The sequence below is a fragment of the Silurus meridionalis genome, chromosome 16, assembly GCF_014805685.1.
Source record: "Silurus meridionalis isolate SWU-2019-XX chromosome 16, ASM1480568v1, whole genome shotgun sequence".
Classification (NCBI taxonomy): domain Eukaryota; kingdom Metazoa; phylum Chordata; class Actinopteri; order Siluriformes; family Siluridae; genus Silurus; species Silurus meridionalis.
Window position 1 is genome coordinate 13,786,641 of NC_060899.1, and position 144,179 is coordinate 13,930,819.

Consider the following 144,179-nt stretch of genomic DNA (forward strand, 5'->3'; position numbering starts at 1 on the left):
ACAATAAAATTAAAAGTAAAACTACAATACCTACTTCTAAAAAGCCATTTGGGGAACACTCTTTCTCTCACTCTCTCTCTCGCAGACGATCATATTTCCCGGGTCTCTAACACGTGAGCAGTGCGTCATCCACAGAGATCAGCACCTCGGACAGCGGCGCCTGTTAAAAAAAAAACAAAAAAACCCCACAGCAATTCAGCGCAATTCCGCTTTCAGCTCTTTACCGAGAAGTGCAGCAGAACCAAGAAATGTGTGTAAACGAGTAAATGTGATGTTTCTCCTGCCAGCACGCAGTGTACCCGAGGGCTGCTCTGACTCATTTTGGCAAGACGTCCATTTTCAAGGAGGGAGAAAAAAAAAAAGCTTGTAAAGGCTGCCATGATTTCATTCCCAGCGACTCCGGACGTGTGAAAGCACCATCACCTGCTTGGACTAGAAGATACCAAGATTCGCCGGATGGTGCGGGGTTCAGTATTTTTTTTCCTCCCTCATTTGATTTTTTTGCGTCCATCTTTCTTTTGAACGACGCACAAGCTCGACGGGCCGCTTTAAGGGCGGGATGGTGGTGGACAACAAAACCGAAACGAGCTGCTGGGATTTTCTGTTTTTGTAGAGAGTTTGGGCATCGATTGTCTTGTGGGGATTTTGTGCTGTTTTATTATTATAATTATCATTATTTTATTTACTATACTATATGTATAGAAATGCGAGCTCGAGGGATCCCGAGTCTGGGGCTGGTCGGATGGGAGGTGGCATCAAAACATGTCCACACACATCGATGAAAAAAATGGCCAGGAAACGAGCTGAAGGATTCGTCACGATCAAATAACAACCATGAACCATCAAAAGAGACGTGTATGACCCCAATCATCCTGTTCTCCAGCACTGGATTTGAGTAATGACATGACTGTGGAATCATGACTTCTGCTTTTCAGTTGCTTATCTTTTGCGTCTCCGCGCCTTCGTTTGTGTGATAATCGGATCACATCACCTCCCTGGTTTTTCAGGGTTTCTTGTTTGTTTGTTTGTTTGTTTTTAAACCCGGGATCAGGGCATTGACACGTTTCTAAGCTTGTAGAAACCTTTGGATCGCTGCTGTGCTTTAAACCAGCGACGCGCCTGCTATTATTTAGACACAAATATTTTAAAGAGCGCGTCGGACGTTTGGCTTCCGGGCCGGAAAATCTCTCATCCGCACTAACATGCCATCAGACAGCAACTAAAACGCGTTCTAGACTGTCTCGGGCTGTGATGTGCTTTCACAATCTTTTCCCTTAATTCCCTGAGTAAAGTGTAACAGAATAAACAGGCCTGGAGCCCAAGATTACACACCAGTAATAATAATAATAATTAAATAATAATAATAGTAATTATAATAATAATAATTTATGCCAAAACAATAATCCACGCGTCCCCCTTTTTTACATCTGGCGCACTCCACACGCATGTAGTGAAAGATGTTCAAGAACCGGATCCGCATGTTTTTCAACGAGCTGAAGCTCCTGGTGTTCATGCGGTCCGGTCCTCGGCAGCCCAGCGTGGACGCAGGCGGGAGCATGCGGGGCCTGAGCTCTGTTGGAGGCTGCGGGTGGCGCACGTTCTCCCGATGCGCCGGCGACCACGACCACGACGCCGAGGAGTACTACGGCAGCGAAGCTGGCGCGAGGCGAAACGCGGCGGCGTCGGGGGGACTGGACGAGCGGGACGCACGGATGCACGGGAGCGCGGACAGCGTGTCCCTGAGCAGCGGAACACGTACACCCCAGTGCCGCATCTGCTTCCAAGGACCTGAGCAGGTAAAACAAAGAAATGTTATATACAATATAATTTATTTATATAATAGTTGTATTTCTACACTCGGCGTGCACTATTTATTTTATTTTAATTAAATGTATGATTTCAGCAGAAGGATCATTAAGATTGATTTTGCACAAAACTACTGTGTATTATTGATTGTAATTGTTTTTTTTTTTTTATCGCTTTCCATCTTAATTTTTTTGATTCATCAAAGGCACACGGAAACACATCTCGATCGACTGTGATTGGCCAGAATGCTCAGATCACGCATGAATACAGATCGCTGATTGGCTCTCTGACTCCTGCTACATCAATAATGCAAAGGTTAATGCCGTTAATGAGACACAACCTATTGTGCAGCTCTGATCTGATCCTGTCCCGTCATCACACCAACCTTTGGGTTTTTTGGGGGAAATCTGACAGCTAAGCTGATTTACTCATTGCTTTTTGTCTCCCTTTGCTCATGTGGATGTCTCGGTGAGTCAGACAAAAGGCAGGACGAACGGTGTCGGGTGCAAATAAACGCGGTCCTTTGTTTATATGTACAGGATTTTCGGGCCTATCAGAGCCTGCCGTCTGTCTGGGCAACCAATCACAGAGAAATTCCCAGTGCTGAATTAACACCTAAATGCATTAACAACCACTGCTCTTCGGATGTGTGCACGTGCGGGTGTTAATTCAGTAGAGTAAGTGTGATGAGGGAATGCAGCACAAAGAAACACATGCGCGCGCGCGCACACACACACGCTTCTCATTTAACCATTTACCCTGAATTTAAAGATATTTTAAAGATTTAACCTGAATCTGAGAATAAACCCGTGTTATCCGAATATATCAGGTATTTGTAGACAATTTACAGTTTAACCTTAAAAAACGTGAACACTTCATTTTTCTATGTGATTCTGGACAAATAATTTGCCTTTACATGTTATTAAAAAAAAATTCTCCTTCACATGAGATTGTAGATAAAGAGTTTGCCCTTATGTGTGATTCTAGACAAAATTTACCTTCAAGTGTGAATCTAGACAAAATTTACCTTCATGTGCGAATCTAGGCAAAATTCACCTTCATGTGCGAATCTAAAAAAAAAAAAATTTACCTTCATGTGTGATATTAGACAAAATTTACCTTCATGTCTGATTCTAGACAAAATTCACCTTTATGTGCGATTCTAGACAAAATTTACCTTCATGTGCGATTCTAGACAAAATTTACTGTCATGTGCGATTCTAGACAAAATTTACCTTCATGTGCGATTCTAGACAAAAATTCACCTTCATGTGCGATTCTAGACAAAATTTACCTTCGTGTGCGATTCTAGACAAAATTTACCGTCATGTGTGATTCTAGACCAAATTTACCGTCATGTGCGATTCTAGACAAAATTTACTTATCTAAATTTACCTTCATGTGCGATTCTAGACAAAATTTACCGTCATGTGCGATTCTAGACAAAATTTACCTTCATGTACGATTCTAGACAAACGATTCACCTTTGTATGTGAATTTAGACAATTCACCTTCATGTGCGATTTTGGACAAACAATTTGCCTTCACGTAAGATTTTACACATTTTAATGTCACTTTCTGTAACAATTCAGTCATATTCTCTCCCATCTGTGGGAAAAAAATATGACTCAGTGTGTGGGATCAGTGTGTTCCCAATCTAGCAACCCAGACATGCAGTAATCTTGTATTTGTTGTTGTCTCATTAGGGTTTTTGATACAGTAACTGAATTATTACAGTAAACAGCTTCTTTTTAAGCACTAAGTCCAGAATTCATCTGATGTTTCCATTTGTTAAGCATTAAATAAAAAAACCCCACAAGAAATAGAAACTTCCTTTAGTAGTTTGTAACATTTCTGTTTATCAACCAGGAAAAAAAAACATCCACCATAAATACATAAATAAACACAACACATTACAGAAAACTTACATTACCTTGTCCATGCTTACAGGTTTGTTCCTCTGCAACAAGAATCAGTTCATTATAAATTTTTAAGATTGTACAGATTATAGTGTATCATTTATCATGCGTGTATGATTGAACTGTTGCTATAGAAACGATAAGGGATTCGATCCGACGCATTATTAAAACGTTTGAATTACAGCCAAGACTTCTGTCAGAGCAACTGAATCAGCAGCTTCTGACCAATCAGAATGGAGAATTTAGCAAAGCACTACATAGTGACTATGATAGTAAAGAAATGTAAATCTGGAATGAACTGATGCCAGCATTGTTATTTACGTCACATATTTGCAGAAAAAAGTATCTATAAGGATTCTTTATAGATGCCATGTTATCTTTATAGCTATGAATATTGAATGTTGAATGGGATCCCGGGAACTTTTCTGCAATCGTCCACACGTCCAGATTCCGTATTATTTTGGTGAATTTCAATGGAGACTCTTAGATTGGGCTACATTGTTCTATCTTTCTAGACTATTCTTACTTTATTTCGAAGCTGTTCTGCCAATCAGTGAAAAGTCCTTATTAGGACAGAGAATATTCAGGAGGGCTAGCAGATGGATGACACACTGTTTTTGTTACAGACAGGATGGTGAATAGATGTTTGGTGTGCGGCCAAGATGTGAAAGAACAGATGCGCGGAAGTCAGTAAAGCTCGTCTAATGTAGGTTAGGTTTGGTCGTTGGCTGATTTTAAAACGCGGTGGTGTTTAAAAGAAAGAAATAATAATACAAAAAAACAGACACAATAGGATTTTTCAGGATTTTGTAGTCATCCTCTCACAGGTTAGATTATTTCCGATTTTAAAAACGTCTCATATGGCAACGGAACCGAGAAAGGGAAAAAAAGGAAGTCCAATAAATAAGACTCTTTAACAGCAATCTTGGATTCCCCCTCCCACAAAATCTCATTTCCGCCGCCTGATGTCCTTGATAAAGTGTTAGATGCCAGGTCCTGCATCTGTAATCGGTGTCTTTGATCATGGCGGGACCGTTATTGAATTATCGAATTATCCTGATAAAGTCCCAACAGGTGAGAAAATCACATCAGCTTTCTGTGTGTCAAATTATCTCAGTAAATATGATTAGTCAATGGATGGTGCAGTTTGGAATATCAGTCTTCATTAGCCCACTGTCAATGTGTCCAGATACATAAGATCAGAAGAAGATAAATAGCGCAGTCGTTTCCAGGTGGTAAATGGGAGGCTGTCTTTCAAACTATTCGGGGGCGCTTACATTTACTACATTCAGCTGATGATCTTGGTGCTTCTACAATCTGTAATTTCAGCAGTTTTATAAAATCACTATAAATCACATCGTGTGACATGTATGTAGACTTTGTGTATGTAGATGAAACCTGTTAAATCCTAGGCCACGACGTAGAGTAGTATAGAAGAATATGATGTCATCAGCATGCTCAAGCAATAAACAAACAGAGCGAGATGAATCATGGTTTGGTGATTGTGGTTTGTGTACTGAAAGAAGAAGAGGTTGGAGGAGGAGGAGGAGGAGGACATTGACTTGGTCATGGCTGGGGTTAGGAAGGGAAAAAGAGGTCTAACTGAATGGCAGTTTCATAAAGGGAGCTTGAGGTAAGCATTTCTAACTATAAACTTAGCCTACATGCAGAGTCAGACTATAGATTTGTGATAACTATAGATTTTAGAATCCCATGTACCGGTATTCCTTTTAGTTCCTGCGTGGTTTTTAAGTTTCAGCGGCATGTGACGTTCAACAATACACGATGTTGCATGTCACGTTCTTCAATACGTTCATGTCGCGTTTTTATTGGCTAGTCAGTAGTTGTAGCAGCAAACACACGGGGTGAGGGTGATACTACATTTCTGAGACTATGGTTGTCTTTGAACATTACAGTACAACATTTAGAAGCCACAACCTAAGAAATCTTTACGATCGTTTCATGTTGGTCTCATGGACGACCCAAAATCATAGTGTACACCACCGATCAGGTATAACATTATGAGTGGTGAAGTGAAGAACACTGATTATCTCTTCATCATGGCACCTGTTAGTGTGTGGGATATTATTAGGCAGCAAGTGAACATTTTGTCCTCAAAGTTGGCGTGTCAGAAGCAGGAAAAATGGGCGAGAGTAAGGATTTGAGCGAGTTTAATAAAGGTCAAATTGTGACGTCTAGACGACTGGGTCATCTCCAAAACTGCAGCTCTGGTCTGCAGTGGTCAGAATCTATTAAAAATGCTCCAAGGAAGGATCAGTGGTGAACCGGTGACAGGGTCGACTGGGTCACGGGCGGTCGAGGCTCATTAATGCAATATATATATATATATATATATATATATATATATATATATATATATATATTAAAACATACACACGTTTGTGCATCACAGTAATCGAAATCTTTATCAATCAACCGTTTACAACCAATAAATGTTTTTTTTATTTTATTTGGCACTGAATTTGATCCTATTGATTTTTGTCACCATGTTCTACAAACGACAAACCACATAATGATGCGAGTTACAGCGATTTTATGATGAGTAAGGGTTTTTTTTTAGGCATTCTGATTTATGTCAAGAAGCTTATGGCTTTATTAGCAGACCTCTCAAGATCATCCATTTCAACTCATGTAAAACATCTTCATGTAACTGGCTTTGTGTACAACAGGGGCATTGCGATGCCATAATACTTGTATCCATATTAGAATGGAATGGAATGTAAATTATTGTTATAGAAGCCTAATCACTACATTTTGACCAATCAGAATTGAAAACTCAAACACAAAGTGCTGACCTCATGCTCTGTACTGTAAAAAAGTGAAAGCTATGAGATCATTAAAAATGACCAAGTCTAGAAATGATTAAGGAATACAAGCAGCTGAGCAGATTCTGTGTTGAGATGATTGAACATCTTGGAGCGTTCGCTCTATAAGAATTATAATGTTCTATAGTTGGAGCAGCTTTGGCCCAAATAGTAGCCCCTCATCTACGACTGCGCAGGCTTTAATCGGCGATATCTGTTCCAGTATTTGCCCACAACGAACAGTTAGATGGAATAAGAGAGGATGGGTCAGTGCAGTCGCAAAACAACCCACTGTCAAATCTTCTCTGGGCTAGTTTGACTAGACTGGGTCTATCCCACTCCCACAGCAACACGAGACTTTTAGACGTGAGCTTTTCCAGACTAGAGATCAGACAGAATTAGCAGGAGGGTTTGTTTTTTGTCCTAAGATAATTTTATTACGTTTCTATTCTACTGGTGTTCTACTCGCATTTCTGCTTGACAGAAATTTGGAGCTCGAGCGAAAAAAAAAAAATCTAGCAGCTATTGTCAATGTTTCATACATTTCGCATTCTACATTCTCATCACACCTCAAATTCCCTCATGTGTTGGGGGTTGAGAACAGCGCTGCACAGTTAACAGATCAATGCTATTAATGCCCACAAATTGCTTTCTCTCTCTCCGTCTCTCTCTCTCTCTCCCTCTTTCTCTCGTGTTTATAAAGAGCAGGATTTTGTTAGCTAGCCTGCCATATGTTCCCCACCTATTCACCTTTTCCTTAATTTTCTCTGTACTCATCTCGTCATTTTTTTGTAATCATTTTTCATAAAGCTTGATATATTCCTCAATCTCTTTGAACAAACATATAACAATCGCTGTCGATTTCCCGCTTTAATCGAACTATGCAATGGACCACTTTTTATGCCATATTTCTTGGGATTCTATGTAAGCCCACCGCGATCGGTCTTCAGCTTGTGTTGTGTGTTCGGGATAAAAGTGAGCAGGGCTTTGAGAGATCTGCACAATATGTGCTGTGATTGCAGCTGGCTGTGCAATCTATTGGAACCTTGATGTGACATGGTTAAAGATCAGCCTTTGTTATTTATTAAAAAAAAATTATTAAATGTCCATTTGCTGGATTGTGTGAATGCTGTGATTCATCGAAGCTGGCACAGAAACACTCGTCTGAGATTGGATTGGACACGGCTGGACAGAGCACGCAATTAACACGTGTAGCTGATTACCAAACACTTCATATCTAGAGGTACATAAAACATGTTGAATTTATTTTAGACGATCCATAATCACCATCTTAAAGTATGTGATTACCAGAGACGAGTATTTTAACATGTACTGAGGGGGGATTTTTATAAAAAAGAATGTACATGAACATTTTATCCATATATAGTTACATTTAATATTGTACTTAAAGGGTATTTATAAAATGTATAGTGACGAATGAATTGATATTTTTTATCTATTCATTTCTGTAAAGCTGTGCATACAATGTCAACTTGATATTAAATTAGATCAAATTGATTTCATCCTAAAATCAACTCACTGAACGCTTTACCATGTGTAAAACCTCATATGCAGATTTCTCTTTATAGCCTGCAGCACACAAGTCCCTTTGCCAACTGTTACTACAGAGATAATCATATATTTAAGCATGGTATTAATATTAAACCTGGCACATACCTTGCAGTACGTCTGTTATAGAAAATCAATCGAAACTTTGACTAATCAGAACCAAGACTGATTTAACACTGCTTTGGTATTAATGGTTGCACGATCAGGCCACATTTGTAACCTATAATTAACTATTCACCTCTTCATGAAAGAATGAAAGAAAAATAATTTGTACCTTACAGAGTCCCAATTAGAACCCTGAAAGATTACACGAATTATGTCAGTAGGAGAACTTCAAATATCTAAAAGAGGAGGCTCAAACTCAAACACTAGTTAACATACAATTTATATATTTAAATGCTGTGATTTATTAAATAAAACTGCTGAGAGTTAGTAACCTTACAAAGGTACATTATTACTAAAGTAACTTGTTTTAAAACTTTGACCATCATTGATACAAGCATTTCTAGATGCATCACCAGCCGGAAGCTTTTTATTGCAGTTTAATCACGATTATTAACAACAGTCTGGTTGTTGATTGGGAATTAAATAAGGAAGCAGGAAACTTTTGTGGAACTTATTAACTGCTCATGCTCGGATCCTAATGAGATTCTAAATGAGTGCTTTATTAAAGGCAGGCACAGTAACAGAGTGAATCATTTACGCCGATAGGGAAAATTGTGTTTGTATTAACTGTAAAATATAAATATGCAGGCTTCCTAATTACAGTCACAAACATTTGGGTCTTTGGATTAGATTAGATCTGGATACCTCTGATGAAATAAAGTCATTTAAACCATTTCTCATTTCATTATAGCCCAATTGACTGAAACAGTTCTAGCCAGTTTGATAATGCACTAGACTTACAACCCGATTGTAGAAGCTAAAAGACTGCAACCAATTCTAGAACCCAAAGGACATGTAGCCAGTTCCTTAACCCTCTGGACTTAAACTTTATTCTAGAACCCAACAGACATGGAACCAATTGTAAAACCCAAAACACCTGCAATCAATTTGATATCCAAACTAACGACTTGAGTTGCTAACGATTTTAAAACTCAACGTACTTACAACTAATTGACCACTAATTCTACAACCCAATGGACTGTGATCTAGATGGCAATAGTTTTGCAACCAATTCCAGAACCCAAAAGACAACAAATTCTATAACCCAATAGATATATAACAAATTCTAGCAATTATTATTATTATAATCCAATTTTATAATGCAAACAACTTGAAATCAATTTTAGATTTTAAAGCAAACTTGCATTAGACTGGCAAACTATTCTAGAACCAACTTCTAAATCCCACTAGACCTGCAAACCATTTTAAAACCCAACTAATTAGTGTATTCTATAGCCATATGGACTGAGAACCAATTCTAGATGCAGTACCCTTCCAACCAATTCCAGAAACCAAGTCAATATACAATTTCTCCTAGCCATTTTCAGAGCCAATAGCAGCTTCGCACATTTTATAGTCCAGAGACAATATAACTAATTCTAGAACCAAATGATTTTGTAACCAGTTCTAACCAGTTCTATACCCAAATGCACTTACTGTAAATTCTAACCATATCAATACCGCATGTGGACTTACAACCCTTTCTAGAGGCCGGTGAACTTACAGGAAATACTAGAATGGAGATTTTCTTGTGCCGGGGGAATTCATGTCTGATGGGTTTGAGACCAGTATTGATTGTTTGGCTGAATGTAGGAGGGAAGCAGGAACAGCTCAACTCTTATTAACCTGCATGTTCTTCACATTACTCCACTCAGGCCTCTACACCAGCTTCATGCAAATGAGCAACTTTATGAGTAATATCTCATCTTATACATTCAGTCAGTAAGTTTGCTCAAATTGCCTTAACTGGATTTTACATAATATCATGGGGATTTTAATAGAGAAGGCAGGACACAGCTTTAAATATAAGAAAGAATAGCATAATGGTCACTGTAGCACAGTATGGTGGTTTTGAGTTGAGTTACACACATGCAGAGAGGATTTAATATTGAAATTGTGCACATTGGAAATTCAGACCTCGGGCAGAAATCGAGAATTAAAAGCTCTTCACAGGTTGGACGAGTGTTACGCACGATTCCCTTCTTCTTTTGGCTCGAACTGTATTTGAAGCTCATTTAACACCTGCTATCGCACTGAAATTCGTATTTTTAACTGGTTTTAGTTTACATGCATAAGACTAATGAGTGTAGGAGCCATTTTTGTTAACCCAAAGTAAATGTGCAGTGATTAATGTGAACTATTCACGCAGTAATTACACTCAGTCATTATACTCTACTCCCATGAAATGTTTATTTCAATGCCTTGCTTTTTCTCATTATTATATCTTTGTACTAGTGGTTTTATCTTCTGAGATTATGTTGCATCATTTGAAATGTAACCGCAAATAAGCACTTTTTTTTTTGCTTCTTTGTTTTGTTGTCAAATATATTGGGATAGAAATACGTGGTTCTTCCCAAACAAAGATGGAGACACACAATTGTACAGGATCGTTAGATGCAGTACCATGAACATTTTTCTTCACTTGAACCAAAAGATCTAAACCAAACTAACTTTACTCAATCTCCACAAGCACACTCCAAAATCTAGTGGAACATCTTCCCAGAAGAGTGGAGGTTACTATTACAGCATATGCGATTATGGATTTGGATGTTCAAAGATCACATATTAATCTTATGCTCAGGTGTCCACAAACTTTAGTTCACTGGGATGATTCACATAAATCAGAATATGAACCCAACAAGATCTACCTCATTTTGTTTAGAACCTATTTTTAACCTACCTTCTTAATATTTTTTCCGTCATTTCAGTACAACAATCTACAGCACTGTAACTAGGCTTCAACAACTTTTTGGGCGTATACTGCACTCCATGGGGAGGAGAAAATATTCCTTCTGTACCTGGTATGTATGATGCTGTTATATAGGGACATCGTGTGCGATTGGTTTAATATCAGGTGTGAACAGATGCCACAACGGTGGCTCACAGCTGGGTGCGAATCAACTGGGTGAAGCTCAGATACCTGCTGTTGTTTGAGTGCATACTCTGCTAAGTCTGTGTGAAGCAAATGCTCTTGTTCTCAAGCGGGAGTCCAATCTGAGATGTGGCATTGTACTTATATGTATATATTATTATACAGTGTATATATTTGTATTGTTATATATACACTATACTATACGTAATATGTGTTTGATTACGCTGACCTGTGAACTTTAGATATCTAGAAGTTACTTCTAATTCTGGAGATCAACAAATTTAAGCCATTCCCATAAAACCCAATGTATTTACAACTTTTATCCATTTAGCTTGCACCCAGTTATAGACTTCAATAGGTGTTCAACCCATTTGAGAAACCAATGGACCTCTAAGCAATTTTTTTACCTAATGGATGAACTCATTCAAGTATAATACAGGTGGTCCCTGACTTAGGATGGAGATGTGCTCCGATGACCCCATCGTAACTTGAAAAAAGTCGAGACATAATCCAGCCGACCCAGGAGTCTTAAAGAATACTGATCAGTGTATCATTATACGGTCATTTGTTAATAATTTAACAGGTTACAGTACATAATTTAGCAAACTGGAGAAATCCAAAGTACTGTAATTTATAAAGTTGACAGAATATATGTGTGTCAGCGAGCGTATGGACAAGAGAGACAAAAAGGAGAGAGACAAGAGCTAAAATTAGCCTTTGAAACCCCAAACCTCCGGTGCTGAGAGTAAAGCATCTCACATGTGTATCGTACACATAAAATGAAAATTTTAATCATTACAAAAATATATTTCGGGTCACCATCATCAATGTAAGGCCTAAAAATCATAAATCGAACCATACTAACTCAGGGACTACCTGTATTACCTCAGGTATAGCAGAGTGAATTCTAGAGCCCAAAGAAGTTATGGCTAATTTGATATCTCAATAGACTGAGAATCAATTCTAGAAAATCCAATAACTGTTATACCATATTCTAAAGCATAAAAGACAACTTATTTTAGCCAGCTGTAGAACCCACTTGACATATAACCCACTGGTCCTACAATAAATTCTGACCAATTCTGGAATGTAGATGTTTTGGGGGATTTGTTTCTGAGACCAGTATCGTTGGTTGGCATTCGGTATAACAAAAGGCCCATGACCTTACTCACTAATATTTTGTGATCATTTTTCCATCAGGGGGAGCTGTTGAGTCCATGCCGCTGCGATGGCTCCGTGCGCTGCACCCATCAGCCGTGTCTCATCCGCTGGATCAGCGAGAGGGGCTCGTGGAGCTGCGAGCTCTGCTACTTTAAATACCAAGTGCTGGCCATTAGCACCAAAAACCCCCTACAGGTGAGAGTTCAAGAACAAGTTTTGCAAAAAGAAAATATGATTTGCTTCCCTCCTCCCCCCGTTCCAACACCACCAACAACACTTGGCATAATCCATAAATATTCTGTTACTTCATCTTCTTTGAAACGTCCTTCGATTTCAAGACAGTAGCATGTGATCTATGATTCACTTTGCCCATAATGGATTTCCTGACTAAAACAGAGCATGGGGGAAGTCGATAACTTCAGACTGGAGTCATGCCAGCTCCAAGCACATCAATTAGGCAAATGAGTCATTGTTAAGTATTATGACACCCACAAGTTTGTGCATTTATTCTATAAATCTAATCTATAACATTAAATGCCAACGCACTAATATCACTTCCTATTATATTAAACAATAATGACATACTACCAACCTTCACGATTATCCTGGTGCAGTCTCGTCATTGACCTTCAGCTCTGATGTATTCCTCTAAAGACGGAAATACAGAATGTACAAACACGTGTATGAATGAGGATAGAATTGACAGAAACACATTAATAAACCCTGTGGTTCACAGAGCGGCTGTTCTAGAAAATGACACACATATGAAATAAGGTTTGTAACATCCAGGAGGCAATAATCGAAATTTTTTTGACCTATGGTAAAACAACACGATTGTCACATTTTGTCACACAATCAAACCAACGTTGCTTGGCTTTTGCGTTTCAGTGGCAGGCCATCTCTCTGACCGTGATCGAGAAGGTGCAGATCGCCGCCATCATCCTCGGCTCGCTCTTCCTCATCGCCAGCATCTCGTGGCTGGTTTGGTCGTCGCTCAGCCCCTCGGCAAAGTGGCAGCGTCAGGACCTGCTCTTCCAGATCTGCTATGGCATGTACGGCTTCATGGACATCGTGTGCATAGGTGAGAGCAGAAAGCGATATAATTAAACACACAGGGATCTGCTGGATGACCTTTACTGTGCTCATTACCGCGGCCACCAGCCATTAGCATTCGGCTGTTTCTGTACTTCGGGTCGACTTCAAGAGACTGTGACTCACGATGTGACTCATTTTACAATCATTTTCCTTTCAGCAAAATGAATGTAGTGTAGAACTGTTACTTAGATATTACACATATTACCTGTGATATGCCACATTACTGTACCGCATGAACCGTATGCACTCCTATAAGTCAGAAACCCACACCAAACTGTATTTGCCAAGCGCTTGTGATCAGTTGCACTCTCAGGAGAGAGTTTTGAGATTCACTGTTAGTAAATAATTCACTAATCTTGGAGCAGTCTAGAGCATTAGTAGAATTTGTGCATAGAATATTAATAAAGAGGTTTAAACTGAACCTATTGTATCAAGAGCTGGAAAATGCTGCAGGATTAAAGTGAACATTTTATTTGCTAGATTTTACATTTTTATTCACAGTCGTGCCGATTTAAAAATCATGCGGAGTAGACGCATTTAATCGACTTTCGAGGTCGTATAGTATACAGGCATTAATCTGTCTGAGGAGCTGGCAGTGAAACAAGAGCTGCAGATTAAATATCCATCAGCGACTAAGAAGCAGCTTTACATGAATAGATGAAACTGTGAATTTATTTCACTGAACAACCAAACTAACAAAGTGGAAGAAAGTCCTTTAGTCCAATTCTGTAGTAACGTTTGATATATTGTGAAAGTCCCATACTACATACTCCACATTACCCACAATGCATTGTGTTTAAACTGCAGACCAAATTAATAATTGCAAAAGTATTATCTGTCTGTTGTCTCTCTGTAGAACCATGCATTTTTCTTTCCATACATTGGTCCATCCAACTGTCCATCTATCCATCCATCCATCCATCCATCCAACTCTATCCATCTATTCCAAAAACATTCATCCATCAAATAGTCTATTCATCCATCCATCCATCCATCCATTCATCCATCCATCCATCCCATCCATCCATTCATCAATCCACCCAATTATCAAACTCCATCCATCTATTTAAAAAACATTCATCCATTAAATAGTGCATCCATCCATTCATCCATCCATCCATCAAACAGTACATCCATCCATCCATCCATCCATCCATGCATCCATCAAACTATTCATCTGTCCACCCAACTTTATATCCATTCAACTATTCATCCACCCATAAACCCAACTGTTTATCCATTCAACTATTCATCCACCCATCCGTTTCTCACTACTCCTCATTTCAGTGTACATCAGCACAAGTTGGGTGTTTTTTCTCTGAAACATTCCAAGATAAATAAGATAATTTCAGACAATTACATAAACAAACAAACAAATCCACTTATTTAAATGATGGAAATTTCCCACACTGGCCCTCATGTGAACTTATTAATCCATATTTCCTGCAGGTCTAATCATCCACGAGGGTTCATCTGTCTACCGGATCTTTAAACGCTGGCAAGCTGTCAATCAGCAGTGGAAAGTACTGAACTATGAAAAGGCCAAGGACTTGGGGGAGCCGATTAGCTCGAGCAGTAAGGCGACGGCGCGTGGTTCGCGCTCCAACCCTCACAGCCTGGGCAGTGGCAGCAGGAGGAACCAGCGCATACGGAGGCTCAGGACTATCCTCAACCACCACTGCGGCTACACCATCCTGCACATCCTGAGTCAGATGAGGCCCAGCGAAGCACGCCTCGCCTCCACCTCCAACCGCGAGGTTGTCATGAGGGTCACGACGGTATGAGGACGGCGGTGCATTCGCTCTGATCTGCCGAGACACGGCGTGCAGAGACTTGTTCTGAGCAGCAGCTGTGCCGAGACTCATCTGGTGACGTCTCGCTCGTGTTTCTTGGGCGGCGTGAAACACGCACGTGTCAATAAATGGGAATCTGAACATAAAAAAGCGGGGAACTTTGGAATTACATGGTTCATAAAAAAAGAACAAAAAAAAAAAACCAAAACAAAACCCCCCACCACAAATACACACAAGAAAGGGAACTGTCTTCGTGATCTGACACACAAGCGCATTTTTATTTCGTCTCCTCTCTGGTGTCGTTTTATACCACTATGGTTTTTACTATGTTTCATTTTCTAAGGGGAGTGTGGTTTTATGAACGTACGCTGCTGTACTGAATATAACGGCTTAAAAAAAAAAAAAGGACAGTGATGTTTACCTTCAATTGAGCAAGAAATAAATAATAATAATAAAAACAAAAAACGAACCGTAACCAAACCGTCACAAATGCACAACAACCAGGGAGCAAAGAATTCTTTACAATACCAATAAATACATTTAATACGAATATCATGAAAGGGGTAGGGTGCAATAAGATAAAAATAGAGGGATTATACAGATTGTTAAGTACATAAAATATTTAAAGGATTGGGATCTTCTCTGCAATAAAGATACCTGTACATTTTTGCAGTGAACTTTGCATGAGGGTAAAGTTTTGTGCCTCCTCGACACGAGGATATGATGAATCTGTTTTCATTTCGAATGGTGCTTGTTTTAATAAACACTGCTATTCATCAGGTGTTTGTGGGGGTCCCCATCTCTAATCGGCGAACCCGTAACCGTTGACGTGGCTAATCGAATTGGAGGGTATTAGGCGTCCAGTAGGGGGCAAAGACATTTTCTCTTGAACAATGAACCAATGAAGGTAAATTCAATTGAGAATTCTAGACAATACATACACGTATAAATCTTAATAATAACACTCACTCGCTCTGCTTTAGCTTTTTAAATGCATTAGTGGTGTGCTTTATAGCGCATGGACCAACACAGCAGGGGGATTTGGTGAAACTCATTAACCTTAAAGGTGAAGGGGATTCTTCAAGGGAATTTAAATTCTATAGTTCTTTTAACGAAGCTGTGGATGTAGATTTAGAATATGAACGAGCAATAAGCGATCGAGGTAAAACACAAGGAAGTAATGAAGAAAAAAAAAGCCCCCGTAATATTCACAATTAATTAAAATCTAAGAATTGATTGACGGTATGAACGGGCAGTTTGGACTAGATAGAAATCAGCTTTTTCAGATCACAATGGTTCCACCAAACATGAATCTAGTGGGAAAATGGGATCACAATTTGAATGTTTAACCAGCACATAGACATGACGGTCTGCTGTCCACATACTTTTGGAGCAGGCAGAAACCTGAGCTCAGGATCGTACGAGGACCCTGAGACAGTAACTCTACACACTGCACCACCCAAATATTGATTTCTTTTCTCTTCGAAAGACAGAATCTACAAGCACTTTTATACCAGTTTCTAAAAACCAGGAAAGATATGATTCTATTTCGGATAAAAGAAAAAAATGTGAAAATTAGAAAGTACAAAATGAAAGTAGGAACAAAAGCCATTTAGGCTGACATAATGTAGAGGTCATGGCCTTGCAAATGCCCCCGACTCCGACCGTTCTCTACTTTCTGATTGCTTTTAGTAAACTACCCTCATTTCCAGCCATAATGAGCTCTGTAATGGCTGCACAGGCCGATTTGGCGTGTCGTTAACACGGCCCTACGCCCTGCTCGTGAAATGAGCTATCGGAGTGATGTATTTAAGATTTGTTTAATCATCGTGTAAACATGAATGACGCTCATTCTGGAGGGACAATACGGTGATACACATTCTGGACATGAACACTTTTGGAATCATTGTTTCTTGTTCATTTCCTAAAAAAAAATTATCGAGAAATGTATGGAAACAGTACACACGATAGTACAGTACAGGATAATCCATCTCATTTTTGTCTCAACTCACAGGAAAGTAGAGTCATCATCTTTGAAACCAAATTTGATGAGCTTCAGTCAAAAAAAATAAAAAAAATAATATATATATATATATATATATATATATATATATATATATATATATGTATGTATATATATATATATATATATATAAACCGAAAGTGTTGAATTTTACAACAAACAATTAAGTCATTAACATCATTTCATCTTTGTATGCATAATGATTATAAAAGTGTTTCCTCAGACTCATTACTGAGGCAAAAATAAACAAGCAAGTGATGCCACATGAAGTCTAGGGCATTAGTAAAGTCAGGTACTGACATGGGTGAGGTGAGGAGGCCTGGGATGTGGTTAGCAGATACATTCACCCCAAAGATGTTCAACAGGATTGAGGCCAGTAAAGATTCAAAGTAATTGTGTACCTCTAACTTTGTGCTAAGAGATAGAGGGAAGAACCACATATGGTTCGAATGGTCAGGTGTCCCAATACTTTTTCCATAAAAATGAACTACAAGACAGCTTTACTCATTCTGATTAGAAAATGCAGACCTCTTTCTGGAAATCTCTCCGCCGTGTTTTCTTCCGAATCCGATCAGCAAAATGAAGGATGCGAGAATTAGATCAAATGCATTAGCTTAGATTAGATTCAGCTCAGCAGGGGTGGCAAGGCTTCACGAATGGGGGTCGGATTTATTGACAAATTCACCCGTAGTTTCTCCCCAAACTCCTCTTCTTTGCACATTTTTCTTGTGCCCTGCACAAAAACACCTGATCAAACCACTGAGCTGATTACCGGACCCACTGAAGCAACACGGTCGTGTGGACACGGAAATGTGAGAACGTGGCCTGGGACTTGCTGCAGGAGGAGGTTTCGTTAGGTTCACTCATCCATTTGACGTTGATGTGGTATGGGATAGTTTTGTACAACCTTCAGCAAACAAAAGTCTTTTGGGTTTAGGGATTAAGGTATAGGAACCTTGCGACTACAAACACTGCGGCTTCTGGTCCATCGTTTATACTTCTATTTGAAGGAACTAGAGAATTAGTTTGGAGTTGACTGAGGCACACAATTGAAGCTTACGGACTTTGGTTGCTCTTTAGACAATGTAGCTCTGATACACTTTGATTGAATTTAATTAATACAGCGCCAAAACAATAGATATTGTATTGAACGCTTTCAACAAAGAACCTTTCAGAAATCCAGATGGAGATTCAGAACTTCAAAAAACTATAATGAATTTTCTAATTAAACAATTGCATTTTTTTTTTTACTAGATAGTACATAGTTATAGAATGGACTAATAATCGCAACCATCGTCATCCTCATCACACATCCAAATATGGATAGGCTCCACTTTATCCGGTTCCTCTCAAAATATCTTCCTCATGTTATCTCAGACGTGTGCTTTGTGACAACATCCACTATTAAAAATGCTATACAAATACAAGCAAACTGAAATCTTAAAAAAAAAAAAAAAAAAAAAACCCCATTGTCTTCTAGAGTGATGACAAATGCCAGTGTGATTATGATGAATAAGCTTAAAGAACAAAATGAACACACGCACCAGGGGGTTTGAGTCCTCCAGCTGGACGGGTGAGCAAGCAGTCTTGGTTGGTCACTTGGTTTGGCAGCTCGCTTTCGCTCGATCCTCATGCTGTGTACTTGTAACTAGGAATATTAGATTGATGTGCTCTTTTTTCCAGAACCCAGCCGTTAGGGTTGCGTTATGAAGGGCATCCAGCGTAAAACACGTGCCAAATCAAATATGCAGATCACGAATCAGAAATTCATACCGGATCAGTTGAGGCCCGGGTTACCAACGACCGCCACAGGTACCGTTAGTCAACCGGGTACCGGTGGAAATTGGGCTACTGTTTGCCAAAGGAGGAGAAAGAGAGGAAGAAGACGTCTACAGAGACAGCAGGAAAAGATAATTGTAGGGGAGTGAAGGTTCCGGTTGGTACACTAAATGTTGGAACTATGACTGGTAAAGGGAGAGAGGGAGCTATGATGCAGAGGAGAAAGGTAGAGATATTGTGTGTTCATAAGACCAAGTGGAAAGGGAGTAGAACCAGGAACATTGGAGGTGGATTTAAACTGTTCTTTCATGGTGTGGATGGAAAGAGAAATGGTGTAGGGGTGATTCTGAAGGAAGTGTACAGTAAGAGTGTAGTGGAGGTAAAGTGAGTTTCTGATAGAGTGATGAATTTGAAGCTGGAAGTTGAAGGGAGATGTTAGAAATGTCCCCACTGTGGGATGAATAAAGGTATATCCTATCAATGTCATCAGTGCTTATGCTCCTCAGGTGGGTTGTGAGATGGAGGAGAAGGAAAAATTCTGGAGTGAGTTAGATGAAGTGGTAGATGGTGTACCTAGGAATGAAAGATTGGTGATTGGCAGACTTTAATGGGCATGTAGGTGAAGGGAACAGAGGTGATGAGGAGGTGATGGTAGGTATGGCTTTAAGGAGAGGAATGTGGAAGGGCAGATGCTGGTAGATTTTGCTAAAAGGATGGAAATGGCAGTGTTAAATGCTTATTTTGAGAAGATGGAGGATCATAGGGTGACATATAAGAGTGGAGGAAGGTGCACACAGTTGGATTATGTTCTACGTACCAGATTAGAGACTTTTAGCTGTTGGTGGGGGACAGTGTGGCTAGAGAGCATTGGATGGTGGTCTGTAGGATGGTTTTGGAGGTGAAGAAGAAGAGGAGAGTGAGGACTGAAAGAAGAATAAGATGGTGGAAAATGAAGGAGGAAGAGTGTAGTGTGAGGTTCAGGGAAGAGGTCAGACAGGGGCTTGGTGGTGGTGAAGAGGTGCTGGATGATTGAGCAACTACTGCAGAAGTGATAAGGGAGACAGCTAGAAAGGTACTTGGTGTGACATCTGGAAAGAGAAAGGAAGACAAAGAGACGTGGTGGAATAAGGAAGTGCAGGAGAGCAGAAGGGGAAAAAGGTTGGAGAAACAGAATTGCGATCGACAGAGTGATGAGAAAAGTAAACAGGAGTACAAGGAGATGTGGCAGCAGGTAAAGAGGGATGTGGTGAAAGCAGAGGATAAGGCATATAAGGAGCTGTATGAGAAGTTAGACACTAAAGAAGGAGTAAAGGATTTGTAGCGATTGGCCAGGCAGAATGGGAGCAGCCGAAAGAAAAAGATCCTTTTTTCCATGATCATTAACACGCAACCGTTTCCAGACATGGTCTCATTCTTTTTTTTTCTTTCTACACACAGTGCAGCATCATTTATCTCCAGATGTCTCTCATACAAGTTGTGTATTGGGTAGCAAAGGTTTGGAAAATGTCCGATAAATTTCCAGAAACTTTCCATGAGAATTTCCATGAATTTTGGAAATATTCCAAGTTTGAAACTTACCAAGTGTACAATGGAATCATTTTGTTGCACAATAGCTTACCACAGCACAAGGAAGTTTTAAACATAAATGTCATATTTATGTAATTTACATAAATACTCGGCAAGATGGACATTTTATTAACGTAAAGGATTCCAGAAATTATGTGTTATGGAGGAATGCATGGTGCATGTAGGGGGCGTGGCCTCAGTAGCCCTGCAGTAAGTGTGATGTGTGCATGTGATTGCTGAATGTGGTTGTTTTAACTCAAATAATCCTGTTATAGGCTAAGCTGCAATTAAGTAAATCTGCAGTTTATTCCCATTAATTCCAGGTTATTTTCCATATTTATTTATTTATACATTTTTCCCATAATTCCCATGGAACATTTCCAATTTTAAAAATTAATTGAATTTTGCAACCCTAGTTGTGTACAGGGACATTGAAAATCAAGATATTGTAGAAGAAATATTGTTTTTAACATTTATAAAAATTCAAATTTTCAAATACAAAAAATAGGCAAATTCACAAGTTTTCTCATACATAAGAACAAACCTTCATACTCAATCGATATACACAGAGAACACAAGCGCTCACAAACGCTGTACACTGAAAATGTTTATTGTGCATATACAATATGTATATTTTTCATAGCTTGATCTACTTTACACTCCACATTCTGATCGAAGAGCAGAAACAGCCACAATTGCACAAGTCGGATTGATTCTAAATGAACATGGGACCAGCCTAAAAAGCACCGATTCACTCATCTTCTAGTCAGAGCAAATGTCACTAATAAGAAGCATCGTGAAAAGCAGGCTTCAATTTTTGTCACTCGTAATCAAACGCACGTTGTTACTAAAGCATGGGTTTATGAGCGCACACTTCCACGTTAACCTTTAAGTGCTTATCGACATCACTGACTGCACACAAACACTTTATACACAAACACCAGCCTCCAACACGTTACATCATCATCTCTCGCTCTAATCGTTTTGCTGATGCAGCCTAAAAACATTTCACTATGTAGCGCCTAGGACTCTACATAAACAACATGCAACCGTCAGCACAATATCCATTAACACACACACACACACACACACACACACACACACACAGACAGAAAAACAACGTAACGAAATATATGCATAAAAAATATTAAAACATAAGTGCTAATAGATTTAAAGGCACCTGTAAATAAACAGTGAAAATAGTAAAAACAAAAGGATAAGCAAAAACAAACAAACAAACAAACAAACAAACAACCCTATTCGGACAGGATTAGGTTACATTTACAGGATCTCGTTTTGATTTAATTTCACCCTCCCTGCTAATGATTACTCTCTGCGTGGAGAAGCAGGATGAGGCTGATTCTTATCGTACACAATACCATGAAACACTGTTTCTTCTCTGGGGAAAAAAACAAGAAAATTTGCATCATCGAACATTAGATCCCGACAAACAAACAATTTCATTTGTTTTAATCGCATACAAAACAATTGACCTCGTCCTATATCCTCTGAACTGTCTCGGGTTCTATCTTGGAGTCACAACGTTATTCCTGAAGTCACTCGGAGAAACTAATCCCGTCTGAATATGGTAAACGTTACGTCAGCGGCTAACAGCTGTACAGTAAGAGTATGATGTAAATAAAAGTAAAAACGTGTTTCAACACCATGAGGAGTGCTAATAAAGCATTTATACAGTCGCACCTTCCATTATATGTTGGGAACAAAATGTAAACCGATGCCACACAAACAAATATGGTTTAAACTCTACGGTTTAAATTGAGCTGCATTAAAATAAATGTTACTACATAAAAACAAATCTAGTATTAAAACAATGGCGAGGAAAACCTTCAGTAATTAAGTCCTGTAGTGAGGATGCTGTGCTTTATGATCAGGTGTCTCACAGGTAAGGGTACTGGTTAAGTTTCCTCTGGCTGGGGGGGTACGGCTGCCCAGGAAGCTGCTGCTGCTGGCAGTGTGAGGCGGTCGATTGGCCCATCAGCCCCATAGCGTTGCTCTTCTGCAGCAGACTCAGAGAGGCGGAGTAAGGTCCGGCAGCACGTGTGTGCCTAATCGAGGAGGAGCTGCTGGAGTTGTGCAGCTGATCCACGGCCTGCGACACCGAGGCCAGGGCAGCCGATGCGGGGTAGGCGTACAGGTTGGGGGTGGAGCTGAAGAGCGACGCCTCGTGCAGCCGGTACGAATGTGACGGACCGGTGGGAGGATACGTGGGTTGACGTCTCAGGGATCCACCCCCTGAGCGGTCGTGAGAGGACATCACAGGCTGCTGGACCTGCAGCAAAAAGATGCACGAGGGAGGAGGAGATGAGATTTCCACTGGACTAATTAGGATACGTGATGTCTGCTGTCCAGTGCTGAACTCCAGTGCTGTTTTTGGCACCACGAGGCAGTTTTAAACTTGTTTCAGGGAATTTTGGCAGGAAAGCTTTGCCTAAAAAGTTACATTGATCAGAACAGGGGCCACCATAGTAACAGCCCTGATGCGTTGAATTTATATAAGTGGTGGAATATTTTCAGTACAAGAGTCTTACTGAGGGTTTAGAAGTAACTCAGTAGTTAAGGCTCTCGGATACAGACTGGAAGGTTGGGGGTTCAAGCCCCAATATCATCAAGCTACCACTACTGAGGCTCCTTACCCTCTGTTCTTTAGGGATGCTGCATCATGATGCTCTGACCTCAGATTTCTAACGCTGTTATATGCGAAGAAAGGATTTCCCTGTACTGTACGAATATGTGACAAGTAAAAGCCTCTTTCTTTTTCTTAAGCCAGCATCACACAAAAACTGAATCACAGTCATGCTGGTGCTGCTATGATACTATATCTTCTGACCAGCTATGAGTCAGTAACTGTATGTAGGCTGAGTTGCAGTAATGGCCATTGTGCGTATATAGTAAACAAAACAAACAAATACAAAAAAAAGAGCTAAATTGAATTGAATAGTAATAAAGTGTAAATGGCAAGTGTGAGTGTTTAAGGCAAACATTTTGCAATAAGCAAGTAAGACATTGCATTTTTTTTTTTTAAATCTATCAAAGCTAAACATCTATATCTTACAAACATGATGCTGAATGGGAAAAGCTGTATCTACACAGTGTTCCTTGTCTACTGGGTTCCTCTATCTAGTTCTTAGGAACCTGTGTTATAAGAAGCATCAGTGTCTCATACAAACTGATATTTATTCCTGGTATTACATCATTGCTCTATTACAAAAGCGTTCTCCACTGACTAGAACATGATCTTCCAAAAACACACTATAAAAAGCAACATGAAAAAAAGAAATTAATAAGTAAAAACAAGCACGTAGACTATTCATGTTCTTCGTGTAACAAACAAGTTCCAGAGGAACAGTCTGAACAGTACATCTGAGCTGCTGCTCCTATCCGTGACCTACTTTACCCTCAACCAGCCGCGCTTCTGGCACACTTCTCTGTTATAATACTCAAAGGCCAAAGGCTAATACTCTGAAACAACTGACTGACTGATGGAACGGTTGCCTGTTTAATGAGTTCATGTAGTTCTTAAGAAACCAGCAGCGACTGCTGCTTAAGCAAGCTGCATATTAATTTTAATATCGCAATACAATATATATTTATTCATTTCAGTTACTCCTATTGCACAGTGTATAATGTGTAGGTGTATCATTTCATTCACGGCTTATTATTTAAATGCAAATTGTTGAATTGACCTTTGTAATCTCGCTGTGATTTTAGCCTTAATAGATCATCTTGGTTATAACCCCATGAGTGTAGGTGCAGGCGGTACATAAGTTGCCTTTGTGGTCGTGATCGATTGACCTGATTGACTTTTATTTCGTAAACCGCTTGTATGAGCATTTCCACAATATAATCGGAATATACTCTTGCTTCAGGGTGTGTGCAGACTTGTGCATTAAAACACTAATGCATGATGCAGACAAATAATGCAGACAACACAAAAAAAAATAAAAAAATCATTTGATTAGTATGAAATGAATTGAGATTTATACCAGATTGTTAAATAAATTTGTGAAACTCTCTGATGGTGTCTCAGGTTGTGTGCTGGCTTTAATCTACAGCAGAGCGGCTCTACCTGACTCAGATTGAGAGGCTGTGATTTGGTGGTCACTGTTCTCTGATGCCGCTCACTGCTGGGCAATCCTGAGCGTGAGGACTGTGGAGCTGACGTCTTCTTCGATTTCCCGCTGGATGTTGTGCTGCTCAGCTCTGAAATGTGGGGAGAAAATAAAAACCACATAAGAATGACAGACCAATCAGAATCTATAAGTATTAATCAGAATTTATTAGGAAGATGCACCGCTGGTCACTCCGTCCCATGGCTGAGTTTTCAGTGAGGGCGTCACGACAGCCAGAGACTTGGAGCCTGGTCCGGTGCTCTCCGCAAAGTTGGGCAAGCGTTTAGGACTGACAGGACTGCAGGTGGACGAGTCCGAGTCCTGAGAGTCGTGCACGGTCACGCAGCTGATGACGTTCGCACGCTGGTTTGTGCTGCAGCTAAGAGAAAATAATGAATAATTTTAAATATGAACATGCTGTTTGGGTGAGGACTAGTTACGCAGGGTTTATAAGAGAGTTGACTACGCTTGGTTCTTTTAATCATTGTGTTAAGACGTCTTAAACTCAAGACTATTAGAGAACATCATTTCTGTCCAAGACTTTTCTGCTTATAGACATACGATCATACAACATTTCCAGTATATAACATGTTGGAGAATTCCACAGAAGCAGCAGAAGGTGCATCAGGTGGCCGATGTGCCAGATGAGAGGGGAAAAGTGAAAAAAAAACAGTAGCTATAGCCATCTACAAAGCAGGAAAAGTGAAATTGGGTTAAACGGGTACTGATATGGATTTGAGCAGCTGTTGTACAAAGCCTGCATGAAAATAAATGTGCGAATTTGGATTTGGATTCAGGACCCTGAACGGGAAAATATTTTCCACTAATATTCCTTTACATCGTTAAATATTGCCAATTCCGAATATAAATAAGTAAATTATATATTTTTTAGCTTTTGCATTTTTCTTGCTAATTTATTTCTTAAAACCCATTTAAAACGAATTCGCTAGCTTTAATTTTAGCTGATGCATAGTAAAACCAGATCCTCCCCACAGGCATGACCCTGAATGACTGCCCCTTTCTCATCCCCCAAATGCCCACCTACCCTGCTTTGACCACTGAGTGCTGCATTAACAAAATTGATAAATAAGTGCCGTATGGGAGATACCAGTGTGTACAAACGTAGTACAATTGTTTCTAAATTCGGTTTCTACCCGTACAAATGATCTTTTGTGCTATGAGTAGTGCTACAAGAATTAATACTACTGCTTTTTCCCCCTCATACTGTAGGATGGGATAAATTAGGATTTGTACTTGAGACTTGCTTTGGGATAAAAATACTTGTTTACACTTGAAAGCTAATGACTTGCCTCGCTGCTGCTGAATGAGTAATGAGGAAAATGCTGCGGAATGCACAGAATGCTCCACGGCAATAAACACCAGTCACCTTGTAGGCGGGACTTTGGTGTCATCTTCGTCCTCGGTGTCACTCGGAATGGTGATGATGCTGACGGCGGGACTGGGCGTGTCCGAAATGATAATGGGCTGAGAGGGGTCACCGCTGGTGTGCACCGCAGGGGACATGGGTCTGCAGAACACACAACGATTCAATACACTCCATACGGCATATACTAAAAGAATGAACATTAACGATCGTGTTATGACTACTGTGGACACCAAAAATCTTTGACATTATTCATATTCTCTGTGGTGGTCAGTTCCCAGCAGTGACATAGATTAATCATTTCCAATAAGTTTAAATGGATTTTTACCTTTTATGGGCATTTTGTTACTTTCATAAAGCCATTTTTTTCATGTACATCATATTTGAGTCTAATTCTTATTATTCTAATTGACTGTTTAGATGTTAGACATTGTTGACTGTTAAAAAGCAAATGAAATTTATTCTGCCAGTAAGTCAGTGTTCATAAGTGAGTCATTGCAATTGAATGAATGAATGAAATGATTCGGTTCAATCGCATTGACTCATTTACACGCAAAACAGTGCTGTGGGTGTGTTTTGAATGATTTTTGTTTATTAAATTAAATTAATTATTGAAACATAACTTTACCTTGGTCTGCTTTCTGCATGCCGACCTTTGGACCTCTTGACCCCGCTCTGCTGCGCCCGACTGTTGGCTGCGCCTGTGCTGAGAGTCTGCGAGGCCATGTGGCACCCCTGTGCGGCATCCTGCTGCGTGGCATCACACTGGCTGCCATTTCGCCCCCTGATGGAGCACAAAAACAGCACACAAGCAGCACCGTGAAGACACAGGAATGAACCTGCACTCACTATAAGATCTATAGGTTTTTAGTGTGTGCTCTGACCTCCAGTTGGCACTGGACTGGGTCGAACCATCGGCCAATAGAGAGCCCATAGGAGAGTCAGCAATGACGGGCTGCCCAGTGCCATGGATGGCCATGCCTGGCATCTGTTGCCATGCCGACGGAATGAGGATCTGCTGTGTTCCAGCAGGCCAGCCTTGCTAAAAACACACAACAAATAGAAGATTGCTACTCCAGTTTCATATGAGCATTCGTTTTTATTACTTAAAAGTTCGGATATCTCTTGCTTGAAAAATGCATGACAAGCGCATGCAGTATAGAGACAGATATTTGGGTCAAGTCAGGCAGATTTCCTGCTCTAATACAGCAAAAGCCTCTCCAATAAGCTTCTAAGAAACTATTCAGAGATCTACAGCAGAAAAACAAACAAACAAAAAAAAACGCTCTAAACAAAGGTCATTTTAGAGCCATGGCGAAATCTGCTCTCGGCATGCGTGCAAATCCTTTTCACGTGGACAGTGTTACTGAGCCGCAGAGTAGCTGAAATACACCATAACTGCATGTGAAAGCACAAATGACAAACATTTTCCTACTCCAACTTTATGTGTCCTTCTGCAGACTTTAAAGGTCCGTAGTTGTAGCTTGTAAGAAAGATAGAGAGGAGCGTGAGAAGGTGAGAATGGAATCTTGTTCAGCCACAGGATCAGGAATTTGGAAAAAAATTGCACTAGAAGATTCCTACAGTAAGAGTAAGAGGACCAAAGGCAAGGGCGTGATTCTAACATATTAACAAATCAGCAAATCCCTTCCTCGGTTCATTCTGATGGACTCCACCTGTAGGTCAGTCACAGTCAAAATAATAACACAGACGATTATTCCTGAAAGCCTCATATGTGAAAATCTAGCTGTAAAATAAACACAACATAATCATCAGTTGTTAATGTAATCTTTGGAGTATCTGCATGATCGGACTCGCACCTCATCGTAGTGTGTGAATCTTTAAAATGCATTTAGAAAAAGCAGAGCGCTAATACATAAGCGTTTATATACACCTACATGGTGCCATGAAGTTCAATAAAAACAAAGCACTCTAACAGCTGAGGATTTCGCAGCAACCTCCAAGCACCTCGACTTCCCTGAAATAAGATTCTTACCATTCAGTTTTTTCCTCCAGGCAGGTTTTATAATCTGCTGAATGATTTCCCTTTTGATCGGCTCACATAAATCTGAGCATGTTTCATGTAAACCATATACACGTATGGTCCAAACCTTACCATTACACCCATATGTGGTACTTTTTCCAAAATTTGCCCACAAACTTGGAAGCACACATTTGTCTAGTACGTCTCTCAGCATTTATACACATTTTTCATTTCAAAATTCTATTATTTTCCAGACTCAAATTTTCAGAGTAAAGGTTTTTAAGACTGTATTTAACATCGGAAATAATGATTTAAAATTCCAACTATAACATGAGTCACTTTACAATCTCTGATGCATGTCAGAGTCAGAATCTCTTCGTTTATTTTAGTATTTAGTTTTCTAAAAACGGATGTGTTTCCTCGACTTCACTCAAATCAAATTCCATACTTTTTTATACTTTTCCAAAATGATGAGGAACCCTGATGTCTGTTTGCTGACGCATTGCAATTTCCTTTCACTGGAACTAAAGCCAGAGTGAAATCTGATAGATAAATCATTTCAACAGAATTTCAGGTCATATGACCAGAGATATTATAAAACCATGACTGTACTTAGTATTCAAGGATCAGTTTGATATTTTGTGTGGATCAATTCTAACCCCTAAAATAACTCCTGGCAGCGACCATCAGCAATGTGCAGGAGGCCTGTGGGGGGACGGAAGAGTCACACTGTATGGTGTAGCTTGTGAATCGCCAGATAGTTTCAATAATGTTGTTTGAATTCACACATAAACACAAAGGGAGTCATGAAGGGGAGGAGAGTTCGGGCAGAGGAAAAGTTATAAGTTTGTTAAACCTCATATGGTCTTGAACGTCTGTAATACTGATAATTAAGGACACAAGCACCATTTGGAGGGTACTCATTTCTCAGAATCACAATCCCTGTAATTAAATTATTTCCTCTGGGTATTAAACTCCATGCATGATTAAGGCTGGGAATTAAAACACAGTGAGTGAGTTTCTACCAGATTTCTTTTCCTGCAAACCCAGAACATATGAAGATGCCATCACTTTACTGAATAGTGAATTTATATAGAGAGAAAACTATTGTGGCATACGCAAATTTAAAATGAGGATTTGTGGCAACAAAAAACAAAACAAACCCGATTTTTCCTTCTAATCGGTTTCTAGTGCAGAAAGAATGGAGAAAGTGTCATTAATCCAAAGCAACTACAATGACTTTGTAATGGGAAACCTTTCCTAATTGCAAAAAACTAATTCGGTTCAAAATACCAAATTCGGTGTGTAATTAAAATATCATATATATATTATATATATATATATATATATATATTTCCTTTCATAAATCAAATTCCACACTTTTTCATACTTTTACAAAATGCAGAGGAACCCTGATGTCTGTTTGCTGAAGCATTACATTTCCTTTCACTAGAATTAAAGCCAGAATGAAATCTGATCTAAATCATTTCAACAGAATTTCAGGTCACATGACCAGAGATATTATAAAACCATGACTGTACTTAGTATTCAAGGATCAGTTTGATCTTTTGTGTGGATCAATTCTAACCCCTAAAATAACGCATTAAAATCACAATTTTGACATCTTTTGACACCTATCAATACTTTCATTTCCTCTCAATTCTCATGTTTCTTGCACGTGTACACACACACACACACACACACATACCTGCGTCAGCATGCCAGGCTGGATGTGTAAGGACTGAGCAGACTGGTTCTGAGGGACAATGGGGACAGAGTTGTCCATCCGGACCGGATACCCCGAGTGCTTACTGGAAGGCTGAAGCCCTGCTAAAAAAAGAAAAATCCTGAATTTACAGCAATTCCAAGAAAACCATAAAATATGCAGTTCCTTTTAATCAGGTCTTAATTTCCCCAGTTAATGCTCAGATATGATTCTAATCAGATATGAAAGGTGTGTGCGTGCACAATAGTGTAACCTTGTATAGTGGGTGGGCAGACAATGAGGGTCTGCTGAAATGGTTCAGTCTGAGTGCACAGCTGTGTGTGTCTGGTCTGCAGTGGGACGCTCTGCTGTGTCAGACCTGGGATGTTGATGGTGGCCTGTTGGTACAGACCCGGCTGGTAGTTAAGCAGAGGAACGTTGCTGCTCAGAGATAGAGACTGGCCACCAGAGGGTGCCATCTGCTGAAAAACAAAGGACAGAAGTTGATGGGTGTGGCGCTCCAAAGAAAAAGACTACTGATTTAATTCACAAAAAAAGGTCTTTTGCATGAACATTTATTTTCTATAGAAATTTCAACTTGTGGTGGTGAAAGAATAAGTTTGGCTGCAGCTAATTGTCATATTTAGTCTCATAGCTCACACATATAAAACCCCTTCCAGTAGACACCCCCCTAAATATAAGCCATTTTTCAATCATAATGAATAATGGATGCTTTTTGAATATTTTATTGTGAATTTAGATTGTTTCTGAGACTTTGATCTGGACCAAAATGAGATAAAATCCGATGTTCATGTTGTGGATGGAGTGTATCCGAGGAAGCAGTATCTGTGTCATGCTTTGTGTCATCTGGCAATCATCAAACGGATTACACAAATACAGACTGGAAAAAGAATAACAAAACAGTCTTGATTATGTGTAAAGCTTTCAGTACATCTGTCTTAAAGAGTTTGTGTGCCTACCTGACTGTACTGACTGAGCTGGCTGCTGAAGGTCACGGTGAGGTTGGTGGCTGTGCTCGGCCCGCTGTTGCTGCTAAAGAGGTTCTTGTTGTTGTCAAAGGCGGTGCATCTGCGTTTACAGATCTCCATGTTTTGGAAACAGGACTTTACACTAAGCCAAGAGAAAGAAACGAGATGGGGGGAAAAAAAACTCATTAAACACTTACAAAAGTTTATTTTTCTACTGAATGTAACTTTGCAACATCACCGAGCTGAATTTCCATTACAGATCAACAAAACAGCACATTTATATCTTATATACTATAATATGTTACTATATTGGTAGAAGCAGCTTACTGTGCGCTGTGGGGAAAGTGCAGAAGATGAGTCATGGTTACGAACGGGTGGTTGAGGGTCTTCATCGGCGTGATCCTTTTATCTGCGTCGAGAGCGAGCATCTTCTTGAGCAAGTCGATAAACTCGCGCCTGTCAGCCTTCTCTGCCAAAATGTCTGTGCCTTCCAGATTAGTCATATTAACCTGCAGGAGAGAGATAGAAACGTGGCTCATGCTTTGTAGATCACAGTTTCGGCTTCCATTCCAAAAAATCTGCAGCAAACAAGTTTATTCTGCATCTACACTTGATTACGTTTCACTTAATTACCTGCATCATGTCATCGAGACAGTTGAAGATGTATTTCCGAGCCTCTTTAGACTTAATGCCAAGCTCTGACTCGTGCTCTGCGGGCATCTAAAGAAAGCATTAAACAACTTTAGGATTAACTTCCATTACACGTTTTCTTATATCATAAAAATAAAAAGTGGAAGAACTAAAAGACCTTGAGCCTCCACAGGGGGTAGCTGGAGTCTGGTCCTCGGTGGAAGAATCGGCTGGTCTTTGTTCCTGCGCTCAGGAGGTACTCTGCTGGTAACCCTTGGGTCTGGGAAATGTAACGAATCTGCAAAGACATTATTCTTCTTCTTAATGCTGGAAGAGGTAAATATAGTAACTCTATAATTATATACTAGTTAAACTCCACACACATTCACACTAATTCTAATTTTAATTCAGCTGATACCTGGCACCAGCATCTCACAGTATCTGAGGAAGCTCTTTACTCATTTGTGTGATAATGCCAGGCTTTAAGATGATCTGTGTCTTCAAAATCAGTGTTATTACACAATCAATAGACAGAATTAGAAAATATGCGGAATCTAATACCCAGTGTTTTATTACATATTGTTAGTCCCTAATATTTAAGTCAGAATAGAAAACCAGATACCACTGCAATAAAAGGAGGCACCTTTCACCTGCTCTGTATTCATGTGCACTGAACCCTGTGCTGAGTGCTGACCTGGTCGTATTCGGATGCTCCTGGATAAAGCGGCCAGCCGAGGAAGAGTTCAGCAATGACGCAGCCTAGAGACCACATATCGATGGCCTCACAGAATGGCAGCCCCAGGATGATCTCGGGAGCTCTGTGTGAAAAGAGAATGAGGTTCTCTAATCAATCCAGAAGAGAAAACAGTGTAGGAAAATCAATATTTTTTTAGTAACGTTTTTATTTTCATTTTTGTTTAGTAGTTTTTTAGTTGCTATTGTATTGAAATGCAAAGATTTTATAATAAACGAATGTTGAACAGTTCAAAATATAAAGAAAAAAAAAATATTGCATACTTTTTTAAAATTTATATATATATATATATATATATATATATATATATATATATATATATATATATATAATATAAAGAAGTACAACATTTTGCTCTCTAAAAGATAAACATGTACAAATTCCAACCCACCGATAGTATCTGGACTGCAGGTAGGTGGAACACACAGCCTTGGAGACGTGGCTGGCAGAGCCGAAGTCAATCACTTTGACCCTGTATGGCTGCCTGATGGGGTCCACCAGCATGATGTTCTCTGGTTTGAGATCGGCGTGGATCAGGCCCAGGCTCTTAAGCTTCATCAGCGCAGTGGCCACCTGCTGCAGGACGGGCCGGATGCACTTGAGCATCAGTGGGCTGAACTTACTGTGCTTCAGGAAATCGTACAGGTTCTGCTCCAGCATCTCAAACACAAGGCAGGTGTGGTTCTTGTGCTGAAAGCACTCGTACGAGCGCACAAAGTTGAACTCGTCCGCGTTCTCAGTGCTCAGACGGCTCAGGATGCTAACCTACGAATGAAGACGGAAGCTTTTAGTGGTGCCACTTGGCTTTTGTAGCTCCTCCACTGAAATCACTTCATCTCACAAATCCTTATTACCCTACAGAACAAATAAAAAAAAAGACAAATCACCTCGATCTGGCCCTGTCGAGCGTAAGACGGATGGTTTTTGAGAATCTTGATGGCCACTATCTCGTTGGTGCCACGCTTCCAGCATTTGGCGACCTGGCCGAAAGTGCCACGGCCAAGGAACTCCAGCACCTCGTAGCTGTTTGAGACGGAGCAGAGGATCTCATGCTGCACCAGCTGGTAGTCGCCCTCGCTGTGCGAGTTGCTGCTCTTGGCGGTGGAGGTGGAGTGAGTGATGGACTGCGCAGTGGTTGTTCCTCCTCCTCCTGCTGCTCCACCGCCGGCCCGGTTGGACAGCACAGGGGCCGAGAGCTCTTCCAGGATCTGCACGCTGTCACTGCTCTCCACCTCCTCGCTCTTCCTCTTAACGCCGCTCTGTTTCTGGTAAGCATTTTTGCTTGATGCCGATGAGGTCGAGGAGGAGGACGAAGAGGAGGACGGGGAAGGTCCAGGGACACTGCTGGTGCTGTCGGCGGCTCGTACGACCGTATGCTCGCGGCCAGCGTTGGAGGAAGGAAAGCCGAGGCTGCTCGAGCCGTGGTTGGCGTTGAAATCCAGAGCTGAGGGTGACGACACTCTGGCCTGCCCGGGGCTCTGCAGACCATAACTGTTCTCGCTGTCCCATGCAGGCTTCTCCAGCTTGAGTTTCTTAGAGCGGGAAAGACCGCTGGAAGAAACCGAAGGAGAGGAGAAAGCATGGAGCTGGGAGGCCATTTCTAAAAGAAAAGACCAGATGAATGAAAAAGGCATCACACACACACACAGACCTGGACAGCAATCCAAAGGTGTCAGAGAGACTGAATGTGATGTCGGAACAAACATGGAGAAGTAGACACAACATAAAGACATATCATCATAGAACACTCTTTCACTAACACACACACACACACACACACACACACCTCTTTCTTTCACACACACCCATGACGATAAACACACTCACACAAAACTCTCTTTCACACACACTCAAACACACCAATACACACTCACACACACACAAACACACACCAACTCTCTCTTTCTCTCTCTCACACACACACACACATCCAAATCTGTAGTCTTCTAGACACATTTTAATACTAACCCTTCTGACAGATTATTCCACACACAATTTAAACGTAAATATAAATAAAATGCAGTAATAAGTCTCAGGTTCCTGCTTCAGATCTTCTGCAACATTTCCGTTCTTTCACACAAACAGGTGAGCCGAAGATGCCTCGTTGCCATGACAACCGTCAATCCCACCGTAGGAAAGAAAGACGATGGAAAGGATGACAAATAAAATACCAAACACGAGATGAAAATAAAAGTGACTAATGAACAACCGGACACGTGTTATATTTCATAAACAATGTAATTTTTACGCATTTTCAGAAATGAACAGCGCTCGTGCTCATAGCGGCTTTTTAAATCGCGCAACGGAGTTGGGACTATTAGTGAGAAAAAATATAAACATTAAATGAAAAACACCACATTCTAAGGGAAATGTTACATTAAATGAAATATATGACGCTGAGGGATATAATATAAAGGTCGCATGAAAGCTGAAAGCGGAAGAGTTAGCAAGGTAACGGTTGAAGCTAGCTTGCTAACATGGCTCTCGTCGCGCGCACCGTATTATAGCACTTAAAACAAAAAACATATCTTTTATAAACGATTTAGGCGAAATGATTAATAAATAACCACAATTTTCCACATGAACAGTAAAAATATTCAATAACACCTTCCTCACCTGATTACACGGAAGCCAGAGGGACTCAAGCTCGACTCTTCGCCCTGTTAGGCCTCATTTCCCCTCAGAAAAATAAATAAATATGTCGCTATCCTCGTTATTCTCTTTACAAAACCTTCCTCGTTCGAGTTTAATGGATGACACACACTGTAAAGGTGCATTGTTTTCGCCCGGACACACGGTCATGTACACGGCATCCTCTCACACCGGCCCTCGCTGTGTCTCAGTGAACCTCTCAATCAGCAGGAAAAGCCATACATACAGGCCGCGCTCCAAATCAATCGCCCTACACTAAGAAGGGCGCCTAGATAGTGCGCTGTATGGCAACAAGAACGCAGTAATATGCCGACTACATAGTAGACTAGTGTGCGGTTTGATATGCGGCGCGGTGCTTACAGGTCATGGTGCTTGGGGTCCTAATTACTTTCTGTAGAAACTTATTTTATTTTTTTCTGGGTTTGTTATAGAAAAATGAATCCAACACCTTTTATAGAATCAGTGTTGAGGTATTAAGTATTAGCAGTGAACTAATATTTAAGTAATTACACTGAAATATCCTGCTATATTGATATCACGTGTTATTACATCGAAATAACAAAATATTAAGATGAAATGACGTCACTTTTTCAGCCATACCTTTTCCATTTCCAGCTTCAGATCCCTAAACACATTTGCATTTTTTTTTTACATCATATTATGATTTTATTTAGGTGCTGAACCCAAACTAGTTACAATGAACAAAAAAAAAAAATACTGAAGTGTTGATGGAAAGATCCACTGGACTTGGAATGTGAAAATCATAAGCTCAAATCCAAAGCCACACCAATCTGCCTTTCCTGGACCCCTGAGCAAGGCCCATAATCCCAAAGCTGCTCGTCTGTTCGAATGAGATTAATGTAAATTGCTCTGGATTAAGGGTGTCTGCCAAATGCTGTAAATGTTTTTAGGTGGGCACAAATTTCAGTATTCACACTCAAAACCAGATCGGGGAGAGAAAAAAAAAATCCACATTTAGTCCACATTTGCTGTTATAATAACCTCCACTCTGCTGGGTAGATGTTCCACTAGATTTTGTGGAGATTTGTGCTTATTTGAAATTGATGTATTTGGGAAAAAATAATAATATGATCCTTGTTATTCCCCCCTCCCCCAGATGTTTGCTGGTTATTACACAAGGTGGTATCAACTGACTGGTGCTGTTCGGACTAGAGGTCGGCCGATATGAGTTTTTCTCTGGCCGACGCCGATATTTAGATGCACGATATATCGGCATGATATTTGATGCCGATTTTTTGGCCCATGAAGATGCAGCTCGAAGGTCTCCATTTTTACACTGTTGTGGAGATCCAGCGCAAAATGCAAAAGGTGTGTAAAAAGACTTCCAGGACACATTCAAGAAGTGGCAGGAAAGCCAAGAGCTCTGTATTGCTGTGGACTATTTTGCAGGTGATAGTGTATAAACGTAGGTAAATAAAGTACTTTCTTGTAAACAGAGCTGGTCTCTGAACTTTTTGGGTCCACCTCGTGTATGTGTAGTCGTCAGTAAAAGAGAAAGAAAAGCCATACAAGTGGTTTAGTGGCCTCTAGAAAGAGAACAAGAATTCTCGTGCTGCTCACGTTCGGCCAAAACGATACGCTTTTTCTCTTAGTTTTTTCAGAAAATGTAAAAATGTAGGAAAAAAACAAACTTTATTTCAAATCGTGTTGAAAGATATTGCACAAGTTATACCATAAAAGCCAAAATTAAAAGTTTTCGTTTGTGCGTTAGAAGTGCGCAGGTCACTGTGGGAAAAAGAAAAAAACAATAAAACAGACTGAAGTGTTGGAGGTCCACGAGAAAGAGGATACAGAAACTCAGTAGGAACAGCATTTTATTACGGAAGTCCATTGAGGACTTTTTTCCTTCCTCGTTTTCTCGTTATCTCGACGTAAACATTCAGTCGTGATCACGAGAAAACAAATAAGAAAATATATTATAATGCATGGCCCCTTAGGACTTCTGTATTTTATTGCAGTAATAGATGTAATAATAATAATAATAATAATAATAATAATAATAAAAGCCTTCTGGCATGTTAAAAGGACAGTATTTCTGGATTTGGTCCACATCTGTCCAAAAATGGGTTACATTTAGTACAAGGGAAACAATAACTCATGTACAATACCTGTCAAAAAGTCTAAAAACACCAAGTTTGATGTTTTCAAAACGTTCCTTTTCATTCTATGGAACAAACTCGGTAAAAGGCAAAAAGACACACTGAAAAAAAGTTAACAAATAAGTCCAAATTTGCCTTTTTTTTTTGGCTCTAACAGAAGAACTTTTATAAGTCAGAGATGATGTTTGGGGTTTTTTGGAGCCAGGAATGTTAAACACTAATTCCCGGTGAAAAAAACACAACATGGCAACCATTCCATACTCCAACACCTTGCAAGACCTGGAGCGTAAATCCAAGCTCTGTAAGCGTCTTTTAGAGAGCAGACAAGTCAGATGGAATGTTCTCCATCATGGCCTGCCCAGTCACTGCACCCTAATCATATTGAACTGCTCTGGGATGATCGCAATAAAGAAATAGTGAAGACCTCCTTTGGTGAGTATTTCAGCTGAACGATCGGAGAAACGAAACATCCGAATGCCGAGAGCGCGTAAAGCTGTTCTTTATTCCAAGGGAGGATTTTTTGCGATGGAAATAAAGTGGAACATCTGGACATTTATATATTTGTTTGGTCAAAGGAAATATCGTTACATTACAGAGTTTGCTGCGTAGAAACAAAAGGAACCTGCATGTGTCTCTCAAAAACCATAAAAGACCTTTAACAGACTGTTTGACTTCCTCGATTTTATGTCTGTGAGATATGACCTACTTTTTGCTATGAGCATGTTTGCAGCCACACAGCATTTATACGTTTTTCCAGAATCCCATGCCGCTGATTTATTTTCTATATCAGCAGCTCGAAAAGGAACTCATCAACTGATTCGAATACATTGGCATCATTTCCATAGTAGCAGACACGTGTACATAGGGTGTATATTCTTTGATTTGACAACGGAGACACTTTTTAAAGGCGTATGGATGGAATCTTGAGCTTTAGCGCTTTCTAATAGCGCACCGCACTTTTCAAACTGCTGAGGAAACTCTTTACAACTGTTGGGGTTCACTTACTGGACCTCACAGATTCCAGGTGTAAAGAGCCATCAATGACACGCACTCTTCTCCTTCAACATCGTGTTTGTTTAAAAAAAAAAATAATAATAATTTGTGGCTAGAACGATCCCTGGCTACTCGTGTATCTCATGAATAAAATGCGAATTCGGTTTCCTACCTGCAATTGTTTAGTTTTTTTAAATATATATTTTATATAAAAGCACCATCATATGTGTGCATAAGATCATTTTTCACATCAAACTCAATCGGACTACTTCATATCATTCTGTATGCACTATAAGGACAAAAGTATTGGGACACCTGCCTTTCCCAGCCATATGTGCTTCTTCCCCAAACAAAGTTGAAACTCCATGAAGATATGCTTTACATGAGTTGGAGTGGAAGATCTACAATAGAGCTCTGACCCTCGACCCTAATTAACACATTTCAGATGAACTGATTGCAAACCAGGCCTACTCACCTCACCTAAATCTAGAAGTATCTTCCCAGAAGAATGGAGGTTACCATAAAAGCAAATGTGGAATGGGATGTTCAAAAAAGGACATACGAATACGTATGGGCAGGTGTCCACAAACTTTTGTCCATGTAGTGGCATTGATTATTTTTTCCATCTCAGTAAAATATGAACAGAAGTATTAAAAAAAAAGGCACAGAAAATGATTCCGGTTATAATCTGGGGCTGAATACAGACAGAAAATTTACCTATAAATATCCTCCATACCTCGACTGTTTATACAGCACTCCCTAACTCGCCATTAGCCCTTCTGACATAACGAGACGATGCCGCTTTGTTGTTGTTTTTTTGGTTTGAGTTCAGGTCCGGGCCTGTTCTTGTTTATTCCTGTGCGATGCTCCGCAGCACGTACTTGACCGTGTATGCGAACGCGGCGAAGCCGACTATGACGAACAGGTTCGTGAGCGCTCCTCCGAGGAGTCCGTGTTCTCGGTTGACCTGCGGGTGGTTGTTGGGTGCCGCCATTCCTGCATGCGCGTGTCCGTTCTGGGTCTCAGAGTCGGGCACGACGTCGGGGAGAGGCAAAGCCTGAGCGCAGGAACTCATCTCTTCTTCTAGTCTCTGCTTCTGCTTGATCTCCTGTCAGGGAGGAACACGTGAAACGTTATATTTACATTATAAACATTCTGTTCAGGGGTGGACAAAATACACCAACCAATAATGGTTGATTTGTTTTTAGAATATTTGTTCATCATGTTTCAATCCATGTCTGATGCAATCTGGTTGGCTACTAAGAAAACTCTTGATACGCTGACTCCACCCACTAACTGCATCTTGTAAAGCTGTAAATACAATAAGTCAATATAACAGTCTATAAGACTACATGCTTTTTGTCCGGGTGTGTGTCCACGCCGTTGAATCGACACAACGGAGGCGATATTTCGTTTATTTTTTCACCAGAGCTCCAGAGCAGTACTCACCTCGACGACACCCGGAAACAGTTCACAAAACACTCTGTCCTTGAGGTTAAAGGCGAGGCTTTGTGAGGCGAGTTGTCTTTTCTGAAAGTAAAACGAGACTACACTTGAGTTCTGCTGTAAATACGAACGAATTCATTGTTATTAATAAACAAATTCACACGCTCACTGTAAAATCTGATGTTTCTACGCTGCCCAGAGTGGGACCTTTTTCCAGCATGAAGCTCAGGAGGCCAGTGAGGATGGTGGACACGGACCACGCAGGGTTCCACGTGTCCGGGTGGAAATCGGTGATGGAGAGACACAGCCTGAATTAGTAAGTGATAGAGATAAATGGAAATGAAAGAAAAAGTATATAATTAATTAATTAATAAAAATTGTTACAATATTCAATTTACTCCCAAAAAAATAAATCTCAAACAGAACCCTTGGGGTATGTAGAGCAGAATGAATGGGCGGAGCTCCTTGGTTACGAATATAAATATAAATATAGGTTCTTTTTTTCCCCCCATTTCCCATTTATTTTTTTTCTCCAATTTACCATTACCATTTGTACGACTTCATTGGGAATTTTTTTTTTTATTGCTCTTTTGACCAATAACGTGGATTTGCACTCAGATAAGGAAATGTGTACATGTAGAATACTGAAAAATTGAAAAAATTTAAAATGTATTTGTAAGTAAAAAAACTCTGTGTTGTATTTAAATTGTACCTTGTGTTACATTTAAACCTGCCGTTGGGTGTGATCATATAGATGCTCGGTGGCTTGAACGGGAATTCGCGTGGAAATACGACCTTCCCGTGATAAAAACCTCCTGCGAACCAACACAATTGTAAGTACGAGAAAAAGTTTGTCCATTTATAACACACATATACATACACCCCCAATCAGGCATAACATTATAACATGAACTGTGAAGTGAATCTTCATCATGGCAAGTGAACACTTTAAAGTGAACTCTTGATGTCACCCAAATGAGGATGGGTTCCCCTTTTAAATCTGGTTCCTCTCAAGTTTCTTCCTCATAACATCTAAGGGAGTTTTTCTTTGCCACAGTCGCCATGGCTGCTCATCAGGGATAAATGCACACCTTTCACCTTAACTGTTGATTTCTGTGAAGCTGCTTTTAGACAATGTCTGTTGTGAAAAGCGCTATACAAATAAACTTGACTTGATTTGACTTGATGTTAGAAGCAGTAAAAATGGGCGAGCGTAAGGATCTGAGCGAGTTTGACGAATGGTGACGTCTAGACGACTGGGTCAAAGCAGAGCATCTCCAAAACTGCAGCTCGTTTGATGTTTCTGGTCTGCAGTGGTCAGTATCTATAAAAAGTGGTCCAAGGAAGGAACAGTGGTGAACCGGCGACAGGGTCACGAGCGGCCGAGGCTCACTGATGCCAATGGGGAATGAAAGCTGGTCCAACAGACGAGCTCCTGTAGCTCAAACTGCTTAAGAAGTTAATGCTGTTGATGCTCGAAGAGTCCCGACTGTTTTAGCAGCAAAAGTGGACCAACACAATATTAAGCAGGTGGTCATAATGTTATGCCTGATCAGTGTAATATATTATATATATATATATATATATATATATATATATATATATATATATATATATATATATATATATATATATAGAGAGAGAGAGAGAGAGAGAGAGAGAGAGAGAGAGAGAGAGAGAGAGAGAATAATATTGGTATGTGCTATCTGAACATCCCATTCCACATTCAGTCCTCATTTGCTGTTAAAACAACCTTCACTATTCTAGAAGAAACTCTCTTTAATCCCTGAAGCACATTACATACGACTGTCACAAGATCACTGACACTGGAGACTCCTTCCAAACACATTGATATGTAAAGAAATGAAACACACTTGTAATTATTATTATTATTTTACAATTTTATATATATATATATATATATATATATATATATATATATATATATATATATATATATATATATATATATATCAAAACAAGATCATTTATCTGGATTATAACTGACACTACTGTCAAAGTGCTACTGTGTATTTCTTTTTATAATAATTGTAGCCTGATCAATCAGAATCTGTTTTGTTAGAGACTGAACATAGAAGAAAAAGGCACACAATAATGTATAGGTTCTTTGGTAGCATTAAATGTTTTTGTTTCTTACTTAAACTAGGAGACTCAAACCTGTTCCAGCATGACAATGCTCCTGTGCACAAAGACAGCTATATGAGGATATGCTTTTCATGGGTTGGAGTGGAAGATCTCCTGCTATAGAGCTCTGATATTTTCAATTCAATTCCAGTTCTGTAGTGCTTTTCGCCTCAAAGCAACTTTACAGGAGAATTCTAAGTGAATACAATGCAAACTATGTGTATTCATCCCCAATGTGCAAGCCTGTGTGACTGTGGCTCTTATCTTCTGAGGAACTAGACTCATCCTCATTTGGGTGACACCAAGAGTGTAATTATAAATCATAAAAACCACAATACAAACACCAGAGTGAGAAATATCATGAGCACTGGAGCATGTGATTATATAGTCTAATACAGTCAGTTGGAGGATCTCAACCCTACTGAACACGTATTGGATAAATTTGAATGCTGACTGCGCCCAATGCCTCCTTACCTCACCTACATCCGTACCTTGACTAAGCGGCTGAATGAGCACAAATCTCCAAAATCTAGTGGACCATCTTCCCAGAAGAATTGAGGTTAATTATTACAGCAAACGGGGACTAAACGTAGAACGAGATGTTTAAAAAGCACATAAAATCTTATTGCTCAGGTGTACACATTGATTTAAGAATGTAAAGTAATACCTTCATAGGGTGTTTTCTCAGGACCACGGACAAGGTAATGCCTGGAAAGACCATTTGGGGTTTAGTCAGATCAGATCAAATAAATAAATAAATAAATACAAATCTGACTCAGCTCACACAGATGAAGGGTTATTACCATTCAAGGATGTTTGAGGGAAGCGGTTCTGCACATATGTACGGGACCGGATCTTTCTTGATCCGCAGGTAATCCTGTTTTAATCTCTGCGTGGCTGTCGCCGGGGCTCTCTTATTAGGATTGCTGCTCATCTGGAAACACAAATCCACGTTTATTTGCATTAGATCCGTAACATAACACGACATAACAAACATAAACCCCACCCTTTATAATTAATGTGTGATCAAACTCGTTTTGCTTGACTCGTCGGCTCATGCATTACTCGCACTAGAGGTGGAAACCCCACACATGAAGCTGCAGTAAGATCATAACCCTCACATCGATCTACAGAGAGCGATGCAGCAGCGCTTTAGTGCTTCCCCTACAGTGACTGCTTAAAAGGATCCGCTTCATCCAACACCACTGTAACTTGGTGCAACCGTGTCATACACCTGCAGTGAATGCTGGGACCCGGGTCCAGTGCTTCCTCCAGCAGCTACAACACCCCCTGTCACCCCTTACGGTTTAGATAACAATCTATACAACTGCCCCAGCCATGATAATGTCCCCCTGTGACGTCAGTGAGTCATCTTCTAGCTGCTCATGTAAGTAACATAAATACACCACCAACCAACAACACAACAAACATATCAATATCAGATAATCAGATATATATTACAAATAATATTTATAATGACTTTCAGGGTGGAGTTCAGCTATTAAGAAACTTAAACACACACACACACGTATATGTATATATGTGGGTATACACACACACACACACACACACACCCCTAGCTTATGCTAACAGCTTCTTACCTCTTTCACACCGGCAAAAAAAAAACTCAACTGACGTTTATTTCTAATTATTTCTAGATAGTTCGATTATTCCGAAACACGAAATGAAACGCTTAAAGGGAAAATGAAAACATATTCCGCCCGCAACCAGCTGGAAATCATGTGTGCGTCTTTACAAAGTGTCCCCATGTGACCCGGAAGTGACAATACCGAGAATAATAGTTCCGTTTATAAAAGTTAAAAGACAGGAATTTAAAGAGACAGTAAGTGGACCCATGAGTGACATTTATTTGTCTGTCTGTATGTCTATCTATCTATCTATCTATCTATCTATCTATCTATCTATCTATCTATCTATCTATCTATCTATCTATCTATCTATCCTTTGTAAATTGTTTACTTTGTATGTATGTATAAATGTATGTTGTTTTCTGTCTCATACAATATGTATGGTCTGTCCATCTATCCATCCATCCATAGTAAGTGATTTATGTTGTCTAGTGCAGTTTATCCCAACTGGGTGTGATGTTAGAATACATCACAGTGCAGCACACACACACACACACACACACACACACACACACACACACAATGCTACAATAAATCTTACAGCCCTGAATGTTGGAGATGCCATACAAACCCAAAAGACACAAAGGTTTTATTTCAGTTTATTTATTTGTTACAAAATACCACAAGTTTCATGATATATTAGCATTTTGCATCTAAAAAGTACTGTACATGTACAACATGCTGCTTTGAGTCTGTGACGCTTTATGGGAACTGTACAGAATAAAAAGCAGGATGAAGGTAGGACTACACCAGCATAGTCATCACACAACACACCATACATACACCCTCATCGAGGCAGAAGCAGAAACTGACTTTTCCTTATGGGCTTTTTTTGGTACGTACATGCAGCCACTAACGCAGAAGTCATGTCCTTTAATAAGAACTGTAATGATGTGAGCTTTAATATGCCACTAATCTCTGGAAGACACAATATTAAAATACACTCCGAACAATGATGCAGAGAAAATGAAAAAAAAAAAAAGGATAAGTCCAGCTCATCCTCATAAAGCTACTAAAACATTTCTGTATTTATAAAATGTATAAAGGTCAAATAAACATGTTTCTAATGAACTGTAATTGATATTACTGGTATCTGAATTGCTTGATAAATAATTCTAGCTTGTGCAGGCTGAGAAACGTGAAATATAACCTCGATTCCAGCTGCCTGGAATTTTTGGACTTGTGTGCTACTGTCTTTTATCCACTAGATGTCCTCATTGCTTCTCATGTCATCCTGTGTCTGTCTGACACATTTATTATCACCACCTGTGTCCTATTTCCTTGTGTTTCTTTTTTAAGGGATTATGTAGCATTTTCTCTTGTTTTTTCTTGTTTTAACTTTTGGGATTTTGTTTGGACTTTATGAACCTGTTTTTTGCCGTCTCCATTTAAAAAAAAAATTCTTCGACTTTGATTAAAACACTTGGAAATTTCTCTCACACTGTGAGCGGGTCAGACTGTCACACGGTCCTCCCTAGTTCATGTCCCAGCCCTGACCATCCTCGTCCTTCAAACTCTGGAGACACAAAATATGTAATTGGTTTGCATGAAAAAAAACTTAATTGCCTTTGAATTCAGCAAATTCGATCATTTAAACCCACAGTGAACCAGCGATATCAAGTAAAGCGTCCCCTGAAGCACCAGAGAGCACGCCTTCAGGAGTTTACCTAAAGGAGTGGCGGAAGTGAATGCTCCTGCGTTTCAGCTTCTCGGGGTTGTGAGACGCCATGTGAGAAAACTCACGGAAGATATCCAGGTACGTGGTGTCACCTTGAAGAGAAGGGAAAGGATGCGCATGTGCTTTACAAAACACTCAAGAAATCAACTATAATCATGTGAATTATTTCTGATAATACAAATGCTGATTTTCGAGCAGCTTTTCAGCAGAGATGAAAAAAACACATCGCGATACCGTGCGAGTGAGAATAATTATGAGTTTCATTAACAGCACATGTTGGACGTTTTGGAGACAAGGTGAGGGAGGCTGAGATTGAGATGGTTTGGACATGTGCAGAGGAGGGACATGGGGTATATCAGTAGGAGAATGCTGAGGATGGAGCCACCAGGTAGGAGGAAAAGAAGAAGACCAAGGAGGAGGTTTATGGATGTGGTGAGGGAAGACATGCAGGTAGTTGGTGTGAAAGAGGCAGATGTAGAGGACAGGGGGGGTATGGAGACGGATGATCCGCTGTGGCGCCCCCTAATGGGAGCAGCCGAAAGAAGAAGATTAAACGAATATTTTCCCATAACACCAATACAGTTCTCCAATTATTACACATTTTTTAAAACAATTAACAAACACAATTCTTTATAAATCGATCTCATCTATTTAGTGTTGCATTTCCTTGTTCCTAAAACTTCCTGAAAATGTTCCTGAAAATGTCCAATAAATGTTTCAAATTGTCAAATAAACACCTGCTTACAACACAATACAAAACTCCATCCTGTTGGTGATTTTTTTCTTCCGTTAAATAATACTATTTTTTATAATTCGATTTTCAATTTGCATAATTCGATTCGGATTCACGTCTCTATGGAAACGGTCTAAAACCCGCTAGAACTTGCGTCCTAAAGAAAAAGACAACAGAAACGTTTGTGATATATTGGAAATGATTACGATTATTTGTTAGCTTTCTTTTTCAATGATTGTATAATGATGTATATTATTATTCTATTAGGCAATATAATATAACATAACATATTGTAGAATTTGCAGGTGATTGAACCCATTTTGAATGGCAGAAACGGAAAAAAAACCCGAACGAACTGCTCCTAGTCTCTATTGTCTCTCGGTGAAAGAGTCACAGGGAAAGTTTGTGTTTAGCAAACAAGTAAATGTGTCATTTTTTCATTCAGTGTTTGGTAAATGCTGGAACAATTCAATAACTAATAGCAAAATTGCAGCTACATTATATAGACAAAAATTGGTGGACACCTGACCATAAGATTTGTGTGTACTTTCTGAACATCCCATTCCACATTTAGTCTCCATTTGCTGTTATTAGAACCTCCACTCTTCTGATCAGATGTTTCACTAGATGTTGTGGAGATTTGAGCTCATTCAGATACAAGGGTGTCAGTAAAGTCAGGTAGGGATGAAGGTGTGGTGAGGAGACTCAAGATCTTCCACTTCGAACCCCATGTAAAGCATATTTACTATGGTTTCAGGTTTTAGGTCTCGTAGTTCAAGTGAAGGGAGAATTTAATACTACCACATCCAAAGGAATACTATACAATTTTGTGGAAACAATTTTGGGTAGGAAATACATACGGCTGTAAAAGTCAGGTGTCCAATCCCTTTTTGTTCAAATACAATATATCCCCTGCGGATGTTTACTTTTTTAACTAAAGTGTAAAGTATTTTCCTATCTGTGTAAACCATAGTGAAATTGCAGTAAGGAAGAAGAAAGTAAATGCAGTTAGTCTCACACACAAACGAAGAAAGCAGAAGAAAAAAAGGTTAAAATTTCGCTCAGATCTTTTCTTTATTGTCAAATTTTTTTTCACTCAACTACAAAGACAGAGAAAGAACAGAGCGAGAGCAGGGATTAGTTCACAGAGGAAAGGAGCGAATGACGAACACGGCAGGTTATTGTACAGGAGTTGTAGTGAGACAGGAGACAAGAGAATACAAGTTCCTATCTACAGCACAATCTTTTATACGGTGTGTATTTTCTCCCCCATTTGCATTTCGCAAAAGAATACGATTCCTTACATTTTTTTAGTCTCTTCAAAGTGAACAGTATTTTTTTCTTCTTTTTTTTTAAATCAAAGTGCTACAAATGTTCACAGGCCTGAGGGACAAACGCACGTCTGGCATCCTTCTTTTAAAAAAACAACAAAGGCTACATCAAAAGAGAAGCTCATCAAAATCTCACAACATGATAAACTGGGGGTGGGGGGTGCCAAAACTTTTAAGGCTTAAAAAACAGGGTGCATTATGTAACACTAAATTTATTCTCAATAGTGTTTCCTTTAAAAGAATAACAAAAAGATCTTTTTTTCATTTTCTGTATTATTATTATTGATTTTTTTTATTACAGTCCACAAGCTAATTCAGATTGAAAACAAATTGATTCAGATCCAAATTAAAACCTTTATAAATTTTTTTGACACCCCTGATTAGATAAAATAATCATTTTGTTGTCAGATTTTGTATGAAGAATGAAAGAGTGTGTTTTTTAGGATAGAAATGCGTCTGTGGCCTCTGAGCCGAAAGATATAGATTTAAATTTTATATATTTAATACACTATACGGACAAAAGTATTGGGACAGCTAACTTTTCCAGCCATATGTGCCTTTTGTTTTTTACAAATTGTTCCCACAAATTTGGAGGCACACGATTGTCAAGTGTCAACAAGTGCACAAAGTCAACTCCATGAAGATCTGCTTTACATGGGTTGGAGTGGAACATCTTCCCAGAAAGGCGGAGCTTATAATAAAAGCAAATAGCGACTAAATGTGAAATGAGATGTTCAAAAACCACATTCGATCCAACATATCATAGCTCTGGTGTCCACAAACGTTTGTCCATATAGTGCACATCTTCTGAGGTGATTATATATCCAGCAATGGAGCTTTATAATCATGTGTTCTGGATATTATTGTCCTGTGTATGTAAGATTATTATATTGTGTGGAGATTCTTAAGACATTGAAGGTTCGGTGAGTAAAAGTATGATGTCAGATTGAAAATTTTCAATTCAAACACCACAGACTTGAAAGATAACAAATATTCACACTCATACAATCACATACAGTAGAAGTTAGCGGCGACAGTCCCCTGTACACTACAGAGCAAATAAAAACAAACAAACAAATAAATTAATCAGAAAACAGATTCTGATCATTTCACATCCGATGATCAGATACACCAAAGTTCTACAGTTACAAATGATCCCATTTGATATTTGGTTCATCATCTGTTATGGATTGTGGATTTTTTTTTTTCCTTTTGGAAATATGAAGTATATTTGTTTATCTAACGGCAAAATGATGGCAAAGTAAAAAAAATACTATCTTCACTTTTTTCCGATCAAACGCTACAAAAAAATACTGATTATCTCGAGTGAAATCTTCCAATCATCTCACTCTCACACATTTCTTTATGTCAAAAAAAAGTGCATAATACTTCTCAGCTCTACATAACAAACCATTTCCTTTTTAGTCGTTTTTTTTTTTTTTTTTTAACGATATATTATACATCACAGTTATTTCAATCGAGCCCAAAATTTCTCCAAGATTCATGTATTTGATAGGAGAGTCGGTCCAGGCCCAATCCTTTTAAATGAGTGCATTTAAAAGCTCAAAAAAACATTAGAGAACAGCTGCCAAACCTGTTCTAACAGGGCGATGCTGCTGTGCACTAAGTGAGCTCCATAAAGATCTGGTTTAAAGAGAGGAAGCTCTTAAGAGGCCTGCTATAGAGCTCTGATCTCAACCCTACCAAACACTTTTGGGATAAATGTGAACACTGACTGCACCCCAGGCCTCCTCACCTCAGCTACTGTACATCAGTACATGACTTTACTAACACCCTTGTGGCTGATAAACACAAATTTCCATGATCGCACTCCAAAATGTAGTGGAACATCTTCCCAGAAGAGTGGAGGGATTTATAAGTGTAAATTGAGACTAAATGTGGAATGTGATGCTCGAAAATACATGCCGTACTTATGACCAGGTGTCCACAAACTTTTAGCAATATAGTATATATATATATATATATATATATATATATATATATATATATATATATATATATATATATATATATATATTAGGGCTGTCAATGGATGAAAATACTTCGTGATTAATCGCAACTCAATCACACATTTTTATCTGTTCTAAATGTATTCTTTTTAAGTTTGTAATAATCTAATCAACATGGGCATCCAAGTGTTTCAGGGAACAAAAAAGTGTGTTTTATGCATGTCTTTTGCTTTTTCCAGAGATCCTATTGTTAGATTAAGCAGAGTAACGGCAAGCAGTTAGAAAGCGTCTGATGGTGGTTTAGGCTTAGAAAGTGGTCCCAAAGTATTGTTAGTCTTTAGCTTAGGGTTAGACATTTATGACTTTCACTCTATCCAACAGCACCTCATGACATCATCATATTATTACTATCATTATAATTCATTACAATATAACTGATGGTCTGACAAATGATTAATAAACCCTGATAAACGTTGATATCATTTGCTAAAAGATATCCATCAATAGTAGAAAACCTACAACACCAGCACCAGCTGAACCCTGTTTCCTGTATAAAATATGAATTTGGTCACAGAAAGAAAGTCCTTTATTTTCCTGGGCGCTGATGTCTTTCCGCAGTCTGTTCTGTTTGTGGTTTAAGTTTTAAACAAGGTTTTGGAATCCCTACTTATGAGTGTCTTTGTATCAGACAGACACCTGACTTTCTTCTAATATTCCCCTCTCAAAACATTTGTAAGAAATTACAGAAAATAAGATTATTTTATTACAGTTATTATTACAAATGGTAACCCTATAATATTATTCCCTTATACCACTTTACCCCCCACAGTGTTTAGATGTGCTGTGGTATAGGTGTGTGAGGCAAGAGATTAGTAAAGAGGGAAAAAGATAGAGAAAGAGAATGAGAGTCTATGCTACACAGGAACATCTAACACTCAGCTATGTTGAGGCAAATAAACTCCTTGATGCATTTCTTGTACTGCTGCTCTGTAGGACTGTTGCTTGGGTATTGACCTGGTTGCCCCAACGGCCCCTCGGACTCCCTCATCTCCTCGTTCATCCGAGCCAGACGTAGCCTGGAGAAAGAGATAGAAAGAGATAGAATGTAAGAGAAATAGAGAAAGATTTCGATAAGGCTTTAATACTTCCATTCATCTCTTCCTTCTCCCCAACCATTGGGAGTGATAAAACATGATATAAAAGAGGCAGGGCTTAATATAAACCGTGATCAAGTCTGGAATGGAAAACTAAAATCAAATGTGTGATGCTTACAGAATCTTCTGTTTTAGTTTAATGCTGTTAGATTTTCTTATTAATCATCATCTATGCATGTCGAAACAACAACATGTGTGATGACGGGCCGCTGACCCACGCACAAGGAAGAGCAAGTGCTCCATAGACAACTGCCAGCAGGGTGCTGAATGGACAGCGCCGATTCAGCACCACTGTTGTGGAGAGCCTCGGCCTGCCTGGCGTACCCCGCTCCTTCTTCCTCCAACTCGCAGGCCTACACGAATCTTTACTCCCCCCACTTCCCTCATAACTTCTTCTCTTCCCCCTTTTTCGCACCTGAAATCACGAATAAAAAAGCACGACTGAATGCCCAATTTCTGTATCCAGTGCCTGTGTTTGACTCTTGGCTGCAGCGAGACACTACACATGAATGACACATTCGTTCAGTGAGACACCGATTGTCCATAATGAAGCATTAAAGCTATTTTTAATACTGTGTTTGTTCCTGGTTGACTAATGCAGCGTTTTTCTAACCTTTTAACCAAACGCTTTTACATAACCCCCATAATGATTCACCTGCAAATAGCACTTTTCTAATAACAACACAATTTACTCATAAGTAGGCAAAGCGATTGTAAAGAAAGTCTTCAGGCTTTGAAGTGAAAGTCACGACATCGGTGAGTAAGTAAAAGAAACGCTAAATTACACACGGGTATGAACTTTACGCAGCTAAGAAGGCGGTATGTTTTTCCTATGAAGAACAAAAAGAGTAACGAGGTATTTTAACTACTCATCATCGTGTAATTTGTGGTGATTGATGCCGGTCGCTTACAGAGTGACGATGTCGGCGTTGGCCGCCTGCACCGCAATGCTGAGAGGATCCTGACCGTCGTCGTCGCCGTCGTTCTGTGTGGCTCCACGTTTCAGGAACAAACACACCTGCCTGCAAAATACAGGGTACAGTCAGACAGAGGGTATTCAGGGGGTGTGTGTCTGAGTGTGAGTGTGAGTGTGTGTGTGTTTACATACCCCGTGTGCCCTAAATACGTAGCATGGTGTAACGGCCCTCGTCCTTTCAGGTCTATTTGGTTGACGTTTGCTCCGTTTTGTAGCAGGAACTCGCAGGCTATTAAAGAACCCTATCCAAAAAATACAATTACTCAATTAAATTCCAGCAAAAAATAAACACATATTAAATCAGGGGTCCCCAAACCATGGCCCACAGGCACAATATGCCCCGCCCCCACATTTGGAATGGTCCTTTGAACAATGCCAGAGTCATGAATATATGTTTTATTAATATTATATCTGTATTTAATAATAAAGGTTGACATTCAAACTAAAATTTCCTCTATTTTCCTTAGCAAAAATCCCTACCGATAGTTTTTCCAGATTGCTGTCAGCTGTAATTACGAGAGCGGCCTCTAGAGGCAAATCACTAACGCTGTTTGTTTTTTTACACTTGACTACGCGCTGCACAGAGAGCGTTATTATATTTATAATTTATAATTTATTAATTATATGATTATATTTATGAATTAATATTTATTTCAATTAATCAGTACAGTTTTTTTTTTATTTGTGTAATAAAGTTTATTACTATTTTGGTAAAATGTTTTTTATTATCGGTTGATTAATCGGTTTGTACGAACAAACCCAGGTATCGGTATCAGTGAAATCCACTATTGGTCGACCTCTGGTTATTGACATAGCCTAATTATTTGTTCGATTCACCCCAACCATATGCATATGTGCGTAAATGTTTTGATTTCAAAAGCATTGAATATGAAAAAATGTCTATCATTTCTTGAAAAGTAACGCTCTGTACATCGCATAACAAAATAAACTTATCTAGCATTAGGTGGCATAATAAATACATTTAAATTTTAATTAAATCTCCACAATGATACTGGTAGTCATTCCGGTCCGTGTCATTTTCTGTTACAGACCGACCCACATTAAAAAAAGGAAAAATAATGTGGCCTTCACAAAAAATATTTGGGGACCCCTGCATTAAAGAAATGGCTGACTCACTCCGATCACGGCCTGTATGAGTGGGCTCTTGCCCTCGTCCTCGTCGTTGGCAGAGTTAACGTCAGCGCCGTGTGCCAGTGCTTCGGCCATGACGGGCAGGTTACGAGCCTTGCAGGCTTTATAGAGCAGCGCACCAGGATGCAGCTCACGCACATCCTCTGGGTCTGACGCCTCCGGCTCCGGCTCCACCTCACCACTCGACTCCTCAGACGCTTCACACTCTGTGGATGCGCACACACACACACACACACACACACACACACACACACACACACACCACAAGATGGCATGACAGTTTATGTATCCGGTGATCTGGATTGGATGTTCACTCTCAGTTAAGTTTCACTGTACACACACAATTATCTTAACAAGAAAATAATAACAAATGGAATTAAATACAGAGTTATTTACTGATTCCGAGCTATTTAGAGTGTCAGATTCTCCACAGCAACATCAGGAAAGTTACCTTGATTTTGCTTTTTTAAGAGGGAACATGGCAAGATATCATTTATCAAGATTTACTTAACTTTAATTTCTCTATTACATACAATTATACAATCTAAAGTAGTTCACCGCCTTCATTGGACAAAAGCAAAATAAGCACAATTTTCATTCAATATGAATTAGTATTAATATTATATAGTAGGTGCGGAGTTGAGATCTAATCATACACATCTGTATTACCAAAATCGGGTCTAACTAACTAAACTATTTAATAAAAAGATAATTTTATCAATTACTTAATATAATCAATATAATAAAAAAAGTATTGCATTCATCTGATTTGATCTTTTTTATAAATTATTATAAAATTAAATTTTATATATTATTTAACCAAACAGCCATTTTTATTTGAAATCATTACAAAAATGTAAACAGTTGATCACAAATTTTAATGATAATAAACTGTGTTAATAAAAAAACCAAGCAATTTAAGGTTTTGCATTTCTTCCCCTCTAACTGTACTGAAATTGTACAGAACCGTGAATTTTGTGTACATTTACACCCCTAATATTTATATATTAATCCTTCTCCTATTCTTGCAATATTTATTATCTAAACAGAACCCTGGCAAAATATGACTTCTTGTTCAACTTTAATAGCTGGTCATCTTATATTGCATGAGTGGAAGGACAAATCTGCACCTATTTTTAGTCACTGGATTAGGGATCATATGCAGAAGATTCAGAACTCCACCAAAGGCTGTAGTCAAACTTAACTTAATTTGCTGATATACATAGGAGATATAGATCCAAATTCAATATTTGCTGTTTGACTTTGCTGTTTTCATTTATTTTTCCTTTCTTTTCTCTATGTTTTTGTTTTGTAAAGAGTGTAAATAATATAATGTATAATAATGGTGCAGGGGGGAGGAGAGCTTCTGTGCCAAAATTTTCATTGAAATTGTTGTTATATTATGTAAAATATAAAAAAAATACAGTGTCGGATTCTCATGCCAAACATAGCTGAAGATGCATGTTTTCGGATAAGTTTTAAAAAGTTCGAGTATAGATCTTCATGATGTCATGAAGGTCGAATTTCGAGCGAGAGTACACCCATCACCATGCTTCATTCTCTTTCAGACTCGGAATCCGTTTCTGGATCAAATATGTACTGATCTGATTGTTAGCCAAAGTTCTTTAAAGATTATATATTTTTTTGTCACATGGAGAGACTTTTTTTAATTCAGTATCCATTTTAAAAACTATAGACGAATGCTGAGGATGGAGCCGCCAGGAAAGAGGAAAAGAGGAAGGTCAAGGAGGAGGTTTATGGATGTGGTGAGGGAAGACGTGGTTTGAAAAAGGCAGATGTAGAGGACAGGGGGGGTATGGAGATGGATGATCCGCTGTGGGGACCCCTAGTGGGAGAAGCCGGAAGAAGAATTTTAAAAACTATCAATTGATTAATCGGTTATCAGTAAAATTCACTATCGATCGACCTCTAGTGTAAACTTAGTGAGAGTGTGTTAAATGCTGATGTGTAATTTATTCTCGGGCCTCACCCTCCTCAGTGACGCTGCCCACCACCGAGCCAAACAGAAGGACGTCGGTGCTGCCGTCACTGCTGCCTCCCAGACCGCTGTCACTGCTGAGACCTGCGGGACCAAAAAGCGCCAAACCACGGACGTGTTACACACATGCACTTAACAAAGGAGTATCATTAAACAATGTGAGTAGTAAGTATTGAAATACTTTCAAGTGGCACCGATAATAATGAAAACATCAAACACAACAGTGTTTTCTATAAAGGATCATCATTGTTCTGAGGATAATCCTTCCCTCGGTCTTATATGGACTATAAGACTTACTGCGAGGCCCTGAGCCGTTGTCAAAGTAGGAGAACAAAGAGTCTAGTTCGTCAGGACAGAAGAGCGAATCTCGCCGAAACTTTCTCTCCAGCGCTGTGGTGGCTGAAGGGCAGGAAGGAACATGAAAGTAATAATGAAAAGTTCAGTCTCTACAATCCCAATCTAATAGTAATTACCAAAGACCCGAAGCTGAGACACGTTACCTGAGCCGGGATTCTGTCTGTATTTCCGCCGGTGTTTGGGCACGGTGGCGGCGCTGTTGTGGCGTCGGCACTTTTTCGTCGCCCACCGCCTTTCCGATTTCCTCTCGCTGTTGGCCAGGGCCTCTGCCGTCGCCATCTTTTTCAGGAACCTCTTCTCGACATACTTGGCTCGAATCCATGCCTCTTTGTCTTGCCTGCAGTCAAAAACGAATGTGGATTACAGAATTAACTCTGTAAAGGGGAAAGTGAGAACATAGTGCACGGTGCCTCTTTAACCTGGTGCCGTTTGCTCCTGGTTTCTTCATGCCCTGCTCCTCGCACGTGCCCTCGTAAATGTGGTTTATAACACTGTTACCCAGATCACACATCAACTGCAACGCAAAGCCACAAAGTCATGTGGATTAATGTGGGCTTGGCAACAACATTAACCAATTCATTTCTTGGCTCATTCATTTATTACTCATCCATGCAGCACTTTTTCTTTATGTTGGAGAAACTGTTACTGTTAAATGCTAACGTTTACCATGTTTTCTGGGACTGCTATGTGATTACGGACTATTGGAGAAGAATACATCTGGCTTTACAGATTCCTTTTTAAAAGATTGCTTTTAACTACTTTGTCTTTTTTTTGATGTGTTTGATCTTTGTTTCATTCTGGCATGTTGAAGAGGCTGTTGTGTTGTTGGTTAATGCAGTGTTGAGGTGTTCACTTGGATGTGTATTTTAGGAAATAAAAGCTCACGAATCACGGCTTTTTTGTTGTTGTTGAGGACTGGTGCATTTTTCAGCAAAATGGTCTTGTACTGTTCAAATCAGATAATCTAAGACTTTTACTCAAGTCATACTGGAATTTTACCTTTAACCTGTAATGAAGTAAGTTTTGCAATTAGGGATCTATAAACTTTCTTTCGGCTTCAGTTAGGGATCTATAATTGTACTAAAATGTATGATTTTTAGGTACTCTTTACACCTCTGGAGTACTTTACATCCGTGTCAATTTTTTTGGTGTGGTGTGAAACAGTAGACGAGATAGATTAAGAGGATATAGGAAGAAAAAAACAACAACACCTTGAGTAGTTCAGGTTCCCAAGAGTCCAGAGTGAGAGACCGGACTTTGGAGCAGTGCACTCCCAAACTCCTGCATTAAGAAAACACACACATACACAATCAATACAGCTGAGCAAGTAAAAGCCTGCTGTTTAATTAGTATCTGTGTGACACGTGTCTGGCAGTACAGTACACGGCTCTCACAATGAAAGTAAAGGCGTTTGCTATAAACCTTCACATGCTCATTATATACTACACGCTTATATGCTTTCACACAAATACTGCCTGAACTAAAAGGGCATCTCAAACTATTTCAGAGAAATAGTTATTTCTGAAATTACAGTGCTGCAGACTTGCAACCCGGAAAAAAACAACAGCTCCGACTCTTTTTCACATCTGCGTACAATGCTGCGTGTCCTGGGCAACACTGTCACAATTAAAGACCAAATGAAAAGAAGAGAGTTGCCTGAACCTCGGCCATGAGAAAGGGAGGGAGCATTAATATTCACAAGGCGCTCTGAAACAGGGGGAGAGGACTGAAGGGATCTGCATAATCTGTCTGTGCAGGAATATAAAAGACCAAGCAAATAAAAGAAGCAGGGGAGAAAAATCCGTAGAATTAAGAATCTTTGTAAAAAATATTCGGTAAAATTTATTTAAGGAAGTGGGCGTATCAGAAATGCTATAATAATTATTATTATTATTATTATTATTATTATTAGTCAACCAATAGTGGATTTTACCGATACCAACAGCTAGGTGGGTATAACTTGCCAATTAAAGATAAATAAAGCGATTTTAATGAATGGATACTGGATTAAAATGAACAAATACTCCATTTAAAATACTGAATTTACTGGAAAATACTGGATTACAAAAAAAAATCTAAAAATTTACTGAATCATGAAAATGTGCTAAATTAAATAATAAATATGAATATGTTAATTATATTATAAATATTAAGGAAAATAATAAATAAAATGAATTTAAAAAGACACTTCAAATAAACAGCATGTGGTGTCAGTGATTTGCCACTAGAGGCCGCTCTCGTACTGTATAACGCAACCTGGAAAAACTATCAGTATGGATTTTTTTTTAACGATAGTTCCAGCAATTGATGACATTGGCAAAACCGTTGAACCGGTCGACCTCAATTAGTTTACACACACACTCGATCAGATTTCATAAATAAGGGAATGCAAAAATATAAATAAATAAATAAAAAACATAACAAAATGTAAAATAATACCGAATCAAGAATTTGTGCTACATGAAATTAATTTGAATATATTTATTATGTCAATAAATATTGATGAAAATATACGGCATGCGTTTGAACTGGAACTAAAAGTAACACTCTGAATAAATAAAAAACGTTACATCCAAAATGAATAAAAAAACGCCACTTTTACAAACAGTACGTGGTGTCAGTGATTCGCCGCTCTAAGACTGTATAAGGACAGCGGATCTTCTCAGTCACTCGAGCAACCCGGAAAAACTATCAGTATGGATTTTTCCTGAGAGCGAACTAATATTTGTGAGTCTGCACAGTGCATACACATATAAAGACCCTCTGTGTTACCGGTGTATGCCGGAGCACTCAATACAGAGCAGGATTCCTAAGTTGATGCTGGCCCAGGTTGGATCGGCTTGACCGCAATCACAGCACACGCCGTTGCCCGGGACACACTGCACCCTCTGCAGCACGCTCTCGGCCCGTAGGCTGCGCTCTCGAGGCTCACTCGCCGAGTCGATGCTGCTGGTAGAGGGAGACGCCGTGCGGTCCAGGCGCTGAGGGGGAAAAAGAATACAAACATATAAAATCCCATTTGATATTGTTTTCACAAAGTGTCCTGAAAAATGCCTTATATGTGCTGACCTCGGTGCAGTAGCTGTCTGGACTCTCTCTATAGGCCGAGGCAATGCTGGCCTGCACTGCTTGGATCCAGGCTTGGCGGAGTTTCTCAGACTCAGCCTGCAGCATACAGCTCCTGCAACACATCATCATCATCTTCACTATAATCTCTTTCACTAGGAAGGTCATACCATGCTAGTAGGATCCAGAATTTACAGAGGTAGGACTCACTTGAACGGAGACACCACTTCAAAGCAGAAGCGTCTCTCGATGTCCTCAAAGGGTTTGACTGAACACAGTCTCAGGTCTTCTACTACTACAGTCAGTGAGTCCTACAGGAGACAAACACACTGGATGAAATAGCTGAATGCATGTGGAATAGATGTGAAGAAGACAAGGACACAATCGTAGGCGGAATCACATGAGCTGGTGTTTCTGAAAGCCGTTTCTGAGAACTTATTTGCATATGAATATGGATGTTCTTCCAGAAGCATACGTATTAACAATGCTTGTGAAAAAAAGAGTACGTATGTGTGTGAGTGAAGCTTTTGACCTCATGCGTCTGAACGAGGACGACGAGGAACACTTGCCTTCAACTTCTTCTGATACACCAGCTGACTGTTCTGAATGGAGAACCACCGCCTGAGAAAAGCACACGAGGAACACACATGAGTGTATCAGACCAGTGGACTGATAAAGCCGTGCTCTATTAGAGATGGTTTTGTATTTTGGCGCCATTATTTTCACGTTTTCTTACCTGTTCCACGTTTTAAAGGCGTTACTGGACCGTTTGAACAGGTAGCCCTCCATCACTACGCCATTGGGGGCATCCAGGTTGAACTCCACCTTCTGGTCGTTGTAGGCAAAGTCCTGATCAGAAGACAGAGTGGAGGTTTGGAATATAAAAAAAAGAAAATGTCATCTTTATGGAAAGAAGAGGTGAAGATCAGACTACCTGCTTAGATAAGAGACCAAGACACAATATGAGGACAAAAAAACGTTGGACATCCCATTCCACAATCATGAGGCGTTAACGACAATCGTGAGCTTCCAAATTTGTGGTATGGCAATCGGAGTGTTAAAAATAAAGTACGTTTTACAGCATTTAGTAGATGCTTTATATCCAGAGCAAACTGTAATCCATGTATATACTCTCAATATACACCAATATTTTGTCTTATAAGTAGTACTCGAGTAGTTTTGAAGCTTTTTAACTGCTTAAATGCACTAAAATATATAAATAAAACGGATATTAAGGTGATAAAGCTGTAACGTGTTGATTATAATTTATTTATTAATGACCACTAATGTATTAGAGCTCCACTGTACACCACTAGCACTCTGAAAAAAGCCCTGATGTCATAATGAAAACTAGTTAAAATCAGGACAAATGCAAATATTGGCATTAATAAAAAAAAATTTTGGCAACATTTTTGGAGAATATTCCCAGGCTGGAAAATACTCTTAACCATTTCCACGCTTTATCTTTCAACTTTTTTCAACCTAATTTCATGTAAAGAAAAAGTGAGTTTACCCACCGGCGTGAGGTTTAACTCGGCGAGAATCTTCTGCTTTACACTTTTAAGGTATTTCCACATCATGATTTATTTAACATTTACACACATTGAACTAAATTTCTGAACGTCCAACCCACCGCTGTCAGGAGCTCCAAGCACCAGCATGCATCTCTGAGATATGTGCCGTGCATGAGCAAAACTCGCTGCGTTAAAAGCACGAGACCCGTTTTGCCATGGAGACGAACTAAACCCAAACAAATCTCTGTAGTGGACATGTAGTGGAAGGCCAATAGGGCCAGCAAAGCCAGGTGGCCTAAACACTATCAAAATCACTAACGTACATGTTAATATAATTTTTACAATAAATATGTATGAAATTCATGTTGTCAATGAATGCCGTTGTCAATTAGTTGGGCTGCTCGTGTTACAGTTTAGCGAACCATTTATACTTTTGCGATTTCTAATCCCCAGAAAAATCGTAATGCACAGAAAAAATGCACAGAAAATACGGGGTATTATATTTTATGAGGTTAATATCAATGCTTCTGCTAAAGATGATGTATGCAGGTGGTGCAGTTGTGGCTACAGTGAAAGGAGACTGAATTGTGTTCATTGGGCTTCTTGCTCATCTTTGATCCTTTGCTCTTTAATACTGCGTTTCTCTATAATATTGATGGTATCTATAGCCGTTACGTCATGTGTCCAATTTCCCAGAGTGTGTATTTAGATCACTCTGCTCCTTAAGTGTTTAATGTTGCCCAGCTCTTTTAAATCCATGCCAGTTCCCTTGTCATTCAAGCTTGTAGATCTTCTCAGACCTCTTCTGTAGCTCACTGATAAGTGTGTGTGACACTTAAAGGTTCAAGTCGTGTCCCAGACAAGTGGGACACAATTTAAGTGCTAACGCTGGAGCTCTGAAAATCAGACTACTAATGATGTCCAAATATCAGTCAAGAAAGAATTAATATTGAAGACAGAAAGAAAAACTGACCTGTAGAAGAGTCTGTGAGGTGAAGATCATTTTCAGTCGGTCAAATAAAAGGGAAATAAAACAAAAATAATTCAAGTGAGATTTACATTCCGGAAAATCAATTTCTACTGATGATAAACCAGATCGACAAAAAAATGATCAGACATGTTCCACAGGACAAACTTAGATAAATTGTTTCTTCCATAAATTCTATTTAATAGTTGTAACAATAATAAATATACACTAGATGGACAAAAGTATTGGAACACTTGAACTGTTCCTTCACTTAAACTAGGAGACCCAAAAAAGTTCCCGTGTGACATCCACCTGGTGCACCAGGTCCAGCTCCATGAAGATATGCTTTACTGTATATGGGTACATGAGTGGAAGATTGTCTGCTATAAAGCTCTGACTTCAAACCTATTGGGATGAATGTGAACCCTGACAGCACCCCAGACCTTCTCACATACTTCAGAACCTGACTTTACTAACACCCTTGTGCCTAAATGAATGTCACATAAAATTAACAATTAGATCTCCACAAAATCTAGTGGAACATCTTCCCAGAAGAGTGGAAGTTATTATAAGGGCAAATGGGGACTAAATGTGGAATACGTTGTTAAAAAAATCTCAGGTGTCCATCAACATTTGTCTAAATATTGGACATTATATAGAAATATATTTTCTACTCCAGGTAATTAAAGAGTTGACAAACCCGCTGTTGTATCGTTGCGTGTTTGTGCTCCATGTCTCTTTTCTCCATCGCTGAATCGATCACCAGCTGGTCCAGCTACATATGAAAACACACACAAACACACACACACACACACACACACACACACACACACACACACACACACACATATATATATATATATATATATATAGACACACAATATTTTTTCAGAACGTACATGTAAAAATCTAATAATATTAATAATATTCTCAATAACAAGCCCAAAAATACACTATATGGGCAAAAGTATTGGGACACCAGACTTTCCCCACCCCTACATCAATCTTTCCCAAACCGTTGCAACAAATTCGAAGGCACACAATTGTATAAGACATGTTCGGAAATTTAGACATTTATGAATGAATAAATGTTTATAATTAGACATGTTTGGAAATTAAACTAAGAGACCCAAAACCTGTTCCAGCATTTCAATGCCCCTGTGCTCAAATCAAGCTCCAAAAAGATCTGCTCTACATGGTGTTGGTGTGGAAGATCTCCTGCTACAGCGCTCCAACCATATTGAATACCTTTGGGATGATTTGGAACGCTTCACCAGAGGCCTCCTCACCTCACCTACATCAGTTCCTGACTTTACTAACACCCTCGTGGCTGAATGAATTTCACACTAATCTTCACCAAATCTAGTGCAACATCTTCTCAGGAGTTATAGAGGTTAATATAAGAGGAAATGGAGACTAAATGTGGAACAGAATGTTCAAAAAGCACACAATCTGACGCTCAGGGTGTCCACAAACTTTTGTCCATACAGTGGAGTTGTGAAGCACGTTGGTGGTAGCACCATTTCTCTGGATTATAAAAGGTGTAAAAACATGAATCTGATTAGGTTTTAGTTTAAACTTCTTTATGAGGATGTGGTCGTCGGTCACCTCGGCTGCCAGCTTCTTCATGTAAGGGTCGATCTCATTGAGCAGGTTGAACCCCTGCTGGAAGAGCGAGTACTGTGCGTGCATGAACGACAACATCTGCAGGACACAGAGGAAGAAAGGTTTAAAGGAATGAAATGAAAGACCCGAGACAAAGCCAGACTGTATAATGTGCACCGAGACAAGAATCTGCACAACCCAATCAGATTAGAGCAATCCGATCACACTGACGTGGAACTTACTGCGTCTAGAATCTCGAATTTCTTTTTGGCCTGAAGAACGTTGATCTACAGAGGAGGAAAAAAACAGCACTCAGCAGATGCTTATTAATTAGAGTTCAGTGAAGGGGTCTCTAGTGTCAGAAGGAAAGTGGAGAGTTTTCCAAAACAGTAGGAACAAAGAAGAACCTCTGTGTGTGTGTGTGTGTGTGTGTGTGCATGTGTGAGGGTGTGTGTGTCCGTTTGTGTCTGTGTAAACATGTGTGTGTCTGTGTGAGGGTAGGTAAGTGTGTGTGTGTGTGTGTGTGTGTGTGTGTGTGTGTGTGTGTGTGTGTTACCTGCAGAACGTAGTCAAGTGCTAGGTGGCGGTAGCACTTGCGGGTGATGTTGAGGGAGCTGGTGGCCTCCTCCACCTCGTGCGGCTTGTTCCTGGGCGCCTGAGCGTTCTTCACCTGAGTGATCTCCAGATCCTCACGCACCCGATCAAGTGCTTTTCGTTTCCTTGAACTTTCGCACATCCCTGACACACACACACACACACACACACACACACACACACACACACACACACACACACACACACACAATTGTATAGTCCTACATCAAATGTATGAGATGCTCTAATCATTTTTATGATTATGAATTATTTTATGAACATGGCTCTTATTCTATAAGCGGTTTGTTGCATCGTATTAATATGATATAAAACTACTTACTCTTTGACAAAATTGTGCAGCTGCTGCTTGACGGATCTCTGTGCCTGGTCAAACAGGATCTAAACACACAGAATGGCAGAAAACAGTGTTATTTAAAAATAAAAATACATACTCCACATGACTAAGCGTGTACAAACAAGGTTTCTGCCAGCAGATGGCGATCACACACTGGGAGGGGAGTAAGACAGACAGCCACAGCTGGTGGAAACAGTGACATAATAGATGAAGAGAGAGAGAAAAAGAGAGAAGAGAGGGAGAGAAAGTGAGAGAGAAAGAGAAAGAGAGTGAGAGAGAAAGAGAGAGATATTGATGATGAGGAGGAGGACGATGAGAATGAGGCTACTAAGTGAGACAGAGAAAGGAAGAAAGAGAGGAGAAAAGAGAGAGAAAGAGTAATGATAATAGATAATAGTAATAATAATAATATTGATGAGGCTACAGGTGTGACACTGAAAGAGAAAGAGAGAGAGAGAGAGAGAGAGAGAGAGAGAGAGAGAGAGAGAGAGAGAGAGAGAGAGAGAGAGAGAGAGAGAGAGATGATGAAAGCTACAGGTGTGCCACTGAGAGAAAGCGAGCACTTGGGTTTTGGCACCACTATGTTCTGAATGTTCTTGATGATGCAGCACACAGGCTCTTGTTCCATCATCTCAGAGGTGTGTTGTAGCCGCACTGCTAACGTTCCTGTGGCTTTACGTCAGTGTGATACGAGTGGTTCCATTACCGCTGTCAGTTCTTTACCGTGCTTCAGAAATACGACTCTATCGGAGGCAGTAAAAAAAAAAACAGAGGCTTTGGGAGAAAACTTGGTGAGTCAGTCTCCAGGTGGCCACTTCAGCAGAGGCTCTTTAACACTTTTATTAGCCCATAAAACTCTGACTGGCCCTGCACGAGTCAAGCCAGAAGGAAGAACAAAAACGTATCGAACACCTTTATAACTCAAGCACGTTAAACACGAATATACTAAAACACTTGTCGATTGCTTCTGTGTTTTTGTTAGTTTTTGTCCGCCATGTTGCTGCACTGATGTCATCTAGAGACGTCACAGTGCGAGAACAAACAAGGATCAGTTTTGACTCCTCAGTTTGATATCATTCTTCTGATTAATCCTGAGGAAAAATATTTCAGGAAATGTTTGTATGGCAGAACTCCCAGAGTGAGCCCCTTCACCATTTCACATATCCTTCACCCTTTCACCGTCCCTTTTCTGACACTTTTTTCGTTTCCTTCCTTCCTGTCATCTGTAACGGGTCAAAATGTCATGAAAATGTGCTCATCTTTGTGCCGTCTACATTTTTAAAAAAAGGACAAAATGTGGGATTTTCAAAAAGGAGCACATACAAATCGAATGCCCAGGTGTCCACAAACTTATTAGTACCTACAAATGATCATTATTTTAAATTTTTGAAATGTTTGAAAATGATTTCCTGCTTTTGTGCGATGCCTCAGAGCTCCAATCCAGCTGCTGTTTGCCTCTGTCTTCTACAACACTCACCATATTGTGTAACCCGATGGCACAAATAGGGTCAAACCGGGTCACTGTGTTTCCCTGTGTGAGTCGACCTCGGCCATTAACCTCATTTAGGACAATTTAAGCTTCCAGACATGATCACATGACCCCTTGTGCACTCTACAGAACAACAAGAGCGCTAAAAGGGTTAGGGAGACTGAGCACTGTAGCGTTTAGAAATCTTGTACAATACACTGGACACTGGATCCTGATCAGCAAGTGGCATATTGGTGGTGCTGGGATTTGAACCCATGACCATTCGATCAGAAGTCCAACATCATATCCACAGAGCTACAGCGGCAAATTAGCAACTAATGATAGCTAACGTTGTTATCAGTAACTTAATGTACAGTCAGGACTAGGGTTGCAAAGAGGTGGAATATTTCCAATAAATTTCCAGAAACTTTCCATGGGAACTTCATTTGGGGAATTTGGGAAATATTCCAAGATGGAACTGATAATTGATGAAGAATTAAAAAGAAATTTGGGGAAATGTGTATAAATTTATGTAAATGTGAAAAAACGCGCCAAGATGGACATTTTTGGACATTATTTTGTGTGCAGGATTCAAGAAATGGTGTGTTGTGTGGTGTGTTATGGAGGAATGTACAGTGCATGTAGGGTGAGTGGCCTCAGTAGCCCCGTGTGCATGCGGGTGATGAATGTGCGGGTAGAAATTCAACTGAAATTGTAGTAAATCTGTTTTTACGCCACATTTGAGTTCCATGTTTTAGGCTCACCTGCAATTTTTATAAAATCCCAGTTTATTCCTGTTAATTCCCACAGAAAGTTTCCAATCCTGTAAAAATTCCTGGAATTTTGAAACCCTGGTCAGGACACATGTCTCAGTGGTCCGCTCTCTAACCCTGACCCTACCAGTCACATTTGTGGAGGAAACCAGCAGGACGTACCATGTGGTAGTTCACGATCTCCTGCAGACTCTCGCCGCACTTCTCCAGACATTCCTGTCAGCAAACAGAAAGAACAAAGAGATGAAATGCTGAACAATCCTCATTCATGTTTCCAAAAAAATAGGTTGGTGGACATCTCACTGTAAGATCGGTATGTGTTATTCCACATATAATCTCCATCTGCTCTTCGGGATAGATTATTACTATGATCACTACATTTTGTGGAGATTTGTGCTCATTCAGCTACAAGGGTGTCAGTACAGTCAGGTAGTGATGTAGATGATGTGAGGAGGCCTGGGGTGCAGTCAGTTTTCACATTCATCCCAATAGGGTTTGAGCTCTATAGCAGGAGATCTTCCACTCCAACACCATATTAAGCAGATCTTCATAGAGCTGGATCTGTGCACAGGAGCATTCTCATTCTGGAACAGATTTGGGTCTCCTAGTTCAAGTGGAGGGAACATGTCATGCTACAGAATCCAAATACCTCCTGCAAAATTGTGTGCCTCCAAGTTCCTGGTAAACATTTGCGGAAGAGCCACAAATGGCTGGAGAGGTTTCCCAACACTTTTGCCTTTAATGAGGCCCTTAAGTACAAATTATGACACTAATGTGTGTGTGTTCACACACATATACACACACACAGACACACACACACACATATGCAAGCTTACTGATATCATTTGGTCCTTCTTGCACTGGTGAGACAGGTCCCGGATGCCGTTGACGAACAGCTTGTTGGCGCTGACGTACGCCTTCCCCGCTTCGATCATCCCACTGCATAACTTCACCAACTACAGAGAGAAAGAAAATGAGAGGGATAAAGAAAGAATAAAAGAAAGAGAGAATGAGAGAGTTAGTAGTCATAGTAGTTGGAGTAATTAATAGTGGGTTAGTACTAGCTACTACCAGTCTGCTGAAGTGAAGAGAAAAAAGACAGGAAGATGAATGTGTGTGTGTGTGTGTGTGTGTGTGTGTGTGTGTGTGTGTGTGTGTGTGTGCAGACAAGACTTCTTCTTCCCCATTTATCAGCCTCTGCATCTGTCCTGGTGTCAGTTATTTATTACAGTTTTTCTCAGCTCATCCTTAATATTTGCAAATCAGTGAGTGCATTTCTCAAAACAATGCGTACATACAGCACAACACATTGGTTTTCTTGCAAAAGCATGTACTTTTCTCAAAATCCTTCGTTCATCTCTCAAAAGTGAGTTTTTGTGTGAATGAACATCTCAATCCTATCAGAATAAAAAGTCTGTTATTGATTACAAACAGAATCGTCAAAATGTTTATTTATGTTTTTAGTATGATGCTGCACAGTTTCAAGATTTCTTGATATAAAACTATGGTTTGGATCACTGACTAAAAAATGGACAAAATTTGACTTCCTTTTTTGGCATTTATGAATTTCAGCAGCAGAAATTTATTTATTTGATTGCATATTAGATTTATATTGATTGCAAAAAAAAAGACAGGATTCACACTTTTACTGTACTGTACAAGTGTTTGTTTTAGAGAACTGGTTGATTATTGGTTGATCTGATGCCGTTCACTTGCCTTCGTTAGTGACAGTCAAGATTCATCTGCACAATTCAACACATTTACAACAAAATATTTTAATAGAAATTTTATATGAAAGAGTCTGACAACCATTTTGCACACACACACACACACACACACACACACACACACACACACACACACACACACACACGAGTGACAGGTAGAGTTTCCTCTACAGTGTAAGAGCTCTGTTTCCCATTAAAATCCCACATGAAGAGCAGAAGAACAATTTCCCACTTTCCCCTGCGTGCCACTGAGCCGCAGCTTCACACACACTGACACACACGGACACACTCAGACACACACTGCCGTCTCATGTGGCTCCGTGTTTGTTTTAAGCCCTCAATTATCACCCTAGGTCCTGTGTGTGTGTGTGTGTGTGTGTGTGTGTGTGTGTGTGTGTGTGTGTGTGTGTGAGAGAGAGAAAGAGAGAGACATTCTCAGGTGGCCTCCATGTGTGAGACTGTACCAGAAGGCAGTCATGAAACTTTGGCGCTCGAGTGTTTAATCTGCTCTTTTTTTCAATCTTACTCTTTCATTTGCTTTTCTGCTTTTCTTCCCTCGCTCTCTATTTTCCCTCTTTAATCGGGTAGAGTCAGGAGATAGATAGATAGATAGATAGATAGATAGATAGATAGATAGATAGATAGATAGATAGATAGATAGATAGATAGATAGATAGATAGATAGACAGACAGACAGACAGACAGACAGACAGACAGACAGACAGACAGACAGTCAGCTTGGTAAACAGACAGGCAGACAAATCAAACCACTCGAAAACATTAAGGTACAGCTGTACCTGACTATTAGAAAGCACTGAAGACTCCTTACAGAAAACCTGCATCGCTTCTGACACACAAACACGTGCGCACACACACACGTGCACGCACGCACGCACGCACACAAATGCCTGATAAGAGGACAGGAGGGGCGGAGTTATGTGATTTGACAGCTGTCACTCAAGGTCATCTACAACAGATGGAGCCATGACCTCAACAGCATCAGTGCAGCATCTGATTTTAGCTGAGCGCTGAGCTGAGACACCGCAGAAGCACTTACTGCTGCTCTAATGGACTCTTCACTATCCAGATTGGAAGAAAACCACAAAAACTGAGTTCATGATCTGATCTCAAGGCAAAACACAACCACAGCAATAAATCCTGGGATCCCGAGTCAGCACAAAAACCCGACCGTCCACCTTCAAGACTAAGGGATCATGCGGACAAATAGAAAATATATTTTTTATACAATATAAAATATCCAAATAGTAATTAAAAAAATAAAAAATAAATATATATATATATATATATATATATATATTATTTATTTATATATATTTATTTATATATATATTTATTATATATATATATATATATATATATATATATATATATATATATATATATATATATATATATAATAAACGAGTTAACCTCTGCTTTATCAGCAGTGTATAATGGCGTTGTCATGAGCACTTAACTTTTACTCTTGTTATGATATGTGTTGGAATTCGTGTTCCCTCTTAAGCCACGCCCCAAATTTTAGTTTTCTAAAAGAGACGCCTCCTTTGTTCTCTGATCAGATCGTTCATCCTGGAACAATACGAACGCCTGAAGTTACACAGATGAAACATCTCAGACACTCCAGAAGAGCCATGTCTGGTGTTACATGGTTTCCTAATGCAATCTGCAGGATGTAATGTGATTTATTTGCTTTATTATGTTAGCTTGTAGTGAAGCATCTCACCTTGTCCAGCTTCGCTTCAATCTCCACCACTTCAGTCTCTACCTCGTCGATATTCGCCCTGGAACACATACAAAAAAAACCTGAAGTTACTGCAATGCTCCATGAGAACTTATCTATTCTCCAGCACCACCATCACCCTCACCATCCTCATCAAGATATATAAAAGTGTATTCGATCTACTCTGGCTCCCACACTTTACCCAAACTAATACATTTGATCTAAAAGTTTACATGTGATTTGTAGGTGATTCTTTTTGAACATCCACATTTCATCACCATTTGCTTTTATAAAAATCTCCACCCTTCTGGAGAGATGTTCTGCTGAATTTTGTGGAGATTTGTGCTCATTTAGCTACAAGTGTGTTAGTAAAGTTAGGTACTGATGTAGGTGAGGTGAGGAAGCCTGGACTGTTTTCACATTTATTGTTTAATAGGGTTGAGGTTCCACAAGCATATCTTCATGGAGCTCTCTTTGTGTACAGTCAACTGGAACAGGTTTGGGTCTCCTATAGGGCTAAAACGAATACATAAATTCTAATCAGTTGCCTCAATGCTTCATTTAGTCCATGCAACTATACACAGAGCACAGTTTCCCCACGGACCATTATTACTGACGCACCACCCGCTAAACTCTGTAGCGCTATGGACAGGTAAACGGCAGAAAGTTTCCAAAGTTTGGGAACATTTCAAACTAAAACATAAAGAAAACACCGTTGTTTTTAAGAGTAATCTCAAATGTAGTTTAATATTTTTATTTATATATTTGTATTTGCATTTTGATGCAAAAATCTTAAATGTTTAAATCTTAATTAATTAATGAATTAATTAATCAAATTAATTGATGAAATAATCGGTAGAATACTAGATAGCTACAGTCTCTAGTCTCCTAGATCAAGTAAAGGGAACATTTCATGTCATCGCCTCCAGAGTCATGTGTCCCAATACTTTTGTCCATATAATGTATATACCTGGCGGCTCTAGAAGCCCATTGGTTGCCATTTTGCCTGAAAATAGACAAAGAAACTATACAAACTATCAACACACAAAAATATTAGTTTTATTTAATGGTCAAAATGTGACACTTAGAAATGTACCGTATAATCAGTCTTTTGCACTCGTTCTTTCCCTGCTCTGTGCAGGACGACAATGTGATCGACGAACTTACAGACGTGTGGTGATGATGGAATTGTTAAATAGAATGTGTTCTTGTGAAAAGTGAAACGGTGAGAATGTCCTGAACCTCAGGAAAGGGAAGGTGTAGTGAGTGGTGCTGAAGTTATTTCAGTAAAATGTGTGTGTGTGTGTGTGTGTGTGTGTGTGTGTGTGTGTGTGTGTGTGTGTGTGTGTGTGTGTGTGTGTGTGTGAGAACTGGTTAAGAGGAAAGCAAGATATGTGACAGATCTCAGGCTGTGAAATGATTCATTCGCCACTCGCCACGTGTCGCGATTTCACCCCCGTCTTGAAGCATGTATCGAACAACAGAAAGTTGTATATTTTATTTCTATTATAAAGCAGGTTAGGGGCCTTGTTTAGGAGCCCAACAATTGCAGCTTGGTAATGCTGAGCTTTGAACCCCAACCTCCAGGGCAGTAACCCAGAGCCTTAAACACTGAACCACCACCACTGCCCTGAGAACATGGTGTTGGTTGCTGACATGCCTCAAAAGAAAAAGTTGGAGCTAGTGTACAATGTAAAAAGTCCAATACTTCCTGCATTTGAAATGCATTAATATTGGATTCTTTGTTAAACACTGAATTTTTCTGATTCGTATTTGTGAAGCCTTTTTGTCAAAACTCAGATGTTTTTGTTGATAAATGATGAAACGTTGCTTAGGAGTGAAGTCAAAATCTGGGAGACAAGGAATTAAAATATAACCGAGACACAGTCTCTGCCCAGTGTGAGGCAGTGAACTCATCTACACAATGTCTGCCAGCTAGTGTGTGTGTGTGTGTGTGTGTGTGTGTGTGTGTGTGTGTGTGTGTGTGTGTGTGTGTGTGCTCCACTGAGAGAGTGATGAGAGTGAGAGAAAGAGATTCTGACTGCCAGTAATTCGACACAGACAAAACAGAGAGGCAAACAGCGGCTGGGTAACTGTGTGCCAAACCTCCATGTCTGCGTGTCTGAGACGAAACTGGAGACATTTTTTTTCTGTCCAGATGTAGACGAGATGTTTATTTAGACCGTCCTGACATTCATCCTGTGGAAATCTCCCGTCTCCCTCTGCTGAGACCTTCTTAAAAACAAACAGACTTTCTAACCTCGCAGCACCTTGTGGTGGATATGATGGAAATCTTTCGAGGTTGCATCAAAAGGTGTCAAAACTAGTTTTGTGAAACGCGAACAGATGGCAGCACAAGGTGACACGCACAGTCACAGGGTGCACTGACCTTTATAAGTCAGTTTGCCAAAAGTCTGCTATTCTGACCACAAGCTCTCTTCACACCTAGTTACTAGTAATACTGCACTCCAGAGACTCAAGAGAGGCTTGTGACTGTCTAGTGTCATTGTGATTGACAGGCAACCCGGACCACTTGCATCCCTCACCATGGATATCTGTGACATTTCTGAGGCAACTTACGTATACCTCATCCTTATGACTTAAAGTTACACCTTTAATTAGAAAAAATCCAAGACTCTGAAGTCTCCTTCCATCTACCTCACAGCCATAAAGCCCTTCCTAAAGTCCTCTCTTAGTATATATCACACATTTGTGCTTCAAAATACTACATTAATATCAACTTATATCTTTAATAAGTCCATTTGAATCAACATGCACAGGTCCAGACTGCATAGTGTACACAGTACAATGTGTGTGTATTTCCTGAATGGAAAAGCACATACTTGGCGGACAGCTGCTCTATCTGACCCTCTGGCTTTCTCTCTCTGTCCTACTTCATCGCACATGGCACTCCGAAGACCTCCGGGCATGTCCCCACCTCCCCCTGAGGACTGTATCTATGGTAACTGATGCTGGCAGGGGATGATCTGTCTCACTAAACTCGCCATTCAGTCAATGGAAAAACGATGATGTCATTTCTGCTTTCACTACACTGTACAATAAGGAGGTGTTGAATTCTGGATTCTGATATAATAAGAATAATCACATGATTTTGTGCAAGGGGTCCTGGCCGTGTAAACGAAAGGTATTCTTGTTCAATGTTTCTGGTGCACCTGCCGATCTTTACCGAATCGCACCACACCACCTGCTGCACCGCGCACTTTCGAGTTAGATTGCGCGAATTATGGAACATATCCAAAATACCGCCTTGTTTACAGTATCGCAATGAAACTATACATATTGCAGCCCCTCTATCGTGATACATATTGTATCGACAGATTCTTGCCGATACACAGAGCTAATTGCGATGGGGTTTAAAAAAGTATTACACCTCTGTCTCATGCACACACCTCTAGCATCATCTATTTCCATTCCACTGGAAAGTACAGCCTGTCTGAGGTGCAGCTGCACTTCGAATGCCTCAGTGGCGATGATGGATGTCGTTATTGTGCCCTTGAGCGAGGCACTTGATGCCAAGCTGTTTCAGGGACGCTGTGTGCTCGGACTGTATCAAAAATCTAAATCACGTCGTTGCAAAGCTTAGACTCAACCAGCTGCGTTTCACATCATCGAAGTGATATATAATAAAAATATATAATAATATATAAAAATATATATAATAAAAATATACCTTCCTGCTAGTTTACTAGCTCAGGCACCAAGAAAGCTAAAATTATTACTAAGGGGCCAAGCAACAAATATGTGCTGGCCATTGGCGTAAAATATGCCTAAAACAGTGGTGGGCAGAGTCCACAAACCATGTACGTACTTGATTAAAAATAGAACAGTATTTGCCTTCAAATGTACTTGGTACTTAAATGTACTTAAATATCCAAAGTAATATGATGTATTATGGCTATAATGTTCCAATTTGCATTTTTGTACAAGACTTTTACTTAATCAACTCTGTTTATGTGAAAAGACTCTCTTAGCAAAGCGATCTATTAATGGAATGATATTAATAAGCCAAACACTGATAGATATCTCTTAAAATTATCATAAGACCAAAATGGTGACCTGCTACATGCTTGATCAGTTGTTTATCCACTAATAAATAAAAAGGAGCAACTGATTTTGCAAAATAAATAGAAATACTTCAGTAAAGTACAGATACACAAAAAAGCTGCTTAGGTACAGTAACAATGTACATTTACTGTCCACCACACCCCATGGTTATAAATATATCATCGACCAGAATCCAAAGCAGCTTAGAATTCAGCAAGGACACCATGCAAGCGGGGTTAAGGATCACTATGACCAGCACATCACTAATCCCACCAACTCGCCTGACCTCAAAGGTATGAGATTTATTTGTTGGTTTTGTAAATCCAAGTTTGATCCGTTCTCTATAATCCTCGACCAACATGGCTCCTCCTACCATCACAGTCCATCGACTCAGTCAACGCCTCCCACAATGTACCCGTGCCTCCAGTGAGAACTCTTGGCAGTAGCTCTCAGGTGGAAACTGATTTTGGCACAGACGCAGGGTCGGTCACGAAACGCAAATACAGTACATGTGGGTGGTATCTTTCCTCACACACCATTCCCTCGGGCTGTGGTTTGGAAATTGTTGGTATGCTAAGGCCAGCTGGACTCACTTAAGCCTGCCAAAGAGCTACTAAACATACGTAGCTCACCACAACTCCGCTGTCAAGCCTAGAATGTGAAGCATCAACAGACGGAATCTAAGAATTAGGAAAAAACGAGGGTGTCCTTCTCCTCTGGCTCACGGTGCACTTCTCTTGACTGCTTGCATTCCTACTTAACCAGCCCAAGTCCGACCCAATTCCATCCAGAGATTTCGAAGGAGTCTATCTGCAATGCATTTGCCGAGCGCATTCTTCTTTGCCAGCCACCGTGGACGAGGAATACCACTCAACTAAACCAGCATGCAGATGTTCGGAGATATTGCATGGGCGAACAGAAATCGTCTGTTAACCAAAGGGCGCTCGGATCAACAGCACTGTCGACGGTTTAACTGCTACACTGATGTGTTTCGGGCAGCTGTATACTTGGCAGAAATCTCGGTTCTTAAAGACAGATCAGGACAGCTGAGAATGCTTCCGTTAAACTGGCCTCCGTTCAAATGAAAACAAGAAGTCGAGCGTGCTCGTTGTGTGCGAGGGAGAAGTTATGTTCGTGCTTCCCATGGCAGGTTGGAAAGCGGTAAATAATGGTAACATGTTTCAGCTCTCCGAGCTTGGCATGCAAGTCCTCGATGAAACTGTCAGAGGCAGATAGACAGGAGTGTCCAAGTCTCTTGGAAAGATTAATACCCTTTTGGCTCCGAGACACCGGACGTTGCTCATTAAGCAGCACAGACCTTCTCCCACAGATAACATTCTGCAGACTATTACTATTCCCCTTTTGGGAGTCCGACTCTCTTATCGCTTATTCACTGGCCAAAACCATTTGCTGAACTCTTAGAGTGTGAGAGATGGATCTGTATCTGGGGTAATCTCAAATGGTTGTAACATTATGCAATTCAGGTGCAGATAATAGCAAAGAAGTGCATTAAGGTTAGAGGATTTCTACATCAGAGTAGATCACTGCGAACCCTTTCAAGACCTAAAAGAGGAATGTATAGCAGTTGAAGGTTTACCCTTTTAAGAAGTAGAAAAACTGTTAAGTAACCTCTGGTTTGGTTCGAGCACAAACATCTGATCTGACTATGTAAATGGGTCTGTATATACTGTACCTCTGGGGTCTTAAAACAACGTAGGTATCTTGTTACCTCATAGTTCCAGGGTCTCGGATTTGATTTGGAGTTACCTACAGGTTCTCTCTGACATTTTGTGGAATACCTCTGGATAGGTTATGCCAAATTGGCATTAAGTATAAATGCATGATACCATGGAATGGACTCTTGTGCAATGGACTCTCAAGTTCCCAAGTTCTCTATATGACCCTGACCAGGATTGAGCACTTACCAATAATAAATGAATGAAGATTAGACACTTGGTTAACCAATTACTTCGCAATGACGTCTTACTTCAATGGTGGTCATAAATTCTACTTGTTTCTAAAGTTGTTTGTGGTTTTCAGGGTAATGATGATGGTAATGATAGCCAAATCCCCTCAAGTTACATATTAGTATCATTTATCACACAAAAACAACTTCTCTGCTGTAGAAATGTAAAGATTGGTTCCATGGTCTGTTATGTACAGTTGTTGTCTTGAGAATAATTCAAATGTTATGAATTCAGCATTTAACATTCTAGCCTTACAATATGACATGTTTTAAAGGTATAACAGGTTTAGGAGAGTTACTTTTTCGAATAGCACCACCCGTGTACTCACAGACATTCACACTGTATTGTCTTTCGCACGCGATCAGGAGGAAAAAAGCAAGGAACCAGAGAGGACAGATCCTCTGCAGTGACAGCAATGTGCGAAACCTCCTTCCTTCCTGTCATCCTTTACAGAGCGAAACTGCGTCAGTTGATAACACTCTGGCCTGAGTGATATGGAACAAACCATGGAGTGTGTTAAGGCGCTGATTCATATCGGAAGGGAAAAAAAAATCTGAAAAGGTACTGGAAATTCTTAGGACTCGGACGATTTGTGAGAAACAGCTAAAGGGAAAATATGCCTCTTAGCGGGTTCGTAAAGTATTTTCAGGAATGTAGATCTGACATTGTTTTGGCAATCCCTTCAGGTTATTTATTTTATTCAGGTTAGAGAGAAGAAGGAACGTTGTTGCAGCAAAGGATATTGCAAAAAGAGTATTGCACTCATGGATTTGCATTCTTACACTGACCAAAACATTTTTAAGCAGTCATTATTATCAGTGCAGCTTTGCAGTTCAAGTACCAGAAACTGGTGCAATGGTGAAATTCTAGCCTCCGCATCTACTCTTGATTGACATAACGATTTGCTCCAGTAACTTGCTGCGCATCATCACAATCAATTATGAATTTCACAGGAAATGCAGCCAAATCCCCACCGGCCGTCTAATGAGCTGATTAGTCACTTTCAATTTAGCCAAAGTTCAGGCATGACATTCTGAGCGCTGATCAATGACCCCTGCCGAGAGGGCAGCTGCCCCCACGCTGCCCCAAGGCCCCTTCCCCAGCTGGGATTAGACGACTGTCAGGAATACACAGGGCAGGAGGGCACAGTCACTCCACACACTTCCACCCCCACACACAAGTTGGCTGATGGACTCTGGCCAGAAAAGGCAGGGTCCAGTCCTAATGGTTTCCCGCTTTTTTCCCCCTGCCTGACATTTACAAAACGCAGCAAACCCTTGGACCGAAAAAAGTTTCCGTTTCTTAATGTATCCCTTCTTATTGCAAGAGTGTAACAATGTACAGATTTTCAGCAAGCATAAGAACAAATTAAAATTTCAGGCTGTTTTCCAACTTTAAACTGAAAGTTCCTTTCAGTTTATAAAAAAAAAGTGCTGATGTTTCTGGCCCTCAACTTATCCTTGTCTTCATCACACTATCTTAGACAGCCAAGATAAGCATCCCCTGTGAGAAGTATCACTCAGCACGAGAGGATGTCACTTTCGACTATCAACACGTGATTAGTCAAGGAAAGCACGGGATACGATACGAGATTGCAGATCTGGAAAGCATCAGATTCTCAAGTTCTCGAGTAAACAGAGGAAGCCTGGGAGTCACGAAATGTTAATAGAGCGTTATGAGCTTTTCAAGTAAGCACAACTTTATAGTCTCGGGCTACGTCTACATTAATCCAGATACATTCATCTAAAAGCACTCTGCATCCCCATTTTAGTTTTGAATCGCTTTCCAACAGTTGCTCATCCACACTGAAATGCCTGACATCGCTCAAGTCTCTGTATTGTGCACGAGCAAAAGGTAAAAGGCTTCGAACTGCACCCTTTGTACCTGCTGTTTATTTATTTTCCCCCTCTTTGAAAGTTCTCAGCAATGACTAAAAATGTGTAATCTCTTCCGAAAGTCCCCACTACGACGCGCTAACATCGTTTTTAAATGTATCCTTTGTTAGAGGGCATTTTCAAAACGCTACATTTACTTTGACTGGAAATGCCGTCTCGGTGTGAATGGAAGGTCAAAATGGATAGGAACATTTTTTATTTTTTTATTTTCAAACAAAAACGTATTAGTGTGGACATGGCCTCAATAAGAACAAATGACTTGGTTTTCAGAATGGCTTCATATTCTCCAGCAGATGCCTAATTAGTGTGACATGCTGTCCTCATTAACCATGTCCAGTGTTCGCAAATACAGTGGGATGATTTGTCTGAAAAAAGAGGGTCTCTGAACATGGCAGATGGCACTGGGTTTCACCAAATAGTCCATGTGACTCATACGTGTCTTATATTATCCATTGTAGAAGATAAGCATCCGTATAGAAACACTTTCATCGGAAGGACTCCCCGATCAGGGCGATGCAAAAGATCATGAGGATATGGGGGAATTTATGTTCATTACAATGTCTGACCTGTAGGATCACTGTTGTTTCCAGCACCTGATTTTCTTCTGAGATTTTCACCCATAACAGTCTTCATAGTGGTGCGGAAAACAAAAAACACATAGAATACAGATTAACTTGGTAGAGGCACAGCTGCATCTTCTTGGAAACAGACAAGTAAAAGAACGTCTGGTTTTATTAAGTTTTTTTAACTAGTTTTTTTTTGTTTTTTAACTATCTGTATCATATTGAATTGCATAGCATTATATCGAATTGTGTTGAAACAAATCGAAATCGGATCGCACTGCATCGTAATAAGGGTGAATTGTATCGCATTGCATCGGTAGCTGCTTCACATGTATCTTTAATGTATCGTATCGTTGGCTTTGCATTCCGTTTTGGAGATGCCCTAATGTATAAAAATATATAAAGGAGAAGCGTGTTAAGGAACGACCATTCCTAGCTATTATGAAAGGTTCTGACTTATCGGGTGCTGCACAGCTTTAAACTCACAGGAAACAAAAAAGGTCAAACATTCCTTTGTTTAATAACTGAAAAACTTGCCAGCATTGACAAGTACACTCACTATAATCATATTAGATTATTTTCCTACATTAAGTACATTCAATGTCTTACATCAGATGCTTCTTGGAGATCTTTGTGTCCTGTGTTTAGGCTAACTCGAGAGTGAAGGATTCACATTTCAAAAAGCGTCCTGCCACCCCAGTAAGTAGTAATTTGGCCTGGTCCTTGGGGAACACTTCACACACACACACACACACACACACACACACACACACACACACACACACTAATGCACACTACACAGAACAGTGGCCCAACAAAGCCTGGCATGAGGGAGATGTTGTGAGATTAACCCTTTTAGGTCACTCTGAGCAGCATTGTGCTTTTATTCGTCCGCTTTATGCCATTGAGCCGCTGTATTCAGAGTAGTTAGCGCACATTCCTTAAATAAGAATGCAGTGATTAATGCCAAAAACCCCAGACTTAAGCAACGCAGCAGTTCAGACCGATCGCGTCTTGGTTTCTAAATCTCGTTTTCTGAGACTCGATGTTCAACACTCAATGATATTTTTTGTTTTGCAATCAAGTTTAAACATCTAGAAATGTAAAGAAAACTGAAATTTGCTCCGCCCACCGCTTCATTGTGTTTTAAAAGTGCTGGGTGTTCATGTGTTGTATTTGTAGAATCTGTGCACAGAGAGCAGACAGTGTGGGGCGACTCATGTAGAATTTAGTACGGGGTGGTCCATCATGACTACAGCGCGCAAAAATGTCAGTAGATATACAGGCGGGAACTGCATCTCACACACACACACATATATATGCAGGCTGTGAGAACCCTCATACACAATGCTCCATTGTCCACTGCCTCTCATTCTCCTAGTTGAATGGAGGAAGATCGTTCCACGCTTGGGATTTTGAAGTCTTCTGTCACGTTCAATGAATGGGAAATGACCACGTCGTCTTCAAAAGGCGCCTTCGGGAATTTTTTCACGCGCCATGCTAAGATGTGGCGCGAAACTCCATCTTGACCATTTTGGGGTTTTTTTTTTGAAATGGTGACTTGGAGTACGTCATGAAATGTAAGACGGCCCCCAAATTAAAATATTACCAAATATGATGTAATGTGGAACATGCGACCATAGAAATCATTACATTACAGCCATAATGAAGCATAGTATTTTGGATACTTAAGTACATTTGTCATTTGTAATATTTTACCTACTGTATCTCTACTCTCACTCAAGTACATCGTTTGTGTACTTTGGCTAATGCTGTTGTTACTACAGAAACGATGGGAGATTAGAATGAGCATGTTCAGTAAATACCTGTCATTTATTGCTAATGCTAACAATTTCAAACAAAAGGGTCTGCCAGCTGAGTCAAGAATATGAAATAGGTTTGAGGAGAAAGAAGATATTAGAAAGCGAGACACAAACTAGTTTTTCATTACTGAAATATTTGATATTACTAGCTTACTTTTTTATTTTACTCAGTTTGCAACCAGTCATAAGAAACGAAGAAATATTTGGTATAAATTATATTTCTTTGTCATCTTTAAGGTGCAAACTTTTAATCTCACAACAATTAGCATGGTTTTCACTGAACAGAGGTTGTATTTTATAAAATCCTATGACCCTTTGTTATCAAGTCACCTTTGTAATTTTGTGACTGGAAAATAACAATGGCCCGACAAAAATAAACATTCGCAAAACCAGTGAAAGGGACATAGTGAGAACGAAAGGCTGGTTTCATCCTTTTTTTTTCTCTGCAGATGTTTCCGTTTTTTTGCTGTGTTCGCCTTGACGTCATCGTCGTGGATTTGTACCAGGATGCTACTGAACTCATACTCGTGACTCGAACAAAGTCGCACTAGATCGCCAGAGATCAACCGCGAGGAAATGGCCATCAATATGACGCGCATTGCATTATTAGAGAATGCGATTTCACATCCTGTGGAGCCCAGACATGTAAACTTGTTGTTAAGACTTGTCACATGTACTTTACAGCCCAGTGAAAAACTTACTTCATATATCCTAGTGATGTTAGGAAGCTGGGGTCAGACATAATTAGGGTTACAAAATCCCAGGAATCCTCAAGACTGGAAACTTTCCATGGAAATTAACAGGAATGAATGGGAATAAATAAGGAATTTACCAAATTTCTGATTAGCCCAAAACAGGGAACTTAAATATAGTTAAAAAAAAATCTGACAGGATATTTTGGGTCAAAAACAACCAGATTTAATGCAATTTCAGTTGAATTTCTACGCCCCCTCTATTTCCAAATCTATATTAGTTTGCATGAATGTCATGCTTATGACGTACAAATAATATGTTTATATTAATTTTTGTATATGATACAGTTTATATCAATGTCCTCAAATTTCAAATTAATTGCCGCAGGTTCGCTTAAGTTGGCAAAATTTTAAGTTGCCAAAATCCCCAGATGAAGATTTCTGAGAAAATGTCTGGAAATATTCCACCCCTAGACATCATACAGCCCCCCTGAAACGCTGAGGTTTAAGGACCTTGCTCAGGGGCCTCAAGAGTGGCAGCTTGGTGATACCAGGGCTTGAACTCCCCCAACCAACCACTCTTCAATCAGTAACCCAGAGCCTTAACCACTGAGCCACCACCTCCTCAGAAGGTTGGTCACGATAGATCCAGCTGTTTCAGATGATGAAATTTCATTAATTCTCCATACCCATAAGAATAATTGTAGGTGAAAGTACAAGAGAGAATACTGTTTGCATGGTGGGAAATGAAAAGTGAGTGCTGTCCTAATGGGCAGCTGGTCTACACGGCACAAACAGACCACCGTCACATTTAAGAAGCTCCTGTTACGCCTCAGTGAGCACCAATGCAAACCGCAGGGCCTTTAGAAACTGCAACAATAACAACATCGCAGCTCCAGCATACCACCAGCAGGGGTAAAGGGCTGGCACCGAGCCTGGCAATGCCTCTTAACCCTCCTGTTATCTAAGGGGCAGTTTGGTCACATTCAATGTTTAACATCTGTAAATACATGATTGACAATTTTTTTGCTTTAGATTCAATGACCTAATTTAATCTGGACAACTCTGTAAACCTAAAATAAACATGATATTTTTCTTCAATTTCCTCTACACATTTTGTAGCATCGGTGTTCTTTAAGGTTAATTTGTTTATACACTATCACCTATAAAATAGTCCTCTTGCACAGGAATCTTCGGGAAGAAAGCGAAGTGCACAGAGCCAAATCTGGAGAGTAGGGTGGGTTCGGAAGTGAGATGCACATTGTTCCTGACGATCTTTATGCACGAGTTGCCGGATGGTTTCGACATTTTCAGGGGTTGAGCTTGTTGAAGGACTTCCTGATTTCTCGTCGTCTTTTAGTAACGTTTTTACACTCTTAAAGCGCGCATGCTGCTCCAAACACCTCGTACGACCCGTTGCAGCGTTGCCGTATATCAAACGTACGTCGTGTCGAACGTCTCTGTGGCATATTTGCCCATTTTCACGAAAAACGTGGTCAGAATAGCACCAGTTAGCACTATTAGTCTCGAAAATGTTTGATTCCACCTCTTAAACCAATGATAGTTCACATGACATGGGGGTAGGGGAAACCCTAATTCCCTCATAAATTTCCTATGGGCGACAGAGAAACTTGATTATTATTGAAAATGGAGGAATTACGGCAGTCAACAAAGACATAAGGTACTTCAGACAAATTTTTTTGTGTTTTTAAATTGCTGGGGTCTAATCTGTTATCAGATTTTAGGGTAAAAGAGGGGTTAAACTAGCCATGGTACTCTAGCAGATGAGTAACACTTCTGCTCGACGCCACCCTTCATTAATCATGTGGTTAATTCAATATGACTACATCTTCATTAAAAGTCATTTAGTCTGAAATATGAATAAATTTCACTTCAGGGCAAGATGCTCCAAGGGCTGATTCAGTCCTGAGAGCAATGCTGAGGTCAGTGACATCAAAACACACATCCACACACACACCCTTGCTTACTAGGCCTGTGTTAATATTTCAGTGGGCAGCGTCAGCCTCAACTGTTTCCTGTCGTTTAAGCTGCAGTTCGCCCTTGAGCATAGTGGAAGATTAGTGCACAGGCTGGATCAAATCAGAACCAGATGAGCTGCAGATGTGAGTCAGCAAACATCTTGGCACCATCACGACTTGGCTAACGGCTGAACCGTGTGATTCTGAGTCTCACTGAACAAATCATGGAAGAAGAACTACAGAACAAAGGCACAGAAGTAACTAGAATGACAAGTTTGTTCGCTCAATGTGGCTACTTCCCTTCACACATAAGTGCACTCAATGAAGGGGTTTTTGATTGCGTGATCAGAGAGGGTTTCGCTGAAGGAAACGCATTAGGATCCGGTGCCTTTCCAGAGCAAGCGAACAGAGAAAGAATTGAAGCGTGGGTTTGTGATCTCTAGTACATCGGGGAGTTCTTCGCTTCCTGATCAAGGGGAGATGCGAGTGATGAATACACGGGCACGAGATGTATGGACATTCCTGCTCAGGCTGTTTAAACACATGGAAAATTCCCAGCGTGCTCCGTAGGAGGCTTTAGTCTGACTTTGTTCGGGGCTTCCAGGGGAACGATTTCACCCGGTTGCATGAGACGGCTGCACTGAATCATGGAATGGATGGGAGCAAAGATTTTATCCCCAAACAGACAAAAAAAATGGTTTGAATTCATTTCTTAGGAGAGCTTGTCTAAGGCTTCAAAAATGGGCTAAAGGTGAAGACCTGATCCCAAATGATTACTCAAATCTCAGAAGTCTAAATGATTCACACCAAGACAGACGACTTCGATTAGTTTCTTTAATAATATTAATAACAACAGTATATTCCAAAATAATATGGTAAAATGACCTCCTCAAACCTTAATGCCTTTGTATCATGGCAGAGAAACTGTGAAGACAATGTGAAGAAAATAATTAAGATGTAAAGATTGCTGAACAACTGGCACTGCACCTGAGCCCCACCATACATTCTGCAGGTGGTGAGCCTTTAACATCACATGCTGTGAGCAATGACTAAAGAAATAAGGCTGTCAATGCAGGTGTTATAATTGAGGTTCCACAAGGAAACGCTACACTTGAAAGGGTTTCACCTTCTAAAACAGAGACATGGTTTTAGACACCCAGAAGTAACCCATAATGATGTGAGGGAAGACCCCTGGAAAAAAATGTGTCATAGGACCGTTTTTTTTTTCTGTTTGCTAAGAGGCATTTGTAAACTGCAGTACTAAAGTGCAGCATCTTTTCACATTATGTCTTTTTGCACCAAATTATACATAGTATTACAAAATGTACACAATTTCAATAACTAGTTAGAACTGTACCTAGACAGACCCAAATACCAATAAAGAGATTCGATTTTTAAAATCTCTGGAGATTTAAATTTGGTGGCTAAGTGATTGCTGAGGCTTATTTTTGCCTTGTCTCACAATTTGGAATAGCAAAACAACAAGTAACACATGCTGGGCAGTCCTTACTATACTTGTGATTCAAATTAAGGCAAAATGTTGTCAAATGAAGTCAAATTTGGCCCCTAACATGCCCTGTTTCTTTCTCCATGACTCCAAGCTTCAGATAAAAAAAAAATGCTCAAGGCACTGCTGCCCCTGCTCCTGTTACAGTAAATGAATCAACACCTTCTGAGCAGTCAGAAATCAAAAACTTGAAAAGAAATACAATTTAGAATAGCTGCGGAGGCTAAAAAATAACAGTCCAAACCCTCATTAACCACCCTAACACAAGTCCAGACCATTTACCAGCAAGCTGACTCATTCAGAGAGGCCACAGCCCTACAGCACATCTGGTCAGTCAGATCCGTTCGAAAAGAAAAGCGTTCCATGTAGCTCGACCAAAAGCTAATAAATTTTAACAGGCAGACTGGCAGCACATCCTGCACTGGGTGAGAAAGCGCATGCACACACAGTCATATAGGTAATTGTTTCCAATAAGATGTACATGTTGGAATCGTAGAAGTATCATATAAGCCATTTTTAAAGGGATTAAATTCACTCTAAAGGGTAGAATTGCCATGTGGTGTCATGCTGAAGAAGTTTTTCAAGAGGGGCCAAAGATGAAAAAACGCAGAGCTTGACCTGTAAGTGGACATTCTACCCCTCATCATGGTCGTTCACCTCTTTACCCTGTGTATGCGGGTGTGAGAACATTAAAGGGTACATCTGGTGCCAAATTAATAAATCTCCACCAAACAAATGGATATGGTACACAATTAAACATCTTGAAGTTACTCCTATTTGATTAAGGGTGGGCCATCTATAAATAGCATTAATCATTAATTCTCACTATTAGTTCTTTGGAACTCAGGGTCCCTGGTGGTCTAGTGGTTAGGATGCGGCGCTCTCACCGCTTCGATCCCCGGTCAGGGAACCAACCCCAGCCACTCTTAGTGCCGGTCCCAAGCCCGGATAAATGGGGAGGGTTGCGTTAGAAAGGGCATCCAGCGTAAAAACATGTGCCAAATTAAACATGCAGATGATCCGCTGTGGCGACCGCTAACGGGAGAAGAGCTGAAAGAAAGTTTTAGTTCTTTGGAACTATTTTATCACGCATTATTTTTATATAATTCAACAAACGGCAACAGAAAAGTCCTTTGCTCTAGCTAGCAGAACTACCCCAAACTAAACCTGGCCAGTTCCTAAACTTTGAAAAACCTTGAAAAGTCTCCAGCTTGACCAGCTAAGTTTTTATCCACTCATAAATAAAAATGAACAACTGAATTTACAAAATGTAGTTGAGTAAAAAGTAAGATATTTGACTATGAAATGTAGCGAAGTTAAAGTGAAGTTTCAGCGAATGGAAATACTTCAGTAAAGTACAGATATGTAAAAATGGTACTTAAGTACAGTAACAAAACATTGTGAGCTCGCTAGGAGTGACCACATCCTGAGGAACAAGAGTCTACACCAAGACAACTCAAATCACATGATGAGGCACAATCCAATTGCCTTTTACTTAATAAACCGCATAAACGCACTCGGTGCCCTCGGGTCTTTATTTGTGCTGACTTTCCCCCTCAGTGGCCCTTTGTCATGTTGCAGGAGAGGGTCTATTGAGATAAATTAGCAGGCTGCTCAGATGTGGCAGTCTGCGCCGAGTGCTTTGTGTTCGATCGGACCAGCTATTCAGAGTCTGCCGAAACAGGAAGGACAGCCGGGCTTTACACGGTGCCCCCACAACAAAAGACTAAGACACATGACATCATTGGCAGGAGTCAGACAAGGATTCAGACGTTTCTTATTGATGGGAGAAAGAAACTACCAGTGAGGTGTCCACTGTTTTCCATACACAAGTGATATATTTTGGGGCATCATCATAAAAAAATAAAAAATAAAAAAAAGTTTAGTGATCCCACTTTCAAAAGAAGTTAAATCGGGTAAAAAAAGAAGCTGCAAGAAAAGGGGGAGGGAAAACCAAAACAAGAAAAAATCAAAAATTAACAAGTAAGGAAGTCAAATTCTGAGTTTTGTTGCTTGCTCTAATTCCCCCACATACCACCATTAATTATCTCTGTTGTTTACTGGTACACGCAACTTATAGATAGTTCTGAATTCCATCCTAAAAATGAAAAATTGGTGCATCACAAGACAGAAGAACTCCTACCATATGGCTTTAGTTCATTTTCTAACCACATTAAAAATAATCTTCCTCTTCAAATATGCGCAGAGCTGCAAATCAAAGAGAAAAAGGGATTCAAAGCTTTGCTCAGATCCTCAGCCATACTGTAAAGCCTGCTCTCTTTTTCCCACATTCCCTGTGGCTTGCAAATCCCTCTTCTGCTTGGGAATGCTTCCTTCCAGACCCCTGAATCTATAGGGATCCTCCAACCAGTACCCTGAAAATGAGACTGGCTATATGAATGTCAATGGACAAAGAAGCTGCAATTGATATTCAGAAAGATGATATCTTGGAAATATAGCGAGTTAAGGAACTGGGGGAATTAAAACGTTCTTCATGGTTATTAATTTAAAATAATTATTTCCAGGGTCACTGGGTTCTGGCTGGACCAAGGTGATGTCTGTATGAGTCTTGATACATGTCTGTATGGGTTTCTTCAAGATTCTATCCAAAGATTTCTAACCACTTACCAAAAACATCCCTGTAGGTGGGCTACACCGGAATGTATCTAGTCCTCCACACATTTAAAACCTGTTCTGAAAGAGAAACCCTGTGTTTCCAACACTTTAGGGGATTCCCTCAGAGGAACAACTCAAATAATCCCCTTTAGAGTGGTAGTTGGAACGTTTCCACCTTAGAAGCATAAGGAGCAATCACCTTGTTGCTTTGGAACTGGATATAAACAAATAGAATGTGGGCTAATGCACGATTATCCAAGGTATCCGACTTTAATATCCATTGTTTGCTGTCACCTTCTGTGGTCACCCCGAACAGGCCAATTCACTAACACAACTAACGAGAGATCAGGTGGTCTTCCTTCTTCTCAATGTAACATTCAGAACCTAGGCAATGATCTGAACTGAATTAAAAAGGTTGGATTGAGATTGGAGATACAGTATATTGAAGACCACTGATCAGTCTTAACATTATATTATTATAACATTATGAGCGGTGAAGTGAATAACACTGATTATCACTTCATCATGGCACCTGTTAGTGAATGGGATATATTATGCAGCAAGCGAACATTTTGTCCTCAAAGTTGACCTGATAGAAGCAGGAATAATGGGCAAGCGTAAGGATTTGAGCAAATTTGGAGAGTAGGACATTATAGCCATAATAAATAATAGCACAGTATTTGGATACTTAAGTAGATTTAAAGGTAAATACTTTTGTACTTTTTTTCACTCAGGTGAAAGTTTAAAGGGACACTTTTCCTGGAGTCATATTTGAACTACTTGTCTCTAGTACATGCTTTGTGTACTTTGTCCACCACTGCTGGTTACTGGCTTTTTTAACACAAAAGATCATTCTGAGGAAACCCCAAGAAGGGAAACTCTGTGCCAAAGTGGCGCTCAAAACAGTCAAGCTCGAGATAAACGTTTAGCCAGAAACAGCAAAGATAATGAAGACAAATTATTTAAAAAAAATGGTTTAACCTCCAACCAGAGCCTTAATAAAATAAAAAATGTATAGAGTTGCAGACTAATGTAACATGGTTTAAGTGTTGCAATCTGTATACCACAGTGTCACATACTGTAACCCTTAATTTTTTCCTGGTGATATTTAAGATATCATTACATAGCCGGTAACAATAAAAATTGCAAAGCATAAATCCTGAACTGAAATCAAACAAAATTATGCACAGCCGGGGGGGATGGGTGGGTGTCGGGAAAAATTCAAAATTTTCCAAAATTACATTACAATGTAGGCCTTAGAAGACAATAGTGAATAAACCCTTTGCTAGAGCACTCGTAAAAATCAGGGTCTCTCATGAGTCATGAAACTTACTTAACTCCCATGTGGTGGTTCATTCATGTGTCTTTTTTTTCCTCTCATGTGCTCATGATCCTGAGTCAGTAAGAAGTCTCATGGTGAAGAGGCCTCCACACATCCGGCAGCTGCCTCAGAAAGAGCTTGGCCAATGAACAGAGCCAGTTTCACAGCGGAGGAACATTAGGCCGGACGAGATACAGGGCAGACATGCATGGGAATTAAATAAACCTTGGGAGAGTTTGAGAGATTTTAAAGATCCTCTGTAAGTTTATTATAAAGAAACCGAAGCTTGATTCATGACTAAGCGAACAGCTAAATACAGGATTTTTTTTTTATCTTCAGCTCGATCGATTTCGCAGCTGTAGAACCGTAACACTTGACGCTATAGTTGAGTTTTGACCACAACTACAAACACAAGAACGTTTAACTGTATGCTGTCACTAAGAGTCAGTGTGTGCGGTCATTCGTGCTGCAAATAGAGTCATAGGCTTCCTGTTACATGATTCAAAAATAGTTCAGGAAAAACTGCACATCAGTGCATGTGGCACACTTTTCAGCATTGCTATTGTACTATCTAGGATCCATCAGGACGTGCTCTTGGGCCCGTTTTTTTTTTTTTACTACGCCTCGTCTATTGCTTTCAAACAGAGATAAACGAGACTCATGGGAAGTTTTTCCGTACTGAAACGGTTTGATTGAGTCTTACGATGCAATCAAACAAAAATTTCCTATTTCACTCTGAGGAATGTTCGAGGGCTTGACTCACAGGGTGACACAGCAGTCTTAAAAGAGGACTAACTAATAATATTTGGTCAGGTGGCTCCAATCTGCTGGACGCCACATCTTTCAGCACCAGAATTATAACTAGAGAGGGAACGTTAGGGGATACCGGAGGTTGTTATTACAGTCAGAGGAATTCTGCCATGTGCGCACCAAGTTTTGAAAATGAACCCGGAATCGAGGTTAAAATCATAAATTGATTTCGATTAGAAGTGTACGCACGTGTGTACCGAATGCAATTCTTGTGCCAAACATAGTTACAATCTGAGTTCCCTCACGAACATGTTACGTTTGTTTCGTTTTCACCTCACATTTTGAGCGCAGTGTCACTGTTCGATTCGTCCCGGGAACACGATTTGTACTGCGTGTTGTATGCGTGAAACAGCTGCCACTTCCTGTCATCGCCGATGTCTTGCGATATGGATTCGATTCGCGTTTTATGTCCAGCTTTAAGAATTTCTCTTAAAAGGAAAAAATCCTGACAATTCCACACATCGAGGCAGTAAATGAATGAATAAATGAATGAAGGATGAAAGAAATGAATTGATTTATGAATAAATAACTATTTTGTGCGTTTCTTAAATGTAGACATTTGTTAAAGTATTTGGGAAAATCATTGAATGTTAAATGCAAAAAAAACAAAAAACACAAACATACGTATATACACACATCTGTATTACCAAAATGGGGTCTAACACACGTGTTCTATTTTATTACTCAATTTAATTTGTGCCTATTTCATCACTGACTAAACGTAATCGATATATTTAAAAAGTGTATTGCTTTAATTAGATTTTATTGTTATATATTTGATTTTATTTAAACTAAGCAGGTGTTTTATTGAAAATTGTTTTAAAATCTGTTGATGTTCACAAATGTTAATAATAATAATAATAATAAACAATGTTGATTCAAAAAACAACAAGCTATTTTACGTTTTTGCATTTCTTTCCTCTAAACTAAACCGAACCTTGACTTAAAAACGTACCGAATCGTGAATTTTGTGTACCGTTACAACTCGAAATCAATCACACAAAAAAAAAAACCTGTCCAATCCAAGGATGTGTTCCCTCCAAAATTTCACAAAAGAACAAAAAAAATCCCATTGAGCCTTCGGTCCACTTTGGAAAACCAGATCCAGCCTGGAAGTCAGTTTAAAAAGAAATCCTCACCAAGACCTGGCACAGATCAAACCAGTCTAATGAATTAACATTAATAAAGAGGTCGTTTGAGGTAGCGTGTGAAAGCACCCATGCAGTTACCACGCTCAGCATGCGCCGTCACACGAAGGAAGCGGAATACATTGAGCATTATGAACGAAAGCAGGCTTTTCTTTCCTTTCGTTCATCTCTACCTCCAGGGATGTTATGTAACGGGTTTTGTTGCTTTTACCTCCCTCATAAGATCTAATGCACCAGGCTCCTCTCAAGCTGCTTGTTTGGTCTGGAAACCTTTTCGACAGCATTATGAAACTCGAGTTATGGGTTTTTCTTGAAACCGACTCGGCACCAGACTAAATACCAAAAAAACCAAAACAACACTGCTTATAAAAATCAGGGCGTCAACCGGCCACATTTGATCGTCTTCCCGGGACCAAAGAAAAAACAGTTGCAAACTATTAAAGAAGCCCAGACAGAAAAAAAGGTGTCCATGGACAGCCATTAAAGAGCAGATTGAGAAATGGTTATTTCACACATAAACATGAGTAGGTTCCTGTAAATATCTTTTGCTCTACAGGCCTCAGATACACAGCCAGATGGCAGCCATTACTGCGAGTGAGTCTGGAAGTCTTTGATTTGGAGGAAAGATGGTATCTGCTGCTTTGCTCTTACACACTCTCACGGCAGAACACTCACTCTCGCTGTATCTGTCACACATGCTGCTGTGAAGGGGATGTGGCTGCAAAGGAATGCATCCTTTATTTGTCTAACCTCAGCCGCACGACCTGTAGAGTCGGCCCAGTGCACCAGACTCCCCAATGGTCCTTTGCTCCACGTCCATCTCCGGTTTTGGGGTTTTATGGTCATTTGGTTGGAATGTGTAAAACTACTGTTACTTCAATGAAATTACTTAAGTACAAGTTACCAGTCTAAAAATCGACCCAAGTAAAAGTACAAAAGTAGCAAAATTAATACTTTTTTCAACTGCAGGGGGACAAAGATATAAACTATTACCTTTGCAAATTAAATTAAATAAATTAAAGAGCAAGAACAAAAAATCTATAGAATACATTCAAAAACACTACAGTTCATGACTTGAGTTTAATGTCTGTTATGCACTTTTGCAGAAATAAATAAAAAAATCTCCAGTTATAATTTTATTTGTGATAATGAGAGAAATCGCAAATGCAGATCCAGAATTCAAACAACTTTAGTTTCGACAGCATTTCACTATCAGCTGAGTCCGCATCACCATTGTCTTAATTCAGTCTCCATCTTTCTTTGGCCATTTTTCCATAAATTTAGGGATTTTCTTTTCCATGGCGGTAAAATTACAATGAAAAAGACCATTAAGTGCAGGCCCTGGGTAACTTCCAAAAATAAGAGTGAACATCTCGTCTTCGAAAAGGTCCGGCAGATTGTATGTCCTTGCACACACACACACACACACACACACACTAACCTCCTTCCAGTGACCATTTAACGGAAAGTGGTTCTCGCTTAGTCATTGGGATTCCCGCAGACGAAACCCGGCATGACTTTCCTGCCAAATGTTCCATTTTTGTACCGAGAGGAAACGCAAAATTTAGCCAGAAGTATTTCCAGTTTAACGCAAGGTTGAAATCGCAACGCCACATATCGGGCTCCTAATGTTTAAAGGCAAACACTCTGTGACAAAGTACTTGAACTGAACCGTGTGTCCACCTGCAAGCAGTGCAAAAGATGAGAAGGAAAAGAAATGTCCTTTATAAATGTTTAAAACATCTACCAATCAAGGAATTCTTTCATTCCCAGTTTGATGAATTGTTCTCTGATCTTTGGTACATTTTCTACACCCTCCAATATCAGATGTCTGAGATTAGACGATACTTCATAGAGAGCTAAGAATGATGTTCCTCTAAGTGGTTAAGTCTCTGTCTGAAAGCTTCTGCCTAGTCTGGAAAATTATTCAAATCAGAGGTGGGTATGTGCAGGATGTGATGGCAGGATGATAAGAGTGGTAGATGCATCGTCAATTAACACCATTAAACAAGGCAGTGGGTTTAAATGAGAAATTTGAGACCAATGTATTGCATTGAATCAGAGCGTCTGTCAATTCTATATTAAACTGGCATTTTCGTTTCCAGTCTTTTCCTTAAAAAGCAATGCTTTGGACACCTTATGAGGATGTTCAGTTCCCGCTACAAAAGGATGGACACACTGAGGTGGACCCAGGACCCAACTGAAGAGACTATATTTACAATTATAGCATTTGACAGATGCCCTTGAATCCAGAGAGATGTCCTGAGCAGTTGAGGGTTAAGAGCCTTGCTCAAGGGCCCAGCAATGGCAGCTTGGTGGTGCTGAGATTTGAACTCATGACCTTTCGATCAAAAACATCTTAACCACTAAACTTCCCATATATCTCCCAGGAACATCTGAGGCTCTTTCAGAAAAGAGCCAGAGCGACTTACATTTATGTTCCTTTATACAACTAAGCTGTTCAGGGTTAGGGGCCGTGCTCAAGAGCCCAGCTTGGTGGTGCTGGGATTTGACCTCCTAACCTCTTGATCAGGCGTCAAAGATCTTAACCGCTGGGTTACCACTTCCCATATATTTCAAAGGAACATCTGGAGAACCAGAATACATGGTTGGGAGTCTGGGCTGACCTTCTCAGTTTGTTGCCATGCACTATGATCGCCAAAATGAAAACAACATGAACGAATGAATAAATGAAATAAGGAACAGATAGACAAACAAATTAATGATTGTTCCCTCAAGCACTCATGAACAAAACATTTGACATACTCTGCTGGGCTTTGCTACACGAATTCACCTGATGAAATAACTTTTAAGCTTCAACCAAATGGAATTTGAAGCATTTCGTATTCGAAATTGAACAAAAAGAAGCGTTTCATCCATACTCCTCACAAGGTCTCACAACTCTGCCTGGGCTTCCTGTCCTCATGTTATTCACTCTTCTCTATTCTTTTCATCCCCTAACACAAACTGCCCCATTAGCCTTCGGGTCACATTACACATTTGAACACCAATACCTTTATTCAAAACGGTGTTATGACGTCATAACACGCAGGTTACACCACTAGCTATAGATTGCGTGCACAAATGAATGAATGTTGCTATGAATGACACAACCCGACCATAAAACAAAGGCATTAAAACGATTCTCTGCTTCTAGGGCTTTGTCAAATCTATTTTCTGAACAAAAGAAAACTTTCGGCGCTAATTAGCGTCGGATCTAATTAAAATATAAATTCCGAGGTGCGTTCAAGAGCGCAGGAATCAGCAGTATTGAGACCATTCCGTTTTTTGTAATCATCCAGCAAGGACTACAGGTTGTTGGGAACAGGATTGGAGGAGCATTTTGTTCTCATTTCATTTTCAGGACACAGATATAAAAATAGCATTCCAGGATTTTATGCAAAAATAATGATGATAATAATAATTTGCAAATATACGATTGGACTCTAAACCCATGAGGATGTCAGACACGCAGTGAACAGTGAACGCTCCTCCAGAACTGGATCTGTTATCCTGGATGTGTACGTTTACAAATAAATAACAAATGAATAAAATAAATAAATAAGAATAATGAAAAAAAAAAACAACAACAACAATAGAGGGGTATATAAAATGAGAAATCCAAATCGCCAATGACATCATGTAGATGTAAATGGATAAATATATAATTATTTGAAAAAACCGACCTAAAACGGGGTGAATCTTTGAGGCAGTCTTCAAAATCCACCGTCATGTTGGTCCTCCTTTTTTTTTTTTTTTTTTTGTTTAAAGAAAAAATTGCATTGCAGCAAAATACAACAGAGAGAAAGGAAAAGAGAATGAGTGGAGATGAAGAAGAGCAATCCTGAGTGAGTCTGTATGAGCCGGTCTACAGGAGTGGAGGAGGAGGAGCAGGAGGAGGAGAAAAAGGAGGAGAAAGAGGAGGAGGAGGAGTGTCACTGCAAGACCAGAGCTTAGAGGCTTTACAGGCGCAGACTGAGAGTCAGGGAGTGTCGCTAAAATGTCAGCTCTGTTTGAAAACGTCAAAAGAAAAGGCGTGCACATCCATCCATCTATACATCCATCTATACATCCATCCATCCACCTATTCAACAATGAACACAGATAATATGGTGATAAAAAATGAATATGTTCTTTATAAGTGTAAGTTTGTCCCTGATGAGTGAGCCGGTGGCGACTGTGGCGAGAAAAAAGCTCCTTAAGATGGCATAAGAAAGAAACCTTGAGAGCAACCAAACTCAAGAAGGAACCCATCCTCATCTGGTTTGCACCGAATGTCCATTTATTGCAGATATACAAGGTTGATCTATCTTAATCTTGCTGCAGATGCACTTTGAAAGCTCTGAGTGTCTGATCAAGGATGTAAAAATCTTAGTTGTTGTGCGCCTGCACTACAAGATGTAAAGCATCTCCATGGAGCTGGCTTTGTGCACAGGAGCATTGTCATGTTGTAACCGGTTTGCGTCTTCTAGTTTAAGTGAAGGAAAAACTCCATTTTAACGCATCCAAAGCAAATTTATTTCATTGTGTGCCTCCAACTTTATGAGAATGGTTTGGGGAAGAACAACATATCAATTACATACAGATCAATTTTGCACCTCTGATCAGGGCAGTGTGGATCAAATTTGTCTGAACAGCTTCATACACTAACATAATTACACGAAAGGCACAGGAGCGGAGCGTCGTAAAGCCGTAATCTGAACCGAAGGGGCACTTACATTTCTTTTAATGACAAGCTCTAGGCCACAGTTAGGCCATGGGACCAGGTTAAATTAAAAACACACCATAAACAAAAAGGTTGCTCGTTGCCGTAATGACATGGGATAGACATAATTAGAAAGAGAGATCTAATTATGTTTTTTGTGTGTTTTATTATTTTATGGATGTGACGAAAATGACCAAAATTTACAGTACACATGTTCAACGTGGACTCGATTATAGGCCTAGATTCTGAACAGGGCATTTCTGTAAACGTGCTGCTTTGTGATGATATCTGCAAATTTGCATGTAATACAGTAGAATGTTGGGTCAAATACAACCAGGATATACTGAATACCAGAAGGTCTACAGTATGCAAAGGGAAGAATCTTAACTTAGCTCCAATTTAATTCAACAAAAAAATCTTTCCCCCTTCATTTGAACTACAAGACCTGAATCTATTCCAGCATGATAATTCCCAAATCTATCTATCTATCTGTCTGTCTGTCTGTCTGTCTGTCTGTCTGTCCGTCCGTCCGTCCGTCCGTCCGTCCGTCCGTCCGTCCGTCCATGTCAATCTGTCTATCTATCCTTGATTAATATTCTATCTATCTATCTATCTATCTATCTATCTATCTATCTATCTATCTATCTATCTATCTATCTATCTGTCTGTCTGTCTGTCTGTCTGTCTGTCTGTCTGTCTGTCTGTCTGCCTGTCTGTCTGTCTGCTCGTCCATCTTTCTGTGTCAATCTGTCTATCTATCCTCGATTAATGTTCTATCTATCTATCTATCTATCTGTCTGTCTGTCTGTCTGTCTGTCTGTCTGTCTGTCTGTCTGTCTGTCTGTCTGTCTGTCTATGGGATGTGGTGGAAAGATGTTTGCTTAACCGATCCACTGACTCACACATTTTTTACTTTTCTGAGGAAACTGGAAAACCCAGAGGAAACCCTCATTAAATTTTCTTTCATGCAGTAACTACAATCGAATCAGAGATCTGGCAACAAGGTCATCATTTTAGTCACAGAGTCCTGACATTTGGAGTTAATTGGAGAACTTATGTGGTCAATATGGGTTTTCGGTTCCTTCCTGCTCAGATCAAAACAGCACCTGAAACCCAGTAGGGAAGTGCAGTCAATATTCACTTATAATTCAGAGCAGTAAAGAATTTATTTTTTTTTTTAGTAGTAAATTTTGTTTCTTGATTTGAATCTAAGGTTCAGGTATTTTAACTTACCTTTAACTTTAACTTTTGCCTTTTTAGATGATAAATCGATGCTAATTCTCCTAAGATTTTTATCCATTTTATTTTATTTTATTTTATTTATTTGATTTGATTTGATTTATTTTGTTTTCCTCAAGACTCTTGATCCTAGCTTCATTACTGATATACACTAAATCTAAATATTCCCTTAGCATTAGCTATTTGAAATCAAGCCTAGTCAGTTTATGTTACTCAAATCTATGCTAGTTTAATCTAGCAGAATTTTATAGCTAACTCTTGCCAGATATCTTCGAATCTTTGTGTAATCCAGCATATTAAATATTTGAGTAAAGCGAGGTCTAGAACGGCCATCCACAAGTTAAACAATGGTGGTACTAATTACTAGAATTGATGCTACTGTAGTTTAACTTGGCATTAGCAGGAAAGCAGAATTTCTTAGCTAGTTCGTGCCTGAAATTTGTTTAGCAAATTAGCAAAAAAATTACCTCAGCATACCTTTTCAAACAAGACAGAATTCAAGGCTTCTAGTGAGGCAAAGGAGACGCCTCAATCTCATACCAAGAACTCATTCGAATCTTTGCATAATCCATCATATGAAATATTTGAATGAAGCGACGGTATGACGAACATTCACAAGCTTATACGTATCCAGATACACACAGATACATTTACATTTACAACATTTATCAGTCAGACTTATCCAGAGTGAGCTCAAGGGGCAGTTTAGTGATGGTGGGATTTGAACTTATGACATCTTAACCATTGAGCTACTCTTTCTCCTTATAGCATTAACCACATTGGTAACGTCATTGGATGCTAAACGGAAATGATGGGTTGCTGAATGAAACATTAAATTAATTTATAGTGTTACATCGTTGTATTGGACAAGAGATGATCCAAAAGTATTAAATACCTATAATAACAATTCTAGATGTATTGTTTCCACTCAGATGTTTGATATGGGTTTGGTTGCCAGTCAGTTGGGTTGAGTTTTGTTGGCGTCTTGTTACATGAGTTTAGAATGAAGAGGAGCAGGTGGAGAAACTCCAAATGGCTGAATAAAATCACTCCTCTTCTCTTGTCTCCATGTCTCCAGACATGCCCTTATAATCATCACCACTACTGTTGTTTTTCCCCCTACAAAAAAGTAAGTTCCCTTTCTCAGTTTTGTTTCTCCAGTGTCCACGCATCAAACAAATGTTTGTTTTTGTCTTAGGAACATGAGCTCTCTGGTTAAATGAAGTCAAACGCTGTTTTAAATGAATATATACAAGATTTTAAATATTATTTTTTACATTTAATTTGCACTACATGGTTAAAAGTTTGTGGACACTTGAGCATAAGGTTTGTAAACATTCGTTTCCACATGTAGTCCCCATCTGCTGTTATAATAACCTCCGCTCTTCTGAAAACATGTTTGACTAGATTTTAAAGTGTGGTTGTGAAGGTAAGATGGTAGTCAAGTCAGGTACTGATAAAGGGTGTGGTGAGGAGGGTCTGGGGTGCAGTCAGTGTTCCAGTTCATCCTCAATAGGATTGAAGCCAGTCACACTCTTCCACTCTAACTCATGTAAACTTATTCGAGAGATGGCTTTGTGCACAGGGGGCTTTATGTCATGGTAGAACAAGTTTTGAGTCTCCTTTTTGTGAAGTAAAGAGAAATTTCATATTGCAGCATCCAAAGACGTCATATACAATTGTGTATCTGGTAACATTTTTGGGACGAACCACATATGACTGTAAAAATTAAAAAATTTCCTACATTTTCCTAAGTGTTACACTGTCTTGAACCTGAAGTTTGGATCAGATCTGTGAGGAACACCTCGATTCCTCGATTCAATACCGTTCACATCCAAAGACCTGTAATGCAGTAGACGTGTAAATAGCACTGCTTCATACGTCACTTTGAGCAGCACAGACCTGAACACGACAATTTCGAGTGCTTGCTTTTCCAGGCCAGAAATAGAAAATGTTATTAATTCACAGGAAGTGGAACAACGCCGGGGGAGGGCGGCCCAGCGTTTCAGTACAGGCTTGTCGGAGTGTGCTATTGTTCAGAGGTGCACCATGTAGGGAGCCTGAGCTACTGATTAGCAATGATCTCATCCTGCCCCATTTGTCTGGTAGAGGAGTGTCCAAGAGGGTGTGTGGGGAGTGTGTTCACAAAATTGGAAAGAAAGCACACTGGGGTTGGGAAAGACACCAGGTTTTTCTGCTGACCATGCTGGTAGACTGTAATACAATGAATTCCTGCTTACTTGTGTGTCTTGATCACATATTGAGAAGCTTGCAATGAAACTGCTCCGAGTAACTGGAAAACAGAAAATATATCATTTGTAATGTTACTCTAAATTATTGGAATTCTATTAAACAAATATTAGGATCAGGTTCTTTTCCCATCATCAAGCCAGTAATCTATTCAGATTTGGCCCAGAAATGTCTTGCAACACTTGTGTACCAGATTGGTATATGCTTTTTTGAACATCCCATTTCATATCTAGTCCCCATTTGCTCTTATATTAACCTCCACACCTCTAGGAAGACGTTCCACTAGATTCTGTGGATTTGAGGTCAGGTACTGAGGTAGATGAGTTGAGGAGGCCTGGAATGCAGTCAGCATCATACAATATTGCTATCAATTTGATTCATTGAAAAGAATCAACCTCAGGGTTGTAACCGCGATTTGTCTTCGAGGTTTTTCCCATTAGGGCACCTGTGTTTTTTGCCTTACGTACACACGGCACCTTTAAAACATAACCGGTTTTCCTCTGGTACAACCTCCTTAAAGCTACTTCCTGTAAATCCACACTCCACACTGCAGCCTGATATGGAAAATGATTAGACATGCAAAAACCCTGAAGCAGCATCCAAATCACAGCCAAGTAACTAAGACTAATGGATCCTGCTCCAGAAGTGCTTGAGAAGTTCCTCCATGTTTCTGTTTCTTCGCTCACATTCCTGCGTCTCTTATGTAAACCTCCTCCACCGTAGTCCAGGGACTAAAATTAGCTGAGCTCGAATCCACTGCGATTTCTCACACTTCCCACCTCTCTCCTTTACTTCCTCTCTCTTTCTCTTTCTCTCAAGGTTCAAAATGACAGTCTTTCTTTCTTTCCTTCTCTCTTTCATTCTTTGGAAGCTGATGAGTCAGCAGCCTGGAACTGGAAAAGGAACCGAGGGAACCTTTTGATATGAGTTTGCTCATGAGCCAGAAAATTGAAAAATCTGTTTATAGTTTATATCCGTTTATAGTGAAAAAATGGCAGCAAAACCAGTTTGTTTCTGTTATTACCTAATGTTAGAAGCTCCTTCCTTAAATATTAATACTAATAAAAGTCCAGGTTGTTAATATAGAAACGATAACATCAGTCCAAGCTTGGAAATGAATCAACAGCTTCTGACTAATCAGAATCAAGAATCAACATGTGGTAAAAAGAGACACAGAGGGAAAACAGGAACGAATCACGCATTTAGTTTAGATTTTTTTTTGCTATTGATGTTGCCTAGCAGCATATGCAGCATGAACTTCAGTCTGATTAAAACAGAAGAAGCTTGCAGGACCAGCGTGTGTGTGTGTGTGTCTGTGTGTGTGTGTGTGTGTGTGTGTGTAGACAATATGGAGTTTCCTGTCTGTCATTTGGTTTTTATCTCCCTCTTATGGGCGACACGTGCAGCTGAAATGAGATGTGAAGCCGAGGCTCTGTGTCTATGACCTACTTTCTCTCCTTTCTTCTTCTCTCCTTTCCTTTCCTTTCCTTTCCTCTCCTCTCCTCTCCTCTCCTCTTCTCTTCTCTTCTCTTCTCTCTTCTCTTCTCTTCTCTTCTCTTCTCTTCTCTTCTCTTTCTCTTTCTCTCTCTTTCTCTTCCCCTCCCTCTCTCTCTCTGCTGCATCCCTGAACACTCAGCTTATGTTATTCAGACTCTAGGTGCGAGACAGAATCCACACCCTCTGGCGTTGCTCAGATCAGAGACATTTTACAGTTTTCAAAAGATAAAGCTTCTCTCTCTCTCTCTCTCTCTCTCTCTCTCTCTCTCTCCTCTCCCTCTCCCTCTCCCTCTCTCTCTCTAATCCACTATAATTCTGCATCAACCACCCAAAGACCTTTAGATAGGCTAAATGAATAAACGGATTTAGGACAAAAAGTGTGTGTGTGTGTGTGTGTGTGTGTGTGTGTGTGTGTGTGTGTATGTGATTACCACAGATAATTACCACAGATCATAATTCAGACGTTTCCCTCGACTGGGAAAAGAACAGCAAAGAAATCCTGAGCTTCACTTCCACTGGCAGCCAAAGTTGTTGGACAGCTGACCATAAGATTATGTGCTTTTCTTAAACATCCAATTCCACATTTCATCCCCATTTGCTCTCATAATAATCTCCACACTTTTGGGAAGATGTTCCACTAAATTTTGTGGAGATTTGAGCTCATTCATGTACAAGGGTGTTAGTAAAGTCAGGTACTGATGTAGGTGAGGGGAGAAAGCCTGGGATGCAGTCAGCATGAAAAATGAATCCCAAAGATGTTCAATAAAGCTCTATAGCAGGAGATCTTCAAACCTTAACAATGATGGAACTGTAATGAACAGACATTCGGTGCCACCCAGATGATGACAGGTTCCTTTTTGAGTCTGATTCCTCTCAAGGTTTCTTTATCATGCCGTCTCAGGGAGTTTTTCCTCGCCACATTCGCCACCAGGTCACTTGTCAGGGACCAACTTACAATTATGAAGAACAAACTTATGCATTTTTTTAATCGCTTCATCTCCGTAAAGCAGCTTTGAGACAACCTCTACTGTTAAAAGCGCTCTACAAATAAAAATGGATTGAATTGAGATCTTCCACTCAAACCCTGGATTTGTGCACAGGGGCATTGTCATGCTGGAACAGATTTGGGTCTCCTTGTTCAAATGAATGGAAAGTTCATGCTACTCCATCCAAAGATCTCTCCAAAGAGATAATTGTGTGCTCCGAAGTTTGTGGTAACAGTTTGAGGAAGAAGCACATAGGGCTGGAAATGTCAGATGTCCCAATACTTTTTTCCATCTAGTGTATAAAGAGAATGTATTTAGTCAGGAAATGAGCAAGAATTGAAAAAAAAAAGGGGGAATGAATTCGTATGGTTTGATTTCTTTGAACATTTGAGCCTCATAAGCAACCCGACAGGCCGAGAGATGAGTCAGCATTTTTCCGCCGTTGAGCGTCAAAAACACCTGAGGTAGCTGACAACCCAGATATGTTGAATTTGACGTCAAACATTCAAATGATCATCTTGGCATACAAAATGAGTGCAAAAGGAGGCGCGGGGGAGTCTCGGGAGTGCATTGGGTTCATTTTTGCTCATTTTCCGAACATTTCCTTGCTATTGAGACCCAAAAAAGCTGATATGAATCTTATAAAGCTTTTTGACTTTTTGGGCCAAGACATATATTAAAAAAAAAAAAAAAAATGCTTGAATGTCATATCCGTATCAGAATTGAACACAATCTTTCGCTAATTGCTAATCGGCAGAAAGGGGCCCTGTTTAAGACGCCAAGAATTGAGATGTCGCTCGACCTTGCCGGAAAGCCGTGTTAATCGCATTAGAGCGAGCCTAATCACGTACGAAGGCCTGCGCCTCCATATAAAGCATATAGACGTTGTAAACCGGCTTTATAGAAAAGTCATGGACAGTCTAAAGCCAAAAGAAAGCATATCAAGTTCAGAGATAAATGTCAGTCCAGAAAGATGCACAAGGATTTAAGACTTTCTCCAACGAACGTCGGAGCGCATTTCGCAGCCAAAACATTTCAACCACTGAAAGACGAAATGAAGAATATTGATTGGCTCAGTAGACTCAGTCTTTGAACTTGATGTGTTGTAAGCAGGAAAAAATGGGCAAGTGTATAGACTTTGACAAAGGATAAATTGTGATGGTTAGATGTTTGAATCTTCAAAAAGGCAGATCTTGCCTAATGTCCTTTCACAAAATACCATAAAAGGAAAGTTCACACAGGGGTAAAAATGATAACTAAATGGCTTTCCGGTAAATCGTCCAGTAATGCAGCTCAGCCACTGCAGCGCACACTAACAAGTTAGAAAACAATACAACAATTCAGATGAAATGGGCAATGTACGTATAAAACACTCCCGGCTGATTGGACGAGAGTTCTGTAACTCAAGATATCACTTTCACCAAGACTTTTAATAGTGTGGCTTTAAATACAAGGAAAGGACATCAGGTGAACCAATGATGGGGTGATGGGATCCTAAGGCTCACAGATGCTTGTAGGCCTGTCTGGTATGGCTTAATATGGAGTGCCCATGTGGATCCCTGCATACCATTGGAAACAATGTGAAGGTGCACCAGAACTGCACCAGGTACCAATGAAAGACCAATTGGACCAAGCCAAAGTACATGAAAAAATTCTGCACACAAAAAAACCCCCACAAATGTAAAAATTGTCTTTAAAACTTATGCCACCTTTCAAACCCAATGCCATCAGCATCCACAGAGGAACGTAGGACGCCTCTGACGTGCTGAGAAATCAACAGACCTAACGCAAAGTCAAGGGCCACCTTCCAGAAGGCCTGGTTTGTGCCGTAAAAATCTTCTCAACACCTTCTCAACCTTCCTGGACTGCCGCTTGCATCGACAGATTAATGTGTCAGGATTCGCTAGCGGAATATTTGGCCTCGGGACTTCTCTCTCTTTTCGCTCTTTCCGTTGCTTCCCCTTGTTCTTTTTGAAAATCTGATGAACATTCCCTCATATAAGGTAGAACATAAATATTGCATGAAGGAGAGAGTGCGTTAATCTAGAGTTGAAAGTCAAATAAAGAGCGCCATCTGGTGGACTGATGGTGTATGAAAAAAACTGGTGGTGAAAGACGTGGCATACAAAATATTGGAAATATATATAAATACAGATCTAAATAAAAGACACTATTACTATTTTAATGTTTTTACCTTTATTAAGTGGAAGTACACTTTATGAACAAAGTTTGTGGACACCTGGACATACAGTATGTGCTTTTTGAACATCGCATTCCACATTTAGTGTCTATTTTCTGTTATAAAAACCTTCTGGGAAGATGTTTTACTAGATTTTTGAGAGTGTTTGTGGAGGATTGTGCTCATTCAGCTCATTAATAAAGTCAGGTACGGATGTAGATGAGGTGAGGAGGCCTGGGGTGCAGTCAGCGTTCACATTCATCCCAAAGGTGTTCAATAGAGTTGAGGATTGATGCTCTGAGCAGGAGATTTTTTCACTCCATCCCATGCAAAGCATATCTTCATGGAGTTGGCTTTGTGCACAAGAACTCATGGTTTGGGTGATAAAGTTTGCAACCGCAATTCTGTTAAAAAAACAAAAAACAAACCCCAGGACCATATACAGTACAGTATGTGCACAACTGAAGCCAGTAATGAACTTGAGTGATGTAACAGAGGCTGAGAAACTAAAAATGAAACTATTTCTCTTTCTGGGAATCAAAAAACCCAAAACAAAAGCAGTTGAGGTCACTATACAGATCGAGATCATGTCAGATTGTATAACAGATAAGTGTTAGAAGTAACACATGAGTAATTGGAAAAAAAAAAGTAAAAAAAAAAATGTCCCATGACTCACTTTGAGTTAAAAACCTTGAAAAAGCAAAATGCGAACCAGAATCGCAGCAGCAGTGATTAGAACACTAATGATTAAAAACCTTTATGTTACATGGAACCTTGTGTTAATCAGAGAAATATGTTGGGAAAAAAAGCTAAAATAATTAACAAGAAGAAGAAAAATAAGAAAAAACTCACAGGGAGGAGCTCATGAAATCTAAAAGTAATAATTACAGATGCTTTTTCATAAAGTTTTTCTTCATCAGGAACATGCTGAAAGCACTTTTGGGGGAAGAAGTAGGTCAAGAGATGCTGCAGGCTTATGCAGCAGTTTGCTCCGGTTCCTTGCAGCGACTCTCTGGAAACACAGATCTTTAAACACAATAAAAAATGTGGCTTGTTACAAATCACAGTGAAGAAGTGAAGTGCTGCCATTGAATGTCAGACCGAAGCCTCAGGACGACACTGAAGGTGCAAAGCGCATCGTTGTTACATCGGTTCTTTTAACCACTTTTTTTTTTGCAGCCAAACTCGCACTGAAGCTCCAAATTTGGGATTCATGACCTCAGAACTGACTTCTTCTTTGCAGAGTTTCCAAACAACTTGGTGATAGAAATTGGTGTTCCATTTCCCATTTACTGTTGAATCACCTCCACTCTTCTGGGAAGATGTTTCACTAGATTTTGGATTGTGCTTGTGGAGATTTGTGCTCATTCAGCTACAAGGCTTTACGTAAAGTCAGGAACCGATGTAGATGTGGTGAGGAGGCCTGGGGTGCAGTCACATTCATCCCACATTCACAGTCAACCCAAAGGTGTTCAGTAGGGATGAGGTCAGAGCTCTATAGCAGGAGATCTTTTAACCACCAAGATCCTGGAAATTCCTGTGCAACACAAGATCTTTGAGGATGGATCTGGACTGTAATTAATATCAACAGTCTACCACAATGGATGACAGGATGTATTTCATCTCCCTTCACTGCACACCTTAACGATGATGATGATGATGATCTGTAATGAATGAACATTCGGAGCCACTCAGATAAGAACGGTTTCCTGTTCTGAATCTGGTTCCTCTCTAGGTTTCTTCCTCACACCATCTCAGGAAGTTTTTCCTCACCACTGGCTCTCTCATTAGGGATAAATGTACAATTATAAGGAACAAACTTATGCATTCTGTTTACTGCCTTATCTTAAAACATTGTTAACAGGTGTCCCAATACTTTTGTCCACAGATTATATTAACATAGTACATTTCTACCACAGATTATAGTTACATTTGATGTTGTGGAACATCCCAGAGAAGAGACAAATGATTTCCTTTTCTCACTCGCCAATTCCGTACGCCACTTCGCATTCGCTGTTACTGAAGACACAAAAAAAAACACAATGCTTTCTTTTTGTGTTCATCTGAAAATAATGGAAAAAATATTTTGGATATAAAAAAAATGTGGCATGAAAAAAAAAAAAAAAAAAAGAAGATTCTGAGTATATGCACAATACATATGCAAATATTAGCTGCATTATTATTATTATTATAAGTAATAGTAATAAAGCTTGCCCTAATGGGATGCTTTTGGAATGAAGCTGTAACATTCTTGCCCTTACATAATTTCTTTTTAAACTTGGGGGTCATGTGACCCATCTGATCTAATATACTGATCTAATCTAACCCACAGGAATTTGCAACGTCAGATTGCGCACTGTTAAATCGACCCGAAAACAAACACCTACAGCTGAACTGCTGAGTTGGTAGATACAAAAGAAAATAGAAATCATTTCCATACAAAATGTATATGAGAGTCCCGGTGGGTGAAGGTCATTAAAACATCTCTGTATTTCTGAATGTGAGTTACAGAGCAGAGGTTGAGAGGGGAAGAACATATGCCTCATGACTTCCTGTATGCATGTGTTTTTATGTTCATTGTGCACCACAGAGGTAGAAAGAGGTTTTCCACCAGTGTGTGAGCGAGACGGCTGACGAGACAGACGGAAAATAAAGTGGCACATGTCAGAAACCTGCTTCGCCCAAGACTGAATCACACACAACGACCTGGTAAGTTGTTCAAATATGTTTTATACAAAAGAAAAAATCTGTTGCGTTAGTGTTTAAATGAAGACCTGAAATGGATGTTGTGATTATCGGATAGCAGCAGATCAGTTCTTGTGATGTACAGGAATTCTAATGGTTTCCACTACAAATACCATTACACACCATCAGCTGTTTAAAACAATTAACGGTTTTCATTACATGGTGTGTGTGTGTGTGTGTGTGTGTGTTTATCACTGAATCATTATCTTTAATTAAACCAAAGAATAAAAATAACTTTAGAACCTTAATGGATTCTTGATCATGTCTTAATGGTGTCCACTATTGGGGTCCAGTAGATACCATCATTTGATCTCCAATCTGCCAAACATGTTGGTGCCTAATGGTATAAGTAGAAGGCAACAACTCGCCCTGTAGAGTCCCACAGGGTTACACCATTCCAGTTTTCCATTGAAACCAATCCAATTTCCATTAGAACCATTAAAGCAAATCTAATCTATGTGTTTATATTGTTGCTATATAAAGAGTTTGTCAAGGAAAATAATTTACTAATATATATATCAATTTTTGTAAAAAAAAAAAAAAAAATTCAGAACCTCGAAAAAATGAACACCTCCAGTAACGACTCCTGCGACGGCGAGTGGAGCGCCGATTTCCAGTTCTACCTCTTCCCCATTACCTACATCTTAGTGATGGTGTTCGGTCTGCTGGGCAATCTGGGTGCTCTGTATATCTTCATCTTCAAAACAGAGCACAAGTCCCCCTCACGTGTTTACATCATCAGTCTGGCGGTGGCCGACACCGCCTTCCTGTGCGTCCTACCATTCCGAATTCACTATCACCTCAACGGAAACGACTGGACCTTTGGGAACGTGGCATGCCGCCTGACGGGGACGCTCTTCTTCTCCAACGTCTACATCAGCATCGCATTCATGAGCTGCATCTGCGTGGACCGCTACCTGGCCACCGTCCATCCCCACACGTACCTACGCCTCCGCAACACACGCTGCTCGGTAGCAGTGTCCGTCTGCGTTTGGGGGTTTGGAGGGGCGACTATTTTAGCCTTCATGCTCACGTCTCCGGACATGCACAAGACCCAGGGGAGAACAAGCTGCTTCGAGAACTTCTCAGAAAATGAATGGAAGACAAGTCTGGCCCCGTACAGCGCCTTCAGTCTGATTTTCGGTGCTTTGCTTCCATCAATCGTCATCCTGGTGCTCTACCCAGTTGTGGCGCGTCGCATCGCGCGGATCAAGACGCGAACGGCGCGCGGTGCCCTGAGGATCATTTACACCATCCTGGCCATCACCGTCCTCTGCTTCTTGCCGTATCACTTCGTGTACTTTCTGCACGTGCTGTGGAGAACTCAAGTCATTCATAACTGCTTGCTGGCGGACGGTATCTACAAAGCCAGACGCGTTACCATGGCGCTGGTCAGCATGAACAGCTTACTCGACCCAGTGCTTTATTACTTCGCTACCAGCCACTGCAAGTGGAACTGCAAGAGAAACTTCAAGTTGCTAAAGCCGAAGAAGAGAAGAGGCATCTACGCCATCTCGGAGAGCTTATAAGCTCAGTGAAGAAACATTTATATATAATGTTATACTGATATTTGTACACACACACACACACACACAAACTATAAGGGCATAACTATCAGGACACCTGACTTTTCTAGCTATATGTGATTCATCCTCAAACTATTAGCACAAAATTGGAAAAACACAATTGTATAGGATATATATACACACACACACACACACACACCGAGCAGGTATAACGTTATGAGCAGTGAAGTAAAGAACACTGATTATCTCTTCATCATGGCACCTGTTAGTGGGTGGGATATTATTAGGCAGCAAGTCAACATTTTCTTCTCAAAGTTGACGTGTTTAAAGCAGAAAAAATGGGTGAGCGTAAGGATTTGAATGAGTTTAAAGAGCTAAATTGTGACGTCTAGACGACTGGGTCAGAGCATCTCCAAAACTGCAGCTCTTGTGGGATGTTCCTGGTCTGCAGCGGTCAGTGTCTATTAAAAGTGCTCCAAGGAAGGAACAGTGGTGAACCTGCAACAGGGTCATGAGCCGAGGCTGACTGATGCACATGGGGAGCAGAAGCTAGTCCAACAGACGAGCTCCAGTAGCTCAAACTGAAGAAGTTCATGCTGTTAATGGGAGCAAAAGGGGGACCAACGATATTTGGCATAATGTTTTGTCTATTCGGTGTTATATATATATATACACACACACATACACACATAAAGAAAATGATCTGGATTACGGCAGAAGTGAAACGATAAGTGGGGATTTTTTTAGACACAAAAGTCCACAGAGGTCCACAGACTCTGATCTGAGTCGGAGATTTTCACTGAATCACTGAAGTTGTGTATGAAATGAAATGGTGAACACGATTTCTGATTTATGTAGAAACTTCTGATTCAGTCTTTGTTGAAGCAAAATAATGCTATTAAACTCTGTCCAGGTCAAGATTTCTGCTGCCACAGCAGTCAACATCTGTATATATAATATAGAAAAGAATATACAAACATGAGCAGAGAAAGTTTGTTAAAAAGAATAAACAATCATTTTCTCCATAGTGTAAAAAGCATGTGTATATTTAAATGACTATAAACCCACTCGTACATACCTACACACACACACACCACACACACACCACACACACACAGAGAGTGCTCTAGTTTTTTCACATCCTAAATTTAACCTGTATTGTGTAGAGTGTATTGTGGGTTAGAGGGGGTGTACATACTTGTGTTTGTGTGAGTAACATTCTTGGAAACGGAAAGTTCGTATTTTTATATATATTTTTTTATTTAATATAAAAACTAAAAAACATTTGTTCTGAACAATATCAGTAGACACTCACAACCCAGAGGGGAGACCTTTCTTCAGCAGATTAGAAAGAAAACTGCCAAGCTCTTCATCCTATAAACAAATAATTTAATCAATCTATAAATAATGCATCAATATATAATAAATATATTAATGATTCCACTATAAAGTTCATGAATAATTTTTGTATATAATAGTTTGTATAATATTATGAATATTTCGACATTTTAATGACCCGTGACTTTGCACTATAATGACATCACTTCTAATGAAAACATGTACGATTGTGTAGAATGTGTTCATCTTTTTCAAAATAAACAAATTAAGTTTAATAAGCTGTGGTTTGTTCCTGCTAAATATTTGTTAATAATGTTTCACTCTGTTTTGACTGAACTGTAATTGGTTTTGCAGCTGAATAAAGAGACGTGTTTGTTTGCTGGATTATTATAAAGAATGATTTACTTTAACTAATGTAAGAGAAGGTAATGATCTTGGGTTTAATTAGATTTAAAGTGTCCCGTAATGAGAGGGAAAACAAGCCGTACAGTTGAAACTTGTTCCCGAGACTTGTTTAATGCAGACGATTTATAAAGTGTTTGAGAAGGTGTACTTGAAACCAGTAGAACCTTGAGGAAAGAGCAGTGTCCTCTGCAACTGGAACTTACTATGTAAAGCAATTTTTGTCAAAAGTATTTACATATAAGAATTGCTTCAGATTTCTCACCAAGGGAAATGTAGTCATGTTTTAATAATAATACGGTAATCCGCCGCTTTACCGCCGTTAGAATCTCGTGCCCCAGGTTTATCGCCGAATTGCATTTTCCACATAATCTGTTTTGATGATTTTCCTGGTTTCTTATGGATAGCACGAAAGACCCGGAAAAACTATGTTGAAATAATTAAATGTAGCTGTTCTGCACCCATATGATTGGTGAATTGGTGAAAGATCAAGTGTTTCTAATAATGTGGCTTGAGAGAGTATAGTGGAGGGGAAAAAGCTTGGCGAAGTTGGCGTCCCCCTTATTTTCACAAATCCCTCTTTCATATCCTCAACTTTTGAATCCTCCTATATGTTTGGTTCACTTCCTTTTTCAGTTCTGAACAAAAGATGATCATGTGAATGCTTTTTTATAAGCCTGTTGCATGATGTTGTGGAATACTAAATAAGTAAACGAAATGACATAATAAATACCTTCTGCAACAGCAAACTTTGGTATTGAATACAATTTGTGGGCTCTGATTAATGGTCCGGTTCACCGACATGGTCGATATGCATGTGTGTATATCAGTGTTTCTCCCTGGCATTCACCTGATAACTCCAGGAGAGCAGGATCACTTTAAGATGAGGCTCGTCGCTTGACGAAGACACTTTGAGGACGATGGAGTCGACGATAACGGTGCCGTCGGGAAGGTGCTGCACGGTGTAACCCCTCAGCATGCTAATGACCCGCAAGAAGGAGAAGAAAAAAGAAAAAAAAAAAAAAAGGGTTACCAATTAAGGTCAGGGGGAAAAAGCCCACAAAAATATCCACAAAACAAACACACTGTACACTGGCACATTGTCATGACATTTAGAAGCTGTGAAGGCAGCACGCTGTGTGGGAGGAAATGAGTCACCTACTAAACCACTGTTTTCATTTACCGATGGAAAAAAGCCCCCCTGTGTATTTAGTGCTACTTTTTGTTTTTTTTTTACACATTACACGTTCCATCGCTGTGTACAGTGCAATCAGAAATGAATGACAGCGATTCAATACTTTGAAACAGTTCATAACTAAAAGAAGTTTAAGATGCTGAGAATATTAAACTGTATTAAACGTTCTATATCAACTAATTATGACTATTACATTCATTTTTTTTCTTTTCTTTTTTAAATATAATGAATTTTGTTACACATACAGTATGATGACAGTTAAGTCGATTTCCATTTCTGGCTGTAGCACTACAAATTGTATTTTTTTTTTTTATTTATTACAACTAAAATTGTACTTTATTTAGTTTATATAGATTATACTTTTTATTTATCTACCTTCTTTTTTTTTTTCTTTGTTATTTTTCTCCTCATCCTATTCCCTCATGCCGGACTGTCGTAAAAAGCATTTCACTGCATGTCGTACCCTGTATGTTACCCTGTATATTTGATTTGATTCAATTTGATTATGTGGAAAATTTCAAGAGGCCTGGATTGACAAATTTTAAAGGTTAGCTGCCCTACTATTATTTTTTTTTATTGAAATCCATTTTCTTTTAACTATGCAGAATTGTACATATTGTGTGAGTACAGTATAATGGGGAGGGGGTGAATACATATACATATATATATAAAATGAATATGTGTGTGTGTGTGTGTGTGAGACCTCTTAAGATGGCTGTAGATGCGGGCAAGTGTGTCAGCGTCGCTGTGAGGGTCCTGCAGATGCACACGGCATGTAAATCGCAGCTGGTGCTCAGAAAGTCCCAGCTCCTTTAAAGCCTGCTCTGGGGACACGAGCCTCAGATTCTACACACACGCAAAAAAAAAAAAAACTGTAATTTTAAAAAACATTAATCAGTAACAAGAAGTAAAAAGATCTTAATAATTCTTACATTGTCCTTCATGATCAGGGTTCCATGCATGGTACGTGGCTTCTTAGGGTCAGGTAGAGGACCTGGCATGAAACAAAATGATGTCACTTAAGCATCACTGAAATAGCAAATGAATGTATAAAAAATGTATAAAAAATGTATTAAAAAATTTAAAACTCAAACTAAAAATCAACGATTGACAATAATCACATTATATATATAAAAAAAGATTTAAACATCAACTTGTGCAGATATCAAGTCATCTAAGATGTCCTTTATGCTGGACGTACTGTTTTTACTTTAATGTACAGTAAGTGTGTTAACTCTTGGGGATTAACTGCGTAAGTGTGCCGGCTTGGTGTGTAAAATAAACACCTCCCAGGGCGATCTCTCTCTTCAGCAGGTTGAGCGAGATGTCCACAGGTACGCTCGGGTTAGTCGTCACCGTGGTGGTCTCGCCGTTAGCCGGCATGAAGCAGCTGACATCTGTAACGGTTACAAGACAAAGGTTGTTGGTTCGAGATTTTTGGACCACATGTATACGATTCAAACAAACAAAAAAATAAAAATAAAAAAGACTTGACGTCTTTCATGTGCAAAAATACGTCTTTAAAAAGTCATGGTCAAAGTCATACGTTTTGCTTTAAAGAGTATCTGATGTTTATCGTACACTTTTCTGTCCACACACTTTATACACAGGGTAATTGAGACTCTTTTTCGAAGCAGGAGGATGATGAGTAAAGGAGAATCTCAGTTGGTCTGTGGGTTTGGGGGCAAAAAGTTTTGTGGTCGACAAATGGCCTCTTTCTTTAAAAGTTCAAAAGGATTTTGACATTTACACCCTGTGAAAACATTTACCATAAACTATATCATTATATCCTCATCGCGTGTCATTAATGCGGGGTCCTCGTTACTGTTTTACTCACTGAACTCCTGCTCGATCTTGTCTTTGAGGAACTCCATCTTCTTAGCCTCGCCGTGGACCAGCAGGATGTTGTGAGGTTCGGCCATGCGGATCAGCTGCATAATGCCTTTAGCGTCGGCGTGAGCGCTGAACGACATGTACTCCACCTGCAGCTTCACCTCCAGCTGTCAACACATAATGACAATATATCAGTATAGTAGAGGAGAAAGGAAGAGCGCAGACAAGATCAGCCAGCAGCTGAAGCGTAGTGTATTACCGTGGCTCTTCCCTCCATCTCCAGCTTCTTCTGGCCGTTCAGAATCTTGTGGCCGACTGTCCCCTGCACGCAGTACCCGGGCATAATGACCTGGGAAGGCAAAATGCTCAAATCAGACACAAAATCTGCTTCTTGAGGCCATTTTAAAGAAATTGTTTTACGTCCAAAAGTAGAAAGAATAAATATAGCTAAAAAAAGTAAATAAATAAGTGAGTAATTAAAATAGGGGTTTCCCCGCCTAAAGATTTACAAAGTCGAATCATAATTGTTTTGCTTATAGTCGACTGAGTCGAATCTTGTGTGTGTGTGTGTGTGTGTGTGTGTGTGTGTGTGTGTGAGGGGGTTGATGACACGAGATAGTAGTAAAACAATTCCTCGTAATATTTTCAAGCCACGATGTACAGAACGTCACTAAAAGGTTTACAAGAAACATTTAAGATCAATAAACCTAAAAAAAAAGAAAATAATAACACACGGGGTCACCCCTTAAAGTAAACAAACAAATACACACAGGATATAACATGAGGTATACATTTCATCTAATCTCTTACCATGTTCTTCTCATTGCCCGCCCATTTCTTAAAGATCTGTAGCGACTGGCCTGCGTGTAGCATCCCAGGAGTAGCGAACACCACCTGAAACGTACAGACCCCGAGTTTCACATCAGCACATCGACAGGCTTTCGTTCGATGTTTTCGTGATAAAATCATACCATGGGCCCGGGATTGTCTGCGTAGGAGCGATCGAAAGCTTTGATGTGTTTGAACTCGAACATGTTCCTCTGCACGAAGGTCTTGCGAATCTTCTGATTGGTCCACGTGATGAAGAGTTTGTAGTAATGGTTGGCTTTCTCCGTCAGGCCCGTGGAGAAGTATATGGGTGCTTTCAGATTCATTCTCTCCCTGTTTTCGGCAAACACATACAGAAATTCGAAATGTCTTTCGGAAAAAAAGGTATTTACAGGATGTTATTATTACATTTAAAAAAAATACATTTATATACACACAGAATATAATTAATGGAGATTTCTCTCTCCTGAAAGATCAGATGATGCTACCAGTGGGGTTTTGGAGGAATTGTGTCTTACCAGAACGTTTCCAGGAGAATGCAGAGCTCCTGAGCTCGTCCCAAAGCGAACACCGGAATGAGAACCTAATAATAATAAAAATAATAATAATAATAAATATTAATAATAATGATGATCATACAATAAAAAATAAAAAAAAGACACTAAATAAATAAAATTAAACAATAAACCAATAAAGTACACAGTGTAAAAAATTTACATATTTTATACATATGTCTTTATTTTATTCGAACTTAATTTGCTGCATACGTACGTACGTGGAAAAATGAAATAAAATAATATGGAATAAAAAAGGGGCAAAATCAAAGGTTGCAATTCAAAATGTGTGTGTGTGTGCAATAACTGCGTCGTTGTTCTGACCTTTCCTCCTCTCTCGATGGTTTCGTGAACTTTCTTTAAAAAGTCTCTCTCTCGGCACCGCTTCGAGTCGCGGATCGTGGTGGCGTAGGTCGACTCGGTGATCAGAATGTCTGGGCGACATTTGTCAATCCAGGCCGCTCTGGAAAAGATCATCACAGTGTTAAGTTAGGTGTGACTTATTACCCCCTCCTCCAACTATTCAAAATGATATTAATAAATCTAATAATAAAAACAACAATAATATATTTACCCCAAGTGCCTGTCTGGGGTCATGTTGTAGTCGCCCTGCATAAAGATCAAACACACACAATGGCATTGATTTGCTTTATAAATGTATACATGTAACCCAGTGCTCCAAGTCTACATATGAGAAACAAGATTCATCACACCACCCCATCCCTATTATTTTCCTATAAAAGCACAACCTAAAGCATTTCATCCCTCACCTAATGGACAGGATTGAAAAAAGTAGGCTTCTTTTTTTTTTACCATTTAGTTTACACACACGCAATTGTCTATAAAAATGTTTCAGTAATTCCTACATTCTTTTAGCTTATGTGTGCATTTTATATTTTCATTTACACACGTGTATTTAATATATGGTTATGATACACCCACAAAACTCATAAATATCAAACCTCACAGAGAACTTAAAATGACGATGACTGAAGGTGAAAAGTGACTACCTGCTTTTACAGGGCGCGTTTACTTTTGTCCTAATACACTGGTTAGATTTCCTTTCAACTCATTTATATGAAAGGACCATTCAAAATATTTCATGCAAACTAAAGAAATTCGTGCCTACAGATCGTACTTAACACTTAACACAGTCACTGCTTGCACTAATAGTGTGATGCTGAAAACATGGCGTCCCACAGGGGTCAAATTTGGGTCTCCTATTGCTGTATTTTTTTTTAATACCCTGCACACTCTGCTCATTTATACCTGATTTCTGCATGAAAAAAAATGAACATATGATAGAAAACCAGGCATGTAGCGCTTACGGTGTAGACGACGGACTCGGCGCCGACTTTAATCAACACCATTGCTGCGCCGAGGACGTGTCCGGCGTAGTACGCTTTGATCTCGAGCTCGTCATCCACCTATAAGAGAATGTTCAAAAAACTAACTATACTTTCCATACACTATATGGCAAAAGTTTGTGGACATCCCATTCGACATTTAGTCCCCATTTGCTGTTATAATACCCTCCACTTATCTGCTTGTGGTGTGGTGTCCCAATCCATATAGTGTACCAGTATCTGCTGTGTGCTTAGTCACATGACTAACACATGATGGTAGTGTGTTACAAACCAGAAATATATTATTAGCATTTTGCTGCCTTCCCACCTGAACGGTCTGGTGCAGGTGGAGCGGCACCACTTTCTTCATGCAGTCTTTGATCATTTGCGAAGTGAAGAAGTTGGTCTCGCCCTTTTTGTCCACCGTGATCTTGCGGAAGTCCTCCAGCAGGATGGGGCAGATGGCTTTGGTGGGGTGGGTCATGTAGATCGGGCCCTCGTATCCCACCATCTCGCTCATGTAGGGAAGAGCGCCACAGTGGTCCAGGTGGAAATGGCTGAAGGGACAAGAGGATTAAAAAAAAAAGTTATTTTGTAAATAGACTGAGTTTGCAATAGTGCTAGAGATCATGACAGAACACTGACAAAAGTGACAGGGAGAGGACAGATTCTTCAGGCTGTAAGCATGCTGGCTACCAGTTCTGAAACCTGGACATTGAATCACAAAGATGATCAGATAGTCCCAACATTTGTAAACCAATGGTAGTTTATGGTATATTTAGTCTATAGGAGCTTTTCAGATTTTTGACCTGCTGTGGAAAAGCTGTAAGTCTGGCTATTGGAAAAATACAGACCCTGATTGGCTGAGTTTGGTGAATAGAGCTTGAAAGGTAACAGGAAAACTGTAATTGTGATTAGCTCAAAACATCAGCTCACATGTGGAACATCAGAGCACATGTGGAACAGCCTAAGGGTCTGGTGCATAGAACTTGAAAGCTGTAGAATATTTAGGAATGTTGGAATGTTAGGAATGTTGGTTTCACCAATAATAATAATAACAATAATAACCTTATTATTACACAGTCCAAAAAGTCTGTGAGGCGTCCGTTCTGAGTGATGTAAGAGAAGTCTGGAAAGCGTCTCTAATAAAGGAAAAAATAAGAAATCAGGCTTAGATTTGAAATTCTGCAAGTGAGACATTTCAGTTGGCGGACACCACCTTACATCATCGTTGAATCCCATATGCATCCCACAATCCAGCATGATGTTCTTGCCTCCTATAGAGAGCAGGATGCAGCTGCGGCCGACATCCTGTCCAGCACCTACACAACAAAACACAAACATCAGCTGAACACGTGTGAAGACTTTATCCTCGTGATAACCATGTAATGACTAGAGCACAAATTATAATTAGAAGCCATTATTCAGTCTAATTTATGACGTCATAACACGGCGCTGCTGAATTCCTGAATCTGATTGGTCCAAATCATAAAGTGATTCTAAAGACAGTTTTGTGTGGTTATGTTTTTTTAATGAAATATTGTAATTATTAGGAAATCGCTATTGTATAAAAGGACGTCGTTGATTGGTTTTTTATTACAGCACGCCTATTAAATATTTTATTCTTCTCAATGCACACAGGCATATAAACAGAGATACAACAGTCACTTAATGGGAAAGTGTATACAATTAAAAACACATAGCTCTTACCCAGAGGCGTCACTTTGATGTCCGGCATCTTAATAACAAATCATATATCGTTTATATAAGTTGAATATTTTTTATATTAAAGATATAGAATATATTTCTGGGTTAGCTGCCTAGCTGCTAATAAAACTTCCACTTGTGAATTGTGCGAAGCAAAGCTGCTTGCTGCACTGACACTCACCACAACTACATCTATAACTTATCCTCAAACCTTTCAATAAATACACAACTTCTTAAATATTCCAAATCACTAAATTCTTCATTGAAATCAATCACTTTAGCAGGACATGCATACAAAGCAACATGTACCAAAAAAAAAAAACCCTCCGCGGAAATGACGCACAAATGCTGCGACCACCAAAACAATCACGTGACACGACGGCTCACCATGATTGGAGGACGGTTTTCAAACCCGGAAGCATGCAATACAATATATTTGCGATAACACCTGCAAATCCCGCCTTCTTCTCCAAAACTCGGTTTTGATTAGACAGAATATTGACACGGCAAAAAAAAAACAGGCCAATCGGCGGAATGATACGCTTGTCAATCCGGATGAAGGAAGCGGAATGCGGTTGTGGAAAAAACATTGGAGCCGTGATGGTTTTATAAAGCAGTTTTAGAAGATCCGCTTAGATTATTAACTATTCTCAATGATTTTAATGTGTATATTTTGTTTACGTTAACTGTAAATAGAAAATAGTTGTTTTTTTCCCATTCTGACTCGTTAATTACAAGGGCAGGTTCACCTTACAAACTAGAAATACTAGAAATGGCAGATTCTTTTAGTCTTCACAATGTTTTGGACAAATTCAAGTTATGTCTCAGTGATAATAAGGAAGTCTACATTCAGTACTATATAGCAGGATGGCGTGAGCTTGTGAGGTATGTGTTCAATTTGTGTGCATTAATATCATGCTGTATTTAACGATCTTATATGCAGACTTTAATATACATTCAGTGTTTCAACTATAAGATATTGTTTGTATTGTAATTTGTAAACTGACACTGAAAAAACCAGATCATTTTACATGTCATTCATTCATTCTTCCCAAAACCCTGACCACAGTGTCACAGTCCTGAAATGCTGATGTAATGCATGACTGTGGCTCGAAGCTACCACCATCCTGCTTCACTGTAGTGATGGTGAGCTGAGGGCCGGAGTGTATCGTGGCATCATCCTGGTTAGGCTATGGGTCCAGTACAAACATGACCAGGAAGAACTGGTGAAAGTAAATGAAAGAGGATGTTGCTTACGCCAGGCTTGTCATATATAAACAGTGCATTTCTACAGCAATGAGTTTTGGAGACTTGGAGATGCAAAAATCCAAGATACTTTCGCAAATTACCATGTTTTGTAAATGTAACGTTCATTCATACAAGTATAGCAATTAATTTATTTTGAGATGACTGGGTGCAGGGAAGGAATACATCTAGGAGAGGGAATCAGTCGGTACCATACACACACTTTAAAGTAATGGAGGGATTTCATCTTCTCATTATGCTCTGAATATATTATACTTGCGTATTTATGAAAATAAGTCAAAGTCACTGTTTCCTTCCCCTCTCACAGCTTTATGAACAGCCTCGGAAGCGTCTTTTACTTCATCTCCAGCGATGTAGTGAAAAAAATCCAGATCCTTGACAACTACCTGACGGACGAGAACGGGCCGCAATACCTCACCATCCAGTCTATGGTGAAGTATGAGTTGGACAACAAGCTGGTGGATCTTACCAAAGGAGGCAGCCACCCTGAGTCGGGTTGCCGCACGTTGCTGCGTCTGCACCGTGCCCTGCTCTGGCTCCAGCTCTTCCTGGAGAGTCTGCGCACCAGCACCGAGGAGAGTAAAACCTCCGCCTTGTGCTCCGAGGCCTACAACGCATCGCTGGCGCAGTATCACCCGTGGATCATCCGGAAAGCAGCAGGAGTCGCGCTTTGCACTCTGCCAGGCCGCGACGCGTTCTTCGACGTGATGAACGCAGGCAGCCACCAGGATGTGATCACGCTGCTGGGTGAAGCTTTACCTCAGATCTCAGAAGTCTATCAGATCACACAGGACCTGTACGCAAAAAACAACCTGCTCGACTTACCCTGAAAGATTCAGCACTACTTAACGCATATTCTGCAGTTACTTGATGTCACTGGGTGTTGTATTTATTCCTCCTGTTCCTGTATATGTCCAAATACACTGGAAAATTATTATAGTTCATTATGAAATTTAGAAAATGCAATTGCTTATATTTATTATTGATTATAAGGGATATATATCAGATGTACTCGAATTATTCTGTGAAATATATTATATTTAATAATATACAGTTTGTTTAACATATTTGTGCGTTATTTTAGACTGATTTATGCCTGCACGTCAATGATATAAATTATAGCTCTATAGAATGAGTTGACTCATTTGACTCACCAGTAAGACTCGACTCGCTCATCTTCCAAACTCCCGTCATTGTTTTCTGAATCCACAGAAATTGATAAATGAATAATTTACGAATGGACAGTTGATGAATGCATGTGTAATAACGCAACACATTTATTACCAAGAAAAAGGAAAGAAAGACATCCTCTCTCCTAACCTTTACCTAAAAGAGTCGACACAATGAGTCGACTCTCACGTAAAACGACTCATGGGAAGATTGTTCTTTATGTAAGTTGAAAACAGTGGCTGCTGTCGATAATGCGAATGTATTGCAATTCGTTGACCAAATAGAAAATAAATCATATCTCAACCAGTCGGTCTGCTGTTTCATATTCACGTCAGCAAATGCTTCACATACGTTTTTTTTCTCTAGAGCATTCGATCATATTTCACGTTATTCAGTAGGAAAACACATTTTGTAAAAAATGTTTCATATAAACCAAATTATAGAGTATCGAGTTAAGCACACATAAGCACTCTATTAGGTTGTATTGGTTTTGGTCCTTTCCGAGATGGCGGACACGGTTTCGCTTCACAGCCGTTAGCAACAGGTGCTAATGAGGCGATGCGCTGATAAATAATTAAATTATTATTATATAATTATTATATGTAATAAATCTCATTAATTGATCCACCATAGACTAAATGTCTATTGCTACAATGGCATGTGTAATATATATATATATAAACAGAGGGAGAGAGAGAGAGAGAGAGAGAGAGAGAGAGAGGGAATTATACTAAGCATAGATGCTAATAATCAGTTTCTTATGTAGGTTGGAACATTTATTAACAGAAACAGAAACAGCTGTGTAGGAGGCTTCAATCTGTGTGAGGAAATAACCAAACTATCCTACACCAAGGTGAGGGTGTGAAAACCACACTGAACACAGCAACAAGACACCAGTGTTGAGGACAGTAGATGCAGTGGTCGGCCAAGAAAATTAATGCAGCTGATGGAAGACACGTCCATATTTACTTCCCTTTGACATTGTTAGTAGTGCAATCAGCAAAGAACTGGGAGAAACCAGTGGGACCCGGGTACACCCATTTACTGTCAGGAGAAGTCTGGCCAGAAGTAGTCTTCATGGAAAAATTATGGCCAAAAAAAAACAACAACCCACATCTGGACATATAAACAAGACTACAAAAACACAAAGGGTTATGCACAAAAGCAGGAACCATCTGCAGATTTGACTGGAGTCAAAATCTGAAATATTTGGATGTAGCAAAAAAAAAAAAAAAAAAAGGTCAAATGGCTGGAAAGTGTTCCAATAATGATAAACTTGTGTTTTACATCTCAAAGCTACAATCTTAGGGGAGACAAGAAAATAAAGAGTAAGAACAGCTATGATTTCTTCTATAAAGTTAGAGAATGCAGTCAGTCAAACAAAGACAGACATGTCCTGCACTCTCAGGCATATAAAGCTCATGAGCGTGAATTGTGAATTGTGAAGAACGAGTTGTCTAAGAGTGATTCGTTCATTGTGTACCGGACGCGCATGCGCAAAGCATCGTTAACTCTCTAGGTTAAGTGAAGGAAATGGAATTGAGTAGTTCACCTTTCACGCGTCACGTGACTCCCATATACGCTATACACATACAATTTTATTTTATTTATTTTATTTAAGAACGTAAATGACAAAAAAGTTTTGTTCATTTTGATAAACAAGATTTAAAGAACCATTAAAATCTTTTTTCTGACATTTATTTTGGGGTCATTTCTAGTTTCAATATGCAATAAATTACAATATATTAATCAAATGTAAAAAATGTATATATCTTTCAAACAGTAGGTTTTTTCCCCTCTTATTTTGGATGTTGGTATTAAATCAAGTGGGGTTTTTTTTTGTTTTTTTGTTTTTTTTAGATTTAAAGAAACAAGCCCCCATCGGAAACAGGTGAAACGTCACAGCAGTTGCGGATCAGAAGTGGGCGGAGCTTATACATTAGGGGGAGTTGCGCCACCTAACACGCGCAGATTTGTTTTAGTAGACCAGAGGGTGTCAAGTCAAGTCGTCGTTATTATCATTCCAACCATATACAATGATGTACACAATGAAACGACCCATTTCCCCACCATCAACACATGGTACTATCTGTTTTACATCATTTTTTCATTGTATCGATATTCACAACGTAATAGATTTTAAATTGGGTCACTTTTACGCGTCAGGGGAAAACGGATTCTACGACTTAGTTAAGTTCTCTGGCACATGAACTACATCACCAGTGGGGGGCAGTCGTGTTTCATTCCCACTTTCACTTCTGGAATTCTTCGTTCCAGCCAATCATGTGCAGCCTTTTTAAGCATATTGTGTATGTACAGTTCAAAGAGAAATTAAATATAAATTATTCAGTTATTGATAGTTTTTACATGCTTGCCATGGGTGTTCAAACATTGCTGTAGGGTTTTTATTGTGTTATTAAGTTTTTAATTGTTAGTCTGGTGAACACTACAAAGAACATAAAAATCTTTTTGACAGGAAATTTATACCTTGGATAAGTATCTATCTATCTATCTATCTATCTATCTATCTATCTATCTATCTATCTATCTATCTATCTATCTATCTATCTATCTGTCTGTCTGTCTGTCTGTCCTGAAATCTATCTATCTATCTATCTATCTATCTATCTATCTATCTATCTATCTATCTATCTATCTATCTGTCTATCTGTCTATCTATCTATCTATCTATCTATCTATCTATCTATCTATCTATCTATCTGTCTGTCTGTCTCTATCTGTATGTCTATCTATCTATCTATCTATCTATCTATCTATCTATCTATCTATCTATCTATCTGTCTGTCTGTCTGTCTGTCTGTCTGTCTCTATCTGTATGTCTGTCTGTCTGAATGTCTGTCTGTCTGTCTGTCTGTCTGTCTGTCTGTCCTGAAATCAATCAATCTATCTATCTATCTATCTATCTATCTATCTATCTATCTATCTATCTATCTATCTGTCTGTCTGTCTGTCTGTCTGTCTGTCTGTCTGTCTGTCTGTCTGTCTGTCTGTCTGTCTGTCTGTAACGCTCCTTTTTTCAAATTCTTTTCCTAAAATTACAAAACCGAATAACCAAAATGTGCACGGACCCCTTCCATTTTGTTAACTGATTAAAAAACAGTATAAACTCGTATTTTTAAGGCAAACTTTTTGAAAAGCATTTTTTACACCTGCCAAAAATATTTTCACAGTATTGTTTACAGTATATAAGTAGAAAAGTAGATTCAAGTCTGAGTTACACCTAATAAATCATATGTAGAAGCCCCTGAAGTAATTTAATTAAAGGGTTTTTATTACTAAAGAGTAGTTGGTTTATAATTTCCTGCTTGAGACCTCGATATCATTAAACCAATGAACAAATAATTGTGACGGGTTGGTGAGACACGCTTGTTATTCTATTACAGTTATTCCAAACATGTTTGTTCCTGTTATCACTTACATTACAGTCATTTCTTTACAATTTCTCTCACAACCCCCAGAAACAGTCATGTGACTGAAGCACAAACTGCTTCATCCTGTAAAGGAAATCTCACTGACTGTTACAAAGCTCTGATACTGAGTCTCCTTCCATAACTTCCATTAACACTTAACATAAAGCTTCATTATATCAAGAATCAAAAGCTTGTTCAACTAATTGTCTTCTCGACGTCTCATTTCATTGACTGTAGCTCAAAATAGATGAGAAATTGGGTGTTTATTGTTAGATATAAAAGACCTGAAAGCGCTGTGGTATAAAAGGTATTATTTTTCTCTAACTGCACCCTCATGAGTGTTTTATTTTTTATTGAAACAGACAGCTGAAAAAGTGTTGTTTTTTTTTTCCAGAAGAAAGCATGCATGTGATGGAGGCCTATGCTGGAGACGATAAGTATCTCCATGAGACTCGTCCATTTCCTCCAGTCCCTTCTTCTCGTTTTCCTCATCCTCCACCCACGACATTCCACTGGTTTAAATCATCTCCATCATCCAGTGCTTACCTCGGTCACAGTAAACCGATTTTCCCGTTTATGAACAAATACAAAATCCTCCCACGTATTCAGAGCAATTCAAATGCGTCCAGTGCAGACACGATCAAAAAGTCCTCGAGGTCTAGGCTTTGTGGCCATAAATGCTTGAGAAGCAACCAGGAGATGGACGGAGCATGTAGCGAGACTGTCAAGTAGATCCAGAATGTTGAGAAAGTTCTGCTCGCTTTCCGGACTCCATGCGGTCAGAGGCTGATGTGCGAATTTCGACCCACAGACACGCTGTGGGATGTTGTTGCTACAGCAGAGGCCAAATCCGGAAAACTGTACAAACACGTTCAGGTCAACACCATGGAGGTTCCTATGAGGATCTTCACCAATCTGAACATGACTCTTTCTCAGTGCAGCATCGTAACCAAATCGGTCCTGTGCATCAGCTTCAAAGATGGCTTCTGAGCTTTCTCGATGGCCTACGAACAATTCGTCTTGAAGACACCATGAGAGGAGAATGCTGGTTTTAAATGCTCTTATGAACAAACATTTGCTTGCACTTAATCATAATAAATTCATAAAAAAAAAAAATGAGGATCCGTTCAATTATTTATTAAAACAGTTTTCTATTGCAATATATTCTCTCTGATTCTCTACTATGGAATGATTCCAGAATGTTCCAAAATGCTCAATTACCCAATTTTTTTACTATTTGAATGATCAGAAACCAGTGGTGGACAGTAACGAGGTGAATGTAATTTGTTACTGTACCTTTTTGTGTATCTGTACTTTACTTTAAGTACATTTGGGGAGACTTTTACTTTACTACATTTCAAAGTCAAATATTACATTTTTCTGAATCCTTAGTTCATCTCTCAAAAGTAAGTAATTAATTATTTATATTAAACTTTATATATGACTTAGATAGAGCTCTAATCTCAACACCTTTGGGATTAATGTGAACACTAACTGCACCCCAGGGCTCACCACCCTCCTCTACACCTGACTTTACTACCCCCTTATGACCAAATAAGCACAAATTCCCACAAGCACACTTTAAAATCTAGTGGAAGATCTTCCCAGAAGAGTGAAGGTTTTTATAACAGCAAAAAAAAAAGACGAGAAAAAAAATGTCGAATGGGTTATTTAAAAAGCAAATACAAATCTAATGGCCAAGTGTCCACAAACTTTCTTCATATTGAAATCTGCAATTCCATCTGGGGTGCAAACATTTGATCTTTTCGGCACAGAGTGTAATTGTAAATCCGTCCATATGATTATATTTGAATTTTAGGCTCTTTACACCTGTGGTGAGCAAAATAAAGGCACTGCAGAAAGGCTCAACAGATGGAACTTTGAAGCGAACAGGCAACATAAGGTTTTTTGTTCCTCTCAGCCAAGAACAGACATCTGAGGCGACATGTGAAGATTGGGAAAAGACAAACATGGTGAATTTTAATTTGTTTTACAAATTCAAATTTGATGTCAGCGGCATGAATCCATGTAGTCAAGTTGCCTAGAGTCAAAGGTCCAGGCTCTTTTTTGTGGTGCAACGCCATGGGGAATGTTTTCTATTTGAGAATACTGTTCCTGAACGTGTACATAATGTTTACGGCCATTAATGAACCGCTCAAAATGATGTGCCAACCGATTCCCTGAACAGGAGACTTTCAACATAAATTTGCAGCTGCCATCTGCCATCATACACAATATGGACAAAAGTATTGGGACACCTCACTTTTCCAGCTATATGTGCTTCTATTCCAAGCTGGAGGAACGCAATTGTATAGGACAGGGGTGTCCAATATTTTCCACAAATGGCAGGTGTGGGTGCAGGTTTTCATTCCAAGGCAAGGGGTATTTTCATGAAAATGAAGATCATTCGATTTAAACAGGGAGAATAAGGTGTGGCTCTTGCTCTTGGTTAGAATGAAAACCTGCACCCACAATGACCCTTTGTGTAAAAGATGGGAAACTCCTAATATAGGGGATAAATGCCTTTGGATGCTGTAGCATGAAAGTTTCCCTTCACTTGAACTAGAAGACTTCTAACATGACAATGTACAAAGTCAGCTTCATAAGGATATGCTTTACATGGGTTGGGGTGGAGGATCTTGAGTGGGCTGCTATAGAGCTCTGAACTTTATTCATATTGAACACCTTTGGGATGAATTGGAACGTTGACTGAACCCGAGGATTTCTCACCTACATCAGTATCATTACAAAATCTTGCATCTTTAGCTAGGTATCTGACATCTTCCCAGAAGAGTGGAGGTCATTATAAGCGTGAATGGGGACTAAATGTGGAATGAGGATATTTAAAAAACATGTACAAATCTTGTGCTCAGGCATCCATAAAAACGTTTGTCCATACAGTGCCTGGCAAAAGTCTGGTCTTTTATCATTTTTTGAAAGACACATGCACGTGTATATGCAATAAACTACTTTGACCAAATATTTAAATGCAAATGGGACATACCAGGCAGACCATTTCATAATAGATAACACTACGGCTCTCTGAATAATGCTTATAGGGCTTGGAGGTACAGTACCCAGTCTAGACAGAATTGCTTGATGATGAAGTATGGAATGGTTGCCATGTTGGTTCCTTCCACCTGGAATAAGTCTCCAACATTCCCTGCTCCAAAACAACCTCAAACTACTCAGATTCCACCTCCATGTTTGACTGTGGGGGTGAGGCAGTCTGATCACATCTTCTCTCCTGTTTTCTGTCTTGAAAGATACCTTCTGTTAGACCCAAAAATGTCAAATCTGGACTCGTCTGTCCATAGAACCTCCTTTCTAGTCATTAACATCCCATTTATTGTGTTATTTTGCCTTTGAACTAGTTCGCTGGTAGAAACAAAAGGAACATGTATGTGTCTCAAGAACCATTTAAAGACTAGGTGTTTCTATAGAACACTTTTGACAGGAACTGTACAGTGTAATCCAGTGTTTCTAATCCAGTGATTTTATAGCATTTCTTTAAGAGTCTATAAACAACAATCACACATACTGTTAGAATCCAAATGAAATAATTGAATCAATAACATTGTATCACTTGATGATTCATGCTGAAGATCTGTGATGTTTTGTCTGTGATAAGATGTAGATTCATGCCCTGAAGGCAGATGCAGTTCAGACTCTGAATAATAATTTTATGTCTGATGAAAACAATTACTGCAGAGGATGAAAGTAAAGAAGAAGAATTGCCACACGTACTCTATGTAAAATAATTAACAGAGAGAGAGAGAGAGAGAGAGAGAGAGAGAGAGAGAGAGAGAGAAAGTAGAGAAGGGGGAGAGAGAAAATGAGAGAGGCAGAGAGATTTAATTTAATTGTTAAAGCTCAGATAAGCCCTCCTACCACACACACACACACACACACACACACACACACACACACACACACACACACACACACACACACACACCAACCTGTTGTCTTTAAGAAGCTCTAGAGGCTCCATATTGATTGTCATGGTTACCTTCTGTGCAAAAGCAGACGGATCAAATGAGCCTCAGTGGCAACAAAAAATGTCGAAAGGAAAAAAGAGAAAGAAAGAAGCGAAAATATATATTTTTTTACATTTTAGCAATCAAAATAAAAAACACATTCAGCTGCCTGTAGGGGCCGAAAAAACATAAAACCACACTGTGTGCATGCTGTTGCATTCCTGATTTGTCAAAAAAAAAAAAAAAAGAACGCATGAATAGGTGCCCTCATCAGTGACTGTGTGGCCAGCCGAGAGGAGGAGGGCACACTGGGTGGTGCTGAGGCTTGGGGAAAAGAGGGATGGAGTTGTCGGAGGAGGAATGTTGTGCTGTTAAATGAGACACGCATCCACATCCATTCTCCGCATCCTTGTGTCTCCGCATCCCCCCACCATCAGCAAACTCCAGGCAGAGACCATGAGCTACTTTTTATAACCACATGTTGCTGTGGCATCGGTAGGGTTGCAGCTGCTGCTCACACACACACACACACACACACACACACACACACACACACACACACACACACACTCTCTCTCTCTTGCTGCCTCCCTGTCTCAGTTGTTTTGTGTGAGTGGTTTAATTCAGAGTTTCAACCACCTGTGACAGATGCTGTTTTCCTCTTACGCCATTCACACAGACATCACTGAGGTACAGCAGGGAAGGCAGAACGTCTTTCTTTTACGCTGCTTCCTCAAAATAATATAATACAAGAGGATGTCCTTCATCTCAACCCCAATGTGAGGTAAGCCTTCTTTGCTTTGCATTTCTTATGGGTTTTTGTTTTATTAGAAAGTCTAGTTTTTCAGTCCCAAAAGGATCAAATCCAGGATGCTCAGGTTGAATCCAATTTGTCGGCTGAATCCTGGTGTTTTTTTTAGTTTTTAGAAGTGCAAGAGAATGAATCGTAGGTGATGGTGTGGTGTGTTTATGCAGCACGGATCAACAGGTGACTTGTGTCTCTCAGAACGTATGCTCTCGTGGTGTTTAGAGGGGCTTTATGTTTAGGAGATCTCTCATTAGCTCACGCACCCATTCAGTCAGCTGAGACCAGAGGAACTGAGTCACGCTCGGGGTTTTCCTGGACTCCCCACTCTCACTCTGTCGTCTTGTCTCATTGTCTTGGGTGTACATGAATCATACAAGATCAGTCTCGTCACACGGATGCTGTAATGGAATTCCTTGATCCGGGATAAATATAGGTTTTATTGACTGTTTGCAAAATCTCGATCAAAGTCCAATCCGATTACAAAGCACCTGCTTTGTTTTAGAGGCACTGCAAACCGGACACATGATGGCAGTCTTGGCATGGACTCGCAAAACCTGAGTGGCTTCTCATATATATATATATATATATATATATAGAGCGTCATGCTGAAAAGCCTAATGTAATCCAATGCTTCCTCTGCGCATGAGTTATTGCTGGCTGGAAGTTGGATTGGATGGATGATGGGAGATGCTGGTGCTGGACGCTGATGCTGCTCTGCGATAACGCTCATGCGAGATGTTTAATCTTCGGCTGCCATCAGAAAGATTAGGTTATGAGAAATGCATTCCTGCCACATGCAATTAAGTCAGCTTGCCCAAAAAGGCTGTCCTCACAGGAAGAGGGCACAGGTGGTGTTTTTCTCTCAAACGAACATCATTTTGATTCCTGTGGGGAAACTGCAGAAATGGAAAACAGTAAAACAGCAATTAAACCTTTTTCAAGTGTACATTTACACCAATCAGGTTGCTCCCCCTTTTGCTGCCAAAACAGTTTTGACCTGTTGAGCATCAACAGCATTAACTTCTTCAGCAGTTTGAGCTACAGGAGCTTCAGGGAGCCTCGGTCACCCACAACCCTGTCACCGGTTCACCACTGTTCCTTCCTTGGAGCATTTTTGATAGATACTGACCACTGCAGACCAGGAACATCCCACAAGAGCTGCAGTTTTGGAGATGCTCTGACCCAGTCGTCTAGACTCAATTCGTTAAACTCCCTCAAATCCTTACGCTTGCCCATTTTCCCTGCACGTCAACACGTCAGCTTTGAGGACAAAATGTTCACTTGCTGCCGAATAATATCTCACCCACCAACATGTGCCATGATGAAGAGATAATCAGTGTTAATCACCTCACCGCTCATAATGTTATATTATCATAATGTTTACATGGCTGATCGGTGTATATTAACAGGTACCACCCTCAAATCCCAGTCCCTGAGGCAATTTCTGGGCCCCTGGGCAAGACCCTTAAACCCATAGTTGCTCAATTATATGAATGAGATAAGTGCAAGTTGCTCTGGATAAGGGCATCTGACAAACACCATAAATGTATTTCCATATGTCAGGGAGCTGAGCTTCTGTGGGTTTTCTCTGGGTTCACTGGTTTCCTTCCTCCTCCCAGAACCATATCATTAAGTTAACTGGCTATAAGTTGTATCTTAGTGCGAATGAATGTATCAAAGTGTGTGTGTGTTTGTGTGTGTGTGTGTGTGTGTGTGTGTGTGTGTGTGTCCACTGATGACCTTTAAACCAAGGTATATTCCTGTTTCATTTAATCAAGTTTGTTATAAAACAATACGTAATGAATAAAAAAAAAGCGATTAAAGTGCATTTAATTATAATGACGGTCTTTAGGACGTCAAATGAAACCTATAATAAAATAAAGAAAGTCCATTACATTAGAGGGATTTCGTAATGCTACTGTGTTTGTGATCTGTGCTTTCAGAATCATCACCCAGTGCAGCTGTGTGTGTGTGTGTGTGTGTGTGTGGGCGTGAGAAAACACCTGCAAGTTTGCAACCATGCCAGGCTTGATCAACAAGGCCAAGCGCAGTGCGCTGCCACTCAGCGTCTCTGACATCACTTCCTGTGTTCGGGGTTACACCCTGGCCATGACAGCCTCCATGACGTATGAAAACATTGAGGATCACCCCATCGAAGGTGAGAGAGACCCCTATCTCTCACTGCATTTATTACAATGATGAGTTCCTGCTTAGTGATATTACTGATGACAAGGTCCTCGTGGATGAGATCTTCATCAAGATGCATAAAAATATAGCATGTGCTTTTCCTATTCCCTCTACCACAAAAACACTGTTTTATCATTTACTATAAATCATTTCATCTAGTAAACTTCAATGTAAACCCTGTGCTTTATTTACTCTCCCTCTGTGGAGCCAGAAAGTCGTGTGGGCCAGACGGTAGACATTCCATCCTTCGTCTGTCTTGGGAAAGCTTGTTGCTGTCAGCCCTAGTAGCTTGATTGATGCAGTCTTAGTCATTGTTCAGGCATGATATACACAGCTATTTTCTAAAAAGACAACACAAAGGAAGTGTTCCCCCATGCATTTTTTCCTGAAATTTCTTTTTTTTCTTCAAATGCCAGAGATATAAATAGAAGGCGCATTATTTTTTTTTTCCTAGAAAGATTGCCAGAAAGGTTCACAGGGGAAGTCTGTATAATGGCTAGGATTCTACAGGATGCAACAAAAAGTTGTTTGAGTCAGATACTAAGCTCATACAACAATAAATTCATTTTAAAAAAATATATCCTTCTTACGGTTGAAATATTATTGTAGATATCTAAAGCGTTAAATAGACTAAATAGAATAGTATTAGGTATTATTTCCCAAATCATTCAATTGAATAGAAGGGCTTTTCAAAAGCCAAGGCCCAGGAAGTGAAAGGAAATTAATAAACCCATTGTTAAAGAGTGAAATAACAGCTATTTTGCCTTTATTTTTTAACTGTTATTGCTTAATGAAAGAAAGAAAATCCTTGAAAGCTTTACTTTAAAATGTAGATAAGCCAATGGTAATGCATATTATTTCGAGTAAGTATCTTTTTTCATTTTTTTTTTGGAGGTATCTTCATATATCCACTCGAGGAGGGTTCATTGGTGGTGGGCTTTGAGGCGATGATATCCAGCCAGATAATAACAGTGCAGATCAAAGACAAGACAAAAATCGACGACTGCTACTTCGACTGCTGCACGTCGGCCAATGAAAATCTACAGAGCAACAATGGTGGGATTACATTTTTTTTGCTTTTAAAAATTTTTGGCTTGTTTTGACCTCATCGAGGACTTCCTTTGCATTTCTCCCATTTGAGTGCTCGTTAATTCGAAAATTCTGCTCAGAATATCTAAGAGTCCTATCTGCAGCCATTAACCTTCTCAGAATCCAAGCCTATTGTATCCTAATGAATACTGTAGGACAAGGAGCACTCTTACATTTAGACTGTGAATCCACTTCACTTGGTCACTAAAGGTAATGGAAGGCGCTGATGATGTGGCCTCGATCGGAGCCTGAATAATACTTCGTGAATATCTCGCAGGTCATGTGGTACTTGATGAGGATCTGGAGAGGATGGTGTTGGTGGTAAACCTGGGGGTCATTCCACCTCTGGAGACGGTAAATGTGTTGGTCAGCACCTCCTATGAGCTTTCCACCCTTCCAAATGGGGGCATTCGTGTCACCTCACCGCCCGTCTGCACCCCGAGGGTCCAGCGCTCCATTAAAGAGGAGCAGGCCTTCTCTCCCAACACAAGCAGGAAGTAGGATATTATGAATAGTTCACGTTTATGTTTGGTAATGAAAAGTTACTGATTAAATATGTTAAAGATGTTAAAAATCTGCTTACACAAAGCTTCTGAATTCTTGTGTATCTTTCCTAAAAAATTTGTAACAATTGAAAACTGTCTTTGATTCATAAACAGTGATCTGAGATTTCTTTATTATTTCTGACTCAGGAGAGACAAACACCAATGCTCTCTTGGGTCTCATGAGCAAATGGGCTCAAGCAACCAGCTGTGTCTGTCCTGGCTACTCGAGGAGGAATCGATCAATTCCATCGATTATGAATTCAACTTTCAGCTAGAGATCAGAGGACCATATCTGCTGGCAGGTTAGAACATTACACATCCTGGTGTAAAAGAGTGGATATAGATTGATGGATGGAAGAGGAAATGGACAGACAAATAAATGGTCGTTTGATGGGCTGGATGTTGGATAGATGTTTGGATCATTGGGTGGTTGCCAGTGGTGGACAGTAACAAAGAAAATGTAAATTGTTACCGGACTTAAGGAGCTTTTTCACGTATTTGTACTTCAAAGAACATTTAAAGAGGAATAAATGATGGAAGAAACTTGTGACTTCAACTTGCCAAAATACCCGTGGACTAATTTACGCGATTTTTTTAAGAAATGGAAAAGAAAGTTTTGGGCTACTGATTTTTTAATGAATTTTAATAGATACTATCTATCAGTCTTTGACTCATTAATATCATTCTATTAATATATCAGTGTACTGAGAGTAACATTAGAGTTTTTTTTACATAAACTGAGTTGATTAAGTAAAGACGTGACAAAAATGATCATGGAAATATTATAGCCATAATAAATAATAGTACTTTGGACACTTGAGTACATTTTAAGGCAAAGACTTTTGTTCTTTTAATCAAATAAAATATTAAAGAGACAATTTTACTTCTACTGGAGTAACATTTTACCTACTGTATCTCTATTTTTACTCAATTACATGGTGGTTGCAAATGAATGAATTTAGTAAAGGGGTGGTGGACAAATCGATTGATAGAAAGGATGGATGGCTGGATGGATGGCTGGATGGATGGATGGATGGATGGATGGATGGATGGATGTAAGGATTTTTGCATGAATGGTTGGTTGTTTCTTTGATTTCTTAGGTTGATTGTATGGATGGATAGATGGATGGATAAATGGATGGATAAATGGATGGTTGTTTGGGTGGATCAGTGAATGAATAGAAAATGATAAGATTGATGTCCGGTAGGTTGAATGTAATTGGAGCACATTTTTGACTGCTTTGCTTAAAAGATTTTGATGAATTTATATCTTTGACGTTTCTCTCTACAGGAGTGGAGAGCCCTTCTCATGCCATCCGAGCAGATGCTGACCCCTCCGCCCATTCTGCCACCAGCATTGTGGTCACACTGGCAGACAAATACACCTATGACTGTCCTGTGGAAATCCTCATCTACCCCAGTGGTAGGTACTATACAAGCAACCACAACTGTAGACATACCTATATGCAATTATAGTTTGCCAAGGTAGTAAGAATTAGAATATCATCCCGCACATGCTAATTATGAAATGTTTAAAGCTTTTGTGAAAGCTCATTTAAAGAAGAATTGTAAACAAAAAAAAGCTTGTCAGTGATATACAAAGATTTCTCAGCTAAAGACTGGCAAAATAGGTTTTTTGTAACACAGGGAGGTCATGAATTTCTTGGTTTGTTATTGCATCCACAATCAAGGCATTCTTTCATTTGATGGTGTTTGGAAAGTACACTGTTGAATAGATGAATAAGTGGTTACTTGGTTGTATAGTGGCATAAAAATCTTTTGTTGCTCATGCGTCCTTGGTGCACATTGCATTTCCTCCACCCTAAATAAACTACCTGAGGTAAACAGTTCAGTGAACATGACAGTTTGAATTGATCAATTCTGCAGACGAATCTTGAATGTCATTAACAAAGGCGAGTGTACGGCATCAAGATCAACCAATGATCAACCAGTTCTCTAAAATAGATCAAAGGTGAATCTCATGAACCTTCCGTTAGCGATTGAGCAAAACAGAATTACAATTTCTGAAAATGTAGGAACAACCAGGAAATTAACAAACTTTAGTATAGTACAGTAAAAGTGTTAATCCTGTCCCGTCTTTTGCAATCACTATCCAATTCATCCTTGTGTATATTCAATCATTGTAGTTTACATCAGGAAACACTGAAACCGTGCGCCGTCATACTGACAACATGACGGAACATTTTGACGATCTTGTTTGTAAACGATGACTTATGACTTCTGATGGCAATAAGATGTTCATTGACACAAATACTTACTTTTGAGAGATGAACAAAGGATAAATGGTCTGCAAATATTAAGTATGATTCGAGAAATGCTCCAAAGCAATGGAGAAAAACTGTTTGCACACATCTATTAAGAAAAGCCCCACACCTGACAAAGTATGTCAGTGCAAGAAATAAGCCATGAAGTCAAGAAAAATATTTGGGGAAAGGAATCGATGCATGTGTCAAGGATTGATGAATATACTGGCTAACTATTTCTACATAAGTAGTTTAGAAACAATGGGCCATTCATAGAGCTTTCTGTCTAGCCAACCTGGGGAAGGATTTTAGCTGCAGAGGAAAGCAAGAACCATTAAAAGAATAAAAGAACTCTAGATGAGAACCTGAAAGGAACGTTCACGATCTTATTTTATTCCTGGTCATTACTGGGGTCTCCAGATGTGCAGGTATTTGAAGAATGGAGCTCCTTTAACAGTCCTAGTTTTCTGCAAGCTGTCAAAACATGTGTGAGGATCTTTTGGTGGACCATTAACCCCAAAGTGCAATGCAGCTGTGTGCATAGATTTTATTTAAACGTCTCTGTAATCTGCTGGCTGTGTAGCCACGCTGCTGGTTGCCTCCTGCAACTTAAAAAATGTAAACAAACACCACAAATTACTATATGGATCTCCTGAGTACCTGTAGATACATTTTCCAACTTTTTCCAATATATTTCCTGTATTTCCCTGCAGCTACCCAAACTAGACCATCAGAGTCTTTTAAAGAAAAATCAGCCTTAAGGCTTGCCCATATACCTCTTAATCCTCCCGCACACCCACACCAAGCGTGGGCTGTTATTAAATCAAAAATATTGAAACATCATCCTCACCATCCTTCTTGTTAGATTCTTCTCAGTGTGGGCTGTGGGTTGAATGTTTTTGAGCAGCCTCGAGCAAGACGCTTGATTTTTCTGCTTTTCAGTTCTCCCCTCATTATGTTTTCTTCCCCCGGCACTTGCTCCTCTCGACCTCTATCTCTTGGGAAAAATCGATCTGGTGCACAATCATCTAACTAGCTGAGGCACAGCTGAATTTGGTGGGCAGCTTTTATTTGTTCCAGTGGTTTCTTCAAGACTTCTGTTGAGGAGATGTGCTCGGGGGCAAGTAGATGCTCATATCAAGGTCTCATTTTTTTTTTTTTTACATTTCAGAATAATGAGTTCTACAGTGTTTCAACTGAATTATAATGTTTTAATATGGCTTCTTGGGGAAGCAATTATGTCTATGCTAGCTTCTAAGGTAGACAATCCTATTCTAGACATAAACATAGAAAGTAAACAAGTGATTTCTATCCATTGTTACTGCAAATCTCAGTTGCGCATGGGCTACGGAGGGCCAGCAACAAAGCAATCTGTTCACTGATCCCATTGCCACCTTAACATATGTTAGCAGTGCTAATAATGGTGCTAATATATCATGACATGCTGACACTCATGCTGTAGTTGCCCGGGGAATTGTATCAGTGTCACAAAATATATTACTCCACTGAACTGAAAAGATTTTCAGTGGTGAGGTCATGCAGGCCTTGACATCATGGGTACTGTGTTGTGCTGGCACTCAATACAGAATTCGACCTTGACTGTAGATGTGCACTGGTTGTTGGTATTTAAAATGTTTATTTAGACAGAATAGAGAAGACATTTTCAGGGTGAGTGAACGGATTAGATTTTTTTAACACAATGTGTTTGAATAATGGATTGGAGTAGTTCTCCGTATCATATAGTCACCTATTGAATAGACCATAGTTCTCCAATTCCACTACTCGAGCGCCTTAATTTGGTCATTATTCTGATCTAATAAAACGAATAAACCCATAATTAACTTGGAGACACCTGATATCCTTTTACAAGTCACTCAACAGTCCTAGACTTTAACCCTTCAAAGAAAGAATAGAACGGTGCTTTATATTTTACATTAGTGAAATTCTTTCTTCGCATATCTCAGTGATGTTAGGAGCTGGGTTCAGCGCAGAGTCAGCGACCCTGGAGCACTAAGGGTTAAGGGCCATGCTCAGGGGCCCCAGGAGTGGCAGCTTGACGATACCGGGGCTTGAACCCCAACCATCCGATCAGTAACCCAGAGCCTTAACCACTGAGCTTTCACTTTCCCCCTAAAACTGTATAGGATGGAAAAACCCAGTATAGACAGCGTTGAACAAGTATGTAATGAAGAGGCTCCTGAGAATTACGTTCTCACTTCTTGTACCTTTAGCATCTATTTAACTCATTATTTTATTAAGAGCTTTAAGGAGGCGGATTAATGCAGCTCTGAAGTCCACTTTCCTTTCCTCTTCCGTCTCCAGAGCCACACTTACCTCATGTGCTTATCGAGGATGGAGACATGACGCTGGAAGAATACGACGAACATCTGAAAGGGAGGAGCGACTACATCAAGGCCATCAAGAAGGACTCAAGCAACGAAAAGAAAGTGAGAAAGAAACAACAAGGCTGATAACCACAAAATGATTTAAGGAAGGAACAAGCACTTTTAGTTATTTAGTACCAATTGCCTGTGTTAACACTGAAGCAAGAATGCTGCAAAGACTTGCATGGAGGCAGGTTCAATTAGATCCTTAAGTGACCGCTGCTCCTCAACAGGAGGCTGAGAACATTCAGCCGTAAAAATGATCGCAGTGAAAAGGGGGTTTCTATGGAAACTATTAGGGTCTTCGATGGAGTGTACATGGTGTTTCGAACTACACGGCAGCAAAACAAGTATACTACAAGCATCCTCCTCTCATTATGTTTACACCAACAATAACAAACCTTGAAACTACCATTGAATACTATGAAAGAAAAAAAAATTATATATGCATATATATTTTATTTTATATATATATATGAAATGTATCAACACAAATGTTAATTTCACGTCTTCAGTGTAAAACTGCAATTCGCAGCGTTTTGAGATTCATTAACGCATTTAGTGCATCGAACCTCGCACACATTGACTTAATAGAATTTCATTGCAAGCTTCAGCTTAATACGGTACTAAGGGTGTAGGCTGCTGAAGGGATAATTACTACATGTTTGCTCAGAGCAGTCTGGATTATTAACTCGACCCGTCCTTATTTTGAGAATCTTTTTACCATCTGTTGCACACACAATTACAAATATTAGGATCATGTCATCAAAAATTGTTTAATTAAACAAGCCCCAACAGATCTATGCTTTATTGCTCCTGATCTTCTGCTCGTTCCATGCTCTACGTAGGTGGATATCATCCATAAAAGGCTACATAAAGACATTCTTCATAACCCTGTTGTTATGCTTAACTTCTGCCCTGACCTGCGGTCCATGACCTCTGACCTGCGCAGGGTGCAAGGCGAGTTTATCTTCCTTATTGACCGCAGCGGGAGTATGAGTGGCATCAACATCAGCCGGGTTAAGGTAAAGTAAATGTGTCTGATTTCTTTATACAGTATATAATACACTAATATGGACAGTATGGGGACACCTGACACAATAGTTCAGGACACCTGGTAGCAAGTTTCTGTTTATCTTTATCCAGGAAACCTGAACTTATCCCAGTATTGGTTGGACACTGACTGCATCCCAGGCCTCCTCATTTAAGCTACATCAGCATCTGACTTTACTAACAAATGAATGGAACATCTAGTGGATCTTTCAGTGCATCTTCCTGGAAGAGTGAAGGCTATTATAACAGGAAATGGGGACTAAATGTGGAATGGGATGTTCAAAAAGCACATACCAATCCTATGGTCAGGTGTCCCAAAATGTTTGTCCATAGAGTGTATGATGGAATACAAAATATTAAATGCGTAAAAGTAATTTTCAAGGTTAGATAACAGCTATACACGGGCATAGTTCATATTCGAGTTCATATAAGTTCTTGCTGGTAATGACATGGTCAACCACTTACAAAGGGAAAGGGAATAACACTGATTACAATTTAATAAGGATTGGTAGAGTTGGGAGGTGGGAGCTTAGGGGTCATTGCTCTGGTTTACTGATCAGAAGGTCAGGGTTTAAGCCCTGGTATCGCCAAGCTGCCATTCATGGGGATCTTAAGTAAGACCCTTAATGCTCCAGGGACGCTGTAACATGGCTGATCCTGTACTCTGACCTCGAGAAAGAATTTCACTGATCTGTAAAGTATATTGTGACAACTATAAAGCACTTTTCTTTTCTTTATTACAATGGAATCTGTCAAAAGGGTGGGATATATTGGTGAACAGTTAGTTGTAATAGCTAGATAACTGGAACAGGGAATGTCCAAAACAAAAGGACCTGCAGAGTGTTCCCAATACATTTGAAACAATTAAGCGAATTTTGTCCATAATATTATCTGTGTTTACTGAAGTATTCCTTTATCATATCTTCAGTGTCTCCTGAGTCTTTAAATATCATCATGGGCCTGAAAAGATAACACAAGCACATGACTATTTCACTTAGCATTCTGCCTGGCTGTTTAGAAGCCGTAAAAAAGTAGTGTGGCGTAAAAAGGGCAGTAGGTGATATATGAGATGGCGTTGGTCGTCTCATGGCGCGAGCAGCATGAATGATTATGACTGAGGCTTTGGCGAAGGGAGCAAATGTTAACCGTGTGCCAGAGCGTGTGAGGTTGGGGCGTGTGTGACGCACGATGCAGAGATGACTCATTCTGCGTTTGAATGAGGATGGTCCTTTTCTTCCGTCGCACAAGCTGCCTAGGGATCGGGTCACTCTACCGAGACCGGATCCGGAGAATAATATGCAAAAAAAAAAAAAAGAAATGCACAAAAGCTGTCACATGATGACAAGCTGACACTTTCAGTCAAAAAGAAGGAAATTGCTAGAAAGGTGGACAGCATGGAAGGAGAAATCTAGCTTATAATTAACACATTTACACACAGGTCATCAATCAGTACATGGTTTGTATCTGATACTATTGGCTGAAAAATATGGAAGAAAAATCTGCCTCAAGTTTTTCATGCAGCATCCAGGTCTCCATAAAGACTATGGTTTGGGAGCCAAGATGATTTATTGTGAATCTTAGAAGTGATGCAGATGATGATCATCAATATATGGAGGATACACAATAGATCGTATATAAAGATGCTATTTATAGAAAAAAAACTAAAACAAAACAGGACTAAATAATCTGGATAAATGTTTCTTTTTTCTCTTTTTATAAACCCATTTATTATATTGGTTAAATATTCAGAAAGCTTCATTTGCACAACATTGAAAACCCTTTGAAGAAAATGTGATTATTTCTGTGTGAAATGTTTTTGTGTACAAAAGCTAGTGTAAAAATGAGTTCTGTGTAAAAAAGCTTTTTCACTTTTTAGTTTTTTTTTTTAGCTAAAAAACATTTACTGTGTAAATTGCATTTACTGTGATGTAAATATTATACTGGTCAAACATTGTCCTTTACTTGCATTATAAACTCCCCAGAAAATGTTGAATGGATTTTTTTGGTTCATGTATTCATGCATTTCTCACACCTAGAAAAACATTTAACATACTAAAATATAAAGTTACCATTTCTATATAATTCTGTATTGAGATATAAAGAATAGCTCTTGACTGACAGCTTTGACCTTTCCTCGTTTCGTCCTCTGTCCTTTTCATTTCCTACCTGTCTCTTTTGAGCGTCCATACCGTCCTCTTTCCCTTTCTCTCTCAGCGATCGCTCATTCATGGTGTTTGTGTTGCCAGGACGCCATGGTGGTGATTCTGAAAAGCCTTTTCCCTGCCTGCCTGTTCAATATTATCGGCTTCGGCTCCACGTTCAAACCGCTGTTTGGCACCAGTCAGAGTTATGATGAGGTACAGCACTGATCACGGTCACTTAAATATAATTATTTTGTGTAAACAGTTGGATTTTTGCATTACTAACATGTCTCGTTTTTCAGCGTTAACAATGTTGGTATTTTTGCTCCTAAAGTACACTTTATTCAACAACATTTTAAGACACCTGGCCATAAGATTTGTATGTGTTCTTTGAACATCCTATTCCACATTTAGTCCTCATTTGCGCTTATAATATCCTTCACTCTTCATGGAAGATGTTCCATTAAATTTTGGAGTGTGTTTGTGGAGATTTGTGGAGATTCATTCATCCAAAAGGTGTTTAGTAGGGTTTAAGTCAGAGCTCAATAGCAGAATATTTTCCACTCCAACCCATGTAAAGCATATCAAAAAAACTTGTGCTAATATTTTTGGGAAGAATCACACACACCTGGGAAAATCAGATGTCCAATACTTTTTGTTTTTACACGAGCCATACATGCTACTTGTTTAAATTCTCATAGTGTGGCCAAACTCCATTTTCTAAAATACTTACCATTATAAAATGATTCATGCATTCATTAAAATATGCATTAGGCATGCATAAGCATTAACACTCTGTGCTGCTCTCTTAATGCTGCTATCTGTACTCATATTTGTATCTGTTTAGGGCTCTGAATATTCTTTTCTACAGCTGTATTTTGAACATTAAGTAACCACGGGCTAATCAGAAAGCTGCAGAAACGCCCCGTCCAGAAATGCTGGCGACACTGAGGAAAAACATCAAGGTGTAGGAAATCTGGCTTAAAAAAATTCCTCAACCTCAGCTACATCCCTCGATTCGAAATTCTAGCTCAACCAAGAGATGTGCGCAGTGTTATACATACCTGTCCTCTATTTATTCGAACGAATTTAATTCTCCACAAAAAATAAAAACTGCAGACTAACCACAAACCTGATCAGACAGTTGCTATGGATGAATAAATGAATGCTGTTAAAGAGCATTGGCTTTCCTTGACCTTTAAACTTGAAGCATCTTAACCCTTTATCCCTATCCTGATGACCTTCTCATGGTGGAAAACCTCCTGATTGGCTGCAAATTTCTAATATTGAGAGCTCCGTGTGCCGAAAACTTAACTGTCTTACACAATCATACTTCTGATAATAGATGTTTGTGTAAATCTATTGCTTTGTAGGGTTCAGTTTTGTGTATTCAATCTGTTGATTCTGTGCAGTTTATTGTAGTCGAATTTGACCCTGACAAAACACTTTACCACGTCGCAGGAAAGCTTAAGTACGGCGTGTGAATATCTGAAGAAGACCCAGGCTGACATGGGTGGCACCAACATCCTGGCGCCGCTGACCTGGATCCTGAGGCAACCAGTGCGACGTGGACATCCTCGCCTGCTCTTCCTCCTCACCGACGGAGCCGTCAGTAACACGGGCAAGGTCATCGAGCTGATCCGCAGTCACGCGCGATTCCTCAGGTAAGAGAGAACAACAAGACTGTAGCTACACTATAAACTATAGAACGCTGATATCCAGTAAAACGTCAGAATGATCACTCTGGAAAAAATTTACTTTGAAAGTCATTGATGCTACACTAGTTTCCCAACAGTTACACATTTTTATTCTCAGTGTGAGATGGTACACTTTCATTGAGTAAAAGTTGCTTTTTAGCCTGTGGAATAGCTGTGAAACGATTTTTTCCATCAAAGGCCATTTTTTTATTCTTTTTTATTAATCACTTGCACTTTATGGTACTGATGAACTCACAAAGTTCTCTGTTCTGACTATTACAAAGCTGACACTGGAGACTCCTTCCTTAAATGCTCCCCAAATAAGCACTTATATATTTATGCTGTTACTATAGCAATGGTACTGTATTAGAAGGACCATATTCTCTCTTTCCAAGACCATATTAATACTGACAATTGACCAGCATCTTCCAACCAGTCAGAATTGAAAATCCAACAATGCCATGAGTTACAGAAGTCCTAAGAAGCCATGCTTTATAATATATATTTTTTTTCCTGTTTTCTCGTGATCACGACTTAATTTTCCTGTGATCTCGACATAGCAAGAGTTGTTTTCTTGTGATCACAACATCATTTTCTCGCCAAAAATAAGGCTGTTTTCTCGTGATCTTGAAATACCAAGTTGTTTTCTCGTTATCACGACTTAATTTTGTCGCAATATAATTGTTTTGCGACTGAATATCGCTCAAATGTTCTGGTGTATATCATGGAGTACGTGTTGGTGTCAAACCTGACTGTCTCCTTCTCAAGTGTCGGACACTTATGTTTAAGTTGTCATTTACCGACCGACACTGAGTTATTACAGTTTGATCGAGTCCCTGATCAAAGTAAATGTGAATGCGATCATCCATGATGCTGCGATGATGCTGCCTCCAGAACGTTCTTTTATGTTGAATACAAAGAAATTAAGTACTGTTAATGAGGAAGCAATGTTTGTTATGTCAGGATCGTGAGAAAATTAAGTCGTGATCATGAGAAAACAATGGAAAATATATAATGTATGGCACCTTAATGTATAGGACTTCCTTAATGGTTTAATATTGATCAAGCAAACAGCGTTTTCTTTCATTCTTCTGAATGCAAACAAACAATGTTTGGTTGTAAAAATGCTCGTTGTTCTATTTTGATGGCAAAATGGCAAATAGACATAAAAAACAAGCGAACATAATGCAGGTGGTGAGATTTGTTGCTGTGCATGTGTAATGGCATACGACTTCAATGGACTTTAGACTGAACTAAACAGGATGTTGTTTTTTTTTAAATCATGTGGTTCATTTACTGACAGCATAAAGGTCACAGTAAGTCAATGATACACAACACCCAGTCTACTGTTGAATGCAATTTTCCATTCACATTTTGTTCACCTCCGAAGATCAGAAGGCTTCCAATCGTAATCACAATTCTGAAATAAATAAAGGGGAAAAAACAGCACCTGCACAAAGAGCGACGCTTTGCCTTCTAAAGAACGAACCCCATGCCGTGATTTCATTAGACACACAGTCTGCCCAGACCTCCGAGGCATATGGAATTGTCCTTGCTTTGCATCAGCCACCAAGTAAACCCTGCATAATGAGCAAAGAGTCATGAATCTCTGACTGCAACTATGATAAATCTTGGCGGGAGTCTCTGACAAAACTAAAGGTCGAGCTGGAGTTCTTAATCACTTTATATGGTTTCCCTTCATCTCATATGCATGAGCAACCTGGAATACATCAAAGCCTTGACATTAACCGTGAAAGCAAATGAGAACCCTGATATGTAGATCAGTAATAAAACTGTTTATTTTTCTGTAAATATGTATTACACCAGAATTTTTTCTCGCTCAAGATAATCCATACAGGCTATATGTCAAAACAAGATCAATTATACTGTATAGACATAAGTTTGTGGACATCTAACTATAAGATTTTATGTGCTTTATGAACTTTTTGCTCTTATAATAACCTCCACTGTTCTAGGAAGCCGTTCCACAGAATCTTTTATTACTTTTTCCACCTCTGCTTACCAACATCAGAATGTATTCATTGATAGAAATTTCAAAGTGCTTTTGGAAAAGGGTGTCACATAGCAGATTTGACACTTTTGCAGATGCTACACTTTCGGCATCGGTCGAGGGGCTTGCAGGCGGCTCATCCAGGGCGTGGCAACCGTTTCCAGAGGTGCTGCTGAGTTCCTGGCAGAAGGAGAACGACTTCAGCCGAAGGTTTTTATATACGCTAACATGTATTTCCTGCACTAAAATGTCACGGCCTTCCAATTAAAGCACAGAAATCAATTTTTGCAGCGTGCTTTACAAGCACAGGCAATTAACAATTGGTTCTGCTCAGTTGGAAACATCAGAATCAGAAGAAGGATCCGTGGTTTAAGTAAAAATAAATAAAACCGTTTCATTCACTTGCTTTGTCTGAGATTTTTTTAGAGCACAATAATCACAGTCTTACCTTTTTAATTCTTAATAATTGCGCGTCATGTAACATTTTGCAGATGATTAAATGCCTGAAGAAATCCATGGCTCCTGTTCTGAGTGACATATCCATCGAATGGCTCTATCCTGAGACTAAGGAGGTGCTTCTGTCTCCAGTGGGAACCACATGCCTGTTTCCTGGTGACCGCTTGATTGGATACAGTGTCGTCTGCGACACCACACGCTACCACTCCAACCCCAAATCTGTGAGTCAACTTCGCAATATTTCTATTTATGATACACCACATCCATGTTGAATATTCAAACGAATGAGAAGGTATTGATTTATTTTCCATAAAAGAAGCTCTGATTGTAGTTTAGTCTATATATTAAATCACAGGTTTCTGACACTACATTTATAGGAGTAATGTTGCTATAGTAACAGCTCATTCTCAGGGACCTTCAGTATAGGAAGTGTACATGATGTAAGGCTAATGATAAAAAGCGCTAAACAGAGTATAATGGTGACAAATATAGTGATTGTTTTCTGTAAAAAGATATTTACCACACTTTTGAAAGAAGTCTCTGGTGTCTCCAGTGTCAGTGCTTTGTAATAGGGAGTGGGTTTTCCACCAAAGAAGAGTCTTTGATATAGTTGTGTACAAGTATGAATGCATATATGATACGTGATATACCGAATAAATATGGGTGGAATATACAGTGGTGCAATTGTAAAAGTGAGTTATTAATGGTGCAAAAATGCGTAGTAGATTTTTTTCTTGTTTTGTTGACATTGTATGATGATCAGCTGTTCAGTGCAGTAACAGCCACAGGAAAAAAGCTATTCTTCAGTCTGTTTGTGCGGCTCTGAGGCACCAGTAGCGTCTGCCCAATAGGATCAGGATAAATAGGGCAGAATAAAGTACCGTGGAAATACTCGGTTGTCCTCGGTCCTCGGTTGGCCTTGGTCCTCGGTTTTTCATGACAGGGGTGAGTGTGATAGGATGAAAGTCACTAAGTTTTGCAGCCAAATGCTTTGGCACTGGCACGATGGTAGCAGACTTGAAGCGGATGGGACAGTTGCCGGGGCCAAGGACAGATTGAAGATGTCTGTGAAGACCTCAGCCAGCTGCTCCGCACATGCTCGGAGAACACGGCCATGGATGCCATTAGGGCCGGCTGCTTTCCGTGCATTTATTCTGCCCAGGGTAGCACACACTTCAGAGGTGGAGCGTGTGAGTGGCTGCTCACCTGGTAATAGATTTTACCTTTTGAAAACAAGCATAGAGGAGGTTGAGCTCGATGGGGAGTGAAGCAGAACTGGTTGGAGGTTGGTTAACTAATTTAACAAAATCTCTGTACCACTTCAATGCTACTATGGCTCCAATTGTTTATAAGGCAATGCATTCATTTAGAACAATGAGTCTCGAATATATGCAAATATATTACAAATATATTTTATAAATATATAAAATTACATTGCAATTCATTGTTCTTGATTAAAACAGCATATATATGATTTATTCCTATTTTGTGTCCCATTATGCAGTGTGAAAATCACTGGGGACACTGTGTAAAATGTAAATAAAAACAGAATGCAATGATTTGCAAATCTCAAAAACCCATATTTTATTCACAGTAGAAGATAGAAACATCTGTTGCCCTAAAATCTACATATACTGTTCAGCATTGATGGAGCCTTTCCAAATGTGCAAGCTGTTCCACATGCACTCCCATAGCATCAGAGATTCAGATTAGTGATAACATGCCAGATTGTCCCTCTCCACTTCAGTCTGAGTGATGTGGTGTACATGGATTCCAAAATGAAATTAAAATTTTGATTCATCTGACATTTTAAATGAGCTTTGGTCAGGAGACTTTGGCAGGGTTTCTGGATCATGTTTACGTATGCCTTCTTCTTTGCAAGATAGAGATTTAACCTGCATTTGTGGACGACACTGCAAACTGTGTTCATAGACAATGATATCTGGATGTGTTAATGAGCCCATGCAGTGATTTCCATTACAGAATCATGACTGTTTTAAAAGCAGTGCCGCCTGAGGGCCCGAACATCACAGACATTCAATGTTGATTTTTGCTACTGTCCCTTTTGAACAGATTTTTTTCAGATTCTTTGAAACTTTTGATGAAATGACGTGCTGTAAATGATGAGATATTCAACTGTTTTCCAATTTCATTTTGAGGTACATTATTCTGAAATTGTTCCACAATTTGTAGACACGGTCTTTCACAGATTGGTGAAACTCTGCCCATCTTTACTTCTGAGAGACTCTGTCTCTCTAAGGTGCACTACTTATACCCAATCATCTCACTAACAGGTTGTCAATTAACCTAACTGTTTCTCCAACTGTTTAACTTCAATAGCATTTACATTTTGCATGTCGCAGCCATCGAATTCAAAATTACCTTATTTTTCCTTAAATTGTACATTTCCTGTTTAAACATTTGATATGCTTTCTATGTTCTATTGTAAATCAAATATGGCTTTATGAGATATCATTGCATTCTGTTTTTACATTTTACACAGCGTTTGGGATTGTAGAAAACCCACTGAAGGCAGAATGAAAGTGTGACGTAAGAGATCATTTTTTGCTGTGGGTTTAAGTGAGTCTGTCACCTGCCAAATATCAGCTGGTGCTTTTTTTTTTCTTTGAGAATTGCAAACCAACCAGGTAGCTTTAGGTTGCTAAT

The 144,179-nt window shown here is 39.6% G+C and overlaps 8 protein-coding genes and 1 long non-coding RNA gene across 16 annotated transcripts in view; 4 read left to right on the plus strand and 5 right to left on the minus strand.

Annotated features, from left to right (window-relative positions):
• The window catches only part of LOC124398882, a 21,261-nt gene extending 7,907 nt beyond the window's left edge, over positions 1-13,354 (minus strand). Inside the window, exons 1-4 of the long non-coding RNA XR_006928143.1 lie at positions 13,226-13,354; positions 12,910-12,965; positions 12,329-12,506; positions 35-160 (exon numbers count right to left, since the gene is read on the minus strand). This is a non-coding gene — a long non-coding RNA (uncharacterized LOC124398882). The remainder of the gene's footprint in view (positions 1-34; positions 161-12,328; positions 12,507-12,909; positions 12,966-13,225) is intronic.
• Positions 83-15,984, plus strand: march9 (membrane-associated ring finger (C3HC4) 9). The gene is made up of 4 exons (XM_046869358.1): positions 83-1,796; positions 12,357-12,512; positions 13,206-13,398; positions 14,862-15,984. The coding sequence occupies exons 1-4, from the start codon at positions 1,458-1,460 to the stop codon at positions 15,194-15,196; spliced, it is 1,023 nt and encodes a 340-aa protein (XP_046725314.1). The 5' UTR covers positions 83-1,457; the 3' UTR covers positions 15,197-15,984.
• Positions 15,985-21,167: 5,183 nt separating this feature from the next.
• Positions 21,168-35,030, minus strand: hipk1a (homeodomain interacting protein kinase 1a). 6 transcript variants are annotated; one of them, XM_046869353.1, is made up of 16 exons: positions 34,766-35,030; positions 33,037-33,749; positions 32,541-32,914; positions 32,090-32,213; positions 31,574-31,693; positions 31,399-31,485; positions 31,093-31,274; positions 30,757-30,907; positions 30,156-30,255; positions 29,780-29,901; positions 26,972-27,129; positions 26,716-26,871; positions 26,091-26,231; positions 24,886-25,082; positions 24,661-24,794; positions 21,168-22,863 (listed from the first exon to the last, which is right to left on the minus strand). In XM_046869353.1, exons 2-16 carry the CDS (start codon positions 33,745-33,747, stop codon positions 22,471-22,473), a joined length of 3,150 nt encoding a protein of 1,049 aa, XP_046725309.1. In that variant the 5' UTR covers positions 33,748-33,749; positions 34,766-35,030; the 3' UTR covers positions 21,168-22,470. The 6 variants fall into 6 exon arrangements, with proteins under 6 accessions (XP_046725309.1, XP_046725307.1, XP_046725306.1 ...); XM_046869351.1 differs by having other exon boundaries at positions 29,780-29,898; positions 30,051-30,255; XM_046869350.1 differs by having other exon boundaries at positions 30,051-30,255.
• A 1,407-nt stretch (positions 35,031-36,437) lies between these two features.
• Positions 36,438-43,286, minus strand: ube2j2 (ubiquitin-conjugating enzyme E2, J2 (UBC6 homolog, yeast)). Of its 2 annotated transcripts, none has more exons than XM_046869294.1 (7): positions 43,107-43,286; positions 42,309-42,439; positions 42,173-42,213; positions 40,073-40,175; positions 39,530-39,668; positions 39,364-39,444; positions 36,438-39,022 (listed from the first exon to the last, which is right to left on the minus strand). In XM_046869294.1, the coding sequence occupies exons 2-7, from the start codon at positions 42,437-42,439 to the stop codon at positions 38,765-38,767; spliced, it is 753 nt and encodes a 250-aa protein (XP_046725250.1). In that variant the 5' UTR covers positions 43,107-43,286; the 3' UTR covers positions 36,438-38,764. The 2 variants fall into 2 exon arrangements, with proteins under 2 accessions (XP_046725250.1, XP_046725251.1); XM_046869295.1 differs by lacking the exon at positions 43,107-43,286 and adding an exon at positions 42,627-42,724.
• A 455-nt stretch (positions 43,287-43,741) lies between these two features.
• On the minus strand, positions 43,742-92,574 carry acap3a (ArfGAP with coiled-coil, ankyrin repeat and PH domains 3a). Its single transcript, XM_046869293.1, is given in 27 exon segments — positions 43,742-44,670; positions 44,822-44,924; positions 49,881-49,942; positions 50,932-51,042; positions 51,129-51,238; positions 52,134-52,354; positions 54,139-54,240; positions 54,445-54,546; positions 54,648-54,841; positions 54,924-55,018; positions 55,716-55,785; positions 57,277-57,485; positions 57,574-57,685; positions 57,781-57,881; positions 58,140-58,191; positions 58,307-58,419; positions 60,058-60,069; positions 60,752-60,826; positions 61,660-61,755; positions 61,899-61,943; positions 62,213-62,372; positions 62,374-62,394; positions 62,591-62,649; positions 65,009-65,062; positions 65,683-65,802; positions 68,318-68,375; positions 92,387-92,574. Coding segments are annotated over 27 exon segments (2,511 nt in total). The 5' UTR covers positions 92,434-92,574; the 3' UTR covers positions 43,742-44,663.
• Positions 92,575-104,161: 11,587 nt separating this feature from the next.
• LOC124399120 (lysophosphatidic acid receptor 6) lies at positions 104,162-106,060 on the plus strand. Its single transcript, XM_046869846.1, has 2 exons — positions 104,162-104,265; positions 104,853-106,060. Exon 2 carries the CDS (start codon positions 104,865-104,867, stop codon positions 105,828-105,830), a length of 966 nt encoding a protein of 321 aa, XP_046725802.1. The 5' UTR covers positions 104,162-104,265; positions 104,853-104,864; the 3' UTR covers positions 105,831-106,060.
• A 1,002-nt stretch (positions 106,061-107,062) lies between these two features.
• On the minus strand, positions 107,063-115,367 carry ints11 (integrator complex subunit 11). Its single transcript, XM_046870216.1, has 17 exons — positions 115,034-115,367; positions 114,548-114,645; positions 114,392-114,465; positions 113,652-113,880; positions 113,306-113,404; positions 112,552-112,586; positions 112,302-112,440; positions 111,942-112,006; positions 111,567-111,756; positions 111,406-111,489; positions 110,855-110,944; positions 110,600-110,762; positions 110,049-110,159; positions 109,695-109,756; positions 109,466-109,608; positions 108,418-108,547; positions 107,063-107,201 (listed from the first exon to the last, which is right to left on the minus strand). The coding sequence occupies exons 1-17, from the start codon at positions 115,059-115,061 to the stop codon at positions 107,139-107,141; spliced, it is 1,803 nt and encodes a 600-aa protein (XP_046726172.1). The 5' UTR covers positions 115,062-115,367; the 3' UTR covers positions 107,063-107,138.
• A 103-nt stretch (positions 115,368-115,470) lies between these two features.
• LOC124399047 (ceramide-1-phosphate transfer protein) lies at positions 115,471-117,772 on the plus strand. The gene is made up of 2 exons (XM_046869703.1): positions 115,471-115,915; positions 116,604-117,772. Exons 1-2 carry the CDS (start codon positions 115,803-115,805, stop codon positions 117,124-117,126), a joined length of 636 nt encoding a protein of 211 aa, XP_046725659.1. The 5' UTR covers positions 115,471-115,802; the 3' UTR covers positions 117,127-117,772.
• Positions 117,773-125,251: 7,479 nt separating this feature from the next.
• vwa5b1 (von Willebrand factor A domain containing 5B1) overlaps positions 125,252-144,179 on the plus strand; it is a 30,700-nt gene continuing 11,772 nt past the window's right edge. Inside the window, exons 1-13 of one of the 2 annotated variants that reach the window (XM_046868832.1) lie at positions 125,252-125,372; positions 125,557-125,661; positions 127,629-127,843; positions 128,767-128,928; positions 129,239-129,458; positions 129,654-129,808; positions 130,798-130,929; positions 134,093-134,217; positions 135,003-135,179; positions 137,454-137,564; positions 138,810-139,012; positions 141,152-141,266; positions 141,548-141,733. In XM_046868832.1, coding sequence (XP_046724788.1) covers positions 127,705-127,843; positions 128,767-128,928; positions 129,239-129,458; positions 129,654-129,808; positions 130,798-130,929; positions 134,093-134,217; positions 135,003-135,179; positions 137,454-137,564; positions 138,810-139,012; positions 141,152-141,266; positions 141,548-141,733 — 1,725 coding nt within the window. In that variant the 5' untranslated portion in view covers positions 125,252-125,372; positions 125,557-125,661; positions 127,629-127,704. Of the gene's footprint in view, positions 125,373-125,402; positions 125,662-127,628; positions 127,844-128,766; positions 128,929-129,238; positions 129,459-129,653; positions 129,809-130,797; positions 130,930-134,092; positions 134,218-135,002; positions 135,180-137,453; positions 137,565-138,809; positions 139,013-141,151; positions 141,267-141,547; positions 141,734-144,179 lie in introns of those variants that run through there. The other variant, XM_046868831.1, reaches the window with a different exon arrangement.

Excerpts from the sequence above, each read along its gene's own strand:
- hipk1a (XM_046869348.1), bottom strand. The coding sequence starts at position 33,747 with ATGGCCTCCCAGCTCCATGCTTTCTCCTCTCCTTCGGTTTCTTCCAGC. Across the intron at positions 26,872-26,971 it reads CAGTCCAGTGCCAACTGGAG|GGGGCGAAATGGCAGCCAGT; the intron begins GTCAGAGCACAC and ends GTGCTCCATCAG. Across the intron at positions 22,864-24,660 it reads AGCCTCTCAATCTGAGTCAG|GTCCAGCAGCCTGTGATGTC; the intron begins GTAGAGCCGCTC and ends TTTTTGCTGCAG.
- LOC124399047 (XM_046869703.1), top strand. The coding sequence starts at position 115,803 with ATGGCAGATTCTTTTAGTCTTCACAATGTTTTGGACAAATTCAAGTTA. Across the intron at positions 115,916-116,603 it reads GGATGGCGTGAGCTTGTGAG|CTTTATGAACAGCCTCGGAA; the intron begins GTATGTGTTCAA and ends CCCCTCTCACAG.
- ube2j2 (XM_046869294.1), bottom strand. The coding sequence starts at position 42,439 with ATGAGCAGCAATCCTAATAAGAGAGCCCCGGCGACAGCCACGCAGAGA. Across the intron at positions 42,214-42,308 it reads CCCTCAAACATCCTTGAATG|GCATTACCTTGTCCGTGGTC; the intron begins GTAATAACCCTT and ends TGGTCTTTCCAG. Across the intron at positions 39,669-40,072 it reads AGGTTTAAATGTAACACAAG|GCTGTGTCTCTCCATCACCG; the intron begins GTACAATTTAAA and ends TTACTAATTCAG.
- march9 (XM_046869358.1), top strand. The coding sequence starts at position 1,458 with ATGTTCAAGAACCGGATCCGCATGTTTTTCAACGAGCTGAAGCTCCTG. Across the intron at positions 1,797-12,356 it reads GCTTCCAAGGACCTGAGCAG|GGGGAGCTGTTGAGTCCATG; the intron begins GTAAAACAAAGA and ends TTTTTCCATCAG. Across the intron at positions 12,513-13,205 it reads GCACCAAAAACCCCCTACAG|TGGCAGGCCATCTCTCTGAC; the intron begins GTGAGAGTTCAA and ends TTTGCGTTTCAG.
- ints11 (XM_046870216.1), bottom strand. The coding sequence starts at position 115,061 with ATGCCGGACATCAAAGTGACGCCTCTGG. Across the intron at positions 112,007-112,301 it reads CCATCGAGAGAGGAGGAAAG|GTTCTCATTCCGGTGTTCGC; the intron begins GTCAGAACAACG and ends TATTATTATTAG. Across the intron at positions 109,609-109,694 it reads CCCTGATCATGAAGGACAAT|AATCTGAGGCTCGTGTCCCC; the intron begins GTAAGAATTATT and ends GCGTGTGTGTAG.
- LOC124399120 (XM_046869846.1), top strand. The coding sequence starts at position 104,865 with ATGAACACCTCCAGTAACGACTCCTGCGACGGCGAGTGGAGCGCCGAT.